General features: G+C 45.8%; 2 protein-coding genes across 5 annotated transcripts; one reads left to right on the plus strand and one right to left on the minus strand.

Moving 5' to 3' along the window:
• Positions 1-2,899: 2,899 nt before the first annotated feature.
• On the minus strand, positions 2,900-34,526 carry SLIRP (SRA stem-loop interacting RNA binding protein). Of its 4 annotated transcripts, none has more exons than XM_085626632.1 (5): positions 34,272-34,526; positions 14,928-14,990; positions 8,721-8,779; positions 7,185-7,292; positions 2,900-3,048 (listed from the first exon to the last, which is right to left on the minus strand). In XM_085626632.1, exons 1-5 carry the CDS (start codon positions 34,423-34,425, stop codon positions 2,980-2,982), a joined length of 453 nt encoding a protein of 150 aa, XP_085482758.1. In that variant the 5' UTR covers positions 34,426-34,526; the 3' UTR covers positions 2,900-2,979. The 4 variants fall into 4 exon arrangements, with proteins under 4 accessions (XP_085482758.1, XP_085482760.1, XP_085482759.1 ...); XM_085626634.1 differs by lacking the exon at positions 34,272-34,526 and adding an exon at positions 25,333-25,445; XM_085626633.1 differs by lacking the exon at positions 14,928-14,990 and having other exon boundaries at positions 34,272-34,522.
• Positions 25,797-74,692, plus strand: ALKBH1 (alkB homolog 1, histone H2A dioxygenase). The gene is made up of 6 exons (XM_085626631.1): positions 25,797-26,120; positions 48,539-48,647; positions 49,785-49,947; positions 59,645-59,735; positions 62,607-62,800; positions 73,491-74,692. Exons 1-6 carry the CDS (start codon positions 25,983-25,985, stop codon positions 73,972-73,974), a joined length of 1,179 nt encoding a protein of 392 aa, XP_085482757.1. The 5' UTR covers positions 25,797-25,982; the 3' UTR covers positions 73,975-74,692.
• The last annotated feature ends 69,487 nt before the right edge of the window (positions 74,693-144,179 follow it).

The raw sequence follows: 144,179 nt of genomic DNA on the forward strand, positions 1-144,179 counted from the left end.
TGGTGAATAAACAGGGTATTGTAAAGCTGAGTGGATGGGGGCAGGGTAAAGATTAGAGCACCCTTAAACACATATCTGTTGCTGCCCTATATACTGCAGATATCAGAAGAGAAGAGAAATTATTTAAGCAGAAAAAAAGCAAAACGTTTGTTTATTTACCTGTCAAGTACACTATCCAAAAGTGCCTTAAGGCGTGATGATGACAAGCATCCCTGAGACAAGCACTCAGTACAGACCTGCTAAGTGGGGCACCAGAAGAACCAAATCATAGTTAATCTCCAGCAGATTCATGTCCACGTTTAACTCGGAATGCATACTGAATATATAATTGTCATCCGTTTGACATCCCTCTTGGCAGAATGCCCTTGCTCTTCACATAACTTTCACAGACATTTTAGCGCTGCTCCTTGCTTTGAACTGGTTCTTTACCGCTGTTCATACTGTTTGTTTACACTTTCCTTAGTGCGGGAGATGCCTCTGTGGGATCAGTCCAAGCTAAGGGCTGCTCTTCATGACCCGGATTCACATATTTGATTGAAACCATACAGCAGCTCGCACACACATCTGACCTAAAGAGCTCTTAATACAAGTTTAAACAAATCGCTGCATGCCCGGCTGCCTTATACGCAGACATTGCGTGTGCACCGTGCTTGTTATCAGGTTGATGAGACGGCGAGTGCCTCGCTGCGGGGAACTGAGATGGTCCACCGCCATGCACAGCCTGCAGTGTTGCAACCGAACCGTCCTAAAAACCTGCCTGAAATTAACCGAAATTAAAAATAGAAAAGGAAAACCTTGCCATTGTTCTTAACCAGGTATTGTAAAGCATGCACTAACCTAAAATGTATGGAAATATTAACCAGGGCTGCACGCTGGATAAGCCGAGGGCACCATGCTCCTTTACTTTTATGTTGTTTGGCACTGTGGAGCCAATAAATAAATAACTCATGCACGTTAGTCTTGCCTGCAGCCTGCAATTACCACACTACTTTGCTCTGTCCCCTCCCTGAGGGATCACCAGGCCTCAGAAAGAACACGAAAGTGGTAACGCGCTGACAACTACAACATAGGTTGGTGGGTCACTCATCCCACTGGGCCAAAAGTGTAAGTCACCCCGTAGCTGGTGAAATGAGGTGCAAGCGGCAAAGAGTGTTGAAAACCAGAGGTGAAATGGGCAACACTGAACAAAAGGCGCAGCCTCTGAAGAGTTGTGGCAGATATAACACCTGAGCTGTGACATGGCCGAGGTGCGAATGGCGGCGGCACAAGCTACAGTAAGGTCCCTGCAAGAGGACTGGGGCAGATGAAGAGTGCGAATAACAAAAGGGCAGAGGGAACGCGAGAAGCCAAACAAGGAAGGGGCAGAGAGGATCGGGTTGCAGACTCTATTGTCGGAGATCAAAAGATAGGAACACAAGAGGAGCCTTGGATTGACGAGGCGCTAATTGTCTGCCCTGCAAATGGGTGCGGGGAGGAAGCCAAGATAACAATCAGGGAGGAATGCAGCTGGCACAATGCGCGCCGCTGCTCGCTCCCGAGAACCCTAGGGCATGGGAGTGAAAGTTTTGAGTAAAGGCGGGACGTGCACCCGTCTTTGGCCATTTGCATGCTTTCATTATTGAAAGCCACACGCAAAGGCCAATGGGATGTTTGGGAGGAGGCAGACCCACATGGAGAAGTCTCTTGGAAGTCTGAAGTGATTCCAAGAGGCCCTCTCCTAGAGCAGCGCATGCGGGCTGCGGTAGGCGAGACCTAAAAAGGGGAGGAGGCGGCGGCGTATGTCTACACTCTCCTACCCCCAGCAATCCCCAGCTAGAGCCAACGTTCTCTCAGTATTCCATTAGGAAAGAGTCAGTCAAAATTGAATGGAGTGGTTATGTGAAAAGCCTCCAAAACTTCTAGCACAACAGATAATAACAGACTGTCTCTGCATAGGTGACACAGAAAAAAACCTCCTGCTTTTGTGCACCCACAGCCCAAATGTCATGCTATTAAGTTCCTGTTCATCAGCTGTCTGCATGATTCGTATAAGGGAAATTAGCAGAAACACCAATTCCTTGGAAGTTATTTTTTATTCATAATTATACTCTACTTGCATGACGAAAATTACTGGGCCATGCCTGGCATGTTGATTTAAATCATCAAGCTAAAGTAACAATTTCCCAAAGCCACTTCCCCTCTCTCTCTGCAATTTGACTTTTAATGACCAATAAGAAGGTGGCCTAAATGCATATAAAGCTTGTCCAATTGCCATGCTGCAACACATTTCCAACCCATAATCTCCCACATTAACCAGGCACATTGGCTTGCACTGAAATAAAGGTGTATTTTATGGGAAAATGTCCATACTGAAACACCAACTTGCTTAGACTAACTACTCCCTATTACCACGAAAATAAACAAAAAAAACACACCACTACCTGACCTGGCAGCACAATTTTTCCTTCGAGATTGGAAAATCACTGTACCGAAACTATACCCACCTTACAAACATAACCTTTCTGGAATCTCAATTGCAATGGAATTTGTGATTAATAAAATATATACAATATATACAAACGCACTGTCTTGGTTTCTCCTTCAAGTCAGCAACATACACCTCTGCAAATAACCCTCCCCCCTTAGAATTCAAAAAAGTCTTCAACCCCTCCACCCTAAATACATCTGCTACACAAATGGAATATAAAGGATTTGATCATCTTTGCCCACCACCATGGTATGTCTTAACGGCAACACTTATGTAGCAAAAAAAACTTTTAAAGAAAGAATAAACGCATTGATGGGCCATTCTCCAAACATGCAATCTTGTCACGATTCCACAATTTAAGTATAACTAAGGAAACTGCTCAGAAACATACATTGGGTATGTCTAAACTTAAGTTAGAATACAGGAGGAGTATTATATTTCATAATGTTTATTTGACAGCATTTCAAAATAAATATAGGTGGTGCAGAAAAAGACAGCAAACATGGTCCGCTTCACCCCTGGTCATTAACGCCTCTGTTGTTGAACATCCCCACTGGTTTCCGGTTTAGCTGGACTTGAAGCTAAAAAATAAGAACACACACCAGCACTTAGTTTTTTTCACGTTTAATCAGTTCAAAATAAAGGAATGCCTAAATAAACATCTGTGTACATGTACACCTACAGAGTGGACACCTGTCTTTTTTTTTTAATTTATTTTTTACCAAACTAGTAATTAAACAAAACATTATCATGGGCTATCAGTGGGAGAAATGCATAATGAAGCTGCCCATCCAAAGACAGCCTAATGTTAAGGGCATTGCTGTGAAATAAGAAATGATTGAAAACAAACTGATAAATTTAACTTTGTCCTAATGGGTGTTGTGTCCCCTGAATGGATGGCCCCAATAACAACAGGACATCGGTGAGCGTGGAGTACCATTTATTCTTCTCCACTCTCTCACTCATACCGCTGCTCCAACAAGTTTCTTTTCCTTGGAGATTTCAACCACTACCCTTCCATTCTCCTCTCCTCCTCTTCCCCAGAATGCCCCATCCCGTCTCCTGGTTGGCAGCCCCTGGGTCTTAAGGAACGACCCACAAATGGTTTACCAGCATCTTTGAAGCCGCAATGATCAGATCTTAGCACAGTGGCGGTCCGTCCATTGGGGGCGTTGCCCCCCCCGCCCGTGCCCCACGCCCGCAGCTTCCTCGGCGTCAGTCTGAACTTAAGTAAACTCTCAGTTTACTTAAGTTCAGAGACGCCTGAGGGAGAACTGTCAGTCAGTATGACGTTGGACCGCCCACCCCCTTCAGAGTCTGAAGGGGGTGGGCGGTCTGGCGTCATGTTGACTGACAGGCAGCCAGCAGCACACAAGTGCGCATGAGTGGGGACACAGGGCGATTTTTGCACCGTGCCCAGTCATGCGCACTAGTGTTTCCAAAGGCTGGCGCATGCCCATAGGAGAGCGAGGGTTGAGCCAAGGCTCAAACCTCGGTCTCCTAATGGGTAGGCGGGCGGAGCGTAAGCCTGCTCTAAGCCAATCCTGGTGCTGCTCCAGCACAAGAATTGGCTGAGAGGGGTCTTGCAATGCCAGCACTGATGGGCTGTTCCAGTGAGTGAGTGTGTAGGCGGCGGCGCCAGAAGTAATGGACCCGAGGCGGTGCGGACCCGGACCTGCTCAGGACAGGTAGGATTTTATTTTATTTTTTAAAACCCGCGCGACAACCCCCCCCCCCCCCCACCCCACACGACACGAGCCGCGACTGTCAAGCTGTTCACTAATACAAACATTAAAGCAGCATCAGGATTAGCTGAGATGACGGGCAACGCGGATATCCATCCCCCACGGGTCCGCGGCATGCATTATGGCACTAAGGGCTGTGGCATGAAGAATAAGGCGACCGTGTAGCTGTCTCTCGTGTTAGGCATGCACCTTTAATTCACAAGTGCAGCTGACACCACTGTGCACGCTCTTTCTGAAAGTTCAGTAATGAATAGTAAAGAAGGGAAGTAATACGCCTTCATATGTCGGCAGAAAGCAACTAGGTGAATAAACAAGAGTTCCTGAGGTACTGAGGCAGAGAGCGCTGAGGTGAAGCCTCCACTGCCTCATCCTATTGCAGCTAGGCAATCAGTATAGACTAAGGTTAGTGGGGGCCTTGATTTTTTTTTCAGACCTGCATGCAGCTTGCGATCCTGTCGGTTTGTGTGTATTTCTGTTACTTTCTATAGCGCTGACATTTTCCAGAGGATGCCCGGTGCTTTGCAAAAGCTAGCCATCCATTAGTTAGCTTCAACATGTATTATCAGCCCGCGATGAGGCGATAGCTTTTGTCCGTCTTAAAGATCCTTTAAACCTGCAGGTCGAGATGGAGGCATGGGGACTGCTGATGGGATGATTCAACCTCACAGTGATGCCTGCCCTTCCCTTTTTTGTGTAAAACTGTTGAGAAATGAGGCACCAGCACAATTGGCTCAAATGAAATTAGAACCAAGACTACAATTCCCACAATGCTTTCTTAAGTTTAAAGGACTCAGCACAGTAAACAGAGTACCTGGAACAAGGTGGGATGCGTTCTACAAAGACTGACTGCTGTTGGGCTCTGCGCCTAGAAAGTCCTAGATGCAGCCCATTAAGCCATAGAGAAACATCAATACTTTGAAAGGACTCTCACGCTATTGCGTAGTCCAGACTGTCTCTGCTGTGACCACTTGCTCCACCCCACATTTTACCTGCAGCTCCTGAATGTGGCGCATATGACGATATCTCTTTAAATGCTGGCTATCAGATGTGGTTGCCCATGAGGGGACAATGAATACCCCTAACCTGGGATGAATAAGGGTTCAGTGGAACTCATATAGATTAGGTGGGACAGGTAATTTATTTAAAAGGAGGTGGATTTGGGCGTGTGAGTTCATTTGTTTGGCGAGTTCTTGTTTGGTGGTGAGAGAATTAGTTTCATTTATGTTTCTCAGTGTTATGGGGGAGTGTGTGCGTTATCTCCTTCCCTCGCGTTGTGGAGTTTTTACCACTGCTTTTGTGTTTAATGTTTGCTTAGCGCTGCTCTCTCTTTTATGGTACATTGTTCCTGATTTAGCCTGCTCGCACCAAGCTAAATTGGTGTTTAATCTTCGAATGGCTGTTAAAATCATGTTTACTCACGTGTGCCATCTAAACTGTACTAAAGATTGCTTTATTATTGCAAAATAGTGATGGACTCTTGTCTAAGCAAAAAAAAGTTACCCAACCACCCACCGACCACTAGGTAGTAAAATACAGCACTAAACCGGGTTCAACTGTGCTTCAAGTTCAAAGGCCTTACTATTTGGCTCCAGCCTTCATGTGTTTTCTTGAAAGGCAAATGTCCCTTCTTTCTAAGCTATTTTGTTAGTTGCAGCTTCCCTGCCATTAATAATTACTGGTATATTACCCCTTTTTTTATGAATTGCATTGTAACTGAAATTTTATGAAAATGTGTTGTAAATTACATAATTTTGTCTAGTTTTCTTAATTTGTCAATTGCTCTTCCTTTTATCGCTCTGTGGAACTTGTTATCAACATTAACGCCCCACAATTTTCAGAAGTCACCGGCCGCCACTGTCTTAGCACACTAGTAGTCATCATTTTCTTTAATAATGCCATGTCATATTGCTGCGGATTAAGGTCCGTAAAGCAACACAGTAGTCTAAACAGTGTGCTGTAGTCTAGGAATAAACAGCAGACTTTAGAACTCGGTGGCCTGGGCAATAACCCCAGTCATGGATGGTAATTGTGAGATTCTTGACAAATAATCTAAATATGCCCAAAATTGATACAAATATTTGACAACGAATGCAACGATAAGTAGGTAAGACTGCACTGTTATTCAAATATGTAAATGCCAATTGTATGTAAAAAAACGTACTCTGTTCCTACCCAGCTAAATATGTGCTATAGAGATTACACAATACATAAATGCATTAGTCACAGCAACAGCTTCACAACTATTAATATGCATTGTAACAGCTGGGCAAGAATAAATCACTGTATCAATGAGCAGCACACTTGGCATTAAGGTACCAAAATGTGTGTACACTGGTAAACAATCATATTTGTTTAACACAAATGTTTATAAAGCAGCGATACAATCAAGACCATAGTCAACTTTCTTTGCTCTTCTAACTCCTTTAAAAAAAAAGTATGTCAGATTGTAGAAATAAAGCAACGAACTGGCTGCCTTCCTGTTAGTGGGCGAGGCTGGCTGAAGCTTTTGTTGCTAAAAATTAGCATTCAACGCATGAAAAATTGTAATCATCGGTTGTTATTTTCGCAGTAATACAGCACCGACTTGAAAAGGTTTGTTCCTCCAGAGGCAGAAGGGTTCCCCGTTTGAGTGATGCAGATCGTAAATGATCAAATTCAACCTTCGTGCAGAATCACAGTTTTGAACCTATTTTACACTAGAAGGATTCGTCTTTTTAAAATTGTAATTCTCCTTAATGCATATGGGCTGATTACCTTAGATAATATGTGCAGTGATATTTCCATGCCTTGGAACTGTGGATAACCCTATTATGTTAGGAAAATATTGCCACCTGAATGAAGATTCCACTCCCATCAGCCCTCAGACATACACTTGCTAGCCCTTCTGATAGCCACATCTGTGGCTATCTTAATGGAATGCTGTCACTAACCAGTTTAGAAACTCAAGAGGGGAGGGCGGTATCTTCAGTTACCTTAGTTCCTTCGATGATGTGAGACTCCTTCTGTAGAGCATTCTGTAGCCCTTCTTCTGAAGCAAATCTAATCCAGCCAATCCCGCGATGGAATCCCGTCGCTTTGTCCTGCAAAAAGTCAGAAGATAAATAGAGATTATTTCAGAACACAGTGCAGCCTTTTTATCCAATCACAGTAGCATGGGCCCTTAACATGCCTCTTCCGTCCAGACAATATTGTATCACATTAAGTGGCTTAATTTAAACTTCATAAAACTACTCTTTTCTATCCTACCCAACAATCGCATATATCTACTGTAGGGATTATTTGTTATTTTATGCTACATTAAAAACATTTTTATAAACATTACAACCAATTTATATGGTCCTGAAGCACTTCTAAATTCTAGGCACCCTTTACGGTTTCGTTGAGCTTGTATTTGGTTATGTTTTCTATTATCTGGATGTCAGTCATACTAGATAGTGGCCAGCAAATGTGTAGTATCCTAAAGAATTGTTACTTAGTGGAAAACATTGGATAATAACCAGCCAGATTGTTACCGATTTGCGTGGATTATGTGCATGCCTCACACAGAGACTTGTTTTAATGTGTAGTTGGGACGCAAGAATTACAGAAATGTTTGGAATGACATATCTGTCTCTTCATTTTTCCTTCTGGCCACAACTGTCCTTTCCCCAGTGAACAACCTCTCCATCTCAATGTCGTGTTTATAATCTGGAAAATGGACACCACTTTCTTCTCCTCACTATTTAATTACAATAGGTCACACTCCACCACAGCTTAGTTAGAGTTGGAATCCCAGCTATAAACAGTGGTTAGCATTTCCCTAGCTCCAACTCAATTCCGCTTTAGTGCTAGTAGTCCTACATCTTTGTAGCAGAGCAGAGTCTTGTGTAAATGAAGGGCCTCAGAATAACCCGATTTTAGTCACCTTGTTGCCTTCATTTAGAAGGACTATGGATCTGTACCACGGGCAGGGTGGCTGAGAAGGCCAACTTATGCAGATTAAATAAGCACACCTCTAACCAAAGAGAGACCCAGACTTCCCAGTGCAACAGCAAAAGGTGGGTGCTCGGGGGACCAACTTCTCATAACTGTGCGCTCTATAAGGCTGGCCACTGAATGAAGTTAATAATTTATAAACTGCTGCTACAAGTGTGGGTTACATTTTAACTGGCTTTTTACATCCATGTCACAATAAAATTGGTGACATTAATTTGTTTCAAATACTTCTCTTGCCACAGTCCATCTTAAAAAACACTTGAGACACAGGAATACATTATCCAGCCAGTGAACTAGGGTTCAACATTTCAACTCCTCAATGTGTTCTGAGAGCTGCCGTTCATGATTTGCAACAGGGGGTCAGACAGTAGGCTGCTAAGATCTCTCTTGGGACAGTCGAGCACAAACATTAGCATGCTCAAGTTTCAGCCATACAAAATGCAATAAAAAGGTCACAAATAAAAGTAGAGGATGCTCAATCTGGACCTACAACACTTCATTTAAGAAGGGTACATGGTATCTGGAATACTCACAAAAGGCAGGAGGCATTTCTTTACAGTCCCAAACTGAGAAAAGTACTCCCTTAATTCTTCTGTTGAAGGAAAAGGCAAACAAAATCAATTAGAAGAGTTACAGCATACAATTTTGGCCTCAGAATGATATCTTTGTCACATCGTTTACATGACTTATTTTTAAAAGGAGCATTATGTTGTGCAAGGCATTCAAAGGTTACAGCAGTCAAATTGAGCCTGAAGTCAATTTTGGTTGGTAGGTCGTGAGCAGGAATCCTCACTATTAACAAACATGTTCAATGACATTTCATCTTGCTATTGCGCCCCAAAGTGTGTCCGACATTTTGGTATGATGTGTATTGTGTGCTGCATTTAGTATCATTGTAGAGCGTGTTGGACAGTGCCACTATGGTACAATGTCCTGTAGTAAAGCATTGTGGAAGATATAATGTGTTGATGTACACATGGTGTCCCATCATGAATTATAGTATGCTGCAACGTGCAGAGTCTGCAAGTCATGTCACGCACTGTGTGGATTTCAGGTTTGACATGGCATGAGATTTAAATGCTCCTTGGATAAAAACTAGGGATCTCATTAGGAGTGCTCTGGACCAGTATCCAGTGAGTTAGCATTCCTGGAGTTTACATTACTGGAGTCATGTTAACTTCACCAAGCAGAGTTAGCGGGTATTTGAGTGGAACCCTAAGGTTCAATTTTTAAGTCGTAAACTACCAGGTGCAGACACAACTCTTGGTCCAAATCACATGGGAGTTCCCAATTCCTTCCTGCAGTTTCTCATGGAGGTCTAGGCTGCTAAAAAAACTATTTATTTTTGGCCTAGTACTGAGAGCCTTCTTGCCATTGTTGACATCCAGAGGGGTGGTAATTTATACTTACACCACCAGTGTCCACTTCAGTGAAGGGGGCAAAGGACACACACTACCATATATCTGCAGGCATAGGTCTTCTAACACTTTCCTGCTTATTTTCAGCATCACGGGGGATCAAGAACTCCTCAGCAGACAGGCTGGGAACACCACTCTGCTCTCTGCATGAGACACAACTTCTGCAGAAGTGCTGCACTCTATCTTTGAAGCCCATGTCCCACAGAGCCTTTGTCATTCACACGACTAGTAACTCTAGTGTGTGGGCCACGGGATTGAATTCCCTCTGGAAAGGCCGGATATTAGACTCAAAAGGGAAATTTTTGTATGCCTTTCCTTCATCTCCTCCATTTCAGAGGCTCCTTCAAAAGATCAGAAATAACCAAGGATGCCAGTCTATCCTGGCATATCCAGCTTGGCCTCTGGTTGTTGGCCATGCTTGATCTACTTTGGAAGGAGGATATACACTTCGCTCAGAGAAAAGACTCCAATCCAGGAAGGGAGGGTGCTGTATCACTCTCTTCCAGCTTTAGAGGATGATTGGAAAAGAGATAAGCCTCTCTTTGCAGAATGTGCAGGTCCTTGCCACTGCCAAGATATCTTCCAGCAGAAACCAGTATTCTGAGTGCTGCTGGCTAAGTAAACTGATTAGCAGGAAAATAATTACACGGGCCATATATTCAGTTAAGCAGCAGTGCTTCCATCTACTACAATGCTGATTTAATAACGTGGGCCTGCCAGTTCTGTTCAGAATCATGTGTAACATCCATAATCGAAGGAGAGTGAGCTCTACTGGTTCTCCGGGGCCTGGGTATCGCCAGTGTCGACCCGAAACCCTCAACCAATCTCTACCACTGGTGATGTAAGGGATCACCACTATGATGTCTTGTTGGGCGGAGTCATCATTGGGTTTCACACCTAGGTACTCGTCTTCCTAGGTGAGTTCCGCCTCCTTCCGAGGGAAAGTACTGGTGGGATCCGTGTAGTGGTGCGTAAAATTACCTCCTGTATCTAAAAATTGACACTTTAATATGGGTCAAGTATACAGGAGTAAGATTAAAAAGTGAAATTGTGATGCTGTTCGGACGTGTTAATTGTCCTTAACATCACATGTGAACGGTCCAAATGTTTCTGCTTCTGGTGCCTATGAGGGTCTGGGCCTTCATCAAGACCAAATTACAAGTTCAACGGGTCCCTTACTGTTGAATTCTGTGGACTCGTAAATCTTTACTAACGTGCTTTCATTCCGATTAGTTCTGTCGGAAAGAAATGTCGACTTTCATTGAGCCTATGTCTTCTTGTGTTCCTTCAATCTGCCTCATAGGTATCGGGTGAGGTGGGGGCGTTGTTGCAACCTGTCACTGGTAGGCATTCATTTCCCCAGTGGGCCGCCAGGGTGGGGGTCGGTTTGGGACTCCTGGGGGCCGTTTTTGTAGCATGTCGGCCCCCTGTAACAAAAGCAGCTGCAACGTTTTCCAAGCTCACCCTCCCCATCCCCCTGACGGCTCGCCCAAGTCAATTGCCAGGGCCGTTTTGCATTCCCAGTCTGGCCCTGCTGGTAGGTCTCAGGCCTCTCAACCTAGGTCGTCCTCATCCGCCCTGAATCATGTGCAATACTGTAAAAGGTTTTTATGCAGATGCATCACAAGGACACAACAGAGTCTTGAGTATTCAAAAATATCACTGTGTCTTGGAAAAGCTACTCTGTACTTTCTCTTGTCCTCAGAGTTGCTCTTTCAGTCCTGCAAGGTAGAATGGGCATTGACAGCAGTGCAAGATTCCATGCCATAAAGAGGAACAGCAGTCATGCAGTTAATGACAGAAACAGTGCAATGTACCAGGTGGTGTGATGCCAGCAGTAGCTCTGTAAGCTTTCCTCATGCAATCAAGATGTATAGCTTGGCCCAAAATACTGCAATTTTTTCCACACAAATACAGAGCAAGTACAGCAAACATGCTATATGCTGGAAGTTTGAAAAACAGTATCAGAGGTAAAGGAATCCCTTCAAAGGCATTTTGTATCAAATGCTTCAAATAGACTAACATTTCAGAGACCTTATCTGCAAAACGATTCTTGGGAAGATGGTATCGGTGACTACAGGAGTCCCAGTCGGGAAAAACTGATCAGCTAATCGCTGGTTCATGACTCTGCTTCTTTTGCATTACATGTGTATGGACTTCTATGGGGCTTTAGCAAGCAGGCATTGTCACATTTGCAACAACATAACTTACATGGATTCTCAATATAATGAATCTTAATATTTGAGTTATGCAATTTGAGAACCATTCCCATAAATGCAGATCACCGGGAATGTATCCCGGTCCTGTCCTTTTTAATCGAGATCAAGGTCTTAAATCCACAAAGTGGTTCGTTCAAACTTTAGGCCAAAACAAGATCCTTATGCTTGATCATGCTGATGACTATCATTTTTAGTACATTCACTTAGAGGTGAAGGGTACATTGGGGGTAACCACATGAAAACTTCAGCCTCCATAGAAAATGTTTCAACTTCATAATGCCTCCAAATGGCTGCAGAATGATGCCTTTGAAATATTTGTGTAGTGCCCTCTTTAGGTTTGATTTGCAATATAGTGGATTCTTCTTAGACCCTTTACTGTGGCCTTGGCATTTTAAGTGAAATCCATTCATAGTATGAAGCTATTGTTTGTAAATAATTTGTTCCAGTCACATAGATAAATTTAACGATTTGGTTTGGTACAAACTGCTGGACATCTGGTAAATTATGCCTCTGTAATAAAGATTGCAACTAGGGGCAAAGGCACGGTGGATGGCCTCTCTCAGTTCGATATGGAGTGGTAGTTCTGGGAGGTATGTCTCTGCGGGTACTCTATTCAGGATATGGAGAGCATTTACAACCACCCAGTAGCAGGTCATGCGCCACAACTGTTTCTCAGTTGGGGACAAGCACGTGTCCAAGGGTGAACAATTCTCTCTATGGGGCTCAGTCTTGGAGCAGTATATGACCCAGCTTGCTTACTGCCTTCCTGGCCTAACAGCAAGTGCGAAGATGGAGGGCCTCAAGGAGAGGGAGGAGACAATCCCAGATATCTGGGACCCATCAGCTCTACAGGGAAGAGCCAAACATAGAAGAGGTGCAGGGTTAGGAGACAGCAAAGAGGTGGTGGATGGAAGGATGAGATTGCACAACATAGAAGGCCGTGAGGAGGGGGCAGGCTGAAAGCTAAGGAGACAGATGAGGAGAGGGTGAGATCCGAGGGAAGCGAAGTCAGAGATGGTATGTAGTCTGGGTTAATTCCATTCGGTTTCCAATTCCTTAATTGTGTTTCACAATTTTTATTTAAAAAAACAGTTTACCAGAGCAGAAGCTGTTTGAATTATACTGAGATCTAAACTAGCCAATAACATGTACTCCAGCTGTTTATGAACGAATTCAGACTGCAATTCAAAAGGGAAATGTTGAAATATTCTTTAAACGGAAAAATACATGTATGATGTTTGCCCTCTTACAAAATCAGTGCATGGGCCTATATTTTTGTTGTCTAGACTGATGCATTTTATGACTGGGCAAGAATATGATATATCTAGCACAGCTTTAAGGTAAAACGATGATTTTATAGATTAGGCTCAAAAAGACCTTTATAGTTGCCTTATTAGACAGTTGAATTCCAACCAGAAAAGCACAGACGTTAGCTCTAAATAAGGGAGTTAAACGATTTTTATATGCGTTTATAAACTGTAAAATCACGGATCTGCTCGATTTGTTTCCTCATTGATACGGTTGTTTTTGAACAACGAATAAACTTCTATGAAATGAAAATATATAGCTGCCCACTATCAATCTGGATTCGGATTCACCCACAGTCCTCACTATGATACCTCATTGGATGGGTTACTGAAGGCGGTGGGTCGCACAGCTCCATCAGTGGCTGTTTCTAAATTCCCAATGACATTTTCTAACTTACAACAACATAATATTGTCCATGAATGGTTTGATTCCTCTGAAAACTGCACAATCCAGAATGCTGAAATGACTCACGTTCTGTATTCACCAGCTAATTACTTTCCAATGGCTCTGTTCAATGTATTGAGAGTATTTGTGAAAACCAACAGTTCAATGATACACAGATATTAACCAAGCTCATTGTTGGGGTGAAAGAATACACATGAGATGCCAGCATTACCAGATTAAATCAGTTAAAGACATTGCGTATGCTTGAGCTTATGACAATGAACATTTGACTTTAGATGATGTTGCTTTGATCACCAAGATGATCCCTCGCAAGCAAAATAGGTGAAAAAAGTCTAGGTTTATACAAATAACTTCTTCAGGCCATTTAAACCACTATAGGGGACATGAATCAATTTCTACAAAGCTCAACCCAAATAGGTTTACTTGACATCTAATGTGTGTTATTTGAAACACCTCATCGAAATTGCAAGGCTGAACATCCTATCATAGTATTCTTTTGCCAATCTACTTCCAATTTCAGTATGTCTATTGTAATTGGCATGTTTTCCACACAGAAGACTCACATTCCGAGTTTCCTTGCAGGTGCTCTACGAAAAGTATACATTTATACATTGCTCATCTGAAGACTACTTGACAGTGCTAGAGATAGAGTCCACCCTAAAGTGGACCTCCTTTCAACTTGGGCTGATTTTACCATGGGTAGGCCATCATGACAGGAAGAACTGTTGGCAGCAGCTTAATAATATTTGTGGCAGTTGAGCCTATTTACCTGCACCCCACAATAGGGGTGGCCTACATACTGGCTTCTCCCTGGTAAATCTGAGTAGTGTGTCATGTGTGGGAGCCCACATTTGTGCCAGTGTGTTTGTGGCAGCAGGTTGGTTCGCAGTTATACTGGGAACAAAATGACTGGGATATTCCTCATAACCGCCTCTGCTCAAATTACACCATAAACGCTAGCATGTGGGTCCTGTTTAGTTAAAAAACCACTCAATGAGCAAAGGATTTTCAACAACGAGGCCAAAAGAAGGTGTGAGCCCTTTCTCTCCTACTACTCAATCTAAATACCACTGGCCTTTGGGGGTGTATTAGCTAAGAAAATATTTTACCTCCTTAACATGGCTTGTGCTACATTTCAATTCTACAGTATACATACAAATGTGCTCCTGGACAATATTAGAGCAGGCCTACAAAGGGCTCTTAGTACCAAGAATAATTACAACATCCAGAACAAGCCGTCACTGTCAATATATCAAAGACCACGACGGTGGTATCTAAATATTAGAGCAACTGAGATATCAGCCTCTTTTAACTACATTGAAGTATGATTTGATGAGTGGGTATGAAAAGTTAACTGTATAGATTTAAAACAATCAATTACAATAAATACCATGAACAAAAACAGCACCACAGTAGCAAATGAACAGGTATGAAACATACACGGGCTGGTCCTCTGTACAGAAATTAAGAAAAAAAGTTAGTCACAGCCCAATATAAAAACTCAAAACAGAATCACCTTAGAACTGTGTTTAAAAAAGTAAACCAAAAAGGGTATTACTTTCCATAAGAACTTAAAATTAACAGTTTGCTATTTCCAAAATCTAGAACACAATCCAAAATATTTTAGAGTAGACGCAACTGATTTACTGATGATGCCTTTAAAACAAGACACAGTAGCTTCTCTGTACTGTTTTCCTGAAGAGTGATTGTAAAATATATTAATTAAATATATCAATAGAGGACAAATACATATTATATGCTTGTCTGTTCCTTCTGCATTGTAAAATAGACAGTCTCTTGCTACTGAGCAAGTTAAAAAAGGTCACTTCAATGTTTAATGTCAAATTATGTAATATTTTAAATTGTTTCTAAATTTGAATCTAAATAAGGCTGTCTCTTCGGAATATATGACAGAAACCAAGATTATAGGATAGAGATAATTATAAGTCGCTACAGAAGAAGGTATTTTTTATATTGGCTTTCAAAATGTTCTCACATTACGCAATATTCATGGTTGATATTATTTCTAGACATGGTAATCGGTAGTATAAGATAGTTTTATTAATATGTTTCACTGATAGGGATGGAGTGCTAGAGTTTACAAAAGTCTTCCTTATAAATGAGTCCTTTTAACAAGTTTCCTTCCTTTCTAGTACAACCACAGATATAGTTAACCTGAATGATGTATTTAACTGCAATTTATTTACATTATTAATGTTTGTGTTAGTATTAATCGATCGCTAGCTGATTCTTTCTTGCTACAATATTTTTACTGCCATAATGGGCTAATTTAAACCGTTTTGGGTTCCCCCCCACCCCCCCCTTCCTGCCGCCGGTTTACCAAGCTCCTATTTTGGTCCTTGGTCTTCCTCACCCCCCCCCCTACTCCTTTTGAAGCTGCCTTTTGCTTCATTCTTTCTCCGCCTTTCTAGCGTCTTTACCGGACCTCCGAATCTAAAGGCAGTGCGACCCCAGGCCTCCGCTTCATTACCTCTGTGACCCCAGGCCTCCGCTTCATTACCGACACCACTCGTTGTAGGAAATGCTCTCCTTTTCTTCTTTCGCGTTACTAGCTTCCTTAACTCGATGGTGAGAGGAAAGTACCTTGGCAGCACGCGCGCTACGTTCGCGCATTGCCAGGGCACTTTCCTCTCTCTATTCAACAACGTTGCAATGAGCTCGAGCTGTTTCTCATATCGCTCGTTAGTTACAAGAACCGGTTAACCCCTACTCCCTCAGTATTTGATCAGTTTTTCCTTACTAAACCTTAATTGTTAACGGTTTAATCCCCCTTGGAAGGCAAATCATTTATTTTCTGAAGAGGTTACCTCTTGAATAACCTTACTATCTTCATTTACCAATATATAAAAAAAAAAAAAAAAGGTACTTTAGATTAATTAGATTTTATTTAAAAAACAAAAAAAAAAAAAATATATTAAGAGAGAAAATATATATTACATATAGAATATTAATATTTATTTATCAGTGATCTTATTTAAAACAAGAGATCAGTTATTTCCCTGTGTTCCTGATTAATATGTCTGATCTAGACTCGGATGAGGCCACTGCCCCCATCCCTAATTTGGAAAATGAGGCAATCAAAAATTTGATTCACGACGAAATGAGATCTTGTATGTTGTCTACCTTATCAAAAGTGATTACTTCAAAAAGATCACTCCCCACTGAGGAGAATGAAACTCAACATACTTTTGGTGATGACGATCTCTTTGAAATTCGGGGAAAAAGGTCTAAAAAGACTAAAAATATTGACTCTATCCCCAAGAGCACGACGGGAGGTCTCAGCACCTCAAAAATATTGGGAGGTCTTTGCACCTCAAATACTTCAGGTGTCCCTTGCGGCACAACTTTTAAAGGTGTCCCTTGCGACACAAATTTTATGGGTGTCCCTAGCGGCACGAACTATCGAAGTGCTCACATATCTGATACACATCTTGAGCAAGATGTTGATGATGATTTTATCGATGACGATGCCTCCGTTTTTCCTGATGAATATATCCTCGATCTAGATGAGGACGATGAGGATTTTAACTCTCAACCCTTAGACGATGATTTGCCTTCCTCTTCAAAGGACACCATCCTTGACCCTTTAGGCGGTGAGATGTTCTCTCCCCTTAACATTAGGCACCCTAGAAGCAACGAGTGGCTTCCTCAAGAGCACGTTAGTAAATTCATAACTAAGTGGCTAAGGAACACTCTGGAGAGGGACACACGTAGCTTACTAAGATCAGAATGCTCTAGACCCTTTATAGAGAATAAGGTTTGCCAGACTCCAAATCTTGACCCTGAATTAATTAAATATCTTTTTAAACTTGGGCGAGATCCAAGAAAGGGTATGGAAAGATCTTTCAAAATTTGCCAAGATCGTTTATTAGACGTCCTCGGACCCCTCGCTAAGATCATCGACGCCGCAGAGGATAGTTACCTTAATGGTTCAGTACTGAATACCGAGGCTATCCGAGGCTGGAGCCAGAGGGCCCTGGTCTTCTTGGGCAATGCTAATGCCAGCATCATTTCCGAGAGAAGGAGAATTGTTCTCACCAAAATCAGTCCAAAATTGAGCGACTTGGCGGATAAGGAGTCCACGAACAACCCTAAAGGGCTATTATTTGGCGAAGACATGATCAAGACCTTGAGCAAATACGTCTCTACCTTTACCGCTCTTGACAAGGCTAACCAGAACATGAAACGAGTTTTCAACAACTACAACCTTTTTGGCAGGGCCGGAAGAAGAGGCCAATCTTCCGGCCGTTTCAACCGAAGGCCATACTCCAGGTCCAGGGGTTACGGAGGTAGAGGCTACCAACCCTCAAACACTCCTCAATTCTACCCCCCAAGGGGGAGAGGATTTCGCTCGAGAAATTTCAGAGGAAGAGGATCATCCACCGACTTCAACCCTCAAAGTGAGTACTCTTCCATCCAACCCCCCTTTCCCCTCTCCAAAAGTAGGAGGCAGATTAAAACATTTCGTTCACAATTGGAAACTAATTACCCAAGACCCTTGGGTTCTGAGTACAGTGAGTGGTTTTATGATAGACTTCATAGATACTCCGGTTCAATTTTCTATACCAAAAAGCATCCCCTTGTCCTTAGATCAAGAAAAAATTATAGAAGAAGAGATATCCTCTATGCTTTTGAAAGGAGCGATAGTAGAAGTACCCTTCCATCTGATGAGATTTGTGAGCACTCTTTTCTTAGTAGAGAAAAAAGACAAGGGTTGGAGACCTGTAATAAATTTAAGGGAACTCAACAAGTTCCTTCTTTACAGACACTTCAAGATGGAGGGTATCCATCTTTTAAGAGATCTTCTTCTGGAAGGAGATTGGCTTGTGAAATTAGATCTGAAAGATGCTTATTTCACAATTCCAATGGCCGAGTGCCATCAATCCTTTCTCCAGTTTATTTGGAAGAATCATCTTTTCCAGTTCAAAGCCCTTCCCTTCGGCCTTTCATCAGCCCCTTGGTGTTTCACCAAGGTGATGAGAGCCGTGGCCTCATGCATACGGGAAAAGGGCATCCGTCTTATCATATACCTGGACGATATACTCATCCTATCTCAAGATCACTCTCAAATTGTTCAGGATATGAATTTTGTAATAAACCTCCTAGAAACTCTGGGTTTTATAATAAACAGAGAAAAGTCTATTCTTTTCCCCTCAAAGGAATTAGAATTTCTGGGTTTCAACGTCAACACTACGAATTGTCTTCTCCTCCTTCCCTCCAAGAAGATTTCAAAAATAAGAAAGGTTATAAGACACGTTCTCAAACAAAAGGACTTATCCTTAAGGGAACTAGCCAGACTTCTCGGTCTGCTTTCCTCTTCCATTCAAGCTATCTTCCCAGGCCCGTTGAACTATCGAGCTCTCCAAAGGATAAAAGGGAAGGCTCTAAGAGCAGGTCTTTGGTACGGAGATCGAATCTCGCTCAACCAAGATGCTATTCTGGAACTCAATTGGTGGTTGGACAACCTAGACGCTTGGAATGGACGAGCGATCTTTGGGTCAACCCCAGATTTTGTTTTAGAATCAGATGCCAGTCTTCACGGATGGGGTGCATGTTTCCTAGATCAGAACACAGGCGGAGTGTGGTCTCAGGTAGAATCTTCCCTCCATATAAATTTCCTAGAGCTTACTGCCGGTCTCTATGCTCTGATGAGTTTCAGAAAATTTCTTCAGGGGAGATCTGTCGTTCTAAAGATGGACAACATGTCTGCGGTTGCTTACATAAACCGTCTTGGAGGTACAAAATCCGCAGATCTCTCGAACCTAGCGAAGAAACTTTGGATGTTCTGTCTAGAACACAAAATCTCCCTAAGAGCGGAATATCTTCCGGGGAAGGCGAATCTTTGTGCCGATTGGAACTCAAGGTTCCTCCTAGATCACAGCGACTGGAAGCTCAACACCTCCGTTTTCAATTCTCTCAACAGTTTCTGGGGTCCTTTCCAGATAGACCTTTTTGCGAGCAGATTATCTTTCCAACTTGCGAATTACTACAGTTGGATGCCCGACCCGGGAGCTCTAGCAGTGAATGCATTTCTTCAATGCTGGAAAGGGATCAACGCCTATGCCTTTCCCCCTTTCTCAATGATTCAGAGAGTCCTTCAGAAAGTCAGGCTTCAACAAGCTTCAATCGTTCTAGTGACTCCCTTTTGGCCATCCCAAGCTTGGTTTCCCACTACCCTAGAACTTTCTTGCGATCTTCCCTTCCTAATTCCTCCCCTCGCAGATCTCCTCTCAGACGTGGACGGACACATTCACCCTCTAGTCCAATCAGGGAATTTGAACCTTCTTGCCTGGAGAGTGTCAGGAGATCCAATCATCTCTCAGGGCTTTCATCAACAGCTTCTACTCTCCTCAGCGAGTCTTGGGCTCCCGGAACACACTACCGGTATAACAACATCTGGAAAGTTTGGTTACGTTGGTGCCTGGAAAGGGACCTGGATCCCGTGGAGGCTCCTATCGTTCACATAGTTAATTTCTTAGTCTTTCATTTCGAGAGAGGGCTTAGTTATAGATCAATTAATTGCTATAGATCAGCAATCTCTGCAGGTCATGCTCTCATTAATGGAAAGACAATAGGCAAAAACAACATTGTCTGTCGAGTCCTTAAAAGTATCAGACTTAGAAGACCTCCTAAACCTAGATACCAATTCCTTTGGGATGTTAATTTAATTCTTGATCTTTTCTCTAGTTGGCCTGACAATAATCTTCTGAATAGGAAGAACCTTTCTATCAAGTTAGCCACTCTTCTTTGTTTAGTTTCTTGCCGTAGAGTTTCTGATGTTAAGGCTCTTGACATTTCATATAGATCTTATGACATGTTTGGAGTCAAATTCGACTTGTTCAGAAGAACCAAAACTATGTCTGACTCTATCTTTTATCCCAAATTTGATCTTTACCCAAAACTTTGTGTGGTTAACTGTATGAAAGAATATGACTGTAGAATGAGTTCTCTCCGCCCTTCTGGTGTGAATCAGTTACTCATCTCCTTCGTTAAACCTCACCTAGGTATTAGTTCTGCTTCTATCGCAAGATGGGTTAAAATCGTTATGGAACTAGCAGGTATTGATTTAAACATTTTTAAACCTCACTCCATCAGAGGCGCTATGGCCAGCAAATCCTTCTACTCAGGTGGTAACTTGAATGATATTCTTAGAGCTGCTGATTGGTCTAATTCTAATACTTTTGCTAAGCATTACTGCAAACCAATTTCTCATATGTCTGATGTTGTATTACATAGCTACCAACATGCATAATGGTAGCCTCCGGTCTTGTAATGAAATTGCGATTCTCCTATTACCATGACTAGAGAATCTAGATTTCATTAAAGACACGGAGGCTAACATTATCCCTCCCACCCTTCCCAGGGTGGTTAATTTAGTACTGTATTTATATCCTATTTGCATTGTTTATACTATATTTTATTCTATGTCTCTCTGCCTTTATTATTTATGATGTTCATTTGAAATGTTTACTTGTTTTTACTTTTATAGTTTTATACTATTCTTTCTTCATTTAATTTTCTTTTTCTTGCAGATAATCCATCTTAACTTTACGATCTTCATTGTTTTTGGAAGAATCCTTTCTTCGTTTCCTGAGTTCTCCCTCGTTTCTGTGATATCCTCTACTACCTATGGAATCTTTCCTGGAGTCTAAGTTTTTTGGGACTTATCGTGCTATATTCCACAATTTAAAAGAGGCTGATTGTTATGTCCTCACGGCTGATGTTTCCTTATTGTTCTATTCTGGAACTTCACTTCTTTATGATGTATGCGGCTGCTTGGTGACGCATTAAAAGTTATATGCATAATGTTAGCCTCCGTGTCTTTAATGAAATCTAGATTCTCTAGTCATGGTAATAGGAGAATCGCAATTTCAAGAGATGATAAAGATGTAAGCCCCAATTCATGTGAATTCTTCAAAGCAGCCTAGAGGGTCTTAGATTAAAAACACAACACAGAATCGGAGACTATAATGCGTGCATGAGATGGTACTGGATTCTGTATAAGGTGCACCATATGTGTTAGAAAGTAAGCTCGACATCTTGGAGCCTTTCATTTCACATGCTTTGCACAGTTCAACAGTCATACAGTTCACTTTAAAAAACCCTCTAACTTCAGTCACAGAAAGAAAAATAAATGTAGAAAGACAAACTGACTTTTGACTTGTGTCTCTGAAAGCCAGCAAATGTGACAAGATAACAAGATTTAAAGGCATCTTTATTAGTCTTTTACTTTGTGAGCAAGCAGAACACCTGTTGTCAGCTCCCCAGAATGGGCGAGTAGTCCCTAAAAATAGCTTGTCCTAATTAAATCTGGCTCAGCATTGCGAGTAGATTTTTCGTGCCTTGTAGCGGATTACTTAATCGCCCTCAAAACTGCAGTTGCCCTGATCTCTAGGATGGTCTTGTGAGACAGATAGGGCATTAACCTTTCAGTTTTAGGTGAAGTTCTGTGCTCAGCCAGACACAGTGTTATATAAGGGGTGGGGAACTTGTCTGCTCTTCCACAAGTCAGGGCTAGACTCAAAGGACCCTGGCACGACTGAGGGGTGCGGGAAAAATGCAGTTTTAAAAAACAGTGCTCTGGGCAGTTTTTATTTTACTCTTTGTACTCGGTTGTGCGTGCAGTGCTGCTTCCACTTCTGCATACTTTTCCCACAATTCCACTGCGAGATGCCGTTTTGCACATTTTTTTTTTTATTTGCTGAATCTGTTTTTAACATCTTGATGCTCTGATTATTGGCATGTGTGGGAAAATACGATATTTTCACTGACTGGGGGTGCTGCGAAAAAAACAGCTTTTATAAAAAAAAACGCTGTGTTTCGGGCAGTTTTTATTTGTAATCTTTTGTATTTGGTTGTACATGCTGCTTCCACTTCCAGGATCCCACTGTGAGACGCCATTTGTTGAGTTGTGCTCCAAGCCTTTCTGCGTCTGGATAGCTGCCGCCGGCCATGCTACCTTTAAACCTAGCCACAAGTTCCCGGGTAGAGCATATGCAATGGGTGAGCTCTTGAATCTTAATACTACTTCCTGCAATCATGTTATTGAGCCTGCGAGGGCTGTTGAGAACAGGGGCAACCTCCGACCATTTTAAATATGGCCTCTAATGTGGTCAACCCCACCCTCAACAAAAATGATGAATAACTCTCTGGAATTGGGGTTTGTTCCTGCAAGCTGGAAACACGCGCTACTGCTCCCTACTGTAAAAAACGTTGGCCGATCCTAAACTCCTTAGCAACTTTAGACCTATTACTCTTCTTCCCACAGTTGCTAAACTTTTGGAGAAATGGGTCAACGAGCAGTTGTCACATTTCTTAGAGTCCATCCTCCTTCTGCATAACTCCCAATTGGGATCTCGTGCAGGTTACAGTACAGAGTCTGCCCTACTCAAAGTATCTGAATTCAATAAGAAAAATACTGATCAGTGCTCCCCTGTGATGGTCATGCTCTTGGATCTGCCCTCGGCCTTCGATACGGTTTCCCATGTTATTTTACTAGATAAAATCAAGAGAACTGGTATCAGAGACCAGGCTCTGCTTTGGATAAAATCTTTCCTGTCTGATCGCTGTCAAGCAGTCTTCCTTTCACCTTCATCCAAACCTCTGACTTGCGGGGATCAGCGCTCAGACCCACCCTTTTTAATATATACCTTGAGACACTGGCAAAACAGATGGTGACCTGGGGGATGCAGGTGGTCTCTTATGAGGAGGACACCTAGCTCCTCTTGGCCTTCCATGAAAATGCACCAGCAACCCTGAGCTTCTACAAGCTCTGCTTGAAAGCGGTGGTGGAATGGATGGAGGGAAGCCGCCTAAAATGGAACTCAGAAAAAACTGTGATACTTTTCTTTGGGACCAAGTCCATCCCGGGCGGCTAGCTTATAGTGGCCACCTAAACTGAGTGCTGCCCCCCCCCAGCACGGATGGCCAGAAACCTCAGAGCAAAATTTGATTCTATTCTCACATTTAAGCCCCTAGTCAAGTCTATATCTGGTTTGCTACCTTTTGAGCTCTCAGACGGATGCTCCACCTTATTCCTGTGGACTTACGAAAAACAGTTGTCCACGCCCTGGTTACGGCCAAACTACATTATGCTCACAGTTTATATTTAAGCCTACCAGCTCTTTTTAACCCCCGGCACCAAATTATCCAGAACTCCGCCTCACGACTTATCTTGAAGATCCCCCGTACTCACCAGTCTCTCTTTACCTTTGGCATCTCCATTGGCTCCCTGTCATCAAACGGATCCAATTTTAAGGCACTCACCTTTGCATTCTGAGCCTTCACTCATAAAGGTTCTCTTTACCTGAAGAGAAGATTCAAGCCCTACCTTCAGTCCAAAGCTCTGAAATATTAACAATCTCACATTGCTCCTAGTTCCCTGCATACACAAAGCCAAAAAAAACAGGCGTTCCTTCACCTACCTGGCCACCACATTGTGGAATGCACTCCCGCTCAGCATGCGTTACACTCCCTCAGAATCGGCTGTTAGACTCCATTTCAAAACCCTACATTTTGACACCCGTCTAATGGGTGTGTAGGCAGACAGTTTCTCCCCTTTACTTACAAGCTTTCCACTAGCGCCTGGACGCCTCTTAGGAGGCAGCTATGCGGTCTATAAATGCCATGAATTTAATTGAAAGGACACAGGAAAAGGCTTGTGCTGCTGTGAGCTGAAGATAGATAAGGAAGAAAACCCTATCTGTTTAAGTTCTGACTTCAATCACCTCAAAAACCCTTAGCCTATCGACTGCAGAGAGGATGGTGCCACTGCAAAGAGTGTACTGCAGCCCTGTGTTCCTCACATTATAAATATATGCAACTGGATGATATGTAAAAGACAGTGAGATCATAGGTAATGTAGGGGAAAAAACTGTACGGAGTGCTCTGGATCCTGCTTTAAATAAGCAGGTACTGAGTACCTTCACTTTATTTTTTATTGAGTTTGCAAGGGAGTTTAGCAGCACTTTTCAGCACGAGCAAAACATACTTTGTTACTGAGAAGTGTGGATAATCCCATATTAAAACCGCGTGGGTGCGAGCACATGCTCTGTCAGACACGCAGCCACACACACCTGGTTTCTAGCAATTAGGGTTCAACACCCACATAATCCCGGGGCCATGTTTGAGAGGCTGCTGTTATTGTAGGAATGTGCCCTTAAAAACATAGCTTATTGGGGGTATGGTGACGTAATTACCTTCAGATTGGTTCAAATTGTTGTCCCACACACCACAAATATTTAATTTCAACTGCAGCTATCGGAGGGCAATCCTACACGGGGTCTTTTTTCAGTATCGCACACAGCACAGAATTGGGAATGTGCCCTTAAAAATATAGCTTATTGGGGGTATGGTGACGTAATTACCTTCAGATTGGTTCAAATTGTTGTCCCACGCACCACAAATATTTAATTTCAACTGCAGCTATCGGAGGGCAATCCTAAACGGGGTCTTTTTTCAGTATCGCACACTGTACACAGCACAGAATTGGGTATTGTATGCACACTCTCTTATGCTAAGACTCCTACTTTGCAATTAGAATATTAATAAATGTAATCCTTTTCTACAGCTATCCCCTCTAAATTATACCAATCTAAAGTTTAAACGCATAATTCCGCTTTGTTGCTCCCAAATGTTGGGATTTACAGTTGTGTCACTAGTGGCGGCAAGGTGTGCCTGCCCTCGTCTTTTTGGACTACTCGACTGAGCCCTCTCACTGACGATCTACTGCCTGATAAACGTATTTCGGCAACGCACCCCACGCCGGCACTTACTGCTAGCCAAACTCCACGGTACCCGGGACACAAAAGCCTCAAAAACCTTCTTGGAAGCCGCCATCTTTGACAGGACACAATTCGCGTGGCTGTGACCTTCCGCAAAAACATAGAAAAGAGACTACACTTGAAACGGGCGGCAGCCATCTTCGAATTTTCTCGTTATTTAAAGTCTTCTATGGGCGGCCATATTTAAATAAAATAACCTTTTTATGTAGGCCATATACAGTGTGATTCACGGAAACTTAAGCAGTACTTGCAAAGTAGCAAAAATATAATGTAATTACTGTGAATCGAACCTCACGTGTAAACATACTCGTCATACCATCCACCGCAAAACACATTAAGGGATATGGTGGGAGGAGTTCACGATCTTCAACAAAGCTAAGGAAATAGAATCACATATGAAATGTTCCCGGTTGACAATATCTTGCAACAACTTCTGTCCCATCGACCTGCAATCTCTTCTGGTCTGTCTTTTGTTTCCATCCTACTCGGCGTGTCACATTCATTCACTGCCGTTCAATGCGGCATAGAGGCACTACGAGTCACGTATAACAAATCTATCATTGACAGTTGTTGCAATTTAGGGTGTCGATTGCGATTCGTTCGCGAATCGCGACCCTGAGGTTTGGCTATTTCAATTATATATGGCAGCCGGATTGTCGGCACGTGAGTCGGGGGAGGACGCCTTCAGGAAACTTTTCAAGTTTTACCGGCGCCGAAATCCGGCACCAGACTTTTCTGCAGTCACCGACTTCTCACCTAATAGAAGTACTGACAGCAAGGTAAGAACCCTAAACGTAAAACAAGCTTTTGCAATGCAATAGGTCTCGCATTTACGCGAGTTTAAGCTATTGACATTGTAAATGACGATGCCTTTTATTTATGTTTTAAAAACGAAAACACAAATAAAAGGCATTGTTATTTGCAATGTGAATAGCTCAAACTCGCGTAAATGCGAGACCTATTGCATTGCAAATGCTTGTTGCTGATTCTGTTCAGCAATAACAAAAAGATAAAAGATGCAATGACACGAGTGCACGCATGCATCATAACACTTCCTGATGCCTTTTTTACTTTTCCATTTGAAGATGGAGGACACTAATCTTGGCACAGTAAAATTAAAAAGAAAATGGTTCATTGTAAACAAACTGCAACTGTCGGGCCCTCCAAACACTTTTTAAAGAGCAACGTGGGGGAGGTGGGGGTAAAAAAAGAATGGGTTGGGAAGGGGACATGTGGGAGAAGCAATCGAGAGTCAAGTTATGGTAGGGCAATATAGGAGCTTGAGGAAAGGAGGGAGAAAATAACAGAAAAGGATGGTGGGGTGGAGGAAGCAGTGCACAAGCTGGGGACGAGGGAGCAACAAAAACCATGGGGCGGTTACTTGAGGAACAAAGGTGCAAATGAGGAAAATAGCAAAAAAACACATGCAGCTACCCTAAGTGCTGAATGAAAAATAAAGAATCTCCCTGAATGTGATCAGTGATAGGATACAATTCATCTCAATTCAAAAAGGATAGCATGAATGATATGGTGCAGACGAAAATAAACAAAAGAAGAGTATGAAAAGCCATTAACAAAGCAAGCAAATGAGATTAACAAGAAAGCCAATCAATGATACGAGTGGGCTGGCTCAAAGCCCATTGTAACTATTGGTATTGTGCGTAGTAGGTTTATGGTGAGAACAAAACATCCTGCCACGGAAATGGACTACATGAGTGGATGACCTTCTAATGGGTATCTCGCCATTTGGCATATTTTCCTTAATAAAGAAACTGGCCTAGATATGGATCACAGCAGGATGAAGCAAGGAACCTGTTTAACTGATAAACACCATATTTGGCCAGATATTGCAACCAGAGGGAAAGCTGTCTGGACTCTGTCATGGGAAATTGCTGCTTGCAGTTTGCAGGTGTATCCTCACAGTCTGGGCCTTCAAAGCTATCCTGAATGAGTTCTTAGGGACTCGTATCTATGGGTCCAATGGTCTACTAGAATTGAGGATGGATTCATCAGATTGTTGCCTTCTGTGTCTAGAAAACGTAAAGTTTAATAAACAAAAATATTTAGATACGAAATTAACTGACATTTGCTTAATTTTTACCCCAGTACCCACCTAATTTAATATTTATTTCTAGTGAAGTACGGTGAACCATTTGCTGTTTTTAGGCAACAGATACCGCTTACCACCTGCTGTGGCTCAGGGTGATGGTTTGAGTGAGCTGGAAGATGGTACTGAAAACAGTGACAAATATTGGACTACTTGTCATTTCCAGCTTTTAATGTATGACGTTTGTTAAGACTTTTTGATTTTTACTAAAAGTATAGACATAATATACTTACTAATTCATCGGCCCTCTCCATCCATTGATGTGTTTTTGTGTTATTCACAATGTTTATCCACCAATGATACAGCATTGAAAGAGGGCATCGCTCTTCATTCATTTTTTTTTTTTGATTTTCAAAAAACCTTTATTGACACCGTTCAAAATTGACACAGCAAGGTGCCTACATCCCAGCGGGCCGGCATTGCAATCCCTCTTCATTCATTAGCTAATTTTACTGAGTGACAGCACCCTGCTCTTTCATAAGGAGCACTCCCACACAGTCTTTCCTGTCAGTATCAGGGGCTGCTGTTGCAATGAGTTCTTTTTGTGGCCCAAAAATATTTTGGTTTTAGATATTTTTGTTTTATATCGCCAAAAGCCTCACAGCTGCTGAAGCTATCGTTTTTTTAGATAATTATGATAAAATGACCAAACATTAACAACGCTAAATGCCTGACAGCCAACTTCAGACCTGTTGGGTTTGCGAGTGCTTTAGAGCATGTTAAGGTAAAGTATTGCAGTGGAAATCAGTGGGCAGTGACCCTGCTTAAGACTACATGATCGCTTTTCTATGTTCTTGCCGAATCTTGAGGCAACCTTTTCATTAAACAAAAGTGAAAGTGTTGGCATTGCCATTGCTTGTCTTACAGCTAATGTTTGGCGTATGTTCTCGACCCCATGGTGTGGCACCTATAGAACCAACTGTATGATGTACATGCACAGCTGGTACTTTGACTTCTTATAAAGCAGCTTTGGCCCATGTAAGTCGTCCATGCAGACTAGATCCATACCTTATTTCAGGTACCCCTATCAAATAACTCTATTTACATTGTCTAAATGAAAGTGAATGGCATAGTGATGCTGATTAACTGGCATGACCAAGAACTTTCTTGGATCTATGTCGGGGACCCTTGTAATAGCCAAGCTCTCGTTGTGGAGCCATGGTTTAAAACCTTCTAGACTCCTCTCCTGTCATCTGGTTTTCATGCAGATTGCGCACTGCTTCTGCACTCCCAAATATACACTTACGTGCAGAATTTGGAGTGCTTAAAATAAATCTGCCCTTGTGTAATTTAATCTGGTACTCATGTAAAGTTCTCTAATCCTTTTTAAGTCTGCGCTATGTAAAACAACACATAGATAAATTTATGTGATCTGGATTGCTTCCATCAGACCTCTTTGAGCATGATGCCTTCCTTCCTTCAGACAAGGACACATTTTTCTTCTTTTTTCTCAATCTCTCTGCTGATAAATAATTGAAGCCCCCTGCTTGTGTGTGAAACCTAGATTTTTTTTTGGCAGCAACTTTTAGCTTGCTGGGGCTTATTAATTAATATTGTACAGAGGAAGCAAAACTGCAGGCTCAGAATCCAAAGTGTTGTAGGTCCAAAAACAAAGACTGGTAGAAGCCGGTCATTCAGAGATCGTGAGAGGATGTAACCAAAAAAAAGCAATGTGTTATTGAGTAATATAACTGGTGCTCGTGTTAAGCTCTCCAATACCTTCAGGTCGAGTTTGCGCTATATATACAACTACAACAACAACAAAAATCATGGGACCTTTATGTGACCACGGATCTTTGTCTAGTAGTTGTGTGGTTGCATCCCCCACCCATCATGTCCCTCCCTTTCTTCGTTCAAGGCGTTTACTGTCTGCGTCACTAGTTACACCTCAGGGAGTGTCCTCATTGGCTGCTCTCACAGATAACTCAGTTCGTTGAGAGTGAGTAGAGGCGCGCGTCCCACCTTGATAGCGATTGTTAACAAGGAGGGGGGATACACGGTGCAGAAGAGGGTCTGGGAACGTCTCACAGGAAGGTTGGAGCTGAGCAGTAGGTTTAAGGGGTGAGAGGGTGGAATATCAAAGTGCAGAATGAGAACGCAGTGAAGTGAATAAATGTCCTTGCATAGTGCACAATACATAATGATTTGCCTCTGGGCGTCACAGTTATTTAAAGAACGGAATCTAGATACAGGGAGATCATGTGGTTTTTCAAGCATCACAGTTTGCTTCAGTGCGGAATTAAAAATTCAATCCCAGGTTTCCTAGTTACAAAGTCTGCAGCTTAGTTGGTTGGACACGGCCAGTACACAGAACAAAGTGTGGGCGGGAGGGGAGGGGGGACACATGTTCATTAAGGTGAGGATATAAACCAAAGGCACACAGAGAGAAGGAGCACAAAGAGAAAGAATGAAAAAATACACAAGCAGAGAGAAAGCATGCCAAAATGTGACATACATGCAAGCGCATAAGGGAGCTCCCTCGCCCAGGAAGCAAGGCCACGTGTCAATAGGAGGCGGAGAAAGTGAAGGCAAGAGGGGTAGCAACAGCATAGGTAGGTAGTGGGCAGAAAGTGCAGGAGGATTCAGAGCAAAGGGGCAACAGAGTGTGAGGAGGGCAAATGGATGCTGAAAATAGGTGGGGTGGAGAGACGCTTCAAGGCATGGGCAAAGTGGGCAATTGCCCAGTCCCCCACCTTAAAGGGGGCCTTTGGGAAGATAAACGTATCTTCTTCACCTACGACGTATATAATCAATATAGTTAAATAACGTAGGGACTGAATTAGCAAAACCCTCGAGATGACGCTGGCTGGGGGGGAGGGGGCTATGCGTGAAGGAGGAGGGGGCACAGTGACTGCTGGAGAAGGAGGGTAGAAGTTGGAGGGGGGTACGGGGAAGGTGGGTGAAAGACGTCACAGAATGTAGATAGGGGCGAGTAGCAGGGATGGGTTCACAAAAACGTGTATTATCAATGGATATTGGTTACGAGCTGCACCAAACTGCGCTGTAATAAAATAAAAACAGCCCATCTAGAAACAGGATCGGACCCGTCTCCATTCTCACACGCCATGGAAGGAAATCCACCCCCTGCGTGGGAGCTGCAAGGGTGGAATCAACGTAAAAGCAGGCAGCCCTGTGCCATCAAACTCAGGAAGCAATAAACGACATGCATTCAGCAAAGAACAAACAGCTGCAGGGTTAACGCGAATATTCATTACAACCGCTTCCATACACAGAACTACAGTTAATGGACAAGACAAGCCCGGCGGAGCGTGGCACGCGCGCTTGGCGGGGGCGGGGGAGCGCATTCCAGGCGGGGGAGCGGACCCTTTGAAGTGCGATGCCAAACGGATTGCATGGCCGCACGATGCGCGTGCTCGCCATGCAATCTGCTTTTCGGAGCACTTTTGGGAGCCCCCTACTATAGTCTCGCTTTGCGATCGCTTACGCGATAGCAAGGCGAGACCTAAAAACCGATATAGCTATTAGAGAAGGGACTAGATTTTGAGAAACAGCAGATATAGAAAATGGACTGCGACAGTCAACTATACAATGGCAATAGAGACACAGACCTAATGCTTCAGTTGAGTTTTGTTTAAGAGTTGAAAAATGTTTAATAATTTGAAGCAATATTTTAGTTCATTAGATAAAAGTTAGTTCGACTTTGGGGAAATAGAGAGCCTTCAGAGGGCTCTCCTCTGGGGCGGCAGGCCACGCATAGCATTATCAAAGCTCACGCTTGGCTGGTACGATGGTGGAATTGGACTGCCTGACATTAAAAGATGCTATTGGGCAGCTCATCTAATCGCGATAAATCATGGCACCTATGGCCCCCCCGATGCCCCGGGATTCCGTATGGACCGCTGGCTCCTGCCTAACGGGGCATACGGTCGAGCACTATACTCCACTCCGGGTAAGTTCCCCCTGACAAGGCCTACCAAGCACACGACCAAGATATGGCACACTGCGACACAGTCACTAGGCTGGGCCAATAGATTAACGCTTGCTACCCCGCTTTGGGACTCACAAAATCTAGGATACCTGGGAAACTCTAAGGGGTTTGATAAGTGGGACTTGATCGGTATTTCCACAATTGGTGATCTTTGGGAGGCGGGGAGAATAAAACCGTTTAGTGCTTTGCAGACTCAATACTCACTTGCTGACTCCGAGCTGTTCAGATATCTTCAGGTCCGGCATGCACTGCGGACCGCATTGCCAGGAGACGCCTCACTACCTGATAGCACCCCCCTGGAAGATAGACTCCTTGATGGACACCTGCCCGAGCGGGCCATATCTCTGACTTACAAAAAGCTGATTAATAACATGCGGGACCCCTTGACCATACTGAGAGAGAAATGGACGGGGACGGTATAGAACTAGATGATGAGGGGTGGCAGACAGCGATCTCATCCCCTAAAACAGTTGCAATATCAGCAAGGCTCCGCCTAGTGCAACTCAAAATATTGCACAGAATATATCTAACAGGGCCGCAACTGGTGCACATGGGGAGACAAACTGATGGGTCCTGCAGACGGAGATGCACCCAACCGGGTATTTTCATACACATCATTTGGCACTGTGGGATAACTCAGGATTACTGGCAGAAGATACATTCGATTATGAGTGAAGTCCTAGAGGTTGAACTCCGACCAGAGGCTCCCAGATGTCTCCTTAATATCTGGGAACCCACGGACCTCAACGCCTACGCCATACAATGGGTCACACTTGCTTGTATGATAGCTAAAAGAAATATTGCGCAGCACTGGGGGGCCCCACAATCACCCAAAATTGCAGAATGTAAAAAAGACCTTGATTGGTGAATGCAACGAGAAAAATCTGTTTACATTGCGAGGGGTTGCCCCCGGAAGTGGTCTAAGATTTGGACCCCTTGGAATTTGTACTGAGGTGAAATATGTGCCCCCCCCCCCCCAGATTGAGCGATTTAGATGTCTCCCCTTCCCCATAACTCCAACGGCAAAAGCATATTGTGTATTGATGAAACCTTGTTTTTGCCATTACCTATGTTGTGACTCTGTGAAACTATGCCTTGTTGTCGAAGTCTTTATAATAAAAAGAGTTTAAAAAAAAAAAAAAAAGTTAGTTCGATTAGCATATTACATAGATTTTTATGGAGCTTTTCGTTTTACACAATACCATATGTAGTGAGCTGCTGGACATAATCTAGTGTTCCAGCATATACCCAGTGCTTTAAATGGAAAAAAATAAGGGCAGGTACTCACCAAATTGAGATGTGGGCTAGGGGGCGGAGCTATGGGCAGCGCAAAGGGTTCCTGCCAGGGGCACCCATTTAAGCATTCATGCAGGCAGACAGGGCATTCAGTACATGTATTTTAGAAACGCGTACATTCGTTGTTGCCCTCATTACTAAACCTTGATCCCACGTGCTGTGCTACAGCATCACTATCGCCACCTTCCTGCTCAGTCTGGTTGCAACAAGTGCTGCTGTACTCTGCTATGCAAAAGACACACAATTGATGGACAGAATGCAGAACAAAACATTCACCCCCAGTCAAGAGATCTGGGTTAAATCCATCATGCTTTTGCTCACCATGCCACCCTAGTTTAGACCTGGCTATATGCAAATCAGTCTTGACCCTGTGCCTCATGGGAACAGTCCAGCCCGAACTGCCAAGCCAGGTCCTCCCTGGATCGGAAACAAGCATCCTAGGACCGGTTTCGGGGTTTCACCCCTCTTCAGCCAGGATAGCTTGATTCCAGTGGCACAGTGAGCCCAGGACTCACGTCTGAGCATACCTGGCGCACTTAGGGCGAGAAAGCAAAAGACACGCAATTGATGGACGGAATGCAGAACAAATCAAAACATTCACCCCCAGTCAAGAGATCTGGGTTAAATCCATCATTCTTTTGCTCACCATGCTACCCCAGTTTAGACCTGGCTATATGCAAATCAGTCTTGACCCTGTGCCTCATGGGAACAGTCCAGCCCGAACTGCCAAGCCAGGTCCTCCCTGGATCGGAAACCAGCATCCTAGGACCGGTTTCGGGGTTTCACCCCTCTTCAGCCAGGATAGCTTGATTCCAGTGGCACAGTGAGCCCAGGACACACGTCTGAGCATACCTGGCGCACTTAGGGCGAGAAAGCAAAAGACACGCAATTGATGGACGGAATGCAGAACAAATCAAAACATTCAGCCCCAGTCAAGAGATCTGGGTTAAATCCATCATTCTTTTGCTCACCATGCTACCCCAGTTTAGACCTGGCTATATGCAAATCAGTCTTGACCCTGTGCCTCATGGGAACAGTCCAGCCCAAACTGCCAAGCCAGTTCCTCCCTGGATCGGAAACAAGCATCCTAGGACCGGTTTCGGGGTTTCACCCCTCTTCAGCCAGGATAGCTTGATTCCAGTGGCACAGTGAGCCCAGGACTCACGTCTGAGCATACCTGGCGCACTTAGGGTGAGAAAGCAAAAGACACACAATTGATGGACGGAATGCAGAACAAAACATTCACCCCCAGTCAAGAGATCTGGGTTAAATCCATCAGTCTTTTGCTCACCATGCCACCCCAGTTTACATGCCCAGGACATCCCTCATGGTACGGCAGAGACTGGGACTGTGCGTGCACGTTCCCCTGTTTGCTGAGGCACTCGCAAGGTACGTCGCCTGCCACCGGCCGTCCCGGGAAGAAAGGAGGATGAAGAGCCTTCCGGTGTAGGACTGTTGCCTGAACCTAGGAAACATTTGACTCCCGCGATAGCCCAGTAAGCACTGGGTATATCTCAGAAAAGCGCAGAGCGGCTGCCCCCTCTGCCCTCATCCCCACACGTCTGCGTCCCGCCTAACCTGGGTGCGGTACATCATGTGATGCCTGAAGGAGGTACGGCGGCCATCCGGGAAGCGCTCCTTCCCGTAGCCGTTTATAAGTCCTTGCAAGTAGAAGAAGGGAGCATGGTGTGGCCGGCAAGATCGAGGAGGCTGCCGTAGATTGGCCTGGCATTTGGACGTTAATGGAGACACGGGATAGCGTGGAAGTGGGCCTGGTTGGTGCCCTGTGCTGTGATTTCCCTTTGCTGCAGTGTATCCCGGCAGCAGCGTGCTTAGTTCCCTGAAGAGGGAAAGCCCTGTCGGAGAGAGGGAGGGAGCGAAGAGTTCTGCAGCTTCCGGAAAGCTGCCAGGACCTAGGAATAATGCTGCAGTGCCACCTAGTGGCTGTTACCCGCACTGCACGCAGCATGTCCGGTTGAATAAAGAAAGACTGGGTCAGCTTCACTACATGGTTCCAAAGAACACAGAACCCTAGATTGTTATAAAAGAGGCATTCTGAATGGGTTTACATATGCTGCCTCCAGCACAGAGTCAGCGGATGGAAAAAAGCTGCCTGCTAGTAAAACTCTAGGTTTGTGTTTCCCCAGAAGATAGACTTCAAGGCAGCAGCTTGTGGTCAGGGAGGAAACAGAAACTGACCCAGCGAGAACTGCAATGCAGCATATGCCCTCTAGTGGTTGCCTGTCCTTGGCACATGGACAGGAGAGAGACTGGGAACCCCCATAAATAGCCACAAGAAGCCCAAAGCTGCCCCAGCCAAGAGAGCTGCCAAGAGTCAGTTGAAAGCCAAGGTAATGGAACCAGAGGTCGCCAAGCCCCAAGCCTGCAAATCCACGAAAGGCACGAGGACAACATTCACGGTGCGCGTGCCCCCCAGTGGCTATCTGATCGCACTGCAAGAAGAGTAGATCATGCCGGCAGTGGTGAACAGACACCTGTGCAAACCAGAAGAACGGCCACGCAAAGTGCCAGAAGAAGTGGCCTGCGGAGAAAGACTGAGAGCATGTGGTCAGAGGTGCGCAGAGGGCTGCACCGCAAAATCTGACAACAGGGCAGCAGCCTTGGAGAGGGAGAGAACGCTCTGAGAGTAAGATGCAGAGGCTGCACCAGTCGGCCACCCCAGCACAGATTGGCCACTGTTGGCCCACCAACCATGTCACATGGAGTGACCGAGCTCGACAAACATGCCTGCGTTTGGGCAGGACAAGTGCCTCGATGGCGTAGCCCAGAGGCGCAAGCAGTGACCCTTTAGCAATGGAGTGGAGAACCAAGAAGATCCCTGAAGGAAGGGGCATGACTTGGGAGCAGTCAGTGAGGAGAAAGAAGACCTGTGAGAGATCTACGAGGAAAGAGTCATGTCCTACCAACAGGACAAGAGTCAGGTCCTATAGAGAGGACTGTACAAAACCATGGAGGTCGCCGTGAAGAGAAGGTCACAGTGAGAGGCCTGGTCAGGAGACAGAAGAGAATCAGTCCTAGGTATGTGAAGTGCACATCACATCAAGATGCCTGGTCAAATGGGAGATGAGCCTGGCACAATGCCATGTTGTGGAAGAGCATAAGGAAGAAGAGAGTGGCAAGATGTCATAATGCTACATCACAAAGAAAAAGGGAAAAAAGGAGAAGAGTGGCATGATGCCACGTCACATGTAATAGTGATGAGCAGATGAGAGTGGCACGAGGCCACAGAACCATATTGCAAAGAAAAACAGGAAGGAAGAGGAGAGAAAAGAGTGTAATAGACCAGTCACAGAAGATCACTGACAGTTATCAGAAATTGTAATTGTTGTCAAGTGCATCACTAGAACCACCTAAGGAGCACCGCCCATCCACCGTGGGGCACTATGTCTGAGAAACACCTTGAGAGTAACAAGGCGTCCCTGGTGTCATGGGAGACTGGCCACCCAGAAACCGTCTGTTATAACCAGTGAACCGGAAGCCTGCTGAAGAGAGCATACTCAACTATTTTTAGCATCCACCTATGGGGTTGCACGAGAGACTTAGTCGTGGTCCTGTTCAGACTTCCTCAGTGACCTCTGTTGGCCCTATAAGAGGCTCAGAACAATCCACACAGGCCCATGTCAATCCACGGGCACGGCCTCAGGAAATTCCAGTGAGAGGGAATCCCGACACGAGAGATGCATCTGTAGCAGCTCCACAACAGGCACCAGGAAGCACTGAGGTCGCTGACAGAAACTGGTTATTCAAAGACTATCTAGGAGATGCCGGTACACCCGAGTCCTGATGGCCAGAGCGCACAGACCCTTAGACAACCGCCCTTTGTGCCTGTACAAGCGACTTGGATGTGGTCCTGATGGCAGTTCCTCAGTGACTCCTTTGTGTAGTCTACGAGAGGCCCCACACAGTTCTCTGGCAGCCCAGCAGAAAGACCCTCGGGGAAATTCCTGTGAGAGAGGAGCCCTGGCACGAGAGAGATGTCTGAAACTCATCCACCAGTAGTTACTGGGAAGCACCATGGCGGTCGAGGAAGACTCTCAACCACCGCACTGTTGTTCTCCATATTTGCAGGTTGGCCATCCATGGAGATAGGGCGTTCTCAAAGATATCTCTGCAGTGGACTCCACCACTGCTCCTAGTGTACCACATCCCAATGAACTGTGTAAATAGACGCCAATACCGTGAGACCAGGTGGTACAGAGCAATAGTGCCCATGCAGACTGCCTGAAGAGACTCTGTGGTGTTTTGTTTTGTTGTTTGTTCTTTCCCACAGGTTGGGCTTTGTTTTTTTCTTTTTCAATAACATTTGGGAGGGATGTAGTGATATGCTGGGCACAGTCTAGTGTTCAAGCATATATCCTATGTAACAAGCCACTCCCCGAGGGCTGGCCTCTACACCCACCCCACACCCATCCATGACAGATGCCACCCGGCAGATGACCCTGCTAATAAAAGGGGCAGGGCGTATGTGCCCTGGGCCAGTTCCAGTACCATACTCTTGGTGTCTGTGTGGTCATTCGTCCTGCATGAGGGCGTAGGGGCCTAACCCTTACACCATACATGCCAACCCTCCCAATTCAGGCGGGAGACTACTGAATTCAAGGGTAGTCTCCCGCCTCCCTATTCCTGCATGCAAAACCCCGATTCCTAGGGGGACGTCGCTTGTGTTACTCAGATTATGCACTGCCCGTAACCTGGTCCTGCAAGCAAGTGCACAACATTTTTGTCACACTTTCTCTGTCTGCCATAGCGATGCCTCTTTGCTCCTGACAGGGATGGAAAAAACATATATTTGCATTTCTCATATCCAGTCCTGATGCAGCACACTTGCAAGTCCCACACATGCCAATAGTTCAGATGAAAGCCGCAATAGAAGTCAGTGGAAGAAATACAATCTCCAGATTATTTAAAAAAAAATCTCTCACATTTCTCTACCAAAATGTTGGCAGGTATGCAATACTGAGTGCAATGATGCTGAGCTGAGGTATGCAAAATTTCCTAGCTTTCGAGTGTGAAAGTTTTAATTCTATGAGGGACACAAAGGCAAGTATTGTAGTTCACTTTGTTAATGAAAAACATAACAGCCAATAGAAACAGATAGTTCATAAATGACAATATTTTAGAACAGAAAAGTGGGATATTTTGAATAAAAATAGGAAGAAAAGATTTTCCTCGTTGACTTTTATTGAAGCAGAGTCAATTTCAGATGAGAGATAGCGAAAATAAAGCTGTGAAAATCGGGAGTGTCCCGCCTGAATCCGATCTGTGTTTGGCCACGCATGAAAGGCTACATGTCACACGTCTTTAACTTAACAAAAAAACAATGTCCTTGTCATGTCACATACTTCCAAAAAGCAAGAATGACCATCCATATTTTGAGATAACAAAGCCTTTTCATCCTCTTTCTTTTTGACTAAGCTGCCTCCCTTGAGCCATACTTTTGATATCACTTGTGCTTTTGACCACTTCTGAAAGAGAAAAAAATAATCAAACTAAACATTCAATTGCTTGACTTGCTTATTCATCGCTAAATAAGAAACATCATCTTCGGACCGAGGCCTAGCTGCTGGAATTGGAGCGGAGTTGTAGGGATGTGGACGGCGGGCAGACTCGTCCCCAACTGTTTCTTCTGCAACAAACCTATGCTGACACGCTGCGTGATGAGGCCAGACAGGCTTGGCTGGCTTCCCGCAGTAGAATTTATCAATGGGGCGATAAATCAAGTTCCCTTCTACACCGCTTGGGCCAGTAAGCATATCGGTTAGTCTTGGTAATGACGGTCAAACACTCTCAGATCCTACTCAAATTGCTTCTAGCTTTGCGGATTATTATGCAGAGCTTTATGTCCCCAATGACGTCCTACCGGAACCCCTGATTCACCAATATCTTGACGACTTACCCCCAAAGGCCATATCAGATGCAGCACCGGCGGATCTTGATGTCCCACTGACAATCGAGGAGCTGAGTGCAGCCCTGGTCGATTTGTGCTCTGGTAAATCACCAGGCTCGAACGGCTTCCCGTGTGAGTTTTTTAAAATCGTTCCAATCGCAATTCCTTCCTCATTATTTGGAAGTGATCCATGTGGCCCTCGAGGAGGGGAGACTCCAGCCAGACTGGCGACACGCCGAAATCACGGTTTTCCCTAAACCTGGCCGACCTCCAGATCAACACTCTTCGTACCGCCCTATTTCATTGCTTAATTTGGAGGCCAAATTATTGACTAAAGCCTTGGCTAATCGCATCCTCCCTTACATGTCGGAACTGGTCCATCATGATCAGGCCCGCTTTATGCCCCATCGGGTGACCCGTCACAATATTCAATGGGTACGTAATGCGGTAGCGGCAATTAATCACCTGGAGGGCCCGGCAGCTCTGTTGCTGGCCCATATAGTTAGAGCATTTGACTCGCTGGGTTGTACCTACTTGTTTGCTCTTTTACAGTGCTTAAACATAGGCCCATGTCCTATATTAGACCATTATATACTGACCTCTCGGTCTCGGTTAAAGGGTTAAAGGGGCCGGTGCAACATCAGATCCGTTCTCTATAGGACGTGGCACCCGGCAGGGGTACCCCCTCTCCCCGTATTTATTTGCCTTAGCTATGGAACCGCTAGCCTCATTGGTTTGAATTGACACACAGGTGAGGGGCTTCAAATGGCCGGGGGATTTTCAGATCGGATCGCCCTGTATGCGGACGATGTCCTGTTTTTCCTCATGGATCCGCATCGTACGGGACCTCGTACTCTCCGCATTATGTAGATTTTTGGTTAACATTCTGCCTTGTATATGAACGCTAAGAAATGAATTCTCTGCCCATCTGTGGTGGCTCAGATATGACACCTGGACAGCGGAAGTAATATTGGCCACAACAGGACTGAAATATCTTGGGGTTTACATCTTGGACACTCAATCAGTGTCGTGGAATAAGAACATTGCCCTCGTCTGGATGCGCACTCAGACGGAGATGGAGTCTTGGGCACGTATTCCCCTTTCCTTACTGGGTAGATCAGCAATATTCAAAATGGTGTCTCTCCTTCGCCTTCTCTACCAACTGCAGAACCACCCTTTTCAGATAGCAATCTCCTGGTTCCGGCAGTTTAACTCCAGGTTGAGCCACTTTCTGTGGCAGGATCAGGCCGCTAGAGTACCACTTAAAACGTGCTTTCAAGCAACCTATTGTGGAGGTATAGCGACTCCTGATATTCAATCATATCATACAGCATCCCACCTCTTGGTTTTGAACGACTGGTGGTATGGGATTAGCAATGACCCGGCCTATTCGGTAGAGAGATGGCTTATGGGGGTTGTATTGCCACCCAAACTACTATACACGCCGAAAGAGCTGCGGAAGCTACCACCTGCTACACATGTGGTTTTCAGTGTGTGGATGGTTTTGCTGCGCAAGATGGGGTGGTGGAGGCGGTTGACAAAGGAGACCCCCCTTTGGCAGAGCGGCCTTATGCCACAAGTGTCCGCACTAGTAGGGTTCAAATAATGGGATGATATAGGAATATCCATGCTGGGAAATGTCATGCATGGCACCACGATGAGATCCTACCAAGAGCTCAGACATGAATATGCCATGCCACTTACACAATTTTATACATGCATGCAATTGAGACATGCCCTACCCCATATATTACACACCTAGAATCCCTTGCAGAATTTAACCCTATTGAGGTGAAGGCTTTTATGGGGGATTTAGGAGATCATAAAACCCCAAAGATCTACTAAACATTTTTTTTTTTTAAATAAGTATTTAAAATTTTTTTGGGAAGAATAAAACAAACTTCAAACAAAGCATGAATACACGATGCACCCTTGATGACAAAGCACAATAACATATATGGCAGTTGTACAAATAAAATGTCCATTTTAGTTGGATCCACGCAGGGGTCTGAGCCACCTGGTCGTATAAAAATAAGGGGTCATGGCTACACTGTTCATAGGTACAAATAATGGGAACTATCATTACATCATTCAAGGCTCTTTTCCCATGTCTCCAAACTGCAATCCCCCCTCCTCCGCCTTCCCCTTCCAAACATTAGTGACAAACCTTTCCACAACATTAGATTCCCTTCGGGAGAAATGACAGATAGACTTGGGTCCCCTAAATAGTGATGATTGGACAGAAGCCCTGGAATTCCTGAGATGCGCCGCAATTGCATCCCGTCTCAGACTTATCCGATTTAAGTATCTACATCGTGCCTACTTTACCAGATACCGACTATGGAGGGTGGGGCTGATAGATTCCCCTATGTGCCTGCTATGTGGCAGCGAAGAAGGTACACTTCTGCATACAATTTAGGGTTGTACCACACTGGGCAGGTTTTTGAGGGGGGTCACTCATTGCTTATCCACAGTACTAGGCTGGGACATACCTCTCTCTCCGAAGCTTGTTCTTCTGCATAGCACAGATGAAATTGGGGGTAATATCTATAAAACGCATTTATTGTTCTTGGGGATTACTCTAGCAAAAAGGGATATAGCAAGGGTGTGGAAAGATCCGGCTCCACCTAAATTGAGCGCTTGGAGGGCAGGCCTTGACTGGTGTATTGGGCAGGAACAGCCTATTTTTAAAGCACCGGGTTGCCCGCAGAAACAATTTAAAATATGGAAACAATGGGCGTATTTTAGGGGTCTCTTATTGGAACCGCCTCCACCACAACCTGCAGAAGTTGAAACCATATAGGGATATCTCACGGGACTGTAATGTAATTACACCAGATATGACATATATGGAGGGGCTTGATGGGCATGACCAGTGTTTTGCTTTTCGGTATAAGACACAGATGTTACGCATGTTAGGGACTGTCGTTTACAGACCTGAATGGTTTATTTTCTTGCTTTATAAATGCTATATAGTAGTCACCTGCATGGAAACCGATATACTGATTAATGTATACTTGCATTTTTTTGTAATATGTGTGATTACTTTATCTGATGACTCAATAAAAAAGAGTTTTGAAAAAAAAATAGGAAACATCATTAGAACCTGAGGAGGAGGGATAATATGAACACCATAGCACTGAGAATCTCCTCACTGAAGGTTGTTTCCAAGAAAAATGTTGAAATATGAGACCAATCCTGATTTATGAAATGCTCTATACATTCCTACAGAAAAGTGTTATTGTTTTGCAGGAAATTATGTACTATGTGATATCTAATTTTGGTAAACTTTCTTTAAGGGATTTCCATGAACAACCATTGGAATGATGGCTACTGATCAGTATGAGTCAGTTATATAGAGTTCTTAAGAATTACAGCAATTCTTCCACCAACCATGCTTATCTTCACAATCCCCTCTAACAATCCTTAATGTGGTGGGAGAAAGCGTTTCATGGTATGCTGTGAGGTGTCCTGTCAGGCAAGTCTCAGTAAAAACAAGTCGGTCAAGCTCAAAGGCGATGATGGTGTCAGTCAGCTTGTGCCTATGCTTCACAGCTGACTGATAGTTGTATAACACATCGTAATAAGGGGTCAACAGTTTTGGAGAAGAGTGTAAATGAAGGACCAATAGAGACCCTAGCAATTTTATTATGATCAACCTTCTCAAGGAGGTGCTTGGTGAAAGGTGGTCTGTCATCATAGGAATGAAAATGTAGACAGGGCCTTGTCGATGCAAATGTTGAGGACAAGTAGCTGGTGATCATAACTCTAAAGGAGTTCACAAATTTCAGAATCAGTAAGAAGGTGTATTTTCTTACAGGAAGAGGGGAGTGATTATTCCATAGTGTTGTGGTTAAAGATATAAGTAAGAATATCAAATATAATGTATAGATGAACCAGTGAGTTTGGGATGTCGAGACACGAGTTAGATTTTGGAACCGTAAGACCTTTTGATACTTTAGTATTTAAGTTTCAGTCATGAATATGTTTGTCTTGTCAATGCGAGGGAACGAGGAAAGGAGGGCCTCGTTCCAGTCTCCTATCTTGATACCCCTAATTAGCAGGTATGAGATCAGGATGATACAACACATGATTTGTTGCAGCAAAAGTTGGAAGATTATCTAAAGCATGAGTTAGAGAGCAAAGGGACGGAGGGAAAGAAGGTGGCAGACAGGCAAAGGATGAAGGGGGTGGTTTTGGACGTAGGTTGTGAGATGAGACTTTGGAAGAATGATTGGGAGTAAGGTAATGGAAAGTAGGTATCCCAGTGGAATTTTATATAGTTGTACGATTGCACTATGAACAACATGAGAGAAGGGGAGTAGATGTGAAAGGAGCTGTAGGAGGGGTTGGGTGATACCAAAGAGAACTGTTCATTTCCCACACTGCATTGCCTACCCTAACTGGTCACCTTCTCAAAGAGGTGGGGGTGAATTCAGAGTTGTTTTTTTCAGACCTTTATGAATTGGTGTGAAGCCATTGTGACCACCTTGGATGGAGGACGGTAAGGTTTCCAGGAAAAAGCTTCAACAGAAGAGGTCCTGTTTGATGACGTCTGTAGTGGGGAGGTGATTAGGGCAGCGTAGAAGAGACTTCAGGGTCAGTAGGACAAGGAGTAAGGGTCAACAGAGAGCTGGTATTAGGTAATGGGTCATTAAACACATGAAGGAGAGACTGAGCGAGTCAAGTATAGCAGGGTTCTCATCAGTCGATTGAAGCATAATCTTGCCATTATTAACAAGGGAAATGGAAAGGTTACCCATCAAAAGTAGTGAAGAGGAATCAGCTTTCAACTTTATGGAATATCAAAGAGAACAGAGACATTTAGTTATTTGGAGAGGGTTTCAATCCACTGCTTTCTGTTGTTTGTGAAAACGAGTAAATCAGTTTTGAAGCTGCACTTCCATGCACAGTGATATTGGCAGCCAATAAGTGTATCAACATTTTATGTTAATATTTGTTGACAGTATATTTAGATAGGTGGAAGCAAGATGGTGTACAATATTTTGAAAGAATTTGGGCCTGCCTTAATCAGTCAAATGATGTGAGGTTGAATGGCAGAATGAACGGTGATCACAATTAAAGCTGGAAGGAAGGTTAAACTGGTCAAAGAAAATGAAGGAGAGAAGCGGGAAATCAGAGTTGAGTGTGCATCAAAGAGCCAAGTCATGGACCAGCTCTCAGAGCAGCCTAGAAAATGAGATAGGATTTTGGAAGAGATCATTTTGATTTGTTAGCTCGCCCTTTATAGGTTTCGCATAAACCGTGCGCTTGCGCTGCCAGTGAAATCTATTGTTAATAAAAAAAAAAAAAGATTGAAAACGGGCTTAAAGCCCACCTATTACTTACCATTGGTTGGCTCACTCATTTTCCTTGCTTGTTATTGATCATGCCTTCTGCTTCCTCCTGGCGGCTCTCCTCCTCCTGCTTTCTCCCTAGTGCTTCTGTCCCTGCAATGGATCATGGACCTATCACATCTTTCTATTTGTAGCCTGTGACCTTCCACTTCTTGCTTCCTCCTGCGCACATACCAGGTGTTGCTTCCCCCCCACCTGCTATCTGTTTTTTCTATTCCCTCCCTCCTCCCACCCCAAGCTCTTTTTTTAAACATATTGCACAGCAGCGGGGCTGCTTTGTAACATAGTTTGAAGAAAAAAAGCTAAATGATGCAGTCAGTGCTGGCTGCGTCATAGTGTTATCTTCTTTACTTTAGGCCATGTTGCACAGCAGCGCGAGCTGCTGTGTAACAATGTTTGAAGGAAAAAAAGCGAAATGACGCATTCAATGCTGGCCGCATCATAGCGCTATTTTGTTAACTTTAGGCCATGTTGCATAGCAGCCCGCGCTTCCGTGCAACATGTCTAAAAAGAAAAAAAAAAGTTGACAAAGTTAATAAATAGGTCTCGCATAGGTGAAACATTTTGGCTTTGCCAGTGCTTGTTTAGCAAGTTGCTGCAACGGAGATAGATCTACTGGTCATAAGCAGATGTCGATGATGTGTGGGCACTTAAAATAAATATGTGCGAAAGCATTTAAAAAATGTCAGGTTTAGGTGTCTTGTAGCAAATCAAATTCATTGGCAACTTAACTAAAGAATGAATAGAACAACAATCTTGTAACAAGAAAAGCAGTGAAGAGAAAATGACTTGTTCCTTGACAACGTTACTTAATAGACCTTCTTTTAGTAAATCTATGCATCATGCATTAGGATATCTGACGCCCTTTTACAAAGTAAATTATGTGTTGGATTATATGAGAAGTTTGCCTGGTATATGCTGTCCACTAATTAAAGTGGGCACCTTGCACCAGTCAAAACAACCCTTTTGGTGATTTAAGAGGTCAAAGATAACCTTAGAAAGCTATCCAAGTGGTAACTGTGGAGAGCAGCCTTCAGCCTTAGTCTTGAAGGAATGTTAGGCAGCTTGTTTTACCAGAATGCAATCTTATGGTATTGGTTAAATGAAAGGAGAAACACAGAGTACTTATAAAACTATGGATTTATTAATTTAACACTGTCTAGTACGACACAGTATCTCCTACAAGGAGATAATCACAAAGCACACAATTTGTAAGCACTGAAATGACGGTAAATAACACTAATACACAGTGGGAACCAGGCGGGGGACCAAACCATATACTAAGAAAGTGGTATAAGAACCACGACTCGAGTCAAGATAGTGTCGAGAGGACGTAGAATCACTGGGACCCCAAGGTGTACGGGTGCAGTGTGGGAACACGACTGTGTGCTCCGTACAGTTCTATGGGAAAGTCGAGGTTGAAGTTTTAGAGTTTCCCCTTCCCAGTGGACTTCAAAGAAACCCCGTGGAAGGAAGAAGATTGGAGAGCCACCCCACCCATGGATACTAAGGTACCCAAGTTACCTATCCCAGGGAAGATGGTCTGAAGAGCGTCGGAAACCGCCCGTTGAACCCAATGGAGGACTTCAAAGAAGAGCCGTTGCTGGAAGGAAGAAAAGTGTCAGTTGGAATCCAAAGGTGGATTCTTGTCGAACAGTACATGAAACCAGAGTGACCAGGGGCTCGGTAGACGAATGCCCATCAATGTCGGGTGCTTCAGGTGCGTTGGAGTCCTTGAATCTGCAGCTATGGGGACCAGGAGACGTCGAGGACGACCAGAAGCCGGATACGAGCTGTCCCACGAAATTTGTCGAGTGCTGAGGGGTCGTTGTCCGGTGGGAGCACCAACAAGCCTTGGCAACAGGAACCCACGCAGAAGGTCAAAGATGTGTACCATTTGGACCAGCAAGGTCCAGGAGACTCAACAAGCACAGGGGAGTCAGGACCAGCCTGGAGCAACCAGGGGAGCCCAAGAAGAGCAAAGTTGACCCTCAAATGGACCCACAGGCCGGAGGCACAGGAGTCGCGAGATGACCTCGAGCGATTTCACCAAACAACAGCCCCACGAGCACTCTGTGCAAGGAGCTCGAAGTTCTTGGTAGGAAATGGTGCCAGAGGTTGGGGCTACTCAGAGCCCAATGCACTTGTTCGGGAAATGTCAACAAGCATATGCACTTGCAAATGCTCGCAGTGCACAGGGGTTCGGGAATTGCAGCCCCCACGAGGGATTTTGACCTCAAACTTGGTGAGAGGGCAGCTCGGGCCTCAAGGGATGTAGAAACACACCTCCTGTGTTGCTGAAGCCTTTGGAGTTCATAGGAGCTCAGGGTCAGCAGTTCGGACAGCAGTGTTGTGGTGCCTGTGAATGCAGGGGAGTGACACCTTCACTCCAAGGGAGATATCTTCGGTTGTCCTTGATGCTCCACAGGTCCTGCATGGATCCTGTATGGTGCACGGGCACAGACGATGCTTCAGACTGAGAAGGAGATGAAGTCGGGCCCAAACAATATCCAGAGTGTCCAGACGGTCGAAGTTAAGTGATTTTTGGTTCAGAATCTTGTCCACGTCGAATCTAAGGTTCTACAGCCAGGTAAGCCCTTAAGTACCCACAGAAGAGGGTTGGCAAGATTCAGGGGACCCTGCCAGGGGAGGGTCTGGACAGTGGGGAGGTTACTCCCATGTCCTTTGTCCAGTTTCGTGCCAGAGCGGGAGCCAACGGCTCTCAGGACTGGTTTGAAGTGGACTATGCACAGGACAACAAATGTGCTCCTCATGCGGACTTTCAGTCACTTGCAAGCGCACCCACTCAGCTCTAATGCACTGAATCCTGTCTGGGAGGTGGTCACACCTCTCTGTGACAGGATGCCTATTGTTCTGCCTTCCCCTGCTTGAGCTTGGCTCAGCAGCAGGAGGGCAGAAATGTGTCTTTGGTCGGCAGCAACCATTTTCTGCTGTCCGGGACTAGAAGGCTGGTATTGGGAACACCAGAGACCCCATGAAGCTCACTTCTGAGGGGATGAATCATACCTCCCAACCCGTTACCGGTGTGAGGGTATGATTTCAACATGTTTGACACCAAACACAATAGGGTTTGTTTCAGCCATTTTAGAGTTGGTCATCACTCGGTCGCATAATGCCACTCTATATGTCATGAATGGCTGCCTTACTGACAACCCGGGAGAATGGTCTCCATAGGCTACAGGGGTGTTCTGCTCATACAGTGGCACACTCTCACTTAGAACCAAGCACCATGCACTCAGGATTGTAAAGGCCTGCTAGAGGGGTGACTTATCGGTTTTAAGTGCAGTGACCCTTCGATACAGTAAATCTATATCTTAAGTAAGTGGTGCATGCACCAACTTACACAGGCCGCACTGGCATGCCTGTAGTTCCATTTTGCATGGCCTCTCATGGGTGGCATAATACATGCTTCAGCCCATGGGAGGCCTCTGGAGTACCTATGCCCTGGGTATATGGGTACAGTATACTAGGGACTGACAAGGGTAACCCAGTCTCCAATCTGGAGTGTACCTAAGTACATAGCATAACAGCTTAAGGAAAAATCAGATAGACTGGGGCCCTGATTAGCAGGATCCCAGTCAGACTAGTCAAAAACAGTATCAGATTTAGCAAAAAGTGGGGGTAACCATAAGAAGCAGATCCTACTTTCCTACAGATAGAAATTTAGCAGAGAAGTAAAAATATTTTCTATAGATTACCTTCATTATCTGTTAGAGTTCTGGTTGATGTTACAGGCAGAGCGGAACTGACATGGTTGCCTCCCACTAACTGTTGATTCCTAGGAGGGATAGGGCAGACAGCCTATGAGTAAAAGGCTCCTATGGTTACTTTAAATCTCTATGTGTTGGTCACAAATTTAGTAATCTAAGGGCCCCCTTATTCCAGAGAAACAAAAGCCTGAAATACTTCCCTGTTCACCCCCTCCGGTAGTAGGAACAATTCCTTTTCAAAGTCATTATATTTTCTAGGGAAGGGAAAACAAACATGGCCTTTTCTGTGCTTGCTCCCGGTGCTTGGAATTATTTTACTTCCCATTTTTCTAAGACTTATGATGACCTAAGTTTCAGAAAACACTTTAAAAATCCATATTGTACTCACTGCTTTTCCTAAATTCTTTGAGATCTGTAGCACTGGCTACACCTTTCTTTCCATCTCCAGAAATCTGTAGGGTGTATAAATAATAAGTTACAATGTTATAAAGGTCAATCAATGCACAGAAAACCCACTAAGTGGAAGCATACAAAACTAAAAGTGTAAGGATTCTTAAAAAAACTAATTGAAATATGGAAGCATGTGTACTAAGTGGAAAAAATATACAGTTCGAGACCTTCAGAGATCAGCTTCATGAGAATGCAGAACACTGGCAGACTGAATGGAATTAAGCTTGTATGCCGTCAACGTTAATCTATTTATGCATTCGACTGATGGCACTCTTACACTGGCAGTGAGGGGATAGCTAGCACATACATGAACATCAACTGCAGCTGCTACTTCAGGAAAGTCTGCCACAAATGTTTCATATAGTTTTGAACGACCAGTTTCACTTTCCACCCCTCTAGGTGCTGGATGCTCAGCTGAGTGTGTCTGCGGTCAGTAGCCAGGATGCTCGCAAGGCTGGTCTGCAGCCGGTCAGTGAATGGAAGGCCTATGGCCTGGAAGGCTACCCAGGTAATGTGCTGCCTTCTTCATTTCCAGAGTGAGATGGTCGTCCAACAATAATGTCCTACGATCACTCTCATTGGGCCATATGGTGCATACACCTACAGTATTTAGGTTTTTTGTCATTGTCGTTCATCAACCTTCAAAAATTAGGCAGTGCGACTGCTGTTAGTTTTTTTCAGTCTCAGCGCTTTCATCAATTCACATATATTTTGGAATTCTAAAATATGTTACGTTTTTGTAATTCAGAAACCAAAGACCACGAGTTAAATGCTTATTTGCAATACAACTGAACCCAAAAAGTGCACTCAGTACGATTTTAAATGTAAGCCTTTAGTGATTTCCCAGTAATCAGCCTTGGACCTTCTGCATCGTTACATTCTGTTTGGTGGAAGGTGGCAAACAGCCAGGATGTTCCAGCAAGGCCTTATGAGTCTTAAATACTTCAAGATTTGCAGTCAATTGCTGTGCTTTAAATATTAAAACATTACTATGTTACGATGTTAAAACAACTGGTGCCCATTTTGGGTTAATATTCAAAATGTACACATTTTGATTGTAATTCTGCCAACTAAATAACCAGGCTCTTGGATTACTGGTGTTCTGCATGTGTGCTTCATTAACTGATGCATGGCTCGTTTTATGTGAGCTGTGAAGTGTGATGGAATGCTGTTCATGCCCTCCTAGCATTGCAGAATATCGGCGTGACTCTTTAAGGCCACAGGGCTCGTTATTTCTTCCCTTTACTTTGTTGTTGGGTTTTGCTACAGTGGTTGATTTGAGCTTCAACTCTTGTTCCTGGGGCAGAGGATGGCCCAGCCCAGCGCGCAGATGTGTTGCAGAGGCAGTCCCCTAGAGTTTTTCACCAATACAAACTATATTCCTAGTGGAAGACACTCTCGAGACTGATGTGCTAAAACAGTGGTGCAGTGCTTCACAGAAAATTGTGACAAGGGTCTTCAAATTAATTACTATTAAGGGTTTCAACAACAGATGAAAAGTTGGCAACTCATTTTCCTTTTGGCAGATTCAGGTTTATCAGCACTAGAAATAATCCTGCAGAGCTATACAGATCTTCCGCGCAGATTGATTTCCGTTCTCTCATCTGTACAGCCCTTCTCACTGTTTTTTAAAATCTTCTCCCAGGGTTCATCTTTATCTCAAACCCTTTTCTTCCTGGGGGCCAGTGCCACTGGGTGAAGCAGTGCTTGAAGACCTACACACAGAAGCCCAATGTATGTAACCTGGACCTGCACATGGGTGCTGGGGAGACCACCGACCTCTGGGGGAGAAGCAAGGAGCAGCTCAGGTAGGAGACCCTGCAATGCACGTTTACAAATGGGATCACTATTTGGACAACATTTTCACTCTTGGCCAATCTCAAAGGCCTCATTGACTCAATTTAAATTTCACACTTGTGTATCATCTTCTATTGTCTGAAAACATTGGGCCCTATTCACAAATAAAAGTTTTAAATCGGAACCCATAATGGTACTCCTACAAACATTGGCACACTTACTACTTTTACGAGTGCACAGACATTCCCCTTAGTATGCTTGGAAAGGTGTGCCAGATTCAGATTTGTAGGCTCACTACTGGTAATATATTTTTACCTGTTTCCATTTCCCCAATGTATAAATGATTGTACTACACAATTATGCACTGGTGAATTGCGACTCGATGTGTAATTTATGCTTTTCTTTTTCTCATTAGGAAACAAAATTGCCTTTTGGAGAAAATCCTCCCCCCACATCGTCTCCATATTTGGAAACGATCCATTCCCCTAAATTCAATGGAATGACTTTTAGTACAGAACTCTTCTAGAATTAAACTCTTACTATTTCCAGAATAGGTTGTGGTCAGATTAGAATTTGTGGATTGCACAAATTCAGGAGTTTTGAGGTCTTCATCAACTTTTAAAGCAATCCATGCAAAATGCGTTGTTAGGCTCAAATTTACTGCCTGATGTACAAATGTATTTTGCAGTCAGAAAGTCAGCAATAAAAGAAATCACAAGGTTTGCAACCACAAAATACTTATTTACCATTAACAAAAGCCCTTTTATGAGTCGAAAAAGTCTTGGTGCATCCCTCTCCCATTTGTGATTCGAAGAAGTACGTATCAATGGTTTGAGACCAAGATTACAGTCGCAAACCATTGATCAGATACCAACATAAGGATATGCCATCTGATTTTAAAAAGGCGTAATTAATCCTGTGGAGACATCTTTCCATTTGGAAGTCGTGACAGTGATCTCAAGGTAAGCTGGACTACTAACTGCTCTTCCCAATGTCTTTCTTTTTAAGAGCAGCACTGGTCACGCTAATGGACAAAGGTTCCTTTTAAAAAAACATTTCCTGTTTGGGAATGCAAATGCAGGGACAGATGTGTGCTATCCCTTGCAAGCCTCCACCCATGCATTTGCATTCAGTCACGGGTTGCAAACTTCTTAATTAACCTTCTAATTAATATTCATTGAGCAGGTTGTTTTGCAGCCCCCCATCCCGAACATGCAATTTACAATGTGATCTATTAGCACATACAGCACATCACAAATTACTTTCCCATTCATACATCCCTGGTTTGCAAATGGTAATAGTGCATCATGATTTAAAGGGATATAAACATAATTTAATAAATCAGCAAAACAGCCATATTGACAGTGTGGAAAAAGAAACTGCCAATGCCATTGCTACTCATTTGGAATGTGCCTAAAATGCTATTAATGGGCCATTTGTTTTCCTCTTCTCCTGTGTTTTCATTTTAATATAGCAATTAGATTGGAGTTCAACATGTTTCTCAGGGCAGCATATTAGAGGCACCAATAAAGCCAACAACAAATGAATCCAAGATCCAACATTTTGATCAAATAGGGAATCTAGTGGTAGAACACAGATTTTATGGTTCCTAATTTAGAAAATTGCAGTCTAGGCAACATGAATTAACTTTTTCCTTTTTCCAGTTCCACCCTTTCCCTCAATTTCACCCTTTCCTTTCCTTTATCCTCTTTCATTTTTTTTTCCTTACCTTCCCCCTTTCATTTCCTTTATTCCCTTTCATTTTTATTCAGTTCCCTCACCCTCTTTCCTTTTTTTTTCTACATTAGCCCCTCAACCATTCTGTTATTTATCTGTCCATTTTTCATTAATCCATTACCCCCTTTTCCTTATTTTCTGGCCCCATCTCTGCATTGCTCTAACCTCACTAAATTTCTTCACTAACTTCTGCATTTCTCTCTTCCATCACGCCTTCGTTCTGTCTCTTATTATGTCTTTCTTTCTTTCTTAAAGCAATTTTTATTGTTTTAGACAATAACAGAAACCACCCCAAAACATTGTTGGATTGCATACGAAATTCACAACCAGCAGCAACCAAAGTTACTGTTTACATTTATAAACCAGTTTGAAGGATATGCCACATTTTTTGAGTGCAAGATAATACAAACATGCCCGTTGTCAGTTTCAGCTGTCCTCCTAAGAAGACTACACCATAATGTGGGATTTAGGGGTTGGCTGTCTAAAGGATACAGTAGTCAATGCATCAGCGTCTTCCACTCATTCACATCTTCCGTCACTTTTTCATCAATTCTGACGAGTGCGTGTGTAGCTCCTCTGTCTCCAACCACTTCACTCCTCCATTTATCGGCATTTGGTCCAGTTGCCTGTAGGCAGTGCATGGCTTCTATCCAGTCTGCTAGACACAGACAGTAGAGAGACTTATAGTTCATTTTACCCTTCTTGGATTCCTTGTGAAGACCCTGAAGACCTCGATAAACTCGTCATTTAACCAAGTCACTGGTAACTCCTTTCACCATTTCTAATAATTTACTTATTACTGGGTATTGCCACACCATATGCATAAAAACAGCTGTGGGAGTGCTGCAACTTGGGCATTCTTATGGACGGTTAGGTGATGTGATATATGTCATATTTTGGGGGTTATGTGACCCTTATGAAGGCATTTAACTTGCGATAGTTTAAAATTAGCATTACCATGAACATGCTTTCTTAATTATTTTTTATATATAGCTCTTTTTATTGAAACTTTTCCATGGATAGCAAGACATATAAATTTCACATTTGGTACAAATATGGTCAACAGGCACCACACATTTCTCATACAGGTACAGTAAATGCTTTTTTCTTGTCGGCTCAACATGATACTCCTAATGGACACGGCACTAGGATCTATTTCCCTCCCGTCTCAGAGCGACTGTTCGCCGGGACCTCTCCCCTCTAAGGGCGTTGCTACGTTGTTTGCCCCCCTGTGTGTCTTGCAGTTCAAGCCCATAATATTGGAGCCAGGGGCGCCAAATCTTGAAGAATTTCTGCGGACACCCCCTCTACTGTAGGTCACCTGCTCCGCACCCATTTACATGTCCATCCTAGTTTTCCACTTGCTGCGGGTCGGGAACTCTGGCACTCCCAATTCCTTGGCTGTGTCCCTTTTGGCCACTATCCTGCCTAGATTACACAGGCTAAGACTCCGCCTAGGTAGGTCTGTGTCGGAGGGTATCGCAGCAACGCATATTTAGCATCCATCGGCAGCTGAGTCCCTATGACTTCACTTCGTTCCGTTACTATTAGAGATCAGTATCGTTGTATTCGTGTGCATTCCCATAGTGTGTGTATAAACGTGCCATTCACAGTTAGACAACGGAGACACACTGGAGACTCCGCCCTTCCCATTTTGTGGAGTCTGGACCTGGTTATGTATGTTCTATGCAGTATTTTGAGTTGAACTAACCGCAGCCTCAGCTTGATTGCCACTTCTCGAGGGTGCATCAGGGCCGCCTCCCAGTCAATGTCCTCCAGCCTTCCCAGGACCTCTTCCCAAGCCCCTCTCAATGTCACTAAGTTGTCCGGGACATTGTTGATGAGAGTCTTATAGGTCCAAGATATGGCCATCTCTGGTATCTTATCTTGCAAGAGCCTGCCCTCTAATGGCGCAAATTCAGGAATTCCAACCATGTCGACCCCCTCAGCTGCCCACGCGTGCTGCAGTTGTATATACTTGTACCTTTGTCTCTCGTTCATCTGGTATTCCCGTTGCATGGCTGCAAACGAGATCAAGAAACCTTCTTTTATTAGGTCCCCAATCGTGGAGATTCCTATCAGGTCCCAATCCCTGAACCCCTTCAGTTTCCCTACTTTTGGTACTCGCTGACCCTCCCACAATGGGGTTTGTCTAGTTACCTTTTTGTGCCAACCCATTTGCCTCTCGGCTCCCTACCAAGCCTCCAGGGCTCATTGGGTCTCCGGTAGCAACTGTTTGACCCCTTTCCCTCCATATATGTAGTACAGGTGGGATCGGACTACAAACTGGTCCTGTACTAGCGTGTAAGTTGGATGGGATCGCGGCATATGCCCCCACTCGTTTACTGCTATCAAGTGTGCTACCCTGTAGTATGACCTGATGTCTGGAAGGGAAATCCCTCTGTTATATTGATTACGTTGCAACGTGTTGAGTGCAATACGTGGCTTCCCCCGCCCCACAAGAGAGTGCGCACTTCCTCCTCTATTGTCTTAAAGGTGTTTTCCGGAATCCTATGGTATGTGTTTTGCAGGCTGTACAGTAGCTTAGGGAGTGTAACAATTTTGTACATTGCCGCTTTTCCCAGTAGAGTGAGGGGCAACCTTCTCCATCTCTCCAAATTGGCCTGAAAATCTGTCAAACTCCTCCAAATGTTCTGCGTGTGGCTTTGTGAACTGTCCATGGATACATATATCCCCAGGTACTTAAAACCCTCCGATGTGACTTGGAGTTCTTGGGGGAGACCCTGCATATCAAGTGACCCGCCCACTGGGTAAAGGATTGATTTCCCCCAATTGATCTTGTAGCCTGCGTGTTTCCCAAATTTGCCCAGTTCTCGAAAAAGAATCAAAATTGTGGATGGGGTATTGGTGACATACAAGAGGATGTTGTCTACTTAAAGCGAGATGCGTTCTTCCCTTCCGCCCGCTCTGAACCCCTGTACCTCTGGGTGCATTCTGACCAGACATGTTAGCGGTTCCAGAATCAATGCGAAAAGCATTGGAGACAATGGGCAACCCTGCCTAGTACCTCTTTCTATCACTAATTCCTCTGATGATGCCCCGTTCACCCTCAACCTCGCTGTCGGAGACTTATAGAGCAACTGAATCCATTCTATAAATTTGGGGCCAAATCCAAACTTCCCCAGTGCCTGCCACATAAAAGGCCAGTGGACCGCATCGAAGGCCTTTTCCGCATCCAGGGAGAGCAGCATATGCGGGTCTGCTCTACCCTGGATCGTACTCATCTAGTTCGCTAGCCGTCTCAGATTAAAACGTGTCGCTCTCCCTGGCATGAACTCTGATTGGTCAGCGTGCACCAAGGAAGTAATCACCCCAGCCAATCTCTTTGCCAGAATAGAAGCTAGCACTTTAACCTCCACGTTAAGGAGTGATATTGGTCGGTACGACCCACAGTCCGTTGACGGCTTCCCTAGCTTTCCGCAAATCAGGTGGTAACGCACCCTCCTCCTTGGCGGTTTCGAACATATCTAACAGGTGTGGTCCTAGTAGCGTGGAGTTAGCTTTAAAAAATACCAGGAACATTCTTGATCCTAAGATGAGCGTTGTACCACTGTCCATCAGAGAGAGGTTATTTACAGTTTTTGTGTTTCACATGGTCAGTGTTAATTAGGGAAGTCATTATGTATTGTCCCTTATAAGAAAGAAATAGTGTGTCTGCCCAACATACAGTCTGCCAACGCAATCAGCACGTTCACCACTAATTGTTGCACTGGAAAATCGGGCCATGACTACATTCACCGATCTTGCGTATACCAAAAAGCCGCCCCTCTGTACTTCAAAATTCATCTGTGCCTCTTCAAATTTAAGAAAAGCTTAGTTTTTATACTAGTAACATATATATATATATATATATATATATATATATATATCAAGTCGACACTGCATCGTTCAATAGACTGTGAAAACATTGTAACCCGCTACGGGTGCATCGGGACTATACTGTTTATTCCCATATAGTATGTGCTCCTACCTATAACATACGTGTGACATCAGCTCGAGCAGGTGAGGGGTAGAAGATTCAGATCTTCTCCACACCAAACAATTTTGTTTCAAATCACCACTCCCATTTATGGCAGCCAGAAGCAACTTGTTCACGCTCATATAATCAGCCCACCCTTAAGCTAGATAGCATAGCTTGGATCTTGGATAATAACATTCTAGTTCAGGGTGAGCTAGTCGCTCCGATCATAGGGATATTTCAACTTTGCAAGGTTGACTCAATAAGCCGCATGCCAGCCATACAACAGTAGTCATCAGGATGTCCATTTTTGTGAATATTCGATTGTGTACTATTGTCATCATCCCCTGTAAATCTTACAAGCATTTAGAAAGCATAGTCATTTTAACTAATACCACTTACCCCTTTGTCAAAAGTGGCAACATCATCCTGAAAGGTGCAGAGTTCCATATTCTATCCATTACTCACTCAGTATTGAGATCAACGAGCTCCACTTAGGAGTGGGTGAACAGGTTCCCCAGATACTTCAGTACCTCTGGCTACTGTATTAATCCCAACTCTGAAAGTGTTGCAGGCTTTCTCCCTACCACTCAACCAAGAGGGAAGATTTGAGTTTTGATTTCTGACAATGTGTATCAAGACCAGAAAACATCTCGAATCTTTATCAATGCTCAGCTGTACAGAAGTCTCTCATTTTGGTTCTGTCTGCAATAGTGTCATCTTCATACATCAATGCTACGTGATTTGTACCTCCGACTTAGACACTGTTTTTGTAATTTACTCTTTTTTTTATCACTCCCTTGCCTCTTTTATTCATTCAGTTATCCCACGCTTTTCTTCTTTGTTCATTTCCTTTAATTCCATTTCCTTCATTTTTACAAGTATTAAGCATCTTTTTTTATTACTTCCCTTCTTATCACTTCTCTTCAATTCTGCATCTATTCCTAAATGTCCTCTTTTCATCCTCACTTTCTGCTTTACTTTCATCTGCGTCTCCTACTCCACTTATTCTTTTATCCCATTCTTTTTCTATCATGTTTACCCTCCTTCAACCCTGCCTTCCTTTGTCAATCTCCTATTCATCCCAACATTTCTCCATCTCTTTTTCAGCCCTCCCGCCTTCCATTATCACTTCAATGTTTCTCCTTGCTTTCGTTTTTATATTTCCTTTATATAATTCCTTTAGTGCCGCCTTCTTTTAGGCCATCCTTCTTTTTGTTTATGTCTTCCTTACCTCTTTTCATCCTTTTGTGCCTCCTTTTTATATTTCCCCTAACTACTTTTTCCTCCTCCTGCCCTCAGTTCCTTTCCTTTACCTCTGACAGCACCCACACTACAAGACATATTGGCAGTACACAGGACATTGTGTCGAGCTAGCACCTTTAAAATATTTTGGACTAATTAGAGAAATCGTTCACTGCTAATGCACCAGCTGCAGACGTCTGCATGTAGTGACTGAATAAACGAACAGGGATTGATAAAGCTCTAACATACACTTTACGATTTCATGGCAAATGAATGGCGGGGAAATAAGCCCTTCGCCTTCCGTCTACCTAATAAATAAGTAGATTTTTAGTTCTTTTCTCTTTGCTAGAGAGACAGAGGTAGGACATTTTATAGCGAGGAAGCCACTACCGAAACGCACCCCCAAGCCCTCCTAACTCTTTCCTTTAAAGTTCGAGAAATCTTTAACAATAGTGACATAGTGACTTTTCAGATCTCAACGCCCTATAACAGATCTATCTTTTGAGCAAATTTAAGAAAAAATAGATCTCTTCCTTTGAAAGCTTTAGTAGAGAAGCATAAATCTTTAAATTTGATGCATCTTTTAACAAGGAGCCAGTGCATGGGTGGATGGCGAGTCAAATTAGTGAATTTTAAAACATTTCTCACTATGCATGGTTCTGATTGTGAAGAAGATTACATAAAACTCTAACTGGAAGTCCCAAATAACATGCTTTGGAAAAAACCCAGACATGAGTTGATTTCAGAGTGAACAAACAGTGTTCTCAAATTACTGGGCATGAAAAGAAACATTTCTTGCAGAATTATGAGCTGCGAAAAACATGCAGCAACTTTTTCATTGATAGGCAGCATCAAACTAAGATTGTTATCAAGTATGAAGCCTAAACTCTTTGACTTTTTTGGCAGGAACATTTTACGGGGTCCAAAGGTAATTGACCACAGCGATTGGACCCAAGAACTACCTCGGCCAATAGTCAATGCTTTGGTCTTAGCAGCATTCATTTTTTGTTACATTGTTAAATTGTTCATCCAATGTAAAACATGTAATTAATAGTTCTAGAGGTGAGATTAAATTTCATGGACTGGTTTGTCAAGTTTTAGTATGATCTGTATTTCGCCAGCATAAGAGATTATCCTAATGCAAGCATTTCTAAATTTGCTGGCCAAAGGTCGCATATATATATTAAAAAGAATTGGTGATAGTGCTGACCCCTGCGAAACACCACATAAAGATGAAATTGCATTGGATCGATAAGAGGGCAGTATAATAGAAAATGTCCTGTTATGAAGAAAGTTTTTAAAACCATCTAGATGGTCCCACTTTCCCAACCCGTGTAATTCGAATAGAACGATCAACTGTATCAAATGTGACTGTTCGATCAAGCAGAATGGGACAGGTGGCTGGTCGCAGGTAATAATAGCGTCTAATGGTCTTGAATTCTAATCGGGTGGCTCAGTATTGAGTTATTTTAGGTACAGTAAAATGTCCATGTTAAACTTAATTTAAAGATAGTATCATCTGTTATTCTCACCTTGAAGTAATAACATTTTGAAGTAGGCACCGATCAAGTGCCCTGTCTAAATGTGGCAGGCCTACTGACGCAGTGTAGCCAGCAGGACTGTGATGGACGGGCAGGTGACTAAAGTTTCCTGACGGCTGAGTCAGCTGAGGCTTCTCAGTCAGAAACTAGGCAGTTCCCCTACTTCTAAATGAGGTGGTGAAACCGTGTGATTAGTGTAGGGGGAGATCCCCCTGTTTACAGTAGGTGTCCGGCCAAACCTTAAATGAGGTCTTTGAACTTTACTCCATGCATAATTTTAGAACTTAGAGTGTATTTTTTCAGTCACTGTAGTGGAGTAATGTTTTATCATAATGATAAATAAAGTTTCTCCTATTTGGACTGCGGACTAGTTAGAAGAAATCAGGTTGAACCCTACTCTGGCAAAAGAAAACCGGTTGAGGAAAAAAGGCAAGACCGAAATGAAATGAAAACCTATAGAATTGGAAGACAAATGAATCCTCATTCAATTGATGTTATTTTGTAAGGGCATCAATCTGTCCAAGGTTAATCCTGTATAGTGTCAAAGATTTCTTAACAACAGTAGCGGCTGCTACTGGACCGGGGTGGGACGAAAAAAGTTTTTAAAAAAAACACTTACCTGTGACGGCTGGCTGCTGCCTCTCCTCCGTCCTCTTCTTCCTGACTCCGGTCCTGCAGCAGGATGCAGGAAGCACCCGGCTCCCAGCCTCCCGATAGCCAATCACAAAGCTGCAATGCAGTATTGTGATTGGTCTGAGTACCATGGATCGGCGCTCAGCCAGGGAATGGGGGCCTGGGCATGTTCTCCACGCAGGCTGTAATGCAGCCTGCATAGAGAGGATGCAAAGTGCGTATGAATGTTTGGCCGGCCCAGTAGGGCTGTCCAAACAGGCATGTGCACATAGGAGTGGGCAAACCCCTCCTCTGTCATCCAAGCAGCCCCGCCCCAAACGCAAAGCTGCAGCAGAAGGAAACATATCATGATAATAACGTGAGTTATTATTATTTAATGTTTCCTTTACTTCACTGCTGCGAAGCAGTGAGGCAACGCTCCTCCGCCTTATTGGAGGAGCCTCTACTGCTTAACAATGAGGGGGCAGGCGGACTGTTGGACTGGTCCAGCGAAACCTAAAAACATGCATTAATCTATTACTTATACAGATGAACATCTTCTCTGTTTACTGGTTATTTCAACATCTTTTTCAGACATAAAGGAAGTGGCCGGCAGGAGCCGAAAACCTTGCTGGAGAAGTTGCGATGGGTGACTCTTGGTTTCCATTACAATTGGGACACAAAGGTAGGACTGCCTTGGCACCTGTTTGCCTCCATTGCAAGTGGGCCTCTGAGGCACGCAGGTTCCTTTGTTCTTCTCCTTCTCTGGCAGGCTCTTACACATGCTGCAGGTTCCAGATAGTCTCGGAGCATGGCAATTGGACCCAATTTGCTCATCACCATCTTGGGCGTGCATGAGGAAAATTTACCATCTTCAAGTGCACCGTAGAAGTTTCAAAATTTTGCGGAACCAAATATTGACAATCATGGCATTGTCGTGCATTTCCTACCAATCTGTAGGAGCTGCGCATTGTTTGGACAACATGAACTAAGGGCATGGTGTCGAGACTGATTCCAGACACCCCCACAGGATATGTCGGCCTAAGACCAGCTAGCTCACAGTGCCACCATAAGCCCCCCTGATCTAACTGGGAGCGAATGGTTTCTGTCAACCACTGAACATGACAATCCTGTCCCCTCATGGATCGTGGAAACAGAACAGAACCTTTTGCTCAGTCACTTGTGCTCACTTATTCTCAGAGAAATATACAGAGAATACACAGTGGGATGTTTGCAATAAAATTTATTGAACCAACGTTATTCTTGCATAAAAATACATGTGCTGCAATGATTAGGAGACAGAAGCAGATAAACGTGAATACAAGCACCAGAAGCGTAAGAAGTAGGTAGAGTTCTACAATGGTGCTGAATCAATGTATATTTGCAGGCATAAAAATCAAGGTGGTAATGAGGCGTACTCCTACGATGCGAACCATACTCTAAGTGTACCTAGAGTGGGTGTAGGTGTAAAGCCACGAATCTCCCAATAGACAATCCAACCCCATTACTTGATGGGATAGAGATAAGGACCTTGTCTTGTTCTCGAACTGAACACCCCTCACGAGATGTCAGACCACTGCATTGTAATTTCTCAGCATGCAAAGACCCTCGGTATCAGCAGAAGTACCTCCTCTACTATTCTATCGGGATGCTCATCATTTATAATAGAAAGCAGCCTTTCGATGTATGCATAGATTAGTGGTGTTGTGGATATGTTGATAGCCCTGTCGCCCCATGGATGAAGATTGTGATCACATTTGTACGTAGTAAAGAACGAGACTTTTCTACATGATGTTCAGGGCGTTGTGATAATTTTGCGCGAAGCTAGATGTAAAACAAGTTTTACTTTCAGAGAAACTAATCCAACATTGTTGTGCATGCAAATGTATGCAAAAGGTCACAGCTTGGAAATGTTATTCATGAGGACATTGTAAGAAATAAGTTGCTTCGCTACCTGGGCCTGACCCGGAATATAACAGCATGACGAAACCAGTGGCATAATAGCAATTGTAATGTGCTGAATGAAATAAACATTCCCCATGGTCTTCTTGACACAATATTGCCACTTGTAGCCTGTAATTATGTGTTAGTGTTTGGGAATGGATTGCTGTAGCAGGTAACTGTGAATGATTCGGTTCTATCCATTGAGGCCTGTATTTGAGTTGTCGGAAGGACAAATCAATGACCAACTAGTATCGAATGATCATACTGTGATGTTCTCCACAGAACAAAGGGTATCCCAGGAAGTGTAACACTTTGTTCTAAAGGTAAAAATATACAGTAGACAATAGAATATCCAGTTTTCTGGGCAATATTTGTAATGAACTATGAAACGCTTGCTAATTAGCAGTATGTAGCCCATATAGACTGTCAGCTGCATGCTTCAACACTAAATTATTTGTATCTCCGAAATTAACACTTTTTTGTCTGTTATTCCTTCTTTAATCTCACTCTTCATTCTTTAATTCATTCACTTATCCCACCCTATTCTTCTTTGTTACTATCTTTCTATTCCACTTTCCTTCATTTTTACTAGCATTCAGCATCTTCTTTTTTGCTTTCCATTTTATCACTTTGCTGCAACCATTCATCTATTCCAGAATGTTATCTTTTCATCCTCACTATCCACTTTATTTTTATCTCAATTATTTGCTTTCTTCACTGTTCTTCTTATTCCATCTTTCCCCCACTATTGCTTTATCTCTTTTGTCCGCTTTTCAACCCTGCTTTTCTTTTTCAAACTCCTCTTCAATCCTCTATTGCTCCACCGTTTTTCAACCCTTTAATTAGTACTTTCATTATTTCTGCCTTCACTTTTTACAATTCTCAAGTGGCTCCTTCATTTAGTCCTTCCTCCTTTCTCTTCCTTCCTTTCATCCCTTTATGCCTACCCTTTCTATTTCCACCTTACCTCTTCCGCCTCCTGCTGATCTATTTCTTTCCTGTTCCACTGATATCGCACACATAACAGGACTTATCGGCAATATACAGGACATTGGGAGGGGTTAACTTCTTTCGAACATTTTTGACTAGCTAGAAAATCGCTCACTACTAATGCACTTGCTGCAGACATCTGCATGTAATCCGAGCATCCTATGGTCATGAACCTTAGTCGGTCGACTACACACTTAGTCCATGTAAGTCTCTTCCGGAGAGGTGCTCTGATCTTAGCCATTAACTTGCAGGTGGTACAATATATTTCTCAGTCGCATACTGGTCTTTAGTTTCAGATTTGCCTTTTATCTATTCCCTGTCTTTTCCAGTCACTTTTCAGCTAGGTTGTTAATTTTCCCATTCTTGTTTCTTTTGAGCTCTAGCTCAAAAGGGGGACGGCAATATGTATCTACATAATTTAAATACCTAAAGCATGATGTAACAGAAGGTCTCTAGTATTCCACTTGAAAATGCATTGATAACCTGTATTAATACAATAACACTGATGAATCATGGTATAAAATTCGCTAGGAAAAAGAAACTTGCAAAACATTACATAAACCTATTGGTTTCTGGTCTGCATACATGTGCTCAGAGTTTAACTCATCTCCTTACCTTGCAGAAATATTCTCCTGACCACCATACTGCTTTCCCTGCTGACCTTGCCTTCCTGTCCAGACAAGTTGCTGCAGCTTGCGGGTTCCCTCAATACGAGGCTGAGGCTGGCATCCTAAACTACTATCACCTGGACTCTTCGCTGGGAATTCATGTGGATGAGTCAGAGTTGGATCATTCCCGCCCTCTACTGTCCTTCAGGTAGCAATGCAGAGTATGGTGCATGAGGCTGAGAGCAATTAGAATGAGATAGAGAAGTGATTGGGGAGGGGCTGAAATGGGAGGTGAGAACGTGTGGTAAGCATACGTTTAACCAGTGGTGTAACAATAGCCCTGTGGTGCGTGGGCCCCCAAGCTCCAGGTGGTCCCCTCTGGCGCTCTGCATTCCATCCATCAATTGTCCTTTTTGCATTTTTTGCCCTAAGTGGGAAGGGTATGCCCAGACGTGGGTCCTGTCCTCACCATGCCATTGGTGTCGAGCTATCCTGCCTGATGAGGGGTGGTACCCCAAATCCGGTCCTAGGATGCTTGTTTTCGATCCAGGGAAGACCAGGCCTGGAAGTTTGGGCTGGACTGTTCCCATAGGGAGCAAGGCCAAGACTGATTTGAATATGGCTGGGTCCAAACTGGAATGGCATGATGAGCAAACGAACTATGGATTTAGGCTCTGATTGCTGTACGGGGTATGAATGCTTGACATTGTTCAGCATTCAGTCCATCAATTGTTCTTTGTGCATGTGCCCCTGGCTGTAGAGCTTCTGAATGGGTCTGGAGTGTGGGGGGCCCCCCTCCATAAACTTTGCTGGGTGGCCCCCTCAAGTTTCTTTACGCAGCTGCTTCCAGGTCTTTCTAGCCTTTATGTACAGGGCTTCACTAACCTTCCTGCGACTATGCAAAGCTGATCAAGTTGTTCAAAGTCTCTTTTCATTCAAAATGTCTTCACTTAAGTCAAAAAGATTAAAATTGATTCTCCAAGCTGAACATTAGCCTGTGATCAATCGGTCTGCAGACATTTGAAGCTTAACGATTGTTGTTTCATATTTAATACAATCGGTTACATAAGAGAAGGACAGATATAGCATTTAAGTCTGTACAGCTGAAGACAGACTCTGGAGAATTCTTAATTGCTGCTCTAATTCAAAGTGAGGTAAGAATCTCTTCCTTTTAATAGCTGTGATTGGATAGTTAATTACTGATTGCTAAGTGATAAGGAACAGAACCTGTATAGCCATTATATGTGCTTGAGGTTATCAGAAATTTCTTTGGTAAGTTATGTACATGGTACCTGTGAACTTAGGACTCTTGTCTTCCAGAAGGATGAGTTAACCTAGACCAACCTCGCTCTCTGATTCACATACGGGTTTCCCTCTATTTTCTTGTCTGATTCCTTTTTCAGGAATCGTGATGGAGTGGCTCAGTGAAGGATGTGTGCAGGTCTCTTTCTCTATTATTAGCCACAACACTTGGACTTGTTGATGCTGAAATATTAAGCCCCTCCACCCCCTGGTCATTCAACTATCAACACGATCATAGCCTCTTGTAGTCCTGCCATCAGACATGCCTGACACAGATGATATTTAAATATAGAGACCCGGACACTCCCTTCCCCCTCCAATTACCACCCAGCGAGCCTCTCCAAGAAGCCAAGTCACAACATGCTTTAGCAGTTAATATAAAGCCATACCTCTTTAAAGAACTCTACCTCCCAATGCATTAACCACCCATAGCCCTGCTTCCTCTACTTTTACTCATTGACCGTATTAATGTTTTTGACCACGTAGTGTGATCCCCTGCCTTATGACTGGGTTTTTGCTATAGAAATACCATATACGTACACACATATAAAATACAGACCTAAAACATAGTGCAAAATGGTTCGCTGTTTAACAAGTTTCTCTCGATAAAGCTACAGTTGATTAGTTCTGTTGCTGCAATTAATAAAGCGCATGTTCATCGGCCCACAACCCACCCAACACTCCTAGGGCCAGATGGACAAAGCATTTTTCTGGTCGCAGACAGCCTGCTTTGTAGAATCAGACCGTTTGCGATCGGAAAAATGCCTTTTCAGATGTACAAAAAAGCGAAATACGAATCAGCAATTGCGATTCGGTATTTGGACGGGGCGTTCCTTCCAAGGTATTTGGAAGGGGCGTTCCTTCCAAATACCGAATCCGTATGGTATGTATTGCCGTTTTGCCCCCAAATTCCAGTTGCAAGACGGTAATACTTTACCACCGTTTCGAAAGTGATGGTAACCCATTCGCAAATGGTTAGGCCTCTTGGAAGCAGCCAGTGGTCCCACAAACCACTGCCTACTGTAAAAAAATTCAACATCAATGTTTCATTTTTAAATGCATCCCGTTTTACTTAAAGGAAAACGGGCTGCATTAAAAACAAGCATTTACAATGCAATGGTCTCGGCAATATTATAGGTAGAGCTATTGGTATTGCTCATTATTTTTTTATCATTTTTGTATCCCTAAATAAATGGCATTGTCATTTCTATTGGCATTAGTTTTTTTTTTTGCATATGTGATACCTATTGCATTAGCAGAGAGAGAGTGAGGTAGGCAGATAGAGAGTGAGGTATTGAAATAGAGAGTGAGGTAGTGAGAGAGAGTGAGGTAGAGAGTGAGGTAGTGAAAGAGTGAGTTAGTGAGTGAGGTATTTTCTGATGTAGTGAGATAAAAACAGTGAGTGATGTTGTGAGAAAGATTGAGGTAAGGAAAGAGAGAGTGAGGTAGTGAGGGATGTTGTGAGGTATTAAGATAGAAACAGATAGTGATGTAGTGAGGTAGTGAAAGAGTGAGTGTAAGTGACTTAGTGTATTTGAGAGAGAGAGTGAGGTAGTGAGATAGAGAGAGTGAATTAGTGAGTTAGAAAGAGAGAGTGAAGTTGCGAGGTAGTGAGAGAGTGATGTAGTGAAGTTTTGAGAGAGTGTGTTGTGATATAGTGAGGTAGTGAGAGTGAGATAGAAATAGATAGTGATGTAGTGATAGAGAGTGAGGTAGTGAGATAGAGAGAGAGTGCATATAATGTATTTTAACCTGCGTGATTGTTGGGAAATCTGACGTATATACCCCTCCCCCCCAATCTTCCTGAAGAAGCTACCCCCGTGCATTATGCGAGGCTGACTGCAAATAATCGAGTCCTGTATTTCACAAGAAGCATTGACCAATAACCACTGACAAGAAGAGCTTGTGCCCCAAAAACTTGCCCAGGGCTGTCTGCCTTGCAGGCCAAAGAAGGCAGAGTTCCCTCCCAAGCCGTGATCTTCGTGCGAGCAAGCAAGTCCTATCTGCCGCCATTTACTGTAACCTCACAGACTTCACTCAGGCGTCCCTGCAAAGGACCCCCAGGGGTGAAGCTTCCATTGGTGCAGCAGGTGCAGTGGCACCAGGGACACACTGAGCCTTGAATATTATTGTATTTCACACTTCAAACAGCAGCCGGGGAGGCATGTCCTTCCTTGCACTAGGACCCATGACACACTGACTACAATAACAACACTGTGAACCCCGCTCAGTCAGGGGGCAAGCCTCGATATCCGGCACGAAGGCGCGGTCCGACTGAGGAAACTGCGCACTCCGTGCCCCTTTGAGGAGGGAGATAGACAGTTGTGTCAACAGAGCTCAGTCCTCAGGGGGACATTGTGGCGACGAGATTAGTAGCTTTCTCAGTACTGTCTGTAACGCATGCGGGGCCTGAACTCAGCTCAAAATTCATATTCAACATCAGAAATTAGGTATTGCCTGAAACCGACTCAAGCGGGCATTGACTGCTGGTTCACACACACTGGACATAGACGCGCCGCTCGTCCGCACTTAAACTACTCTGATAACTGCACAACGTGCACGTCAGTTCTTAGGTTTCACGCGCTAGAGGAGTTTATGGAAACTGTAACCATTAGGGAAAGCCCCTCTGTAATGGTCACGGGGACACTACACCCTCAGTGCTCAGTCTTGTTAAACACTGATATAAACTGTGTCGACGGCGCATCACTTGTTAGTATGACTGACGCAAACTGACCACAGCTCAATTTTTAGTCAAAATGTCGTTTTTGTGATATAATGAATATTTCTTGTAAACTGTAACAGTTACTTTCGCAAATCTTTAATTTTCCATTTGAATGCCATATGGAGTATTTATTTGTCATTTTGTTTGAAAGTGTGCACTTGTGGTATTTACGTGGGCTGCATACATGCACCTCGCTGCTCCGGTGTAATGTGATGAGAGTGGTATATTGTTAACTTTACCCACGCGGTGGGACTCGTGGTACACAAGTACCGATTTTAAAGACGCCCCATGTTCATAATGAAGCGCTAGGATTTGCATGTTTGTTGTATTGGCAAAATGTGCCCATTCTGTAGTACTTTGGGTAGACTGGCACAGACTCATTCAACACACGCCTCGGTTTTCAGAATAACCCCGGCGAGGACTCAGCAAGACCAGGGCATTGTGTTGGAATGTGCGAAGATGCCCTTCCGGGATGGGGCATCTCTTGAATGTCAAAGCCCCTTTTCCAGGGGGTCCGGGCTTTGTTTATATCCAGATGGCGCCGATTACTTCCCAGTAGGGACAGTGGGCGGTCATTAGCAGCTCACTGTGAGGTAAATTGGTAGGGGTCGCTAGGGATACAGTGGGGGTGCTCCCGTGTGGGCGGGGGCGTGCCTAACGTGGTGGTGGGCTGCATGGCTTTTGTAAGTGCGTTTACATAGCGCCTCAAACCTGCCGAGGCGCGAACAATTAGGGCGTCGATGTTGCAGGGTCAGATTCAGGCAGGGACAGAAAATAGACCCGGGCTGATTGACAGAGACTCGTTGCACGGCCTTTTCACAGAGCCTCGTTCGCGTCCTTTCAGCTGTGGATTACGGGCGGGGCAGCCCCACTTCTGTGGAGATTTACGTGGCAGCGCGCGCAGCCAGTCACCCTGGCAGCGGGCGAAGCAGCAAAGCTAATGCCGCACAGATGGTGGCATGGCGTGTGTTTCAGTCTGGAGCAAAACGGGGCTTTAACAAAACATTGATTTGCACACTTGTATGATTTATTGTCTCTTTCTAATGTATGCGTATGCTCTAAAGTGCTCAGATGCCCCATATTGGGATGAGAGAGGTATTAAAGAATTAAATTAAACATAAATTAGTGCATTTAACTTGTTATTTGTTTTGGTATTCATACAGACAGATATATCCGATATTCTTACAGTGAATGCATATCTCTTACACACAAAGTCAAAAACATGTCTCCAAATCACAGTTTCTTTTAAGAATTTATGAAGTGATAACCTAAGAGCCTTTGTTTCCCTCCATTGCATTGGCATTTAGATGCTACGATCAAGATCGCTTCCAGCCAGGACGATACTGGAACACAAGTGAGACTGGTGGCTCTTTAAGTGAGGCCTGTGCGTTTGGACCCAGTTGTAAGTGAAAGTGGGAGAGACGCCTCGTCACCGGCAGGCTGCTGCTCTCTACGGAAAGCATACCATGCTACAAGCACATCTAGAATGCATCCCGGTGTTGGCAAATTCAGCATACTCCATCAGGCCAGCAGAACCAGAGCAGGCTCCATAACAGCTGCTGGTTCCCTGATCTAGCTTGACCCCCTCACTTCCTGCACTGCCTGCACGTACCATACGAATCTATGCAACAAAGACATTAACCCACTGAGCTCAGCTGTCTTACATAAAACACATCTGTAACCGACATTTATAGGCGATGCTGTGAAGCAGGAACATTAACCTGCTGTGTTATTGTAAGAGCTAAACATGAGATGAAAGCCCACGCAGGTCACTCCTGCAAATGCATTTAACACCACAGTCACCGTCTTCCACCCAACAAGTCCTGGATACGCACCGATCGTTGCAACTGGTGCCTTACCCCGTAACCTAGTGTAAAACAGAGCCTGCCTGTGACTAAAGTAAGCCAGAAGAAATAAAATGTACTATTCAACTTTTCCCTGCTGCTAATTTCTCTGAGGAGGGAGTTTGTAAAAAGAAATAACGCATAGCTCTCATGACTACCGAATTTCTGCAGCAGCCTTCGCTGAATATATATCGATTGTCCGAGCATTGTTTTATTGCTCATCACCCCTGCTCTCGCTTGCAGCTAGGTACATTACTCTATAGGGGGACTGGAGTTCGTAGCTATCACTTCTGAAACGGTGAAAGCAGCAGCACCGAAACATGAAGGAAAACACACGACGAGCCAAGAACAGCGCAGACACAAGCAAAGCCGGAGTTCGTGGACGGCGCAGTTCTCTGCCCGGCGGGTCTGTTCCCAGATAATAACATCGCACTGCGGTCTGCGGCGGGGTACGCAGGACAATCTCTCGGAAAGGGAGGCGCTGGCCGAAAGTTCATGCACTCTTTGGAGAACCTACTTTCATACACGGACCCAAAGACCTTTCATTTGACAGGCATCCCATTTCGACACTGCGCACAGTTTATTTTAGTGTGCAAACTGCATGTAACCACGCTGGGCAACCTACACTCGGATGGTGGTGCTGTGTCGTATCACAGCCCCCGTTTTTCAAGGCGGGCCCGACTTGACGTTATGTTACGCCTTATCACTCGCTCGCTGTAAGCTGAAGCGCCTCGCGCTGGAGGCAGATGTCGCCTGCCACACAACGGAAAACAGGCAGGGATTTGTAGGAGAGCTCCATACAATTTAGCGATAACTTCAGGCTCGACATGAGGCTGCATCACATAACAAACACCTACCTGGTTACTCCTAAAGCAGGTCAAGCCACTTAAAGTTTTGTACGCTCAACATGAGAGGACTTAATAAACCGGTAAAACGCAGGTGCTACTGTCCTAGCTAGGGGGAGAGGACGCCATGAACACCACCGCCTTTCTCGAGCGAAGAAGAAATGCCTCGGAGAAAGGCAGCGGCCGTTTCAGATTCGGGGGCGTGTTTCTTTTTCTCTCCTCTTGCCATTGGCTGGAGGAGAGAAAAACACGCCTGAGAAAGGGCGTGACTAAAAAGTAGAAAGAACAGCAAGAACACGCCCCCGAATCTGAAAAAGACGGAGCCTATTTGGAGGGACGGCTCTCTCCTCCAATGCCTGGCCTCCGTTTAGGAAGCCAGCCAATGGATGAGAGGCAAAAAGAGAGGCGGGCTAAGGAGCCACTCTAGGAAACATTAAATCTCGACTTCCGGTTCTGCCTTCGGCAGACCGGTAGTCCTCGACCTAAAAAAAAATAATAAAAGATTTTTTTATTAAAAAGCATTCACAGACATAGTGGTTTGCTGACCATCCCTATGATGGTTGAGATTCCAAATGGGTTGCAAATTGCAACCTACGTCATCAATATTCATGAGGTAGGTCGATTTGCGACCTACTCGGAATCGCTGTGTGGGGGAAAAAAATCAGGAATACCGATTCCTTAATTGCGATTCAGAGATAATTGCAATTAGGCAATCGATTTTCCTAAATTTCGTACGTTTGGCCTCTAGTATTTTCTTGGCCCTAACCGGAGATAATTAGTGCCTCGTTAGGTATAGACGGTGGAGGAAAGCCTTTTCGGAACTAATTTCTTGAATTTGAAATGGCATTTTGGTTCTTGATTTTATTGAGGCAATTTATTCAGGTTGACGGGGCCACGACTAAAAAGGCACATCCTCCTTAATGTCTCCTACATAAAACAAAGACGTTGCAAGCAAATTTGGATAGCAAGGAGTGTAAAGTTACATATGTGAGATGATAAATTAGCAGAAATTATGGTACTGTACCATACACGGACTACTGTGCCAAACAAACTTATAATAGTCATACTGGTGAGACGGGGTAGCTTCTTTGAGCATCTCAAGAAGGGGATAATGCGTTGAATTTCTGCAGGCCTCTTAAGTGGTTTCTGCCGCATTTTGAATGGCCTGAATAGGGTAGAGGGATCGTTTTGGAAGCCCCAGATACAGAGTGTTGCAGTAGCCCAGTCTGGAATAGTGAAGTGTTTTAATGGCAGTCACCTTGCATACAGGATTAAGACCCCCTCCACCCACCCTCCAAGAAATTTCCAGAGCATTGTAATCCAAAATAAGAAGATGACTGAAATTTAAACAGCAGATGAGAGATCTACATATAATATAGTCAAGTTTTTTTTTTTGCGGTTTTAAATGGAAAATTTTAATCAATCTTGTCTTTAGCCAAAGTGAGATTGATGGAGGAGCAAGAGACCAAAGGGGGGTAAATGGTAGTGTATCACTGAAGGAGCTAGAAGGGCTTCGCCAGACTTAGAACAGAAAGCTGGACAAGAAAAGGACACATTGGGGGGATGCGACTGGCAAGAGAAGAAGAAAGATCTCTAAAAAATCTACCTGAATGTGCCTGATTGGAAAAGGGGGAGTGACTCATTCAAGGCGAGAGAACAGGCAGCTGTCTGTGGGTGCACACAGTGGCAAAGGTGTGAGCGACACATGGGTGAAGCTCTTAAAGACCTGGTGTCTGTTACGGGGAACAAGGAGGCAAGAAGACACTATGAGGTCGATTATGTTGGCGGGCGGATCACCACCGCCCGTATGGCGGTGGCGATCCACCTGCCAATTCCCCCGCCCGCCTACCATTTCCCCTCCAACACATTACGATGGCGGGGGGGGGACCCCGGCGGACAGGAAGACCGTCCGGCGGTCGACCCATCGACCGGGCGGAAAACGTGTTTGATATCGCCATCCATATCAAGATTATTGCGGAGATCGGCCTTTCCATAAAGCAGGCGGAGCCTGCATTTGGGGGCTCTTTGCGGGCCCCCAGGCTGTTGGGGGGTGTGGGGGGTGCACATGGGGGTACCTATGGTACCCCCCAGCATTTGCATGCACAAGGTGGCAGGCACTGCGCAATGCCTGCCATGTTGTGCATGCAAATGCACAACATGCATTTCTGGCATTGCGGCGGGTGCTACTGACATCACCGCCCGCCGCAATGTTTGGAATGCGGGATGCGCCCGCCAGTGTGGCGGGGGCATCCTAATGCGTACGGCAGGACTGCCGCACCTATGGCGGGCGGTCCCTTTAGCCGTTGCGGTCCGCCCGCCATCGCAATAGACCCTTAGGTTATTATCACTGTCTGTTGAAAAGAGAGGCACAGAAATGGAATATAAATATGTAATAGAAATGGAAATGAAGAAAGTGCCTATGGTTGAATGTTTTTTCAGAGTGAGAGACAGGAGCTGGGGAAAGGAGGACCTGATGGGTTAATGAAGGAACAAGTGATTGAGCCATTGGTTGGGACATAAATACTTGGATGTCTATGTGATGTGGAAGGAGAGAGTGTGAAATAGTGATGGGCGGGGAAATAAAAACTGGTCCTATTTACATGGATTGCACCAGTGTTAGACACTTTAATCGCCATTTACTCCAACATAGCAGTGCAGAAACATGTGTACCAACGGACTTGTGCAAAATAATTGCTGCTAACTGTATAATCTGGCCTCTAATTTGGGAAGGGGGCTATTTGTAGATAGAACTGAACAACATGATGGGGCGCATTCTCAAGGGTAAATATAAATTTGTGAACACTTAAATCATATTGTGGAGCCTCTAATAACAGGAGTTACGAGTGTAAAGGTACTATATTGTACAGATATGGGGTGATCAACACCACCGTGGTGGAGATCTCCCTATAGGAAAGTAGCTGGAAAATAATTAAAGTGTGTTTGTTTTAAAAAAATGTATATTTTAATGTAAAATATACATGTAAATTAATTTTAAATATTTCATTTTAACCAAGTTAACAAAATGAATAAAATTAAAGGTGTACTAAATAGTTCATTTAAATATACTAATTTATACAAAATAATGTTCAAATAATTTAGAAAATCCTGTGCTCACTTTTTCTATTTCATTTGTACTCAATTTTGTTAAAAGGTGTTCAACTTAATTTATTTTTAGTTTTTAAATAACATTTTACATTAACTTTTTAATTAAACGTATGAACTTTTAAATATGTATTTCATTTGTTCAGTCTATAAGCACACACACATACATATACGCTTATAATATATTTTAGGTGTTGAAATAATAGAATTAGTTTAACATTCGTTCCTAAGGGACTTTATTTAGTTCTGTCTTTATTGTTTTCTGTAGGAGTGTGTTGAAGCACCTGTGAGTGGCTATACATGATGCCTTCCTTACTCTGAGGCTGGGCTGAAGTACAGTTACACCTGTGGGGCTGCAGTAACTTTAGAAGTGTAGTTTGTGAATAGCAATTGTCTTAAGCTATTGTGTATGTATGTTTGTATTAGCATTTCCTTCTTTATACCCCTTCTTAAATTTTCATTAGTATTCCCCACTTTCCAGCCGCTGCCACATTTACTGCTGAAAGGTATAGCTATGTGTGTGGAGATCTCCAACATAGTGGTGGAGATCTCAGCACAGAATACATAGGAGAGGCATAGAACTCTGCCCATAGGTATCAGAATAGCATTTTACAGAATGTCAGTAGTAGTAGTACTACTTTACATGCTAACAGTCCACCTCAAGTGTGTTTAATATTGACACTGTCGCTGCTAATTGAAGATATCAATGGCTTTCGGAAAACAAGGTACTAATTCCATGTCTTGCCCTTAGTTAATTTACAGCTATGTCTAGACCATCAGCTTTTTTCAAAATATATAGCTTGGTCCCTCCAAAGCAAGGAATTTGTTAATGGATGAACTGGTCTTGTGTAGCCGAGTAGTGGGTGGTGTTTTATGGTCATTGTGCTTTGGATAGGATTACAGAGTATACCCTGACTGTTTTTTTTTCTCTCTTGGTGGCACTTGACTGTTGCTTCCATACGTCCTAATCCATACATATGTTTACTTAACTATTTTTTAACATTCCCTTGTCATTTTAGAGCAGTTGTTTTGTGATGCTTCCTGTAATAATCTGTTTTGCTGATGATTTGATTTCTCTTTCAGCTTTGGCCAGTCTTCTGTGTTCCTGCTGGGTGGGCTAAGGAGAGATGAGGCCCCTACCCCCATGTTCATGCACAGCGGTGACATTATGGTCATGTCAGGAACCAGCCGTCTCCTTTACCATGCAGTACCTCGCATAGTACCATGCCCTGGCGGTACCGCTCTACCCTCATGCCTTTCTCAATTGTCCTTCCAAAACTCAACTACAAGTTCTCTTTCCCCTGATCTATGTACACCTGAGGACTGGGAGGTATGCTCCAAATACCTGTTGAACTCCCGTATCAACATGACCATTAGGCAGGTGTTAGGCCCAGGCCTTACCTTTCCAGCAGAGTCTGAAGAGGGACATGGAACAGTGAGGGGTTACGAAGGATCGTACCACTCGGACAGTGCTGAGGAGTACAACGATGGAATAGTGAAGAGGCCTAAAAGGAATGGAAGTAACTTGGAAACTTCTGAATCAGACACCTCCAGTATCACACATTGAGAGTGAGTCTCAACCTTGAGCTTAATCTCACATTGGGACAGTGTGTGGGCTCACTGAAAGGAAGGAGTTTCACACAAAAGTCATTTTCTGGTAGCCTTTTGTCTAGAAACCTGAAACTATGAAACCATGAGATATTTTTGCAACATTGTTTTTTTTAAGACTTATTGAAAGTTGCACCGGTTTAACTTATTTCTCTCTCAACCAAAAGTCTGGGTGCCTGTAAATTGGAAATTGGTTCTCTATCATGTGCATGTGGAAAGGGGTATGCTCCTGAGCATCTGAAGCTAACTGCCATGTGAACAGTTTCCTGAGACAACATAATTCAGATGCTTCAATCAGTCTTGTGATTTTACTGTATAGATAATAGTTGACAATTGCTTTTAATTGAAAAGAACCTACAAACGTTTGTGAGGCAAGGAAGAGTGAGAAACCTGAAATATACTTTATAATGCTTTTCCTTAAATGTTTAGCAACTTTGTGGAAAACCCAACATCCAGTACAACACCACTCACTATTTTGGGCAAGGTCTGTTCAGGAGAAGTCGAACGAGTGACACTTCTTGATCTACCCTATAACTGCAGACCTTTCTTTCCTGCATTAGTTCTAAGGTATCTCTGTAGATGGACAGAGAGGGCTCAGCCTGTCTTCTTCTCAGGTTGATAAAACTGTAACTGTAGCCCTTTTAATAAAGCAAAAATAAATTGTGATATGGGCTATATAATTGGGTTTATATTTCATTTTATGTTAAAAGACCTGTCTGTAATCAGAGTACTGATACCCTAATGGATGAGGTAAATTAAGAGGTGCAAAAGGAGGAGGAGTCCAATATCGACTCCGTTGTAAATTTGTGCCGTAAAATAAATTTCCGTGTAACTGGCAGTGTACTTTTGAACCACCGACAAACCGGATACATTTCTGTCTGTTATAGTATTTGACTTAAAACTCTTCACACTTTGTGAGAAGAGAGTGGGTAAAAGGTTGGTGGAGTTTACATTGACAAGTCTAAACAGCAGAGAAATGAGGCGTTTTGCTAATATAAGGTGCCTTGATCTAGAGTAGAGGTCTTCAAACTGTGGGCCCGACTCCCAGGAGTGCTGTGTACTCATTGGAAAGAGGGCCCTTACCTTGTCCTGTATTCCAAAAGTGTGTTTGCTTTGTTTTTCATGGGGCTCTTTGATTGAAGGAGGCATCCATTGTGTAGCACCATCACCGATGACTGTCCCCCAGGCACAGACAATGCAATATGATAGCAGGAAATCCCCACAAATTGTATGTCTTTATAGATGCACCTCGGAAAAACAGGTTGCACATAATGGAAGTCTTTTTTCTTGCATTCACTGCTCCTGTTGTCACTGTGACCTTCCTCTCCATGCTGCTGACGTTCTCTGTCCTCGTTGTTGCTGGCTTTTTTCTGCCTCGCTGAAACTTATGTTCTTAGTGCTTCAACCATGTTGTTTTTTTTTTAACTAGGATCTCCTTGCTTTTTCCCCTTTTGGTTTCTAAGGCAACCAAAGATAAACATAACTAGTAGATAAGCTTCCTCCTCGCCTCTTCCCAGCTTCCCACTACATTTGTTTGTAAGCCAACACCACCCTGCCCAGGCTTTTCACCTTGCAATTGGACAGCATACACTCACTCGCAGACTCACACTCAAATTATCATACATGCAAAAACCCAGACAGATACACAGACACACTCCCAAGAGGCCTGCTCTACTTTTTGGGCCTTAGTTTTCTAAAGGGGATATTATTTTTCATTTGTTTTTGCTGAATATTCAGTTAAAGAAATAGCCCATATCAGAATTTGGAGCAGTGGCGCCCTTTCATGTAACTAATTTGGAATGTAGTCCGTTGCAAGCTGGATGTTTTTTGTTTTTTTTGAAGCAGCAATTTCAGATGTTTTTCTTTCCTAGAAACAGTACAGTGAAAATACATACAGGAGTTCCTTTAGCTACATTCAGGCCACGTGGGCCTCATCCCCAGTGGGATTACAGGATGGGGCTTGGTTTCTGATGTTGTTTGTGTTGCCAATTTTGATTTTAGTATAGGAGGTGGAGAAAGCAGGAAGCAAGCATCCGTTCCTATTCAGGTATTTTCTTTTGTATGGGCAATTCTCATGGCAACTGCCTAAGCACTGTTAAAGCAGACTACACTATATCTTAGTTAAAACTCCTACAGTTACTGGTTGGTAGGTCGTGATTGAGTGGTGGAGGGAGCGGTTATGGAGGGAGGTAGCTCATATGAAGCACTTTAGTTGTTTTCAAAGGGTAATAATTTCATGTTTAGTAGAATTGGATCTCTGAGTCGGCTAGATGAGCTGGATTTTTGTATGCATTTCTCTGCACTATTAGCGGGTAAACAACTTTAAGTTCAGCCTAAGTCTCCCTGTCTCTGTGAAAATTCATAGTTCTATCTTTGGACCCCTCAGTTGGGACTTCCTGGATTCTGCAAATCATGTTGTAGACCTGTCACAGGTGGATAAAATTGCTTCATTATAACTTACATTGGTATTTTAAATTAGTAACTGTTACTAATGCGCATAACTAGGCTCACAGGCTTATCCCTAACTTCAGCTGTGACCTCTGACTCAGAAAGCAAGCTCACCGGCATGCAAAATCATTGATCCCATTTTGGCTACATTCATGTTTATGTTTTATGTTTATGTTTTTGTATTAGTAAAGCACTCGAATGCCGAGGCGTCTTGGCGCATCTGTGGCTCAAATTAGTTTTGGTAAATCTCACATTAATGTATGAAAATCTTCTGGACACATAGGGCCTTATTACGATGTTGGCCTCCGGTCAACGGCCCCGACCGCAGCATTACACTGCGACTGCACACGGTGCGGCATCATACTCCCATTTCCCTATGGGAACTTGTGCTGTGGCCATAAACCAGCCATAGCGCAAGCTCCCATAGAGATATGGGAGAATCTTTTCATCCCTGCACCACGTGGCAGGCACCTCAAAGTGCCTGCGGATAGTACAGGGATTAAAGGGGAGGCAAACACACCGAGAGTATCCCACCTAAGAAATTGCACAGATGTACATGCCTTACATCTATAAAAACTAGATAGCTCGAAGAGCTCACGCACCAGGTAGGTGAGCCAAATCACCCTGATGAAAGCCCCGGACCTATTTGGGCCATAGAGTAGGACTGAAACATGTCTATATAGGGTCATAGGACCATTACATCCTAATACACTACATATATATTTTTAGTTTTAACATCCCCAACTACTCCGCTAATAAAGGGATACCTTCGAGTAAGCCAAAGGATTTTTTATCTTTTTTGCCCTTGGTCTTTTAAGTGCTCCCTGGAAGATGGTCGAGCCCATCCTGACATGTAAGAGCCAGGGTGAACCTGATGTTAAAGCATGACACTACTATAGTGTATGAGGGTTAATTAAAGAAAAGTAATCCTTTCCTTCCCCGCTTCTAGTGAGGCTGTGCCCCACTAAAGACTATCATTACCCAGCACTCCACTTAGAATATCTTAGGTGAGATACTGTTTGTGTGTTTGACTTAAGTAGAGAGGACCTATCCCTCCTGTTTTTTTCCTTACATAAGGTGGAAGGGCCTCTCTACCCTCCGAACCTGAGAGAAAGATTACCCCTTCCTCTCACAGATCCTAATATATAAATTAACAGGGGGGCTCCATAGGTCCCTCCTCGGCCTCCAAAGTTGCTGTTCGACAAGCTTTGCATGCCGGAAAGCCAGACATAGAAAGCCCGTTGGAAACCGACATCGTAATCTTAACGGAAGAAACACCGTCCACAGGGATTACGGTGGGGCCTCCTATTGACCGACGGGCTCCTTGAGCCTGTTGGAATCCAGCCGGAATGACTGGCCGATTTCACTTTCGACCGCCGGCATTGTAATTAGGCAGTTGGAGGCTTTCCAAGTCACATCGTTATGAGGCCCATATTGTCTGGTCAAGGCACAGACACGCGGAGAGCATGATTTACCATAGATCAAAGAATTTGGTAAAGTATGAGACCTGAGATTGTAATGCAGTACTGCTTGTTCTAAAGAGCATTCACATGAGTGGGCACTGCCTACCAACCCTTTCCTGAGGTAAAACCCAGTCCACGTTTGCCTATTAACCACAGACTTTCCAACAGATTTTATGCTGATTGTAAATACTTCCTATTTAAAAAAAAAAAAAAATTAGGACAAAGGAATAAGTTCAAAGGTGATCCCCCTAGAGCACACACTTTAGCCAAATGGTGAGGGTGGAATGGGTCTCATTTAGAGTTTATCAGGCAGATTTACTTTATTCCTACTTGGTGGCCCTGATCAGGAAGAAATAAAACAATCTTGACACACTAAATGTTTTATTTTTAAACAAAAATGTGCGTAGCCTCCACAATGTAGGCCTTGCCAAGATTTATCACTTAGTGTTTATTTCCAGCATATTTAAGTGATATGATAGCTAATCCAGGAAAGCCTGGATTAGCTGTCAAGTCCAGAGGTACTATGTGCCCACTTCAGCGAACTACTCATCTTGGCAATGTCCTGTCAAGGTGTTTTGTTTATAGCATTTGCTTCCTGTATTGTGCCTGTTTCCAAGCCCTCCCCGCATCCAATACTTTTCACCTAGAGGTAGAGCATCCACCATGTACTTTTTTTCTGACCCTATCAAAGGCAGGCCAATCGTTCTTTAACTATGCTTTTTTTGCCAAACAAGAATGAGGAGAATTAATACACAGTAGTTTTGTGTGGGGAATTCATGTTAATGCAGTGATTTGCGCTATTTACAGGTTCATTTATAATAACCTGTATTTTTTTAAATAATGCTTCAATCTGTCGTTCTGCTTTTTTTAATTGCTGCAGATACCAAAGGTTAATATCACTCAGTTTACAGACCTTAGAAAGATGACCATGGCTGACAGTCGATCAGCAAACAGTGTGAAGAGTACTATTAAATATCAGTACACTGCAATTTTTCATCATGAGGTGGTTTCCCAGCATGGCATCTACCCATGTTACCTATCATTGTGAACCTGGGCTCAGAGGGAGGGGAACCTTGTTAATGGTTTACGAGATCATCCTGTTTAAACCAGGAGCAGCTGAAATTTCTGTTTTACACAGGTGTTGTGGACCTAACGGGTTATTCGTGTTTTATCCATCCAACATAAGATATTGTAAAGAAATTTTTCTGTACTGCAAATAGTTACTAAAAGGAATAGCCACATCTAATGCAGCAGCAACTCTTGTGCTGTTCATTAATAATTCTGGCATTTGTATCCTAGCTCAAACACACCTTTGACATGAGTTGTTTCCTGTTACCAAATGATGTTAGGGTGCTCAAACAAAAAACCAAAAGTGATGGTGAATAAATCTGCAAATATAATTAAGTATTGTACATCATACTTGGACTTTAATTTCACTTTCCTCCCTAGTACCAGCAAAGTTAGGCCATAGTGTGTGCTTTGTGGCTTCACGTTGGCTTACAGAAACCTGAAACCAACCAAATCAAAGTGTCACTTGAAAATGAAACATGGGTTGCTGATACTGAAAGTTGAGATGTTTTTTGAAGGAATCTGGAAGACCTCACCTGCCCGAAAGATACTGTGAAAATTGTGGTTCCCAGCCACCAAATTCCTTAAAAGCATCCCAACAAGTGACATCCCACATTACCAAAAATAAAAAAGCTTTTCACAGATAGTAAAAAAATCAGAAACATTTCCAATTATACATCTCTCACACACCACAGTTTGCTGCCACATCTGTGACATGCAAGAAGGTATCCACGGATAATTCAAAACTTGCTTGAAATTTCGTTTGTTTGCTTTGTAGTTGAATGAAGCAACTGACTTATTGAAAGAAGCTAATTTAATTGATAATGTCAGATATTGCCACAATACCATAATATTGAAAGATTTTGTATTCTGCAAGCCAGTCAAGGGACGCACAACCGCGTCAGGAATGTTTGATATTCTCAATGACTGTCTGTCCTTCCATGGCTTAAATTGGGATGGCTGTGTTGGAATTTGCACAAACGCTGCTCTTTCCAAGTGTTGTGATAGGGCAGGCATAAAAGCTAAAGTGTAGAAAGTGGTTCCTCATATTGTCTGAACTCACTGTATGATACACTGGGAAGTCCTTGCTGTCCAAAATACAAAAATAGTAATTGGGGATGTTGCTGGATTCTGCTGTAAAAATTATTAATTTCATAAAGGCTCACCCAGAAAGAGCTCGTCTGATTAAAATTTTATGTTCTGAAATGCAAAATGATGGTTTGTTTTTTCACACGGAGGTCCACTGGTTATTTCAAGGGAAGATGCCAAATTGCATATTTGAATTGAGACACTAAGCATGACAATTCCTTCTGCATTTGGACCCCTACAAAACAGAACAGCTTTATAATGGTTACTAGCTGGTGCTTTTAGCATACCTTGCTGACAATTCTTTTAAAATTACGTTTCCAAATGTACCTTTCCAAGTCTTTTTACATATATAAAAAAAATTGCCTTCAGGAAAAAGGGGGGAGGGTGTAAAAAGACTAATTCAAGTTGTCTACGCATTTGGGAGATGCTCCTGAGGAATCGGAGTATGACCTTCAAAGTGTTTCTGAGGTCGTGAAAAAATCCCCTGACTTTTTCCACAGACAGATTACAAAAGTACTTTTCTGAGGACAATGATCACGTCAGTAACTGAGTCTCTCAACCTTTCCAGATGGGGTTCTCTCCCAATTCACTTTTCGGAATGACTAATTGAGCTCCACAGTGACCACACACTGCAAATACCATTCAGCAAACTCACTGGCGGAGTTCGGGTTGAAAATGTCTGGAGAGCATTCAGATTTGCCAAAAATCGCTTTCAAAACCATTCTGCTTTTCAGCTCATCATATTTATGTGAGATTTGGTTCTCAGCATTGGCAGTTTTTAGGACAAAGTAGAATTCAAGGCTGGAAGTGGAATATAATAGTAGAGTAACAGTAGCAAGAATCTATACACAGATTGGCGTTCTGTCTGAAGAAAAACAGGCACACCCGTCATATTAGTTTAGAAAGGCGTTATGATCCAAATACATTATGTCAAGTTATGTTTAGTTTGTGGAAAATAAAGGACCATTTTACAATATTGGGCAGTTTTCTTTTGAACTGTGTACTAAGTATCCGTCGCCTAACCACAGCCACCCACAAAACGTTGATTTACTAAACACTTATTACATGTAAAAATATTTCCCAAGCGTGAAAATAATTTGACAAATACAAAGTGGGACCTGGGGGTAGCTATGGTTGTTGGTGATATTGAGTGCCAACTTCCAGAAATGTTAGTCGGACTGGATGCATCTTAACAAAATCTAAACTGGAATAACTCAACTATAGAGTCAGTTGTGTAGTTGTAGTTGCAGATTTGTCAAGTTCATAAAGCTCCATCTCTGTGATGGACAAGAAATGTGGCTACCAAGGTGGTGCAACTGCGGTGATAGACATTAAATATTTATACCCCAGTGATGCTTCTATGTGCATGGTAGGTATTAATTTAATGTAAAAAACCATCCAATGCCAGATATGAGCTCAGAAGAAAGATTCCATCAAGAAGTCTTCTATGTTTGTACTGGGGAGCTGCAGAGTGACACTGGATTGTTTTCATGTTTAGATCATCACTTTGAAATTCATGTATGTAAGCGCCTAATAAAACATTACAAATCAAATATAAAAAATCATTGAGATTGTGGGCTTTGTTATTGGTAGATCAAGAGAGTTATGTAAATGTCAGACTTAAGGAATTGGCTTTATCTTGTCTGATATTTTCATTAGTGTCCTATGTTCAGAGAAATAATTGAGTTTGGACATTTGCAATAATACGTTGTGTAATAATTGCTGCATGGTCACATTGAAAGAAGTCATTCATTTCTAAGCAGCTGAACAGCCCTTTTCCAGAATAATTTATTGTATGGAACTGTTGTTCTCTGGAGTGAAATATAAGAAAAGGTAGAAGATTTTTTTTACTGTACCAAATGTGCTTTTCACATCTCTGCTGTTGCAAAATGTTAACACAGGAAATAATATCAATTTCTTCGAAAAGAAGCTGATAACAATATGACATTATCAAAACCATAAACGTCAAAAGTGTATTTTTTTTAATTGAAAATTATACTTGTAAAATTATTACTTGCAGACCGTAGTATATCTGGAGTTGACATGCCTCTCCAAACAGCATGTCTCTACTGCTGTTAATATGAAAACCCACGATTGGCTGTTCGGTCCAAAAGTGCCATCTCGTAACATTGAATATGACTTATTGTACCAGAGAGATAGAAACAGCGAATTGCAATGCTACGAAGAAGGCAAGGACGGAGACGACAAGCAGATTTAATTGTACTGTCTCCATAACGAAGGATTTTACCAAACCCAACTCCTCTACCTTTATAATTACTGACCTTGTACCTCAATGATGTTGTACGTTGAAGTATTTGTCATTCAGCACCTTGCTATTCTATTCATGCTCCTATAACATTTCCGTAATCAAATCAAATCTGCTTCACCACGGTCGTGACAAGCTTCTGCCATATTACTTTTACTCATCTCCTGAATGAAACATCCATCCAAAACTAACCTATAACAGTGAATCACACACCACACAGACCCTTTCACTGTATTTATGTAATACTGAATGAGTTTTCAATAAGAGAAAATATGTAGGGCCCGATTCAAAGAACTAACTTAAGACAAAATCCTAAACTTATTACCATTTTGGTATTCACAGAAGGCACTTACTCATTTTTGGTATTCACAGAAGGCACTTACTTATTTCGGTATTCACAGAAGTTAGGAGTCCTAACTTTAGGACTCCTGAATGCCTTCTATGAATACCGAAAGTCTTAAAGTTAGGATTTTTCTAAGTTTAGGAGTAGTAAAGTTAGGACTCCTAACTGTAGGACTCCTAAAGGCCTTCTGTGAATACCGAAAGTCTTAAAGTTAGGATTCTTCTCAGTTTAGGAGTAATAAAGTTAGGACTCCTAACTTTAGGACTCCTAAATGCCTTCTGTGAATACCGAAAGTCTTAAAGTTAGGATTTTTCTCAGTTTAGGACTCCTAACTTTACTACTCCTAAACTGAGAAAAATCCTAACTTTAAGACTTTCGGTATTCACAGAAGGCATTTAGGAGTCCTAAAGTTAGGACTCCTAACTTCTATGAATACCAACATGAGTATGTGCCTTCTGTGAATACCAAAATGGTAGTAAGTTTAGGATTTTGTCTTAAGTTAGTTCTGTGAATCGGGCCCGTAATGTTTAACAGTAGTTTGCACCTGGAAGATGTTAGAAATTCAAATGCTTTCGATGCTGCTGCCATCTAATGGTTGATTTGAAAAGTGCATCTTAAAGTTTTCAGTAAGAATGTTGATAGGGTGTGCCTGTAATGCAGTCGCGGCTGGGACTTTTATAATTGTTGGGGTGTAATCTTCTTAAGTCTCACTTCTTAGTGGGTTCAGGGGGTGGGGCTCACTCTTTCCCACTCTGACTCTCACTCAGACTCATTCTCACTGTGACTCACTAAATCGGTTTCACTCATTCATTCTCAAGGAGGAGACCCACTCTTTCACAGTCAATCCCACTCTGACTTCCTGAGTCGCACTTAGTCCCACTCATACTCCGACTCGCTCAGTTAAACTTATTCTCTGACTCACTTAGTCTTACTCTTTCTATGACTCATTCATACTGTGACTCACTCAGACTCCCTCACCAACTTGGTCTCACTCAATATTTCTCTCACTTAGTCCCACTTGTTTTCACTCTTTCTCATCTAATCAGTCTTATTCTGATTCATTCAGTCTCACTGACTCACCTAGTCCCAATGATTATCACTCATTCCTACTCATTCAGACTCACTCTGTGATTCACTCCGTCTTAGAAACTGTAACACTCTGTCATTCTCCCTCACAGTAACTCTCACTGTCTTTTACGCTCAAAGTAACACTCAGTCATTTCTCCTTCACAGTAACACTCACAGTCATTCTTCTTCACTCACTAGTGATGGAGCACGATTTTAGTAAATAAAGTCTGCACACAGAAAATCCACCCATGTGTGTGTTTTAATATAGTACTAATATGTGTGAAAATCCAAAAATACTAAAACGTGCAAATTCTGGAAGCACGACTGAAAAATGTACAAAAGGGCATGTATTTAAAAGTCAGAATAACACATGTAGTGCAAATGACATTAAAGAAAAGAGAGAAATTACTATCCTGTCTGCCTAATTGATATGTTTTTATGTTTCTTGAACTGCAGGAATAAACAACTGCAAACATGAGAAAACGTTTATTCTTCGTGAAAGTTATGTAGGCCTTAGAAAATGAATTTTCTCTCTCCTCTTTCCTTTGCTAAAATTATGTAGGCCTCAGCAAAACTATTTGTTAGGGTATGTGCTAACGTGCTCCTTTCCTATGTCCTTGCAGAGAATTACAAATACTTTCTTAGAATGTAGAAAACTGCATAGTTCTTTCCTGTCTAGGCTAGGTTGTAAGGAAGTTAGAATGAAACAGTTGCAAAGTTCATGTATAATAGAAACTGTAATTCTTTCTCTTCTTCTCTAGGAAGTTGTACAACTCTTAGACAAAGACTGTTTAGAGAAATTTGTTAAGTCATCATCAGGAGATGTACCTCCCCGTAGTTGTTGACCACTAGAAAGGCTTGTAGAGGTATAGAAGAGAAACATTGTAGTGAAACAAAGTAGCAACTCTACTATAAAGATGCTGGCGGGAAAATGTTCATCGACTTGTTCACATTCTGGTGACCTGTCCTGCATTCGTGGTGTGCTGTGCTGATTCCTGATCACTCTGGCTGGCAATCCTGATTTTACGGCAAAATCTTACTCTTAAGACTTTGCACATCATCGGCTGGTGATGCTGCCTGCACTGTTCTCCTATGGCTGTGGAGATTTTCTCACTAATTGCATGTTGTGCATTAGGTTGCCTAATTTCGGGAGGTAACAGAATTGTGATATCTAATGTTTATTCTTTCTCTCCCTCTCCCTCCTCTATACTTTACCTGATTTGTTTGATTCATTCGACCTGCAATATTTGTGATGCATTTTAACCTGTAACATGAGACCTAAGAGAACTTATGATTTGTACTTGTGTCTGACCATTCATATTACTGACTGTGATATTTTTAAATACCTTTAGCTTATCTTGTTTGCTTTTCTTTTTTTTATCCCCTGATTTTATCCACCGCTCTGCTGGGCTTCTGTCCCCTCACCCGCATTTAATTTGTTGAAAACGCACCGCCATTGGCGGGTCCGGGTCCTGGGGCTGGATAGCTGTGGGGGCCATCTTGGTTTGGGGTGAGTGTGTCCTTGCGCGGGCGCCATCTTGGAGCGTCCCGACGCTCGAGCTGGTTTGGGAGACGCCTATTTAAGGCGGACTTACACTGCTAGTGTTCTGATCATTGCTGCACTAGCGCAGGTCGCGCTGCCAGCGGGCTGTGATATTTTTAAATACCTTTAGCTTATCTTGTTTGCTTTTCTTTTTTTTATCCCCTGATTTTATCCACCGCTCTGCTGGGCTTCTGTCCCCTCACCCGCATTTAATTTGTTGAAAACGCACCGCCATTGGCGGGTCCGGGTCCTGGGGCTGGATAGCTGTGGGGGCCATCTTGGTTTGGGGTGAGTGTGTCCTTGCGCGGGCGCCATCTTGGAGCGTCCCGACGCTCGAGCTGGTTTGGGAGACGCCTATTTAAGGCGGACTTACACTGCTAGTGTTCTGATCATTGCTACACTAGCGCAGGTCGTGCTGCCAGCGGGCTGTGATATTTTTAAATACCTTTAGCTTATCTTGTTTGCTTTTCTTTTTTTTATCCCCTGATTTTATCCACCGCTCTGCTGGGCTTCTGTCCCCTCACCCGCATTTAATTTGTTGAAAACGCACCGCCATTGGCGGGTCCGGGTCCTGGGGCTGGATAGCTGTGGGGGCCATCTTGGTTTGGGGTGAGTGTGTCCTTGCGCGGGCGCCATCTTGGAGCGTCCCGACGCTCGAGCTGGTTTGGGAGACGCCTATTTAAGGCGGACTTACACTGCTAGTGTTCTGATCATTGCTGCACTAGCGCAGGTCGCGCTGCCAGCGGGCTGTGATATTTTTAAATACCTTTAGCTTATCTTGTTTGCTTTTCTTTTTTTATCCCCTGATTTTATCCACCGCTCTGCTGGCCTTCTGTCCCCTCACCCGCATTTAATTTGTTGAAAACGCACCGCCATTGGCGGGTCCGGGTCCTGGGGCTGGATAGCTGTGGGGGCATCTTGGTTTGGGGTGAGTGTGTCCTTGCGCGGGCGCCATCTTGGAGCGTCCCGACGCTCGAGCTGGTTTGGGAGACGCCTATTTATAGTCGTCCTCTCCCGCGCAGCGGGAACGCGCAGTGGGACGCCGTCGCGTAGCCGGAGTCGTGCCAGAGTCCTGCCCGTCTGCGCTCGTCCGCGTCGAGGTAGCGGGTGCGGGCTATGGACTCTGGCCTCCTGCCATTGCACCATCATGTGTAATATAGCGACATTCAAGTACGATCGTGCTGATCTCTTTTCCATAAGAGACAGCCTTTTGGCGTGTAACCCTGTCCCTGTACCTCCTCTCTCAGGACCTTATGATTGTTCTTGCGGTAGTTTTTCCCTGGCCACTCCCATTGGGGTACGATCTGCTGAAGGGACTGCCCGTAGCATTCACATGGATTGCACCGAGCAGAAACTCAACATATGGAGCTTGAATGTTAGATCTTTGGTCAAGCACTATCAGTCATTACGGGACATGATAGATATGGACCTTCCTGACATCATTTTACTTACCGAAACTTGGTTACAGGACGCTGACACTGCCATTATAAATCTGGCTTTCCCCTCTACCTACACGGTGTTTACTTTGAACCGCTCGACTAGGGGAGGTGGTATAGCTATGGCGACTAAATCCTGCTTCCCAGCTGAGTGGAAGGCTTTGGATCTTCCAATGTGTGAGAGCGCCTTGTTTAAGGTAAGGATCAGTCATCAATTTACCTTCAGTGGTGTGCTTATCTATCGTCCACCTGGGAACGACACTGTTTTTAAGGCCGCCCTTGCGGATATGGTTGGCTCGCTGGCTCCTAGGTGTGCTAACTTTAGCATAGTAGGTGACTTAAATATACATCTTGATCAGACGTCATCTCCATCCATCAGCTCCTTGTTAGCGGACCTGGAAGCGATGCAATTTAACCAACTAGTCACCTCCCCCACCCATATAGGAGGTCATATACTTGACCCCTTTTTTACCACCTTAGTTCGGGCTAGATCATCTGACCCGATGGTGGTGGGTTGGACTGACCATCTGCTGGTTAAGGTGTCATGTCTCCTAGAAAATCCGCAATTTAAACCTGTGGATAAACAGATCTTAAAGCGCAATTGGCGTAAACTCAAGTTGGAGGAGTTTGTCAGGATATTGGAGGCACAACCTCTGGGCAAACTGCAGAATGTGGAACAGGGATATGAACAGTATTGTAACTGGGTCCTTACTGCCCTCGACTCTCTTATACCTCTGCGCTGGGCTAAATGTCACGTTAAAAATCGCAGCCCTTGGTATAATGAGACTCTTGCCGAACTCAAGAGAACTTGCAGGCAAGCTGAGAGGGCCTGGCGAAAATCCTTTGATCTAAATAAAGAAAGGTATGCTGTTCCTACAGAGGCTGTCAAGGGTTATGAAATTTGTATGAGTCAGGAGGTGGTTCCTCCCTAAGGAAAAAGACCCTCACACATCCGGCAGACTCGCTGTCATGTATCGTCAGCAGGTGGCCCAGATGTCAAGTATCATCATCAGGTCTGCTCCGAATCGGGGCGGCGCTGCAATCCCCGATCGGCGACCTGCAAGGCGCCTTTTAGTGGAGATCTTTATTCCATTCTTTGCCGGTTGATGAGTGCAAGTGAGGGCCCTGTAGTGAAGTGCGTGTGAGATTAGGTGTGTTAAAAATAAGTAGTGGAGATCCTAGATAACCAGTTTTAATAAGAACGGTCCCACTCTTAATTAAAAACAAAAACATGCGTAATCATCCAGTGAGGGTGTCTGAGTTACGCTCAAGTGGTCAACATGTTTCTTGCAATGGTCAACTAGACCGCAATTCTTCAGGACCAGAGGAGTACACACACTTATTGGTGGTGGCAGCAACTACTACTTACCACCGGTACAGCACCCTAATAAGTGGTTACTTAAAAATTAGTGATGCCTGTGAAAGAAAAGGTAAAAGGACAAACATACAAATCATATAGATAAATTTGCTTTAAAACACTGTAAAGTCAAATCGCCTCATAAACTGCACCCAAACAAAGTGTCATGCAGAATCAGTGATGTGTAGGTACATAGCATGATACGGAATGTTAAACAAAACTTCTTAGTGACTAGATTGACCTATTAGTTAGGTCAGGCAAGGGCTGTTGCAGAACCGATATCGTAAAAATATGCCAAAATGTGTAAAAACTTGAAGAAAGAAACAACTCACCCTGGAATTCAGGGCGTCTCGTTCCAGCGAGCAGGCGCTAAACAATTACACTGAATAGTACAGTGTTCTGTGGACACAAAAGCACCCGTCCATGGGGTGTATTTAAGCAATGTCATGTATGTACAATCAAGGTTTCTACATCGTCATTAGGGGAAGGCACTGTTACATGGTGTAAATTCAAAAAAAGGGATAGTCGTTTGTATCTCGAAGGGAGATCATGGTATACCACAGATAACTTGAGGTTATACAAAGCTATCTTGGCTACCTTCGAATATCATAGTGATTATGTATACAAACTACCCTCAGTTAAGGATCAAGTAAAACAGGACCGAGTCTCTGGAGCTCCTCCAACGATCGTGTGTTAAAGCAGCCCTCGTATAAAGGACAAAACAGGGGTCTCCAGAGCTCATCCTGGGGAAATAGTCAATACTCACAGCCGTCCTTGATATGGAGAGACTCGGAACCTATCTTCCGTCCGCGCCAGCTCGGTGGACACCCCTGGAAAATGGCGGGGAGAAGACCTAGCTAGCGCGAGCCAATCAATGAGGAGAGCTCATCGTTACACGTCAACCGGTTGCGTGTGCAGACGGTAGAGCTACTCTGATAGGCTCCCCTGTGTTTGATCGATTTCGAGTCGACGTATTCTTGACGTTCCGTGTTAGAGACGTCAGCCAATAGGTGGTAGTGTATTAGGTTTTGTCTCCTAGTAACGGTAACTACACAATATGAATGTATTTACGGAACTCACGGATCTGGCTGTATACTAGTGTCAAAGTGATCCGGAAAAGAACTTCTTAGCAGTGTAAGCCAAGGAGTCACAAGGATTAGAGACAATCTACAAACTGAAGGCAAAGGACCCCAGCGTTATCTGTGTAAACCCAGTTCACAGGTAACGTGAACGAATATATTTACACGGCCATCGCGGAAAACAAGAGTGATTATCATGTAATACACGTCATAATAGGTAATGTGAATATACAACTAGATCCAGATATTCACGTGATAGCCGTCGGCTATATCGAGAAAACGGACAAAAAAAGTCCCTATGTTAGGGAAAGATAGTCAGTGATGTTAGACCAATTCAGGTGTATACAGCCCGTTTGAGATTAATCGTGTGTGAGCTGAAGAAGATTCAAAAGTGTGGTCAAATGTTCAATAGGCTAGACCACGGGATGTCTTCATTCAACCCTGCCAGGTGTGAGGAAAGTCTCATAACCCACCTTTGTTCAATGGAGAACAATTTAGCATTGCTAATGGTCTTAAAGGATTGAAGGACTGTCCACTGAAAGGAGTCGGGGGAGTGTTTTTTGTCAAGAAAATGTTTTGTCATTTTTGTGTTATCTCTGTTACACCGAAAGTTGCTCCGATGTTCAATAATTCTGGTTTTTATTGGTCTCGTGGTCATCCCTATATAAGGGAGATTACAAGGGCATCGGATCAGATAAATGCAATTATAGGTGTTGCAATTGGTGTGTGTTCTGTTTTGCCAAACGAACCCATTAGGAAAATCAATATTTTTCGTGACTTTGGTGAGAGGGCATACTACACAGGAGCCACAAGGATAATGGCCCGTAACAGGAGGAAGGTTCCATAGGGTGGTCTGTCTGATGTTTATGGGTAGTTTAGGTCTAGTGTGTATAAGCCTGTCCTTCAGATTGGTAGTACGTTTGAACGCAAACCGTGGGGTGTTCAAAGAAAGGACCCCGGTATTCAGGATGTTCCAATTTTTTTTAATGGTGTTTCTAAGTAATGCCGAATTCGGCGTGTAAGACGAAACACAAGTGAGGCAGTCTTCATCGGTGTGTACCCTAGGTTCAAGTAACACTTCCCTATTGTTGTTGCGGGCACGTTTGAGTGAGTTCTTAACATCACGACTCTGATAACCCCGTTGCAGGAGATTATTAGTCAGAACCGAAGATTCCTTGATGAAGTCAGGTAGTGAACTACAATTCCTCCTAATACGGAGGAACTGGCCGAAAGGGAGGTTTTGCTTAAGAGCTAAAGGGTGGTAGCTCTTAAAATGTAGTAGACTATTCCTGTCAGTGGACTTACGATGGATAGTAGTGCTCATAGTCTGGTCTTTCAGTAGGATTAAGAGGTCCAGAAAGGGGATTTGTTTATCAGAAATAGTGTGAGTAAACCGTAGGTAAGGGTTTAAGGTGTTAACCCAATTGCAAAAATCCTCACAGTGGACTTGGTCACCTTTCCACAGAACCAGAATATCATCAATGAATCTCTTCCACAGAAGGATGTTAGATCTGTAGGGATTTGATTCGTGGTAGATGGCTCTCTCTTCGAAAGCTGCCATGTAGATACAGGCCACACTCGGGGCAAAGGTGCTGCCCATCGATGTGCCCTGTATTTGATGGTATAATTGGCCCTCGTATTCGAAAAAGTTTTCCGTGAGAGCTAGAGACGCACATTCTAGGACAAAGGGACGGGGTGTAGCTGACACCCAATCCAGTTCACTAAAAACATCCTCAATCACCTCCTTTGATCCCACGTTAAAATCACTGTACTTTGCCCAGCTTAAGACCTATCACAGAGCTATCTGTCAAACCCGGGCTGCCTATTATGCAGCTGAGTTTTGCAACAGCCCAAACCCTTCTAAGTTAATCTTCAAGGTACTCAAAGACCTGATGGGGAAACGGGCCACCTCGCAAGAAATCTGCACGGACTCTCACTGTGAAAGTCTGGCATCCTTTTTCGTGGGGAAGGTGCAGACAATCTATCGAGGATTTATACCTTCTGTTTCCGGGGATGCTCTTAGTGATATGAAGGTCTCGGTGTCCGAAACTCTGTCCATCCTGCCGACCATGTCTAACGAGGCATTTGACACTCTGAGCCTTAAAATTAAATCTGGCTCCCCCTTAGACCCACTGAAGCCGGAGTTCCTTATCCGTCTCCCGCCTCTCTGTCGTGAACCCATTCTGGACGTGATTAATCTTTCCCTCAGTGAGGGCGTGGTCCCGCCATCCTGGAAGCAAGCTGTGGTCAGCCCCATTCTGAAGAAACCCAACTCTGACCCCTTGCTCCCGGAGAATTACCGGCCCATCTCCCTCCTGCCTTGGACCGCCAAGGTCACTGAGGCACACGTGAATTCCATCTTGTCTGCCCATCTCTCTCGTAATAACATTCTTGACGAGAGCCAAAATGGTTTCCGCGCCCAACACAGCACCGAAACTGCTTTGCTCTTCATGACCGAGCATTTGCGGTCAGTGCTGGATGCGGGGCAGACTGCGGCGCTCCTACTATTAGACCTGAGCGCCGCGTTTGACACGGTGTCACATGACATTTTGATGCGGCGCTTGGAGGAAGTGGGTATTGAGGGGAAGGCTCTTCAGTGGTTCCGCTCCTTCCTCTCGGACCGGTTTTTCAAAGTAGCCATTCCACCTGGCCAGTCCTCTTTCCATTCTTTGGAACTGGGAGTCCCTCAGGGCTCTGCTTTAAGCCCCACATTGTTCAACTTGTATGTGAAACCGTTGGCCGCTGTCGTCAGGCAATGTGGCCTTACTATGACATCGTATGCCGACGACACGCAGCTGGCGGTGACACTCAGTGGGGACCCTGAGGTGACTGCGCCCAGGTTTCGTGCAGGACTTATAGCTGTGGCTAGTTGGATGCGTAGCAACTGCCTACACCTTAATGCTAAGAAAACCGAGGTCCTGGTTGTGGGGAAGCAGGCGGAACTTTGGGGAGACCAGTGGTGGCCTTCTGATCTGGGGGTGTCCCCCATTCCAGCGGCCGAAGTTAAAAATCTGGGGGTTTGGCTGGATTCCAATCTTTCTTATACCAGCCATACAAAGAAGACAGCAGCTACCTGTTTTGGTATTCTGCGAGGGCTGAGGCCAGTCCTCAAATTCTTTGACCCCCCACTCGGCAACTGGTGGTTCAGGCCTCTATTCTTTCCCGGCTGCATTACGGGAGTGCCTTGCTACTTGGAGTCAACCAGGCTGAGGCGACTAGGCTTCAGAGGGTGCAGAACGCTGCTGCACGGGCCATTGTTGGCCTTCCAAGACGAGGCTCTGTCTCTGCTGTTCTGACCTCCCTGCACTGGCTTCCGGTCAGACAGAGAATCAAATTTAAGGCTCTCTGTCTGACATTCAAGATCCTGAAGCTTTCCTCTCCCCCTGCTTTGGCGGGCCTTATTTCTCCATACGTCCCCACGCGGTCTCTCAGGTCTGAATCTTACCATCTGGCGACTAAGCCTAGGTTCAGGCTGAGTAGGATGGGAGGTCGCTCTTTTCGTGTCCTGGCGGCTGATCTATGGAATTCCCTTCCTTTACACATTCGCGCCCTAAATAGCTTGACTCTTTTTAGACGCGCCATTAAAACACATCTGTTTGCCTCTGCTATTTGATCTTTCTCTTTCTTAGCCTTGACCTGTTGTGTTGTGTACCTGATCAGGCGCCAGGACGCCCCTTTGCTGGGGCAGCTGTGCGCCTAATAAAAGTTATTAACATAACATAACATAACAAAGAAAAGATACTTAGGAAGAATAGTGTCTGTCTTTATGAGTTATCTTAAATAAATTGTTGTTTTTGATTATTTATTTATTTATTGGAAAGGTTTTATATAGCGATGGCTAGACCCGGGGGTATTGGAGCGCTCGACATGTGCTAAGACAAAATTACAGGAATTGTTCAAGAGCAGAGTATGACAGTAAGTAAAAACAAACATTCCATTGAGGTCTAATAAACAGAGAAACAGCAAAAGCAGATAAATTTACATATAGAGTGGCAGAGGTGGGAAAAAGGTTCAGGGCTGAGCTGTGGGTGAGGCAGAAATTAGAAAAGGATAGGCGAGGGATAACCGGGTTGGAGGAGAGGGGAGGGGATGGTCAGTCAGAAGGGATTTTAAGAGGAGGAAGGAAAGGGAAGTGGGAGTTGGAGGGGGGGAGGAAGGGGGAGAGGACAAGGAGAGATAGAAGAGGGGAGGAGTGATAGGAGGGAGTGAAGTAGAGGAGGATAAGGACGGAGGAGGCAGAGTGTCGGGTCAGAAGTCCAGTTAAGGACCCCAGTATTTGCTGAGGAAGTGCAGTTTAAGGCCTTTTTGTGAAGGCAATGTAGGAGGGGTTGCATTGCCATTCCTTCGGGAGGGCATTCCAGACGATTTGCACGTTTCCTGCGAAGGAGCGAGATTGAGTGGTTTTCTTTTTGAATAAGTGGGGACGAGGAGGAAGTGCTCCTCACCGTTCTGGAGACGCCTGCTTTTTTAGTTTATTTGTGAGGTACAGCAGGGCATTCTCGTTTAGGGCTTTGTGTGATGCATGCTGTCTTCTAGGAGGATCTACCTTCAACGGGAAGCCAGTTGAGAGCCTTCAGGGCCTGGGAGATGTGATCAAAACGTTTGTTGTCAGTGATAAACCTGGCTTCTATTTGGAGCACAGAGTGGGGTTAGGTGGACTTTGGGGGTTCCTGTGCCAGTAGCGTTACCATTGTCGATTTTAGAGAGTACTAGGGATTGGACGACCCATTTGAAGTCTTCAGGTAGGATGAAGGGTTTGATTTTCTTCAGGTGACGGAGAGTGAAGAGAGCTCCTTTAGCAGAGTGTTTTATGTGGTTGTTAAGGGTTAGATTTTTGTCAATGGTAATACCAAGTGATTTCTCTGAATTAATCAAAGAGAGCGAGCAGTTGAGTGCATTAAGGTCAGAGATTCAGGTTTGGATGGGGAGCCCGTTGTTTTTAGGGGAGAAGAGGATGATTTCAGTTTTCTTAGGGTTAAGTTTGAGCTGGTTGAAGTGGAACCAGTATTGGATTTTGTTCAAGGTATGGTTAAGATGAAGTACATCAGAGTGGGACCTAATCTTATAGTAAAGTTGGGTGTCGTCAGCATAGAGGTGATAATTGATTCCAGCTTGTTTCAGAATGAGGGTAAGGGGTTCCATAAAGAGGTTAAAGAGAGAGGGGTAGAGAATAGAGCCTTGGGGGACACCTAGGGAAACCGGAGAGCGGTTAGATAGACAGTCGTTCATTTTGATTTGTTGTTTTCTGTGTTGGAGGAATGAGATGAACCATTTAAGGACATGGCCATTAAGGCCTAAGTGGGACTTAAGCCAGTTGAGTAGGGAATTGTGGTTGACAGTATCAAAGGCAGCCGAGAGGTCAAGGAGAATGAGTAGGGAGGATTCACCGTTGTCAGGGGAAGAGTGGATGTCATCGACTATATTTAGCATGCTGGTTTCAGTGCTGTAGCCTTTTCTGAAGCCGGATTGCAAGGGGTTTAGCAGGTTGAAGTTGTTAATGTGTTTATCTAGTTAAAGCAAAGCACATTTTTCAAGGGCTTTTGAAAGAAGGAAGTGGTAGGTTAGACATAGGGCGGAGGTTGTTATGGTCATTAGGGTCTCAGGTGGGATTTTTAGGGATAGGCGTGATTTGACCGAGTTAAAGTGAGTCTGGGACACAACCTGTGGAGAAGGATGTGTTGATGAGTGTGGTCCAGTAAGGGGCAATAATGTGGTTGAGATTCTGGATAAGACTAGAGCGGATAGGGTCTTTGGTGTGTAAGGACGGCTTAAGTTTGGCGATGATGTTAAAGACTTCGAGCTCAGTCACAGGGTGGAAGTTAGTCCAAGATGCATTGTTTTTCAGTTGCAGGGGGGGAGGCTAGATTCTGGAGGGGTAGTAGCGAGAGTGGAAGGGTAAGGAGGCAGATTCAGGACGGGAGGATCGTTTAGTGTAGTGTCATCGACAAAAGGGGACTTGGGTGGGATCTCAGTTAGATGGAAGGACTGATCGATTTTGGCGATTTTATCCGAGAAGAAGTTGCCAATTTCCTCACATCTATTTGTTGAGGCAGTAAGTTTAAGGGGGGCTGTGGATGTTTGGTTGCGAGCAATGTTAAATAGTTCTCTGGGTCTGTTTCTGGCACGATCGAGTTGTGTTCGAAAAAAGGTAGCCTTTTCCTTGAAGATGTGTTTTTTATAAGATGCTCTAGCGGCCTGCAGACAGGCAAAGTGGGCGGGGGAGGGGTGTTGTCTCCATGATATTTCAGTCAGTCTAAGTTAGCGCCTTTCATCGTTGAGGTCAGAGTTAAACCAAGTTTTAGATGGAATGGTTCTTTGATTTTTAGTTTGGGAGGGGCTAGGAGGTCTACAACCTCATTGGCGGTCTTGTTGAAATGTTTGGTGAGCCCATTTGCATCTTGGGAGAGAGGGGTGAGAAGAAGTTGAGCTTGTAGCGAAGACTCGAGTTCGCCAAAAGGGATTTGATTGAGGTTTCTGGTCCATTTTATGGGTATGTAATTTTTAATGGGGGGGGGGAAGGGGAGCGGGTTCGATCTTGAACAGGATGAGGTGGTGGTCAGACCAGTCAATGGGGAGGATGTTGGAGATGGAAGCCAGGTCATTATTGGAAATGATGGCATAAAGAGTGGCACCTTTGGTGTGAGTGGGCGAGTGACAAAGTTGAACAAGGCCATTGATCTCTATTAGATTAATGAGCTGGGTGACAGTGGGGTCTACATCATTGTTCCAGTGGATGTTAAAGTTTCCTAGGAAGAGGTTTTTCGAGTTGGATAGTGAGGATTGAGAGAGAAGATCGGATAGTTTCTCAGCGAAGGGTAGTGGATTACCAGGAGGGTGGTAGATGTTATGTAGGCAAATTGGGGGAGAACCCTGTATACTGACTTTGGCGGCAAGATATTCAAAGGTTAAGTAGTCAGAGTTTTTAACACAGGAGAGTTGCAGTTCATTTTTGTAAATAATAGCTATGCCACCTCCAATTCTGTCTGGTCTGTCTTTCCTAATGATAGAGTAGCCACGGGGGTGAGTAGGTCAAGGATGGCCATTGAGTGGTCATTAAGCCGGGTTTCTGTAAGGAAGGCGATGTCGATGGTTTCACTGAGGAGGGTTTTTGATATTTCAGTAGCGTGTCGGACGGCTGAGCGGCAGTTAACGAGCATGCAGGAGAAGCGTTTAGGGTTGGCTTTGGTGGTCGGGCACGAGTGTATGGTGTTAAGTTGGGCTGGGGGTCTGGGCGAGATGGGTGGATTCTGCTCGTTCCCAAAATCACTGGGATGCTGGAATAAGGGAGGGTAGGATCGGGGATCAGGGGTTTGGGAAGGTAAGAGTTGTATAAGTCCGTAATGACAGAGGAGGAGAGGCCGTTCCTAGCACGGTGCGGCCAAAAAGATCTGTTTCGGAGGGGAATAGTTTTCCAGTGGTTAGGTTGGGAGGTGTAAGTGAGGCAAGGGTGGGCGGAGCCATTATGATTGAGGAGGGTCTGGTTGTTAAGGGCGTTGAAATCTTCTCTGGGTCTCAAGTTTTGTCTGAACGGTAGAGAGATGAAGTTCAGTGTTAGAAAGTGTCAGAGCGATAAGATTGAGAGTTAGCTCGGGCGGCGAGAAGGGGGGAGCATGGGGGTTAAATGTTGGCCGGGGATGAGATCCTGATAGCGGGAGGGGGGGAGATGCAGCATGGGGGAGTCAGAGGGGAGCTAAGGAGGTTGAATGAGGAGGTGGACGGGTCAATCATGCAGGTAGGTCACGAGGCCACAGGCGGAGATATGATGGAGAGAGGGGTGGAGGGGGAGGTAAGATCATAATGAGGGGGAGGAGTGTAATTTGGTGGTGGAAATATAGGTGTAGCAGGGGAAGCAGTCGGAAGCAGTGGGTGAAGGAGCCGGGACTTTATTACATCCGCGTGCGTGGGGAGAGTGTAGTTCGTAGTGGGTGCTGTTGGCGCCGGGGGAGGGTGGACATACATGGAGGAGGGATCCGGGAGATGTTAAGAGGTAATCGGCAGTGAGGTGGGTTTGGGGATGTCGGTCATTAGATAAGGTGGGGATTTGAGTGGTGGTATGCGCAGTTAGGGTGTCTTGGGGGAGTGGGCTCAGGGCTGGGGGGGATGTCAAGGGGGTGTTGGACAGTTGGGGGAAGAGAGACTGGGGACAGGTTTGGATAGAAGGTCTGCCAAGGACCTGTAGCAGTGGTCGAAGGTGTTGAGGTGGTGTTTGGATGCTTGAATGAGAATATTGCCGGTTTTGAAAATGGAGATGTCAATTTCTCCGCTAAAAGCTGGAGATGGGACAGGAGATAGTTTGAAACCATATGGGATTTTGAGATGGCTCAGGAAGATGCTTTTCCATTTGGAGGGGCGTTTGGAATAGAAAATAAGGTTAGTTTTTATAGGAGAGGTGAGGCTATGGTAGGAATCAACTATTAGAGTTTCGGGGGGATGAGTCAGTAATTTATGCTTAAAGTTTTTCTTGGCATATTTGGACAGATTGGGTGGGTATACGATGTTCCAGGAATTGGGACCATGTCTTGAGAGGGCAGAGTCTGGGGGAGAGGGGATGGGGGGCTTGATAGGCCGTCAGAGGGGGAGTTGGGAGGAAGAGAGAGGAGGGGGGTGGGACATAAAGAAGTGAGAGATAGGAGGCAGTTGAGAGGGGACGCCGGGGGGAGAATCGCGTGAGGGAGAGGGGGGTAAGTGGTGCGGGGGAGGGGGAAACCAGAGGGTGGACCAAATGTCAGAGATATAGTAGAGAAGGTGTTCGGCGGGATAAGCCAAGAGGGTATGTCAGAGTATAAATAGATTACCAAATATATAGGGTGAGGGCAAGCGCTGAAAGAAACTTGGGTGCACTTGGGAAGTTAGATGAGACAGGGGTAAGTGAGACTGGTGTGTGTGTGTGTGTGTGTGGGAGGGGATTGAGAAAGGAGTGGGGGAGGGTGAATATTATAGTTAGAGGGTATTTGGGAGAGAGGAGAGGAGTGAGAGGTGGAAAGAAGGGGTAGGAGAGTCAAAGATATGAGACTGGGTAAGTGTGAGGGGGTGAAGGGATTGGGGAAGGAGTAAGGGGAGGGTGAATATTGTAGTGAGGGGGTATTAGGGGGACGGGAGAGAAGAGAGGGGGGAAAGAAAGGGTAGGGGAGTCAAAGATATGAGATGGGGTAGGTGTGGGGGGTGAGGGGATTGAGAAAGGAGTCAGGGGGAGGGTGAATATTATAGTGAGGGGGTATTGGGGGAGGGGAGAGAAGTGAGGGGAGGGAAGAAGGGGTAGGAGAGTCTAAAATATGGGGGGAAGAGCGTATTGCAGTGAGAGTACAGTCAGAAAGCAACTAATTTGTTAAGTTAAACCCAGATTACGATTATTACCATGAGGGAGCTGCAGCAAAGCTTACTACTGGGACGGCACCAAATTAGTTGTATAAAACACAGCAGAATAATGATAATGATAGTGATAGAGTAACGAAGATAATAATGATAGAACATCAGCATTCAATATAAAATTCAACAAAAGAAACAACAATTAAAGAGAGAGCACAATTATAGTGATAACACGCCAAATTAGTCACATTAAAAACACAGCAGAATAATGAACATAATAGTAATAGATCGTTGGGGTTTGTCTTTACTGGAAGGCGAGCATGATGACAGGAAACCAATGACTGATAACTGAGGTCGTCACGGGCGAGGGCAGCGTCGCGTCAGGGGTATGGAACTGAACCCAGATCAGTTTTTGCCAGTAAGGGAGGGAGTTCACCAGTGAAGAATAGAACATGCGTGCAAACACCAGGGAGTTGTATGAAGAACTCGCCATATCCTGAGAGAGAAAATTAATTCAACCTGTTTCTTTATTACAGGTCCTCATGAGGGAATAGCTCTCCAATTTTCACTACTTAGTCCCTTTTGGCTCTACCAAAGATCCAATGGAGGACCTTTGATATTGTTATAAGGAATAATAATGACTTATGGGCTCGTCATTAGAGTTACGTTTCCACTGAAGTTATAAAGGTTGGTATGAAATACATATGATTATAAGACCCCCTCACCGCTGCAAAAGTTTTTGGTAGTTGCATCGGATGGTTAGTTTAGACTAAAATAGTAGGTGGAGAAAAGAGGAGTTTTAGGGCTGGACAGAATTAATGGTTTCCAATATATATGTTGAGTTAGTATTTTTATATCACGTTGAGGTTTGCTGAATCTCAATGGAAGGAAAGGTAACTGGTCTGTCGTAGGCCTAAGATCCCGGGATGAGCCTAAGGGCTGTCTTAGTGTGGCATACACTAAGCTTTATGTACGTTGTCTGCTGGTAATGCGGTACTAGGCGGTCGTCAAACTGAAAGTATCATAAAGGGAACTTTTGTTGAGTGAAATAGAGGAGGTTTATTTGGTTCACTTCAGAAAGCGCAACTGGGGAAGTCCTGAGAATTTTCCTCTTGAAAGAGAGCAAAAATCACGCTGGTTGAGGTTTATTGCTGGAGTGTAGAGATTTCTTAGAGTACATACAATATACTTTCGAATTTCTTTTAGTGGAGCAGACAACCTGTGCTTATGTAGTTTGTTTTGTTTGTTAAAGACTTTAAAGATGCTGACCCTGATTTTGCAAAGGGAGGGTCAGTGGAAGGAGCAATACTAACGTAACAGTGAGCTGTGCTGGTATTGGTCCGTTGGTGAGAAAACGTCACTGGGGTGCGGCTCTGCTATAGGTTAGTTGGTGTGAGTCGCGCTGGGATTGGACAGCGTAAATAACTTTGATTGGAAGCAGAGAACATAACACAGAAGATATTTTTATTAAGATTCACGTAGACTAGAATTTACTTACTAATAATTACTAATTGCTAGTAAAGAAAAATGAAGATAAAAAACCTTTGTTTAGTAACGATTAACCAATACAAATCAGCGAAGGAATTCCGATGCCTCCTGAAGGAACACCTGCAGCATTCATGGCGTTAGAGAGGGGTTATCATACTTGTACATGGTTGGAAAATTGAATGAAATATACAGAGAATGATGTTAATTTGGCCTTTCCAGAAAATGGTACCTTTAATACTAGAATTTTAGAAAACTTGAGGTTTTGAATGAATAGTTTAAGTCTGAATCCAAGACCGATGCAGTACGAGGCTTTGGAAGATTTGGAAACATCTGTAGATACGGGTGCTACCCGTTCAACTGTGAGAACTGTAGAAATCCCAAACCTACCCCAAGTTGTAGGAGTGTTGAATAAGTTACATAAAACACCAATAAAAGTCCAAATTGGACATTTTCAAGAGTTACTCAGATTTTTTGTGTGCGACTCAAGTCGGTTAATTTGTTAAGAAGGGACCTATTGTGTAAAATGAACTGTTCTATTTCCTTTACGCCAGATGGAATAGCATTTCAAACAAAAGATGAAGATGTGATTTTCAAGATGTTGAGGCAGCGAACAGAAGTGAATGAATTGTATCCAATGCTTACAGCGAATGATTTGCCACTTGACATGAGAAATACGGTGTTGTCTGATGTGTGGGATTTTTCAGGGAAAGACATTGGTTTGATGAGAGGAGTTTCTCCGATTCAGATTACAGTCAAACCTAATGTAGAATTTCCAAGAGCCCCACAGTACAAAATGAGTCCTGAAACTATTGCAGGAGTAACACCTGTGAGAGATGTTGATTGAGCAGGGAATTTTGAGAGAGAATCTAGGAAGCCCATGCAAGTCGCCTGTAATGGGAATTCACAAGCCTAGTGGGAAATATAGGATCGTACAAGACCTGAGAAAGGTGAACCAAATTGTTATACCTTGTTGTCCAATTGTACCGAATCCGGCTGTGAATCTATATCAAATTCCATGTGACGCAGTGATCGGTATGAGGCGAGCATTTTGCTCAATACCTTTGCATCCGGATAGCCAATATTTATTTGCTTTCCGGTTCGGAAACTGTGCTTTGGCATGGAGCTGAGTTCCTCAAGGGTATACAGAGAGCCCCTCGATTTTTTATCAGATATTGAAGAAATACAGTCCTAGTGAAGTATATTGGTGGCATCGATGTGACGATAACAAGGTGTATGAATCTAAATCCAGCTACATTATTACAAACTCCCGACTGTGAGGAAGTACTGGATGAAGTGGAACATGATTGTCTGGATGTGAGTGAATTATGTACAAAGCCAAGGCCTGATATTAAAGACATAGCTGCCTGAATATGATGTCGTTCTGTTTGGGGACAGATCATGTTTGAGAGATTCAGAAGGATGTTTGCAAGCTGCATATGCAATTTATACAGTAGCAATTGTGATTGAAGCATCATGGTTGAAAGGAGTGAGTTCTGCACAAGTGGCAGAATTGAAAGCTCTCAGAAGAGCATGTACCTTGTCAAGACAGATGAAAGTAACGATCTTCACTGATAGTCAATACGGCTTTGGGGTTGTACATGAGTTTGGGCAGTTGTGGTCCCAACGTGGATTCTTAACCTCTTCTGGTTCACCAATCAAAAACTGAGATTGTGTAAGGGATATACTGATGGCATTACAATTGCTGGCACAAATTGGAGTGGTGAAGTGCAGTGCACAGTGCACACCGATCCAGCTGTGAGTATATACGGATGAAATTGCAAGATTTTGTGCTTTAAATTCATATTCGATCAATATGGAACAACCAATAAATGAGCAAAATGAACAAACAGAATGCAGATTAATGTTCACATCTGTTGAAACTTGGGACGAAGTAAGAGATTTGCAGGAAGAAGCAAGCGATTCTGAAAAAGAAGGGTGGATTAAATCAGGATGCACACTCAGGTCAGACGATAAAGTATGGGTGTACGCTGATGGGAGACCAGTGATACCAGACAGTCTGTTCTCCCAGATGGCAAGAGTCTATCACGGACCAACACACATTGGTAGAGATGCCATGATTAGATTATTTCGTCAGACATGGTTCAATCCAAAATTCAGGGCCATTGCAGAAAGTTTCTGTCAAAGATGTACTATATGTCAGCAACAAAATGCAGGAAAGAAAACAGTAGTCAGTATGGGGCGAATTGGAAAAGCAGCAGGTCCATTTACCCGAGTGCAACTTGATTTTATCGAGATGCTTCCTTGCCAAGGATTAAAATATGTCCTTGCGATTGTTTGTCTGTTTTTTTGTTGGGTTGAAGCATATCCAACAAGACGTAATGACAGTCTAACAGTTGGTAAACTGCTTCATAGAGAGATCATACTTAGGTTCTGTTTTCCAGTCCCATTAGAATCAGATAGAGGGACACACTTTAATAATGAAATAATTTGGATGATTTGTGCAGCATTACAAATTGAACAAAAACTGCACTGTGCCTATAGACCTGCTTATAGCCCTGAAGCTTCAGGAGTTGTTGCACAACTGAATGGCACAAGAAAATCTAGATTGGCAAAGGTTTGTGCATCTACAACACTGAAATGGCCAGATGCATTGCCATTGGTGTTAATGAGCCTGGGAAGCACCCCAGACAAAACAACTGGACTATCCTATGGCTATGAGACAGCCAACAGTCCCAGCGAATCAACTGATGAACATTACTGATGATTTGGTACTGGATTATTGCTAAGGATTGGCTGATGTGGTACGTTCTGTGTCTCACCAGGTTGGAGAAGTTGCAACAACAACACAAAAAGAACAAGGACATGATCTGCGTCCCGGAGAGTGGGTCGTAGTGAAGAAGTATGTCAGGAAGTCTTGTCTAGAACAACGATGGCATGGTCCTGATCAAATAATACTGGTGACAACAACAGCTGTTAAATGTGGTGGTTTGGCAAATTGGATCCACGCGAGCCACACTAGAAGAGTCCCAAGTCCACTTGAAAGCGAAGAACTTGCTGAAGAAGAAAGACGTGAACAAAGAAATGTTGAAGAACAAGTTGAGAATCAAGTAGAGTGGGCACAAGTTACTGGGACTGGTGAAGATAACACTGTTGTTGTCAATGATGAAAATAAGGTGATTCCTACAGCTCCTACAGTCAATAAAGAAAAAAGGAAAAGTGATTCATCTGAAGAAAGTACAGAGACAACAGTTGAAAATGAAAATGGAAAAAGGTCAAAGAAAGGGGACAAGTGGCCAAAAGGAGTGCAAAAGTTGAAATACACAGTTAATAAAAGAATTCCAGAGACAGTGCTTGAAGTATTGAGTCAATCCTAACAAAGTGAACAAGAAGAAGAGAGTCCAGTACGAAGAAAAAAAGAATAAAAGTACCAAACAATAAATATACAGCACCAGAGTGGATATATGCGCTTGCTACTCCTACTGTCATTGCACCAATTAACGACTGGGAAAAAGAATTTCTGAAATTCTGTGCAAAAGGAAACGATTCATTTGAGCCACCTTAAGTGAACTGCTGTGTTGAAGAGGGTTCTCAAAAAGAGAGAGGAGATTTATGAAAATAAATATTTTGAAAGAATCTGAAGCAGAATTCTGAAGCAGAAGAAGTGGAGAAGAGCTCAAGGCTCAAGTCTAAAGTGTGAGGTGCACAAATTAAACTAGTCTAGCAAAATTTAGTTTAGTAGTTTTTGATCAATTTTTAAATGTTTTAGTTATTTTTCCCTAATTTTTGTAGAAATGATTAAAACCGAGACTGGTAGGCAGAATCAAGGAGTGTGTAGGCAGAGATGTTTTAACGTTTGTATTGTATGCATTATATGAACAATGTTTGTGTGGTTGGTATTAACATTTGTAGTACCACATTTTATGTTTATCAATGGAGTTAACATTACTAATAATAATGAGCATGTGACTCTGGATGTTAAAAGAGATCTGAAAGAAGATCCAGAGACTAATATTAAAGAATTAACAGGGAGTATTCTACATCTAGACAAGTCAGTTAGCGATTTCTCACTAAATGTCTTTACTAAACTTCTTTACGAATATGTAGACACTAATGATGCAAGAGATTGTTATTTGTGCATGCAATTACCTACGTCTGTGTCTGAGGGAGTGACTTACCTTCATCTCCCATTAACATATGGTATTTCGTGTAGTGTACTAACTAGCCTGTTCTATGGCAAATAAACATTTCAGTACTATTACTCCAATTATGACCTAATATTTTCAGAAATTCCTATTAGAAAGAATATGAATATAGTGTGATATGAATATAGTGTATAGTGCTAAAGATGCTGAATATTTAGGAGAGTTTTTTCACACTACTAAAACGATAGATACAGTATAATATACACATCAAAAAAATCGAACGTGTAAATTACACAGTGTAGAAATTGATTTCATTAATACAGTAAAAGAAAGACATAGAGATTTTAAGCATAGGGCTGCTGAACAGAGAAAAGAGCCACCCTGGGCACATAAGGAAGGAAATTATTAAAAGGGTGAGACTTATGCTGCAATGGCTCTGGATTGGCCTCATAGAGGGAAACTTTGCTTACTTAGGCAGAAAACAGATTATAATAACCATTTTGTTGGTTCCAGTGAATATGAGCATACTTTCCTGATTACAGGAGTTTAGGGACTAAAAGGTGGTACTGATCCAGTTTACCCTGGGGTGTATTTTATTTGTGGTAAAAATGTCTACTATAGGTTGCCATCCCATTGGTATGGATGTTGTTATATGGGTATAGTCTTCCCAAAGATCTATCATGTGGGAGATAAACATGGGACCAATTCAAAGAAACTGACTTGGGGTTTGAGTGCTGCAGAAAGTATCGGAGATATATTTGGAGCATTGATGCCTTCAGAGGAGGTAATTCTAAATTCACAGAAAATTAGAAAATTGTCTACAGTGGTTGATCGTTTATCAACGGATACTGCTGGTGGGTTTTTTTTTTTTTTTTTTTTTGAAACCGTTTATTGCAGTTTATAGAAGTTACAGGTATGGGCCTACAACCACCCGGCCGGCCGCTAGAGCATCAAAAGCATATTACATACATACAGCAAAAAGAAAAAAATTTTTCTCAGCGGTGCACAGTAGGAAAACAGGAGTGATCAATGGTGCAGGTCTCCAAGCTCCATGCCCACAGTACGGTTCCATTTTCTCAATACAAAACAACATAAACAAACCACAACCGCAAGGCAACCCTCGATCCAAAGTGACAACACGTGCTCCATAAGTGGGGGATCCACACCAGCAGCAAAATTCCGAGGAGGGGGACGGGAGTAGATCAGGGACTGGGGGACCGCGCGCCCGCGGCCAAGGGAGGGGCGCCATCTAGGGAGACGGAGCCGGCGAGACCGCCGGTAGCAGCGGCGGCTCACAAATACCCCCGCGGTAGGCGTTCCAGGGGCCCCAAAGTTTCATCCACGCCCCAGGTTTACCCCTCGCCACATACACCACCTTTTCACGAAACATACACCAATCCATATGCTCCTTCCAGGCCGACACCGCAGGGGGCCTCTGGGATCCCCACAATTGGGCAATATCACGCTTGGCTATCATGTATCCCAGAGTCACCCACCGCGTCTGCGGTACCGAGTAGTCATTTGGTTCCCAGACATTCAGCAAGCATCTCCTCGCTTCAGGCAGCAGCGTGACCCGCGTAACCATTCGTAGAACCTCATGCACACCACGCCAGAATCGCTCCACCTTCGGGCACTCCCACAATATATGCATGAAAGTTGCCAACGCACCACAGCCACGCTTACACATTCCATCACCGGCAAAACCCATACGTAAAAGCCTTGGCCCCGTCACGTAGACCCGGTGAAGGATCTTGAGCTGGACGAAACGAAGGCGAGCCGGGATGGCCACCTCTTTCGGAGAGGCCACCGCGGAAATCCAATCCTCGTCGTCCAGCTCCAGCCCGTCGGCAACCCAGGCCTCGCGGAGACTAGTCAGCAGACACGATCTATCGTTAATCAGTTTTTTATATATGAGGGAGATCGTGCTGTCCGGGACATGGCCATCTAGCACTCTGTCCTCCAGGGGGGAAGACTCCGGGATAGATGCAACATCCGTGAAGACGGAGCCCAGCGCATGGCGGACCTGTAGGTACCGAAAGTACTCACCGCCCTGCAGCTGAAACTCCGCCTGCAGCGTCTCAAAAGTTTTGAATCCCCCCCTCGTCCAGAGATCTCCTACCGTGCTGATTCCGATCGTGTCCCACTTCTCGAAGCCCTTCGACGTCCACAGGGAGCCCAACCTCTCAGATGCATACAGCGGAGACGCTCGGGTCAAACGGTCCTTCCACCCCATAGCTGCATTAGCCGCGTGCCAGACACGCACCATGACACGCGTCGGTCCCGTCAAACGGGAGTCGGGCGTGCCAGAGTAGAGCGCTCGATTATAATCGCCACCGGGCAGAAGCGTCCGGTCCATCTCGAATGCCGGGTTCAAGGCGGGCCCGTAAAGGCCATGATTAATTGCAGCTAGTTGGGAGGCCCAGTAATACCGTTTGATGTCCGGGAGGGCGACTCCTCCGTCATACCACGGGAGCGTCAATTTAGCCAGAGCAATACGCGGCCTCCCATCCCAGAACAGGCGCCGCTGGAGGCCCTCCACCTCGCGAAAGTAGCGAGCTGGGACCAAGTCCATGGTATTCTGGAGGGCGTAGAGGAGGCGCGGCAGGGACATCATTTTAAATAAGGCCGCTCGGCCGAGCGGCGAGAGCGGCAGACGCCGCCAGCGCACCACGTCCTCCCTCAGACGCTGGAGGGGGGGCAGCAAGTTCCGCTCATAGCGGGCCTCCGGGTCGAGAGTGATATATATACCCAGGTACCGGAACCCCTGGGAGGCAATCTGGATCGGACAGTCCCGTGGCAGGACCGGGGCCTCCCCGGAGAGCACATAGACACAGGATTTCGCCCAGTTGATGACCAGGCCTGAGTTGCGACCGAAGGAACGCAAAACATCAACCAGGACGATCAGTGACTTGCGCGGGGAGGCAAGATACAAGAGGATATCGTCAGCATAGAGAGACACGCGGTCCTCATGCTCGGGGGTCCAGCGGAGACCACGGATAGAAGGATGCCACCGCAGCCATTCCGCCAGGGGCTCCATGGCCAGGGCGAACAGGAGAGGCGACAGGGGACAACCCTGTCGCGTGCCCCGCCCCAGCGCGAATGGGGCAGATACTCGCCCATTCACCACCACCTGCGCCAGCGGGCCCGAATAGAGCAATTTGACCCAGCTGACGAAACCCGGGCCGAACCCAAACTTCGCCAGCATCGCCCAAATATATGGCCATTCGAGCGTATCAAACGCCATGGTGGCGTCCAAGGACGCCAAGATGGCCGGCTCCCGCACAAATGGGACACGCGCGAGCACCCCGTGCAAGCGCCGCAGATTAAGCGCCGTGTTGCGGTGTGGTATAAAGCCCGATTGGTCTTGGTGGACCAAGTCGCCCACCACGCCAACCAACCGGTTGGCCAACACCTTGGCGAGGATTTTGGGCTCCGCGTTCAAAAGCGAAATCGGCCGGTAGGATGTGACCCGTTCACGGGGCCTCCCCTCCTTGGGGATCACCACAATTGTAGCCAGACGCTGGTCCGGCGGGAGGGAGCCCCGCGAGTGGGCCGCAAGGAACATCGCGCGCAGGTGGGGCGCCAACGAATCCGGGCGCAACTTGTATAGCTCAATGGGAATACCATTGGGGCCCATGGCCTTGCCGGATGCAACCGAGCGAATAGCCGAGGCAATTTCGTCCGAGGTGGGAGGGGCGTCCAGCGAATCCCTGTCCTCCACCGTAAGGGAGGGCAGTGCGATGTCCCGAAGCAAGGCCTGGGAATCTTCCTCCGAGCAGGGAGAAACCGGGGAGTAGACCTCGCGGAAATAATCCGCGAAGCAGGAGACAATGGCGTCCGGCTCAGTGACGCACACACCATCCACGCTCTCAATCAAAGGCACCACGCGGCTCGCTCTCTCCCTCTTGTCTAACCACGCAATCAATTTGCCAGCCTTGTCCCCCACATCATACAATCGCCCCTGCTGCTCTCTACTGAGGCCCCTGGCCGCCTCCGTGACGAGGGCCCGATAGGCCGCCTGCTTTAAATGCAAAACATGCAACTTGGCGTCTGTTACCCCGCTCCCCAGGTCACCCTCCAGTTCTGCAATCTCGGCCTCAACCCGGGTCACCTCCTCCCGCTCGCGCCGCCGGGCATTGGAAATAAAGGAGAGGGCCTCCCCTCTAAGAACCACCTTGAAAGCCTCCCACAGGGAGATGGCAGACGGGACCGACCCCACATTCTCATCGAAATAGCGCTGTAAGGATTTGATCAAGTCGGCACGAATGGTGGGGTCGCGCAAATACCATGCATTGATCGGGGCCACTCTGCCATCCCCCCTCGGGAAGACATCGAAATGCAACAACAATGGGGAGTGGTCTGAGATACCCCGTGCCAAATGGCGCACCTCCCCCACCCTCCCTGCATGGGCCGCCGGGACAAGGATGTAATCAAGCCGCGAGAGGCTACCATGGGCCCCCGAGTGGAAGGTGTACTGTTGCAATACGGGATGCTTTAAGCGCCAGCAATCCACCAGGCCCAGCGTGTCTAAAAGGCCGGGCAGCCACGCCTGTGCCCGGGGGAGGTCCCTAGGGGGATGGCGATCCATAGACCCAGAGGCAACCGCGTTAAAGTCCCCTCCAACCACCAACAGGCCACCCGGAAGGTCCAGAAGGAGGCGCCCCAGGTCCGCAAATGTAGTGGCTTGTAACCCAGGCGGGACGTACACTGATATGAAGATGAACACTCTACCCTCCATTCGTCCCACCAGAACAGTGTAGCGTCCCCTCTCATCATGGCGCACCTCGTCAATCTCCAACGGGAGCGAGTTCTTGACCATAATACCCACCCCCCGCGAGCCCGAAGTGAAGCCGGAGTGGGCCGCTAAACGATATCCCCGCCGATTCATTGCATTGAAGGTGTTACCAATAAGGTGTGTCTCCTGCAAGAAGACAACATCTGGTGAAATACGTTTTAAATACTGCAGGACCACACCACGTTTAATCCTATCCCCCAGGCCGTTGACATTCCATGACAACACAATCAAATCCCTACCCCCCATGATACGTCAAAACAATCGGTCGCCCCCCACCGAGCATCTTAAAAAACAACAAAACAGTTGCGGGTTTGCCTCGCGGTGTTAACAAACAACACACCCCCCCACCCCCCGGTCCCAACAGAACTCCCCCCTCCCTGCACCCCTGCATGAGCCCAGACAGCCCCCCCAAAGTGCAGTGTGCCTGTCGCCCCGTAGCTAAGTACTAACTAGTCCCCCAGAGGAGGAGGGAAGCCCCCAGCAGACCCCACCCGACCTCCATGGGAGGGGAACATACGAAAGCAATATATGGTAAAGGAGTAATATCCCGAGCAAGGCCTATACAGTCACCCCTCAATTCTGATCCGGCGGGCCCTCCCCGCCAGCCGCGCCCCCCCCACCCCGATCTCCAGGCAAAGTATCTAACCAGTCCCCAGCCGCCTCGGGCCGGTCGAAGAAGTGCGTATGGCCATCCACCTCCACCCTCAGCTTAGCCGGAAAGAGCATTGAGTACTTGAGGTTTAAGTCCCTTAGGCGACGCTTGATACCGAGAAAGCTCTGTCGCTGCTTCTGGACCGTCGGAGTAAAGTCTGGGTAGAAGTGTACATCCATGTTGTCCAGCCTGACCGGTCCCTGTTGCCTGGAGGTCTGAAGGATGGCGTCTCTGTCCCGGAAATTAAAAATTCGGGCAATAATAGGCCGCGGCGGGGCACCGGTCTTAGGGCGGCCCCCAGGGACCCGGTGGGCACGCTCCACCGCAAACAGCTTACTCAGCCCCCGGGGCTGGAGATGAGTCAGGATCAATTCTTCCACAAAGAGATCCGCCGCCTCCGCCTCTCGGCCCTCCGGCACACCAATAATGCGAACATTGTTCCTCCGGGCCCGACCCTCGGAGTCCTCCAGTCGCCGGTCCATCAGGGCGCTCGCCTGGCCAAGCCGGCGCACCTCCTTCTGGAGGGCCACCACGTCCGTCGTGAGGCTCGTTGTGGTGTGGGCCAGGGAGTCAACTCGGTCGTTCGTTTTTGACAAGTCTGCCCTCACAAGGCCCACATCCACCAGGACAGAGTCAATTTTTTGCGCCAAGGTATCGAAACGCTGGTCCACCGAGGCCTTCATCTCTGCGATGGCGCCCATGACGTCCCGGAGGGTCAGATCCACCGGTTGGGCAGGTGCCTCCGTCGGGCCCACCAGGGACGACCGCGCTGTCTCCGGAGAACCCTTTTGGAGCGTATAGCGATCCATACTATTGGCCTGGTGCGCCGTGCCACGGCGGGTTGTCTTCATCTTCGCCCGGTCGCCATCTTGTTTGGTGGCCATGCTGGCCCTTACACCGTCGTGCCAAGATCTCCAAAACGGGCCGCCACACCAAATCACGGGTGTCAGGGGGGGGGACGGGCGCGACCACCGGGCAGCGGGTCACCCCACCGCCGGCGGGTCAGCCGGGCACCTGGACAAGGCAACACCACCGCACCCCGCTCCGCAGCCCGACCCCGCCTGAGGCAAGGAGGGCGCAAAAGCGAAAGTGAAAGTGCGGGGTATGCGAGTCGCTCAGCCCCGCTCGCCGTTGTTATTCACTTCGTCCCCGGATCGCCCCACTACTCCAATCCGGGGGGCCGGCGAGGAGAAGGCCGCAACCTTCAATCGATGCTCCCACCGGTATTCGGGGTCCGATTCGAGCCCAAAGAACGGGCGGCGCCTCAGCTCGGGTTCACCGACACAGTCCCCTCAACAAGGACAGGATATCGCCAGGATTAATTCAGGAGGTCGCGAAGGTCCTCGGGAGCCTCGCACCTACGCGGCCATCTTGGTTGCGCGCTAGGCTCCTCCGCTGGTGGGTTTTTGATGGATGATACTGAAATGGTTGCTATGAGAACAATAGTTTTACAAAATAGGCTTGCCCTAGATGTATGATTGGCAAAAGAGGGTGGAGCCTATAGTATGTTGAAAATTCAACAATGTTGCACATATATCCCTGATAAAAGTAAAGATGTGGAGGGATATATCAGTAACATTACTCATTTACATGATGATTTGTCAAAACTGAAGGTTGACGGTGCTTGGGAGAAACTTGGTAAGAGTATTTCTTCCATAGGTAACTAGTTTTCTACTTTTTCTAAAAGCTTGTTAGGGAGGATACTAACGCCAATAGTTGCTGTTGCTACAGGCATACTAAATAATCTTGCTTTATAAATGTCGCAAAAATAGGCCTCAAGTTGAGAAGCGAAGGGGAAAGAAAAAGGAAAAGAGAAGAAATAAAATTTGAGGATTGAAGGGGTATATATTATGACGCTTGGAAGGACATAGAAAGTGTTAGACTGGAACAGATGAGAACAACTGCATTCTGAATGTTAGCTATCAGATGGGAATCCTAAAAGGGTTGATGTGATGGTTTGGGATACCATCAGATGGGGGATTGATGGAGCACAAGTTTAGTAAATAGAGTCTGCTCAGAGAAAATCCACCCATGTGTGGGTTTTAATAAAGTACTAATATGTATGAAAACTCAAAAATACTAAAACGTGCAAATTCTGGAAGTATGACTGAAAAATGTGCAAAAGTGCATGTATTTAAAAGTCAGAATAACACATGTAGTGCAAATGACATTAAAGAAAAAAGAGAAGTAACTATCCAGTCTGTCTAATTGATATGTTTTTATGTTTCCCGAACTGAAGGAATAAACAACTGCGGACACGAGAAATCTTTTATTCTTCGTGAAAGTTATGTAGGTCTTAAAAAATTACTTTTCTCTCTCTTCTTTCCTTTGCTAAAATTATGTAGGCCACAGCAAAACTATTTGTTAGGGTATGTGCTAACGTGCTCCATTCCTATGTCCTTGCAGAGAATTACAAATACTTCCTTAGAATGTAGAAAACTGCATAGTTCATACCTGTCTAGGTGAGGTGGTAAGGAAGTTAGAATGAAACAGTTGCAAAGTAACCGTGGGTGGAGAACTCCGCTCCACCCGCAGAGTGTGCGGAGATTTGCCTACTCCGCATTCCGCAGAGAACGCAGAGTAGGGAAATCCCCGCACACTCCGCAGCGGAGCACAGATGGCATGCCTCCCGCCTCCACCACCCTATTAAGATATAAGTTACCAGTCATTTAAAAAAACTAAAAACCACTTACGTGTTTACCGCGGTGTACCCGGGCTGCTCTCCTCCTCTTCCTCGTCATACGGGTACTGTTTGAGAAAACTACGCATGCGCACACACCCGCGCATTTCTTGCGACCAATGCGCAGTTTTCTCAAACAGTACCCGTATGGCGAGGAAGAGGAGGAGGGCGGCCTGGGGACGCCGCGATAGACAGATACATGGTTTTTAGTTGTTTTTTTAAAATGCCTGGTAACTTATATCTTAATAGGGGGGTGAAGGCATGCGGCGTAGCGGAGCTCCACGGAGTTTGTTTCCAACTTCGTGGCCCTCCGCGTAGCCCCGCTAGACATACTACGCCCAGGGTTATTGCAAAGTTCATGTATAATAGAAACTGTAATTCATTCTCTTCCTCTCTAGGAAGTTATATAACTTTTAGACAAAGACTGTTTGGAGAAATTTGTAAAGCCATCATCAGGAGATTTACCTACCCGTAGTTATTGACCAATAGGAAGGCTTATAGAGAGATAGAAGAAAAACATTTTAGTGAAACAAAGTAGCAACTCTTCTATAAAGATGCTGGTGGGAAAATGTTCGTTGGCTTGTTCACATTCTGGTGACCTGTCCTGCATTCGTGGTGTGCTGTGCTGATTCCTGATCACTCTGGCTGGCAATCCTGATTTTACGGAGAAATCTTACTCTAAAGACTTTGCACATCATCGGCTGGTGATGCTGCCCACGCTATTCTCCTACGGCCGTGGAGATAGTTTTTCTCACTAATTGCACGCAGTGCATTAGGTTTCCTCAGGGAGGTAACAGAATTGTGATATCTAATGTTTATTCGTTCTCTCCCTCCTCTATGCTTTACCTGATTTGTTTGATGAGTTTGATTCATTCGACTTGTAATATCTGTGATGCATTTTAACCTGTAACTTGAGACCTAAGAGAAACTTATGATTTGTACTTGTGTCTGACCATTCATATTACTGAAATAACAAAGAGAAGATACTTAGAAAGAATAGTGTCTGTCTTTATTCATGAGTTATGAGTTATCTTTAATAAATTGTTGTTTATGAATTAAAGCTGTTTCTTCATTACAGGTCCTCATGAAGGAATAGCTCTCCAATTTTCTCTACTTAGTCCCTTTTAGCTCTACCGAACATGCATCGGAGTACCTTTGATATTGTTATAAGGAATAATAATGACTTATGGGCCCGTCATTAGAGTTACGTTTCCACTGATATTATAAAGGTTGGTGTGGGATACATATGATTATAAGACCCCCCCACCGCTTCCGCTGCAACACTAGCATTCATTCTTGCTCATACTCACTCTTCCTATCACGCATTCTTATTCATTGACTCCCTCCACTGATTCTCTCGCTTTCACTCTCACACACCCACACCCACACACATCCCACATGCACATGCTCTCTCTCACAGGCACATTCTTACCCACAAACACATACTCTCAACCATATGCACAGCATACAACATTTAAAAGCTTTAAAGTGTTTTTTTACTTACCTTGCTGCTGGTCAAGTGTGGACTCTATCTCCTTTCAGCTTCTGGTGCTGGGGCATGAAACTGAACCCTGAACCTGAGCGGTGCACACAATGTTGTTTCTGCTTTTCCATCACACTCTTCCCCAACTCGTCACAATGGGGGGGGGGGGTGGCAGGCTGAATGGTGGGTAGCCACAGGCACTACAGGGCTTAAGCCTGCAGTGCCCATGTCTCCCTTTAGCTTTGATGCTTAGCACATCACAAATGGGGTATGCACAGAGGTGTGCCAGGAATGGGATTTGAAAACTGGTCTAGGTGCCTTTGTCTGAAGGCAGGTGCAAGCGTACAGAGGCTGTTGCTGGATAGAAGGAAACCGGGGTTAACATTGTAGCCCCTGAACCTATTAAAAGGAGCTGCCACTGCTATAATGAGACCTCCTATATGATGTTATTTCCTTCTGTCATTCTTTCACTTCTGTGGGACTGCTACCAAGTATCCCTGGTATGGCTGAAGATTGGAGACCACACCTCAGCAACTAAGTACCTTCAACAACATAACTCAAGACCGGTTTTGCTCAGTCATCAATAATAAATAAGGTTATGTGAGAGTTTATTAATTATAAAAATGTGTATGTTCAAATAAATAAGTTGATTTAAGGCTGCATAGACATCTTCCCCAGTTTTCATAGATGTGCCCTCTGTAAGACGAGCATCTTTGGTGTTTATTTCAGGACCGTCGTAAGGACAGAGGCTAGGGTTAAAGTAAATTTATACCAAAAACACTTGTGCTTCAGAAGCAGAAGAATTGGACACAGTAGGCTTTGACCTCTACTATGGCTTCAGGCTTGCTTACATAGAGGAGCGTCTGGATTCTTTACCATGCACTATTTTTAATTCTACATAATTTCTCTTGGCTTCACCAATGTCTTTGAAACATTGATTGATGGCAAAATCTGCTGCCCTTTACACAAATCATGCATTTTCATCTCTGTGAAATTGCCATGTAGGTTGAGTTAGCAACCTAATTCATAAATGTTCCACCAACCTCATCTCCACTCAGAACGGTAGGGGGTGTTTTAAAGATATTGCTGCCAATAACCTTCACACTCATGCTTGGTGACATGCATAAAAAATAACTCTGCACCAGCTGAATAACCTCTTTGCTCAACTTCTGTATGATCAGTCCCTCGTTAATATATACAAACATCTCTGACATATTTGCACCACCACTGCCCTCTTTCTCTCCTCACCAATCTTTTGATGTTCCACATGACCACCAATGCCCCTATAACCCTGCTCCCGACCACAATAGATCCACAACTAAACTCACTTGCTGGTAGTGTGAAAGAAATCTGTCATGCTTCTCCACTCTACATATGCAATTCTGGGGTTCACCCCTAACTCCTTGTTCTCCAACAGGAAGCAGTTCATTTTGAGGGAACCTGAGCTGGCAAAGAACTTCCTTGTAAGTTCACCCTAAAAGTGTATTGCTCCAAGGACAGAAAAGTGGAGGCAACCATTAAATTCCACACCTCTCCAGCCTTTACTGCTGGGGAGGTGAATATGAAGTCAGCCATCAGTGCGCCTCTAAGAATAATTCCTGGCATTTGTCCCCTGACGGCATCCTGCAGGTATACCTCGCCTTACTGGTACACCAGACCACGAGCTCTTCTGCTAACTTGCTTGAAATGCTCCCCCTGATATGAATGGCGACTCCTGAGGACTTGTAATTTTTTCCCTACCAAAAAGATGGGCCATGTGTTCACTGGCCTTTGAGTTGACTGTATGACTGGGTGTAGGGAATCCCACATTCCTACAGAACAAATAGGTCTTTATTCTGGGCCACTAAGAACCGCAATGTACCAACATGTCTAACTCATCCTGCAAACTTCTGATGTTCAAGAGGTACAAAAATGTATCCATTATCGCAACACTAGTTATTGTGTCCGGGTATGAAACTACTACAAGGCACAAGGACAGAACTTCTCTACTGGGAGATCTGAGCTGCCTGCAGATGCTGGCTTCCTGATTCTTCCTCTTATATGGTCTTGATGAGAACCTCCACCTCTGCAACTGGCACCTCTTGCTACATAGTTTCCTACTTCTGCTGGTTCTGTGTCCAGTATCTTGATGGTCTCCAGTTGCACTCACCATAATTCCTTCTGGAGTTCCTAATCTATCTATGCTCAGATGTCCCTGTGTCTTCCATGTCACCTTCTCTGGAGTTCATTGCAATGTAATTGTTGTCAACTCGGAATGTGTAGAGTTTCTTCTGGGTGTAGACGTCTTCCTGCCTTAACCTCGTCCTCTTCCTGCTGTTTCTTGGATGTCCTTTTTTTTCCTCCTAATCCTTTTCGCCTTCCTTTGGTTCTGGTCTTGCTGCAGTCAATGGTGGTGTTGGTGGTACAACTGTTTGCTCTCTGTTGTGCCTCGTCTATTCCTTTTCCTCGCTCTTCTTCTTGCACTTAGCGTGTAGTGTCTTGGACGCACCTGGCTCAATTCTTCTGGCAGCTCATCCTTCTGTGTGCTCTTTTTGAACTTCTGGGGGTGATGGTGCTTCTTTCGATGCTCCTTGTCTTGTGGCTCTACTGGGTGGGGTCCTACTGCTGCACGTGTTATCTTGGGTGGGGAGCTGAGTCCGCTTGTGTGTCCAGTACTGCAGCAGGGGCCTTTGTTTCTTCCGCCTTCCTGAGAACGGATTGTAGCAGTGTTGTCTCCTGGGGGATAGGGGCGTACTTCCTGTCTAGCTTGTGCTTCTTCCCTGCGTCTTCCCTTGAAACCTTCAAGAGGACGTCCAATCTCGCATTGGCTGCTGAGTCTAGCTGGGATCTGGTGTTTCTTGTGGCTGGGGTTTCTGCTGCTGCTGCCGTGTAGACCTTCTTTCTTGCTGCCTGGGGGCATTGGTGCCTCAGACATTGCATGTATTCTTGCCAGTGCACCTGCTCGCTTCATGTCTGGTTGCTTTGCAGATCCTGATGAACTTTTCCAGTCCTTGACTTTGTGTCCCTATGATGTTGCTTTTCCTGCAGGTGAAAGGTTGGTAATTTCCACCATGATCCTTTCCATCTGCCAGACATGTTGAAGGTGTTGTATGGAATCTCATCTTTCTTGGACTGGGAGGCCTTCCACTACTTCTGGAAAAAGGTGTAAGTTATGAAGGACAGGAGAAATATCGGACACGATGCAGATCTTGGTAGTTCAACACCTCTACTCTTGGAACCCCTGTTGGTGTCACAATCATGTAAGAAGAGGTCTATGTCTGCCTGGTGCCCTCTTTGTCTTGGGCGTTCCAACTCATCACTTGGGAGTGTCTATTGGTCAAGCAGTACCCACTGAAGGGTTCGGGGACTTTATCTGCTTGGTCCCATCCTTGCTTGCCACCTTCTCATTATTTTTGGCATCCCTGGCCCCTTTAGGTCTTGCCCCCTTGGCCCCCGAGCCTCTTTGCCACCAGCCTTCTCAGCGTTGGTGCTGTTCTTAAGCAGGTGTCTCTGACCGGTGTTGGCACTGCCTTCCACCAAGGGGCTGGGATTGGGCATCTGTGAATCCATTTGTATGATACCTGCAAGTGTACTGGGAAGGCAGTTTCCATCATTTTGGCCATTTTATAATGGTACTCCCACATGGATTACCAGGCTAACTGGGATTACCACAGAAATACTGCTACACAGTGCTATCCACGCCAAGCTGTTAAATGACAAATGCCTAGAGCTGTAATGACAGCAAAACACGTGTCAGGGGTTGCTTTTATTCATTTCAGGTTGACTTGGATGGTATTTTGCCAGTCCAAAGCTGTAATACTGTGCCTGGAATGGTAAATGGGTTTTGTCATTTAAGAGCTCAACATGGACAGCACTGTGCTATTCCTATGCTTAAAGACTTTGCTGTAGAAATGGCAAAAGACTTTGGGCCATATTCTCAAGGAGCTATTGCCGAGTTATTGGCAGTTTATCGCTTCCAAAGTTGCGATAAATTCATCACCCCATTCAGAAGCAGGTGCAAACAGCCAATATCACCAGTTTTCCGGTGATAGCATCCTCCAAAAGCATCGCCACATATGACCCCGGCAACTATCGCTAATGAGATGCAGAGTAGGCGTTCCTGAGAAAAAAAACGCGACAACACCACTCCACAACGTTCTCAATGACCAGCCACATTGGCGATAAGATCACAAAACAGGCGATACGGCACGGTAGCACCAGGAAACTAATACCTGCTCTGACTTTGTGTAAAGTCGGACGTCAACCGGCACCAGACAAGGGAGCACATCCCAAAGCCAAACATGAAGAACAACAGATGCATCCGGGCAACTGAACATGCAGCCCGGGGGCCCCAGTAGGGCAACACCCCCCACCGCCACCACACCCAGAACCCCCCCCCCCCCCGGAACCTCCCCCCCCCCCGGACCACCACAGAGGCAGCACGGACAAAGTCAGCGGACCCACAGGAAACGCACCAGCCTCACAGACTCAACAACAGAGGATGCCATTGCCCACTACAGGCTCAAAAGGACAACCATCCTCCTCATCCTGACCATCATCGCCCAACAGGCCGACGACACCAACACAGCGGACAACCAACATCCCACCCCACACAAAGCTATTGGCTGTGATGCACCTGTTAGCCTCTGGTACGGGGGTACCAGAGGCCAACAGGTGCATCTGGCACTGGGGTACCAGACTGATGATGGAATCCAGGACAGGAGTGAGGGAGTTGGATGCGGCTGTCTGTGAGACTCCTCCGACTCTGGGTGGTGTTGGTTGGGGGAACCAACACCCGCCAGAGTCGGAGGAGCCGCATCTAAGTCCCTCACTCCTGTCCTGGATGCCATCATCAGCCTGGTACCCCAGTATCTATACGTCCACCACAATGCGCAGGATCCGATGGAGATCAAGCAAGAACCATACGCCATAGCTGGATGCAGGCACGTGTTGGGGGCAATACACAGCACACGTCCTACTTGTGCCCCCTGGTGACACAGCACACAATCACCGCAACAGAAAGCACATGCATTCCATCAATGTGCAGGCAATAGTGGACCACCAGGGACTCTTTACCAATGTTGTCGCCAACTACTCAGCCAGTGTGCATGATTCCTTCATCCTCCAACAGTCCATCATCAACCAGCGCTACCAGGAGGGCACCAAGGAAAATGCACAGCACCTTGGTAAGTTCCAAATGAATACCCCACACACCTCAACTCCACAACCATGCAACTCACAACTCTGGCAATACACACGTCACAAAAGCACATACAACATGCAAAACAACATGCCCACCCACCAGACATGACAGAACAACTTACAATGGTAACCTGGGCAAGCCGTGAACATGAGCCATCAACGGCATGGCACCCCAGCCACACAATAGCGGAATGTGGGGAGAGGTGGTAACCAGGCATGTGTGAAGGAGGCAGGAGAACCATGATTGGGAAAGTACACAATGCCAAGAGTGGTGGCGATGGGCTGGACAGACCGCTGGATGCAAAATACACCCACATCCATGGCGACATACACCCCTGGTGTATGGAGTGTGGTGGACAGTGGACGCAACCATGTCACCCCAGCCAGTGGGGGAGTACGCGGAAATGTTGCCTGTTACGTCCCCCCCGGTAAGCGTGAGTGGAGTGGGATGGCCCGGCATATGCAGGCCAGTGTAGGGGTGTGAATAAAAAGCATGTAGCCCTCGGCATGGTCCTCTTCCGGAACGCCAAACATCTCTGCCAGGGTGGCGCCTCTCACCCTGCCACGAGGCCGACGCAGTCCTCCTGAGCGAAGTTGCCTGCGTACCCTGGCACGCTGGACCCCGAACCCGTCAGGCAAGCCCCTGCGCAGCCAAGCCACACTGATCACCTGCCGACACCGGCGTGTTGCAAGGAGGGCCCACCACGTGCTGGTGCAAGCTCCAAGCCCGAGGCAGCCTCTCAGACCATCACGGCCTCCACGACACAGGCCCGCTTTACTCCTTTCTCTTTGACATACTCTACTGCTGCACCCGGCCTACACTATGGTCAAGTAGGTCCCACATTTGGAACTGAGTCTTGATCACACGATGGCAGTGAACATTATTTAATGCAGAGTTTATGTCACTATACTCCCTTCGATGTGGTGCCACCAAGTCTGTGCATAGCATTACAACCACACGTGTCTGTGGGCCTACGCGGACTACTGCCCTCGGCCTACGCTGTGCAAGAGTAGGTCACAGAATTGGAACTGAACATCGATTATTCAAAGGCAGAATACATATCATTGCACGCAAGGAGAGGCATAAGGGGATGACGCGTTGCAGTCGGGAGAGAATAGGATCATCATTACGGAGGTGATCAAACACTACCTACAACTGCCCTGATGTCACTAACTCTGTACATCGCGAGCCAACGACACATGGCTGTGGGCCACTGCTGACCGCTGCCTCCGGCTTACACTGTGGTCCAGTAGGTCGCAGAGTCTTGATTTAGCGATGGCGGAGTTCATGTCAGTGTACCGGCATCATAGCAGACTGCATCCCCTCTCAACCCTGGTGCCACTAAGTCTGTTCCCGACATTCATGGACACTCTCTGGTCGTACATTGGTGGCGTCTGAGCCTATGGACTAGGGGGTAGTTTTCATCCTCATGTAGCTGTTACAGAATTGGTGGTGAAAACGAGGCTGTTGCTTTCCACTCCACCATTTGCTGCTTCCGGATAACATCAGACCTTCCGCATCATGCCCTGGAGGACACCTTTCTCTGTCCGCCCCAAGCCTCCACCACATTCACCTTCAACATCAATGAGGACCCGCTCACTGCGCCAGGTCCTACCTCAGTGCACTGCAAGTCACCGTCCCGTGGCAAGGTGTCGGTGCCGGCCGCTGTGCATCCAGGGCCACTAACTCTGTGCTGGTCAGGTCCGGGACCCCTTCTGCTGAGATATTGGATGGCCTCTGAGGCGATGGCCTTGGGGTCTTCAACGCCATGTGTCTGTGGCCCTGCGCTGTCCGCTGTCCGCTGTCTCTGAACTCAACTGAACTCAACTGCGGCCCGCCAGGGCTCACACATCAAATCCAGTCATGACCGGCCCGGATGTCGCATCACCGCAGGAGGCACACGCCACAACCGTAAGGACCACCTCCAACCTCCATCTGCCAGAGTCGAAACGGTGGTCCTGACAGACTTACAGAGTTGCTCACACCTGTCTTGGATCCCATCATCAGCCTGATACCCTGCTCAGCACTCCAGCTGCCACTAACTAAGTGCACCGCAAGCCATCGTCAGTTACTGATTGAGTTTTGTGCTGTGGAGAGGTTACGCAGCAGTGTCATCTCAAGCAGTGTGGGAGACCTGGGACGTTGATGAGGAAGATGATGCAGGTCTAACACACCCCACTGCATCTGCATCAGGAATATCTCGAAGGGACACAATCTGAGACTTTTTCTTCACATGAGCGCGCTCATCTCTAGTGCCCCAATCACAGTGCACTGCAACTGACGGACACTTCTGTTTGCATGTTGGGTGTCCTCTGGACTTTCTCCGGCTCCCTCCATGTTGCTCAGCAGTTGACCCTGTTATGCAGGTGTTTTCTGTTTCCGTTGCACTGGTGTCCACTGTTCAAGTGGTTGCCAGCACCAAACATTCCGTGCGGGCTGGCTTACACTCACCCCACACACATCCAGCACAGGCGTCACTGTATATGTGGCCCTGCCAATAAAGGGGCCAGGCGCACGTGCCCGTAGCCAGTTCAACATGATATATGAGTGTGTCCCTGTGGTACTGTTGTATGCATGAGGGCCCTGGGCCCTACGACAAGGCATTGTGCTGTGTACAGCAGACGCAGACATGTCACCACAGGCAGCAGGTTAGAGCTTGGACATGTAGCTTTGTCGTCACCCACTCAATTCGTAAGGGGAGTGGCCTGGGCCTTCGTACGCAGAGCCAACGTGGGTGTGTGACTGCTATTTATGTGTCCCTGGTGTGGTTCTGTACTGTAAATGTGCATCTGCAAGTGTCTATGGCAGTGTGGGTCTCCTTTGTGGGGTGTAGGTGGTCCCTGAAGGGTAATAGACACCAACGTATGTGATCTAGTTCGCCTTCCATGGGTTCGGACCCCACCCACACCTGTTCGGCCACCTCCTTTTGGCAGTCTGACACATGGCATTGGGGTGCCATGGGTGGGTGGGTGAAGTGTTGTGAGCCAGCTGTGCTTGCGGGTGCTTCCTGCTGTGTGGTCTGTTGCAGGCTCTGTGTTCTCCTCTGAGTAGCGTGGCTGCCCGGGTCCTGGTGGTGGGTTGCGTGGGATGTTCATGGGCTGTTGTAGGGCGTCGGTGTCGAAGGTGTAAAGGTCCTCTCCAGCATCTTCTGTGCTCTGCTGGAGGTGTTGTGTGCCCCTCTGCAATGTGAAGGGGAGATGCATGCTGACATTGTGTTGACATGTATGTTGGCGCATTGTTCTGGTTTACATGCAGACTGTTTGACAATGTACATTGTGAGTGTTTGGGAGGTGCTGAGTACTGCTGCGGGACAGTGTACATTTGGACTACATGACGGATGTGAGGTCGTACGCGTACTTTTCCATTGCACAGTTTCATGCTCTGTCAGATGTAGTAGGCATGTTTCTGTGCGTGTGCGGAGCCAGTTGTGTCCTCTGTTCTGCAGTGTCGGCTTTGCGCATTGTACCACATTGTGGTCAATGTGGGTGTGCTGTTCTTGCTATGTGTGTGCTGCAGTGTGCCAAGGGGATCAGGGACATGATCCAGGGTAATTGTGGGTGTGCAGTGTGCTACACCTCGTTGTGCATGTGTGCCATTGTGCCCATCTCCCCCCGTCTTCCCAGTCCCTGGTTGTTATTCACCCTGTTGATGTTGTGTCCGGTCCTCTCGGGCTGTGTCCGTACTCCCTACTCCTTGCACCATCTCCACACTGATGACCTTGGCCTAGCTTTCCTTCAGCTCCTCCTGTGGCGCAGGACTGCCACCTCCTGTCGCCGTTGCAACCTTCCTGTTTGCGGCGGGTTTGTGCCTGATTTAGTTTGTCACATAATGCCAGCGCCTCTTGGCCTCCTCGATTGGCCTCCTCGGCACTCCGACTGCATTCCAGGTGGTCTACTTGTGTTTCAGTTGATAGTAGTGTTCTGTCACCTCTGTGACGCTGATCTGGTTATGCTGAGGACTGCACCTAGTCTTCCTCTCCTTCTCCTCGGCCATCCCCGTCCCCGTTGTTCCTTGCTGGTGGTCTGTGGGGGTTGTGGGGTTCGCGTTGGCCTCTGTGCTGGGTCAGGGTGCATCCATGGTGCCGCACAATTTGGATTGTTTCTGGTGTGTCTTTCTTGTTCTGCTTTTATAGTGCATTTTCCCTCCAGACGCATGGGATTTGCAAGCCTGTGGCTGGTTTTCACAGCTTTTTGTATCGCGCTTGTTGTAGGTTGCGTTAAGTAACTATTGCGATGGTTATCGCACGTTCTTGAGAATATGCCCCTTTGTCCCTTTCTATCTCGGCGTGGATAGCACTGTGCTAATCCTATGCTTAAAAACTTTGATAGAAAATCAGACATTTGAGGTGAGCAAATCTAGAGTGTTGCTGGTGTTCAGGGTGCTCTATACAAAAGCTGCCTTCCACCTAAGTTGGGAACTACCCAGAGTTCTCTTCTTCTTTTTTTGCATAATTTATACGTCACTCTATGCCTGTAAGGGTATTCTTATGACTTATACTGGGTGCTTCCTTGTGTCTGGACAAAGCTAAACCTCTATAAAGAGCTATAATGACAGCAAAACACGTGTCAGGGGTTGCTTTTATTCATTTCAAGTTGGCTTGGATGGTATTTTGCCAGTCCAAAGCTGTAATACTGTGCCCGGAGTGGTAAATGGCTATTGTCATTTAACAGCTCAGCATGGATAGCACTGTGCTATTCCTATGCTTAAAGACTTTGCTGTAGGAATGGCAAAAGACTTTGTACCTTTCTAGCCCGGCGTGGATAGTACTGTGCTAATCCTCTGCTTAAAAACTTTGATAGAAAAGCAGACATTTGAGGTGAGCAAATCTAGAGTGTCGCTGGTGTTGAGTGTGCTCTATACAGAAGCTGCCTTCCACCTAAATTGGGAACTACCCAGTGTTCTCTTCTTTTTTTTGCTTAAGTTATGTGTCACTCTATGCCTGCAAGGGTATTCTTTTGACATATATACACATATATATATATATTCACTTAAAAAACCATAGGTTTCACACATGTTATAGTTAGCTGTACATTTCACTCGTAAAAAACCAATGAAATTCCACGTTATAGTTAGATCAGGTAACTATAACTTGCGCGCCCACAATAAACTGCTGATGACGTCACATAGTACATCACTCATGACATGGTCAGTGACATCACTCATGACATCAATGATGACATCTGAAATTACACATTGTGGATTGCGGTCGCGCAAGTTATAGTTACCTGATCTAACTATAACGTGGAATTTCATTGGTTTTTTACGAGTGAAATGTACAGCTAACTATAACATGTGTGAAACCTATGGTTTTTTGAGTGAATTTGCAAGGTTTTGTAAATGATAATTCCTAACTATAACGTGTGTGAAACCTATGGTTTTTTCAGTGAATTTGCAAGGTTTTTTAAATGCTAAGTTATGTATTTATTTTTTATTTTTTTTCTGGTTTTTCACTATGCGCACACCCTGCGCGCACGGTGCGCTTCGCCCACCGAACGCCCACGTTGCGCAGTCCATGCCATGCGCGCCTCGCCTTTTTTTACGCAGTAACATTTGTTTTTGTCTCCCTTGTGGGTCCTTTAATTTATTTAATAAATGTGATTGTTACTTCTTTATTTTTTTTTATTTAATTTTTTTGGCGTGCGCGTACGGTAAGCTTACCGTACGCGTACCCCGCGATTTTTTTTTTAAATTATTAAATTTATTTTTCGTACTTTTGGGTCCTTCTTGGACCCCCTGACAAACACTAGGGGATCTGCAACTCTCTTCGTTGCCCCCGTTTCACGTTCCTCACCTTTGTTTCTCAGTGCGAGAGACAGAAAATGGCGGCCGACACTTCCTGATTTCGACCGATTCGAATGTTTACAGCAGTGCTTTCCAAAGTGTGTGGCGCGACACGGTAGTGTGTCGCCTCCCACCTGTGGGTGTGTCGCGCCCCGATGACGTCTGCATCCAGATTAGGGTGAATGCTTTTGCATTCGGATTCAGTGACGCAGTTGGCGTAGGCTAGGCGGAGGAAGGAGAAGCGAGAAGCGTCATGCGAGCGTGAGCCCTTGTTCCCTTTCCGGCGGTGACCTCTGCTCCCCAGGTAAATGTCCATAATTTTCTGTTTAGGCCCCCAGGATGAAATAAAACCCCTTTTCAGATGCGCGAGCGCGCGGCCTTCTCCCTTTGCCACGGTGACCTCTGCTCCCCACGTAAATGCTTCAAATTGTCAAACTCTGTTTAGGCCCCAGTGGTCGAAGTCCCCTACTTTTCTTTTTTTAGAAATGTGTCCGGGACGGCAGAAATAGCGAAAGCTTATAGGTAACTTTCGGCCATTCATGGCCGTGAGGGGACGGGCGGTGTGGGCATAGAAGGAAAATGACTCTCTCTCACTTCCTTTTTGTCCGCTTCCACTCTGCAGCTGGCAGCTTCCCCCATCTCTCTCACGTCTTCCCCTTATTCTTATTGCCTCTCCTTCTGTGCGTGTCCTTCTCTGTTGCTGAAAATCCGACTTTTACTCTCTCTTTCCTTTATTTGTTTCCCTGTGAAATGGATCCAAAAAAAGAAAGGAGCCCTTTTGCAGCAAATGTCTGTAATGTTTTGATGGCGCTTCTCATAAAGAATATAGTAGTTCTTTATTTGTAGGCTGAAGATAAACTGCGGGCATCAAGGGCCCAGGAGCACGAAGACCTGTAGAGTTCAAACAGACACAACAGAGTTCCGAACTAGAACTGGCTGGCTGCAAGTGCCGGGGTTGAAGCCAGAGGTCCCGCAGTATTTGTTGAACTGGTCGTTCGACGGGGAACACATCTTTTGGCTGCAAGTAAATTAAATGCTGGGAAGGCACAGCAAAGGCTATGGGCGTTCTTCAATCAGCACCTCAAATTGTTTTTTCAGAGGGAACACTACAGGGCAAACAGCAAAAACGAATCTTCAGACACCTGCACCTTTTCAAAGACAGTAGGAGCAATGTCAATAGCAGTCACCCCGGGGGCACTCTTGAGGAGTGTTCCATAACAACAAAAATGGGGGTAGGGGCAAAGGAGGTGCCAGTAAAGGTGCCTTTCCCACCAAACAATGACTCTTGCTTCACCCCAATCATTTAACACCTGGAAGGCCCCAGTACTTCCAATCTGCATGGCGACAGATCACAAACACCCTGGTACTGCACTTAGTTTGGCAGGGCTATTGCCTATTACTACCCCCCCCAACGCAAGTACATTCTCAGTGGGGAACATCTTCACCTGCTGCAAGAGGTTCCAACAATCCTTCATAAGTGCGCAATCGAACCATTACCACGCTGTCAGTAGGGCAGGAGTCTATTACCTATACTTCCTCATCCACAAGAAAGATAGCACACTTGGATCTCTTCTAGATCTGAAGCCTCTCAACATATACATCCTCTCAGAATACTTTCATATTATAACACTGCAGAATGTCATACCTTTCCTCCGGCAAGATGACCACATGGTGGGTGTAGATCTCATGCATCTCACGAACACGCCTACTTTCACATAACAATCCATGCAGCCCATCGGTGGTACCTGAGATTTGCTGTAAGTGCCCAGCATTATCAGTTCAGGGTGCTACCTTTCAATGTCACCTCCATCCCAAGTTTCTTCACCATGTGGCTGGCAGTTGTCGCCGCACAGATAAGGAGGGGGCATCCACTTCTTTCCTTTACTGGATGGTAAGCTGCCAAAGAGTGTAAATCTCAACCAGTCCCTGCAGCACACTCAAGAGACCATTTTGCTTCTCCACAATCGAGGATTCACCATAAATGCAGTCAAGTCTCATTTGCAACCGCTCCATATAAAGCCTTTTGCAGGAGCAATTTTCAATGCACAAACAGCAAAGTGTTGTGTAGTTCCTAACAACCCATAGGACTTGCGCATTGTTCGGGCAACTTCAACTAAGGGCGTGGTATCAAGGCTGATTCCACACAACTTCGCCGGATATGTTGGCCTATAGACCAGCTAGCTCATAGTGCCACCGTAAGCTTCCCCCCCCCCATCCTACCAGGGAGCAAATGGTTTCTAGCAACCACTGAACATGACATCCTTGATTCCTCAGGAATCGTGGAAACAGTATAGAACCTTTCACTCAGTCATGCTCACTTATTTTCAGAGACATATACAGAGAATACACAGTGGGATGTTTTCAAAAATATTTATTGAACCAATGCTATTCTTGCATAAAATACGTGTGCTGCAATGATGACAGAAGCAGATAAACGTGATTACAAGCACCAACAGCGTAAATAGTAAATATAATTCTACCATGGTGCATATTACGTCACTCAATGCTTTTATTGTGTTGCTAATAACTTTGGCCCCGTTTGACAAATCTCCTCAAAGCATTTTAAAAGAGTGCTACTTTTTAACTAGGGTGCGAATGGAAAGTTTTGGCCGATTTATGAAGCGGGGGCCTAGGAAAGCGGCAGAGGAGTCCCAAAATGTGTTTTTCCCATTCATTTTTCCAGGGGAAGTTTAGACACGGGTATTCACTTCTTTGGGTCATATCTGTGTGTGTATGTGAGAGAGTGTGTGCTCGAGTCTGGAAATGTCACATATTTGTATGCACATTTATGCCTAGCAAACAATAACAGACCTGGGGCTGACCAGGCTTCTCCAAAGTTCAGAAGATACTTTACCATTAGTGTGGATCATGTAGTCTCAGACGCAAGCTGCCTCAGTTTGGCTTCTCTAATTCTAATCTAGACATTCATTTTTAAAGCTGCGCACTTGAAAAACCATGTTCAAATAACCTGTGTTACATGCTTACCATCCTATGACTGCTCTGTTACTTGTGCACTAAAGTGAGCCTTACTATATGCTGGATTGAGATGTTTGTGTATATAACTGTAAAACTAGAGTTGGTCAGTTAGCCATCAAGGTAGTGTTGCGCTCTGGTTGTTTGTACGTTCCGAAAGTCACGTTTCAAGCAAGCTGTGTTTTTTTTGCTGTTAAGTAAATGCTTTGTTTATATTTCTAACTTTCAAAATTGGTTGAGATTCCAGCTCTGTGTTTACTGCTTACTCTTCCAGTGTAAATTCATTGTCATATAGCTGGGTCTGAGCTGAGGTGGCACAGTGAGCTAAAGAATGATTATGGATTAAACCCAGATCTGTGACTGGGGGTCAGTGTCTGCAAAGTTTCAGCGTTCCGTTCATCATCTTCTTGTGTTTGCTTCGTTGTTTTCTAGTCCAATCTTAAGTCTTTTGATATTATTGACTAGATCAGAACTAGATTATTGAAAGATAACACAGCTCGGGCAACCGTTTGATTTCCTAATCATTTTTGAGGTTTCAGAAATGTGGTTCTCCAACTTAATTAGAATTTCCCATGGGCAATGTTGGCGTGGCTCTTCCACCTTCAATGTCATGTTTTTTCTTTTAAAAATCAGTTCAGTTCAGTTTAAAAATCAATGAATGGTTTTCGTGAGATATGTTGTGTCCCCATACATTTTGATATAGTTACAATTTATATGGCATGTAAGTATTTGTCCTTATGTCTTATATCCGGTTAATTTTACCTCAAAGTACTGAATGGAAAAACATATCACTTGTCTTAATTTCTGTTGCCTTTTGGCACGCTGCAATGAGGAAAGCAGTCCCACCTGAGTTCAATGCGCAGAGACCGGCTGATAGGTTGAATGATAGTTTTACCACTCAAAATTCCCCCTTCCTGAACGGATTTTTGTATAACTCATATTCAGCAAGGCAACAGGTGGACTTTGTGCATGGTTGAAAGGGTTGGCAGTGCGTGCACCTCCCCCCCCCCCTCCTCCCTTTTTGTGCCGTAAATCACTGGGGCATGTGTCAATGTGTGCATGATTATATTCTTGTTTCAGGCCCAAACCTAACCTTCCTTACAACCAGTTTTGCCAGTCACTGTCTTTGTTAGAACAGATTCACAATTGCCTTATTAACCTTCCTGCTTTCTCAAATTTGCTTGGAAATGCACCATTTGGCCACTAATTTGTCAAAATTTTCTCGGGGGGAGCCCCCCTGAGGTGGTTTGGGCTCGTTCGCTGCACTCGCTCGTGTTACCGTGCCCCTAGTTGAAGATTCTCTAAAAGGTGTGTCACCAACATGAAAAGTTTGGAAAGCTGTGGTTTACAGTCATGTAACCACCAATCAGAATTGAGCTCGCGCACGGCACCGTACGCGTACGGTAAGCTTACGGTAAGCGCACGGAGCGCGCTTACAGATATATATATTGATTCAAATGCTATTTTCTCAGGACCTACTGAACAGATTTACACCAGACCTACAAAAGGCACATCCTTGACCTGAGGACTACCTCTCTGCCAAATTTCAAGTAATTCTGTTCAGCCGTTCGGGCTGTAGCTGTGTCTAAAGGTCCTATGGAAAAATGCATGGGGAAAACGCGTTTTGGGACCCCCCTTTTTTCTCAGCCCCCGCTTGACGAATCCCCCCGAGACTTTCAGGGTAGGAGCAGAGCGTAGCGCCCCATTAGTTTTGAAAATTTCGCGAGGATTCGTCGACCGGCGCCAAAGTTATTCCAAATAGAATGTTGCGGATTTCCTATGGAAACACGGTCCTAACTATAACTATCTACTGGCGACCGCCAGTAGATAATATATATATATATATATATATATATATATATATATATATATATATATATATATATATATATATCTCAATCAATACCAGTCGGGTCCTTCCGGGATCCAAGCCCTAGTCAGGTGGTGCGCTGTCCGGCGAACCCAATGCCGGATAATCCATTGGCAAGTCCGAAGGGCACCAATTGTGCATGGCTTATTAAAGATGAGTTAAACTAAAATATTTTTTTAAAAAAAAATAAAAAAAAAAATTATCCACACTCTCTCCACCCCGTGTGCAAATGGTGCCCGAAGGGCACCATTTGCGCATGGATTATAACATATCCGAAAAATTAAAATATTACCTTTCAAAACGAAGTGCATCATATGTCCTCCATGTGCGCACGGTGCGCGAAGCGCATCGTGCGTACATGGCCCATCTAGCGTAACGTGGGCACGCGGTGCGCGTAGCGCACCGTGTGCCCACCGTGCGTGCACGGCACCAACTGCGTAAAGTGGGCACGCACGGTGCGAACTGCGTTAAGTGGGCGCGCACGCCACGAATGGCGTAAAGTAACTTAGCATTTAAAAAACCGTACAAATTCACTGAAAAAACCATAGGTTTCACACACGTTATAGTTAGGAATTAGCATTTAAAAAACCTTGCAAATTCACTGAAAAAACCATAGGTTTCACACATGTTATAGTTAGCGGAAATTTTACTGATAAAAAACCAATGAAATTCCCCCGTTATAGTTAGTGCAGGCAACTATAACTCACGCGACCGCAATCTTCTGCTGATGACATATGTGTCTTTATGAAAAAAAAATATTTGGAATATATGTATAGCTAAAAATGTATGGATGAAGACAGAGGCAAATAAGTGTCTAAATACAGTATTAGCATCAGCAGAGGATTGCGGTCGCGTGAGTTATAGTTGCCTGCACTAACTATAACGGGGGAATTTCATTGGTTTTTTATCAGTAAAATTTCCGCTAACTATAACATGTCTGAAACCTATGGTTTTTTCAGTGAATATATATATATATATCTTTCTTTTTCTTCAACAGCACTTCACCGCCGCCGCTCCGTCTCTGTCCTGGGTGCTTTCTTCCGGCGGTGGTGAGCCGCCAAAACACGAAACAACCAACACGTAAAACGTGTAAAGCAAAGAGCACTCGAAGCAAAATCCAGGGACGGTGTTTCTTAAAGCATAAATGCTTTATTCAGCAAGTTCCCCCCCGTTGTTCCCCCGAAACGCTGACAGACGCGTTTCGCCGACTGGCTTTTTCAATGTCATTGAAAAAGCCAGTCGGGTGCTCTTCGCTTTACACGTTTTACGTGTTGGTTGTTTCATATATATATATATATATATAAAATCTACGGGCAGTCGCCAGTAGGTAGCTATACTTAGAATGTAGTTTCCATAAGAAGAGAGTTTTTTAATTTGAAAATTACTTTGGGGTTGTTGAAGAATCCTTGTGAAATTGTCAAAACTAGTTTGAGGCTCACTTCAACTACTGTGTTGAAAATTTTGGGGTGATCCGTCAAGCAGGGGCCGAGAAAAAGAGTGTGGTCCCAAACTCATTTACCCCATGGTAATTTCCATAGGAACTTTAGCAGGGCACAAGTCGGGGTACACGCAGGTACACGGTGTCCACCCGCTATTTTCACAGGGTGGATGCCGTCCCTACTGCAAAGAATTTGGGCCCCACAGAAATATGCTGACCTTATCCCGGTGTCATTTTCAGACACCAGGACACGTTCAGCTGCACCTGTACGTTGTCTGCTTTCCATTCCCAGCAGCAACGTGCAGGCAACGAGGGAGCTTTTTTATTCACCTCCAGCTGGGTCGACGTTGATGGGCCTCCATGCCTCCTTTTGTTTGATTTGAATATCCTGCCTGGAGGCGGCCTGGAACCTTACACTTAAATGTAAATGCCTTGGAGGGGGAACAAACGTTCACAGCTTGCTATTTCTTCACAGGTACTTAAGAGAGGCATGCTTTTGACTTTGTTCTGTCCCTGTACATAAGAGATGCATGCACTGTAAGAATGTCCTATGGAATGGCCTGGCTCAGTATTTACACAAATAACAATTTCAATAGCAGAATAGTATTTCTTTTATGGCGCTACGCAACCCAATGCAGGATGTCAGAGTGTTTTATGTAACACACACATTATACATTGAGAATAAATCATGTTCATGTCTAAATGTGTACAAGAGGAGTTACATGAGACAAGGTTTGCAAGTTGTAGGAGTCACATGTTCTTCATAGCTCACTGTGCTATATTACAACGATTACAATTTATGAACTGCAGGTAACAAAAAGGATCTCTGTGTTAAAAGCAGTAACCCACTTTACCATCTACATAAAATAAAATTCTGTCATCTGCATGTTACATGATGTGCTTTGCAGGAGACACATTAACCTTATACTGCTTTGATTCAAATCTGGGACTTCAAAAAACACAGATCCCTCCAACAAATGCGTTAACCTCCAGAGTTATCTCACCATTACTACTATTCCCAAAGATTTACTGGGCACCCGTACAGCTGATGCCTTAACACAAGCAAATATTTTAAAATATAGACTTTGCAACCAACTAGCATAACAGATCTACAGCCATGCTTCTCATTGTTGCCAATTTCTTCGTGGCAGGGTTTAAAAAAATAAAGGTATTAGTTGAGGCCCAGATTTTGCGTCTGGATTGCGCAACGTTTTGGCACAACCTCGATGCCAAATCTCATTTGTTAAGTCTAATAATGCGCTTACATGTACTCATGAAATACCTGATAAACATATGTGTGAGGTCTTAATATCTGATGTTACTTTCTTGTGATGTCACTTGCAATATCACGCATCGTAACATAGTGCGCTATGATTGCACCTGTCATGATTTCACGTGCGTACTGCCTAACCTCATTAGTCCCCCTACTTCTTTTTTCAGGACTTGTGCCCTGAACTTTAGAAAAGGCTACAACCTAAACTGCTGAACGGAATTGCTCCAAATTTGCCAGAAAGGTAGCTGTTGGTCCAGAAAGTGACCATTTTGTGAAATGGTGTAAATCCATTCAGTAGTTGTGGAGTTATTTAAATACATTTACAGTTGTATATATAGGGACAAGGTGGATCTGCGACCCCTCCTGATTTCGTGCGGAGATCTGATTGGCTGCCAGCACTTCTACCCATGAAGTGTTGGCAGCCATCTAGTGACTCGGTTGAATGGAGTCACAGAAAAAAAAAACTTAAAAAAGAAAAGGGGGCAGGATAGAAACACCATAACCCCCTAGACCCCTTGGGGGGGGCGGTCTCCCAGCGAGCCCCCAGGTTCGAAGAAGCACTTGAAAAAAATATTCAGGGGGAGTCACGCTAGATCAGTGACTTCGGCCCAAAATACAAAAATAAAAAACAAAACGCAAGCTCCCTCTCTTAGTTAATTATAGGCCCCCGGGTGGGCTAGTTTACAGGGGCATTTGTAATTACAGGAGGGGTGGCGTACATCCCACCCCCAGGGCTTACTAATTCTCCTGTGACCACCTACTCCATGGGGCGGGGGAAGGATAAGGGGGAGGAATACAATACAAAAAAAGAGGACTTACCTTGAACAGCCAGCCTGCCTTTCCTCCGTCCTCCATCCTTGTAATCTTCCTGTTCCGGCCAACGGCAGCTGGAAGCGCAGACAAGCTCCCCATAGCCAATCACAATGCTGCAATGCAGCGTTTTGATAGGTCTGAGCGCCGTGGGTCAGCACTCAGACTGGAGCAGGGAGCCTGTGCGTGTTCCTGACCAGGTTGTGTATTGTAGCGTGGTGAACATGCAAAGTGCGCCTGAACTGTTTGTTCGGCCCAAGAGGGCCGGCCAAACAGTTCATGGGCACTTTGGGAGTGCACACCACTCCTCCCCTGCCCTGGCCAGCTCCGCCCCATCACTGACTTTAGGAGAGAAAATAAAATGATAACAACAATATGTTATTATTATTTTATTTTACCTTTTAAGAAGTGCCTAGATGCTCCTCCGCCTTAGAGAAGGAGCTGCCACTAGGCTCCCAACACAGTCCCCAATGTTTTAAAAGTGGGTGCCCTGAGCGGGACTAGGGTACACAGTAGAGAGGCCAGGCCTTGGGGGATGAGGTCCCCGGGGCCAAAATCGGTCTGTGAAAGCGGCTGCGTGGCACCCCTCCTGTAGAAAAAAATAATATTATTATAAAGGCCAGTCTCTGAGGGATGGGGTCCCTGGGCCGATATCAGCTGCCCGGCCCCCACTGCCTATGAATTCTTTTTTAAAAAAGGAAAAGAAAAGGCCGGGTTCCGGGGGATGGGGTTCCCGGGGCCAAATTCGGCTGGGGAGGGGAGCCACGCTGCTCCCCTCACCCATTGAAAAAAGGCCTGGCCTTGGAGGATGGGGTGCCCAGGCCAGAAAATAGTCCAGGAAAGGTGGACCACCTCCCTTGAAAGAGAAAAATAATACCTCCTGCAAGTCGCCAGAGACCACGCCCCCCCTCATCACCACTCTGTAAACTTGCCTCCTTGCACCTGCCGGTTGGGGTGTTCAGTCCCCTTGGATGTTGAGGGTCCTTGGGGTCCAGAAACCCCTTCTGTTACCTCCAGTAAGTCAAAGCCAGCGGGGATGCTGAGAGGACTTGGAGGCCATGCACCATTTCTCCACCACTCTGCAAACTCGCCTCCTGGTTCGCTGCTGGTTGGGGGAATGAATTCCACTTTATTCCTGAGGGTCTCAACCCCCAGCCACGTTACCAGATGTCACCTCCTCAGACGCCGGACCCCTATAATTGCCCTCCCATTGTCTGATTCATTGTAGTCCACCCCGGCCCACCTGGGTTACGTAAACTATCTTCACTTTGGAACACTACAGTTAGTCTCGATCACCGTACCGTCAGCACAGCACTTTGATCTCCTGAGTGCATTTGTTCTTCCGCTGGTTGTTGGTTGTTTTTTCCTGTATGCCACTTGTACACCATTACCTCAGGGGCTGGACGCCACCACCACCCCTCTAATTCCCTCTCCCTCCACAGGTCTCTCTCTGGATTTTCCTGCAGACATCATGCCTCCCCTAGCACACCACCTGTGGGTGCTTACCTCGCTGCCCCCCTGGACTCACCCTCTTACCATTATGCAGGTATTACTGGCTTTTACCGCCCAATGTGGTTACACCGGATCTCCTCCTACATTTTCTCATTCTGTCCATTCCTTTTCTCTCTCCTCAGCACTTACAATTTAGTTACCTGGTCCTGAAGATGACCTGAACTTACAACAGGTCAAAACGCTGTTGACACCCGCAGCGCAATTGTTTGGCACATACTCTGTGGTTCACCAAATAATTGACCTTTTCCCAATTTCTATTAATGATTTTAAACCATGAAAACGTTTTACTGTATATATTTATCCCATGTTGTCTTTAGCGCCCTCTTTTCACTATTTCACTTGTCACTTTGCGCCGTTCACCTTTTTCACACGTGCACAGGTTTGTACAGGTTCCACGTACATTAAATGTAACATAGTGCATCTTTTCCTACTGTCTTTGAATGCAGACTGCTCTTGGCATATATTGAAATGAAGATTCATGTCTCCTTGTTTTCTTCTTCTTGCAACTGATTAGCTCATTTTCAAAAAACAGTCCTTAAATATTACCTGTTGAGAGACTGTCCATTGTTACATTCACTTATTACCCAGGTCTCAACTGGGTCTACGGGTATCTCGTGAGGCTTGATCTTATTCCTACAGTGAAGTGTGCTACACACTCTCATCTTTGGCATTCCTACAGTGTAGTGTGCTACCCACTCTCATCTTTGGCATTCCTACAGTGTAATGTGCTACTCACTCTCATCTTTGGCATTCCTACAGTGTAATGTGCTACTCACTCATTTTTGGCATTCCCACGGTGTAGTGTGCTAATCACTCTCCTTTCTAACATTCCTACAGTGTGGTGTGCTCTTCACTCTCATCCATGGCATTCCTACAGTGTAGTGTGATACTCACTCTCCTTTATGACATTCCTACAGTAAAGTGTGCTACTCACTCTCCTCTAAGGCATTCCTACAGTGTAGTGTGATACTCACTCTCCTTTATGACATTCCTACAGTGAAGTGTGCTACTCACTCTCCTCTAAGGCATTCCTACAGTGAAGTGTGATACTCACTCTCCTTTATGACATTCCTACAGTGAAGTGTGCTACTCACTCTCATCTATGGCATTCCTACAGTGTAGTGTGATACTCACTCATCTGTGGCATTCCTACAGTGAAGTGTGCTACTCACTCTCCTCTAAGGCATTCCTACAGTGAAGTGTGCTACTCACTCTCCTCTAAGGCATTCCTACAGTGTAGTGTGATACTCACTCATCTGTGGCATTCCTACGGTGAAGTGTGCTACTCACTCTCCTCTAAGGCATTCCTACAGTGAAGTGTGCTACTCACTCTCCTCTAAGGCATTCCTACAGTGTAGTGTGATACTCACTCATCTGTGGCATTCCTACAGTAAAGTGTGCTACTCACTCTCCTCTAAGGCATTTCTACAGTGTAGTGTGATACTCACTCTCCTTTATGACATTCCTACAGTGAAGTGTACTACTCACTCTCCTCTAAGGCATTCCTACAGTGAAGTGTGATACTCACTCTCCTTTATGACATTCCTACAGTGAAGTGTGCTACTCACTCTCATCTATGGCATTCCTACAGTGTAGTGTGATACTCACTCATCTGTGGCATTCCTTCAGTGAAGTGTGCTACTCACTCTCCTCTAAGGCATTCCTACAGTGAAGTGTGCTACTCACTCTCCTCTAAGGCATTCCTACAGTGTAGTGTGATACTCACTCTCCTTTATGACATTCCTACAGTGAAGTGTGCTACTCACTCTCCTCTAAGGCATTCCTACAGTGAAGTGTGCTACTCACTCTCCTCTAAGGCATTCCTACAGTGTAGTGTGATACTCACTCTCCTTTATGACATTCCTACAGTGAAGTGTGCTACTCACTCTCCTTTATGACATTCCTACAGTAAAGTGTGCTACTCACTCTCCTCTAAGGCATTCCTACAGTGTAGTGTGATACTGTTGGAAGGCGGACCCCGAGGAGTCGGCGAGACCACCAAGGGGGGCCCTCACACTGTACGAAGTAGCCGAGCGCTGCCGAGAAGTCTCCTGAGAGATCCTTCTCCTATCACGTACTAGCACAGTAACACCACCACACAGGACTCAAGGAGGTTGTCTCAAGACAAGCAATTCTTTATCAGCAATAAAAAGGTTACGAGGTCAATATTTACACGAAGGGATCGAGGGATCCACCAAAAGTCTCAGTGTCTCTTTGGAAGGGTAGGGGTAGCGGGACAGTCCTCGGCAGGAGTGCGGTACGAGGGTACCTGGGGCCCAGTTCTTATCCTCAAGCTGGAGGACCTCCGGATCTCGGAGGGGTCGAGCCGCGACGGCGTCAGCAGGGCTCTGGCGGACAGTTCGTGGAGAGCCGCGATCCAATCAGCAGGGCTCTCAAGATGGTTTCTGCTCAGCTCGAGCCGCGACGTCGTCAGCAGGGCTCCGAGGGAGGTTTCAGCGAGGTTGGGCCGCGACAGCGTCAGCAGGGCTCCGATGTTCCAGGTGGCTTCAAAGTGTTCACAAGAAGGAGCCGCGACGCAGTCAGCAGGGCTCGTGATGGTTCCGACAAGAGTTCTTCTCCGTAGGGTCAGCCGCGATTCAATCAGCAGGGCTCTCGACTCCGGGATACAACTGCCGATCTGTGGCGGGGTCGCCCCAGATATAGGTCTGGAGCCCTTTGATGTCCGGACCCAGGCGCCCGGTGGGGGCGGAGAGGCCGGGTGGAGGTGGCCAGACGCCCAGCAGGAGAGGCGCCAGGCCCAAGGGAGTTGCAGGGCGATCACACCTCGAGAGGGGAGGACAGTTGGGGGTCCCATCGATACTGTCCTCCGCCGGGGGCGATGAATGGTTCCTGCGGCACCCCCTGGCCAGTTCGTGGTGCCTCGATGTCGGGGCTTCGCTGGGGTCGAGGCCGGGTTGAGCGGGGTCGCGCTGGCTGGTGCACAGAGTCACGTGGGTGCCAACAAGATGGCGGAGCCACGAGGGGTATGCGACCTCGTGCCGCTCAGGAGGAAGGGCCTTGGTGCAGTTCAGAAGGGTGGCCCGTGAAAGCCGGGGCGGGGAACGGGCACAATCCACGGGGGTAAGGACCATGCCACGAGGCCGGGTCCAACAGGCGTCCCCCCCAGCCGAAGGCATGGAGAGTCACCCATCTCCTTGGGGATTCTCCTCGTCAAGGCGGAAGAAGCGGGACAGGCCGTCGGCGTTGGCGTGGTCATTGCCGGGCCGGTGTTCAACGTCAAAGTCCATCCCTTGTAGCGAGATGGACCACCGCAGCAGCTTGGGGTTCTCGCCCCGCATTTGCATTAACCACCGCAGGGGCCGGTGGTCGGTCTGGACCCGGAAGTGGGTACCGAAGAGGTAGGGCCGAAGTTTCTTAAGGGCCCACACCACAGCGAAGGCCTCGCGCTCGATGGTGCTCCATCGTTGCTCCCGGGGCAGTAGCCGTCGGCTGATGAAGGCCACTGGTCGGTCGAGCCCCTTTTCATCGGCCTGGGACAGGACGGCCCCGATACCATACTCGGAGGCGTCCGTCTGAACCACGAACTCCTTATTGTAGTCAGGGGCCTGTAGCACCGGGGCAGTACACATTGCGGTCTTTAGGGTGTCGAAGGCTGCTTGGCAGCGGGGTGTCCAGTGCACCTTCTTGGGCTGCTTTTTGGACGTTAGCTCTGTGAGGGGGCCAACAATGCTCCCATAGTCCCGGATAAACCGCCGGTAGTATCCGGTGAGACCCAGGAAGGCCCGGACAGCGGTCTGGGTAGTGGGGGGTTCCCAGGCCTGGATGGCATCTATTTTCGGTTGGAGAGGGGCCACCTGCCCGCTCCCCACTTGATGGCCCAGATAGGTCACGGATCCGTGGCCGATCTGGCATTTGCTGGCCTTGATTGTGAGCCCGGCCCGCTGGAGGGCGGCCAGGACGGCTTTAATGTGAAGGAGGTGCTCTGCCCAGTGGTTGCTGTACACGGCAATGTCATCTAGGTAGGCCGCGCTGAAGGCCTCAAGCCCGGGCAAAACCTTGTTCACCAGTCTTTGAAAAGTGGCCGGGGCGTTCTTCATTCCGAAGGGCATCACCCGAAAGTGGTAATGCCCATCCGGGGTCGAAAAGGCGGATCTTTCTTGGGCGCCGGGGGTGAGCTGGATCTGCCAGTACCCGGCGGTGAGGTCCAGCGTGCTCAAGTAGCGAGCGGCCCCTAAGCGGTCAATGAGTTCGTCGGCCCTGGGTATAGGGTGGGCGTCCGTCTTGGTCACTGCATTCTGGGCTCGGTAGTCCACGCAGAATCGCAACTCCGGGGGGTGGCCGGGAGCTGCGGCCTTTGGCACCAGGACGACAGGACTGGCCCACGGGCTGTCGCAGGGTTCGATGACCCCCAGGGCCAGCATCTTCGTTACTTCGGCCTGGATGCATGCCCGCACTCGGTCGGGTACCCGGTAGGCTCTGTGTCGCACGGGGGGGCTCTCCCCGGTGTCGACGTCGTGGACGCACCAGTGGGTCACCCCCGGGGTGAGGGAGAAGAGGGCTGCGTAGTCCTGCAGCAGTTGCTGGCAGTCGTTGCGCTGTTCCGGAGTCAGGGAAGAGGCGAGTTGGACACCCTCGATTGTTCCATCATGGACGTTGGACTGCAAGAGGTCGGGCAGGGGCTCGGAGTCGTCCTCGCCCCCCTCGTCGGTCGCCAGTAGCAGGCTCAGTTCGGTCCGGGCAAAGTGGGGTTTTAGCCTGTTAGCATGTAGGACCCGGAGGGGGTTCCGGGGGGACTCCAGGTCGACCAGGTAGGTGACGGGACTTTTCTTCTCCACTACCTTGAAGGGCCCGGTCCACTTGTCCTGGAGGGCGCCGGGTTCAACCGGGGCCATGACCCATACCTTCTGACCTGGCACAAATTCTATGGTAGAGGAGTTCCAATCGCACCACCGCTTCATGTCCTCCTGGCTGGCCTCGAGGTTGGCTTCGGCCAGGGCTCGGAACTTGCGGGTCTGGTTTCGGAGGGTCAGGAGGTATCGGTAGACGTCAGGAGGGGTGCCTTGGGGCTTCGTCTCCCAGCTCTCTTTGACCAGGCTGAGCGGTCCGCGGACCGGGTGTCCGTACAATAGTTCAAACGGGCTGAACCCCAGGGACTTCTGCGGGACCTCCCGATAGGCAAACAGGAGGCACGGCAGCAGGACATCCCATCTCCGCCTGAGGGGCTCTTCTAGGCCCTGGATCATTCCCTTTAATGTTCTGTTGAACCGCTCAACCAGTCCGTTCCCCTGAGGGTGATAGGGGGTCGTGAACTTGTATGTGACCCCGCACTGCTGCCACAGGGACCGCATGTATCTGGAAATAAAGTTCGTGCCTCTGTCGCTCACCACTGCGCGGGGAAATCCCACTCGGGAGAAGATCCCCATTAGGGCCCGGCCTACCACGGGGGCCGTTACAGTTCTTAGCGGGACCGCCTCCGGGTACCTGGTGGCGTGGTCCACGAGGACCAGGATGAAGCGGTGGTCCAGGGCGGTCTGGGGGTCCAGGGGCCCCACGATATCGATTCCGACCCGTTCGAACGGGGTGCTGACGGCTGGAAAGGGTTGGAGGGGGGCCTTGACCCGACCCCCCGTCTTCCCGCTGGCTTGGCAGGTCTGGCAGGACCGGCAGTGGTTGTCCACGTCTCTCCGCATCCGAGGCCAGTAGAAGTGGGTCACCAAATGGCTGTACGTTTTGTCTTGCCCCAAGTGTCCGGCGAGGGGCACATCATGTGCCAGGTTGAGCAGGAACTCCCGGAAGCGGAGGAGGACCACCAACACTCGGCTGGCCCCGAGTTCTGCCACTTTCTGCTCACTGTATAGCAGGCCCTCGGCCCAGTAGACCCAGTGGGTGCCGGTCTGGTCCCCGTTGGTTTGGGCGGACGCTTGTTGGCGGACCCCTTCGAGAGTGGGGCAGGACTGCTGCTCTTGTTGGAACTGCTCCCGGGTGGGGCCCCCTTCGTGTCGCCATTGTGTCAGCTCTGGTAGGGCGCACGGGGAAGCCATCTCTTCGGGGGAGGATTCACTAGGTCCAGGGTCGGTGTCCGCCTCCCCCTCGCTGCTGGCGGGAGGTGGTGCGAGCCCCTCGGGCTGGGCGGCCCCGGAGGCCGAGGATGAGCGGGGGGCCCGGGCGGTCATGGACCGGGTGATGGCACAGGCCCAGTCAGATAGTCCCAGCATTCGGAGGTGCTCTTGTCGCTCTACTTGAGCCCAGGGGGAACTCTCCAAGTCGTTCCCCAGGAGGCAGTCGACGGGGGCGTCGTCGCGTACCGTCACCTTCAGCAGGCCCGTCACCCCTCCCCACTCGAAGGGGACCAGGGCCATCTGGCACAGGCTTTCGCTGTTGTCGGCCGTCCGGACGGGACACAGCACATTTGGTAGGATCTGTTCGGGGGTCACCAGGTGGCAGCGGACAGCGGTGACACTGGCGCCGGTGTCACGAAGGGCTTCGGCCCATTGTCCATTGACCGTGACCTGCTGCCGGTACTTCTGGGTGTTGCTTGGGATGGGGGTGCAGGGTACCATTTCTCGGCTACCCAGGCAGAACAGGGACATGGCTGCCGGCTCCCATTCAGTGGTCCCTCGGTCGAGGGTCTCCTCTTCCTCCTCTCCTTCTCCCAGGGCGGCAGCCGCCAGCTGTCGGGGCGGGGGCCCGCCGGCCCAGTTTCTTCGGTTCAGGGGGCAGACCGGATCGCTGGCATAGTGTCCGGTTTGTTGGCAGCCGTAGCACGTTACTGGTGGCCGTGGTCCGGATCTGACCGGGGGCGCCCCCCTTCGGGCTAGGCTCAGGGAGAGTTGTTGCTGCGGTGGCCCTCGAGGGGGACTCCTGGGGGCCCCGGCGGGAGGGTCTCGGTTCCTGTTCGGCCCTCCCCCTCCACCGCGTTGGCGGGGGGGTCCGGTGGGGTTCCTCTGGTACTCCCCCATTGAGTTCCGGGGGACCCGGGAGTTGACCCATCGATCGGCCTCGACGGCGAGTTTTCGCGGGTCGGTCATTTTGCTGTCGAGGAGGTGCTGTCTCAGTTCCACGAAGCAATTGTTGGAGAGATGTTCCCACACGATGAGGTCGACCAGCTGCCCGTAGGTGGTTACTTTGCTACCTCTGATCCACCCTTCTAGGGCCCGACTGAAAAAGTCCACATATTCCACCCAGGTGGTGCCCGGGATTTTCTTGCAGTCTCGGAACCGCTGGCGGTACATTTCTGCGGTTAGCCCGTAGCGGGTGAGCAGAGCCTCCTTCATGTGATCGTAGGAGGTCATCACCTCCTCCGGCAGCTGGAGCAGTGTGTCTCGACCCTCACTCAGGAACCGCCCCCACAGGCCCGCGCCCCAGTCTTTTCGGGGCACCCGATGAGAGGTCATGGCCACCTCGTAGGCCTTGAACCATTGTTGGATGTCGTCATTCTTGTAGTACTCCTTGACGACCTCTTTCGGGATATGTACCTTGGTCTCGGCAGGCGGTAGAGTGTCTCTAGTACTGGGGGCATTGGTCCCTCCGTTTTTGGCCTTGATTTCGAGCTCCTTGAGACTGCGCTCGTGCTCAAGGGTCAGTTTCTTTTCCTCCAACTCCCGGTGTCGCCTCTTCTCCTCTATCTCCTCTTGAAGCCGTAGCTGTTCTAGGGCCAGTTTCTTTTCCGCCAGCTGGAGTTCGCCGTCCAGCCGCAGTCGTGCGAGCTCTAGCTCGTGGTTCCGGACCTTCTCCCGCTCTCGTATTTCTTCTTCGGAGAGGCCGGTTTCTAGGCTCTTTCTTCCTCCTGTTGCCGGAGTCCGTGCGGTTGATGAGGTCTCAGTCAGGGGTAAGGGACCTTCTTCCTGGGGGGGGCCTGCCCCGGCCTCCAGCCATGTCCTCAGAGCTTTCTGCATGTCCTCTTTGGTACTTAGGCCGGTGGTTGCAATGCCTTTGTCTTTGCAGAACTGTTTTAACTCTTTGTGCGTATATTCTTCCAGCCGTTCGGGCTGGAACTCCATTGTCGCGTTGTTTTCCTGGCTGCTCATGATTACTGTACGTTTGGATGGGTAGCTAGTGGGTACTGGCTGGTACGTACTGCGTTCGGCTCGGATCCCGTCGCTGGCCACCAAATGTTGGAAGGCGGACCCCGAGGAGTCGGCGAGACCACCAAGGGGGGCCCTCACACTGTACGAAGTAGCCGAGCGCTGCCGAGAAGTCTCCTGAGAGATCCTTCTCCTATCACGTACTAGCACAGTAACACCACCACACAGGACTCAAGGAGGTTGTCTCAAGACAAGCAATTCTTTATCAGCAATAAAAAGGTTACGAGGTCAATATTTACACGAAGGGATCGAGGGATCCACCAAAAGTCTCAGTGTCTCTTTGGAAGGGTAGGGGTAGCGGGACAGTCCTCGGCAGGAGTGCGGTACGAGGGTACCTGGGGCCCAGTTCTTATCCTCAAGCTGGAGGACCTCCGGATCTCGGAGGGGTCGAGCCGCGACGGCGTCAGCAGGGCTCTGGCGGACAGTTCGTGGAGAGCCGCGATCCAATCAGCAGGGCTCTCAAGATGGTTTCTGCTCAGCTCGAGCCGCGACGTCGTCAGCAGGGCTCCGAGGGAGGTTTCAGCGAGGTTGGGCCGCGACAGCGTCAGCAGGGCTCCGATGTTCCAGGTGGCTTCAAAGTGTTCACAAGAAGGAGCCGCGACGCAGTCAGCAGGGCTCGTGATGGTTCCGACAAGAGTTCTTCTCCGTAGGGTCAGCCGCGATTCAATCAGCAGGGCTCTCGACTCCGGGATACAACTGCCGATCTGTGGCGGGGTCGCCCCAGATATAGGTCTGGAGCCCTTTGATGTCCGGACCCAGGCGCCCGGTGGGGGCGGAGAGGCCGGGTGGAGGTGGCCAGACGCCCAGCAGGAGAGGCGCCAGGCCCAAGGGAGTTGCAGGGCGATCACACCTCGAGAGGGGAGGACAGTTGGGGGTCCCATCGATACTGTCCTCCGCCGGGGGCGATGAATGGTTCCTGCGGCACCCCCTGGCCAGTTCGTGGTGCCTCGATGTCGGGGCTTCGCTAGGGTCGAGGCCGGGTTGAGCGGGGTCGCGCTGGCTGGTGCACAGAGTCACGTGGGTGCCAACAAGATGGCGGAGCCACGAGGGGTATGCGACCTCGTGCCGCTCAGGAGGAAGGGCCTCGGTGCAGTTCAGAAGGGTGACCCGTGAAAGCCGGGGCGGGGAACGGGCACAATCCACGGGGGTAAGGACCATGCCATGAGGCCGGGTCCAACAGATACTCACTCTCCTTTATGACATTCCTACAGTGAAGTGTGCTACTCACTCTCCTCTAAGGCATTCCTACAGTGAAGTGTGATACTCACTCTCCTTTATGACATTCCTACAGTGAAGTGTGCTACTCACTCTCATCTATGGCATTCCTACAGTGTAGTGTGATACTCACTCATCTGTGGCATTCCTACAGTGAAGTGTGCTACTCACTCTCCTCTAAGGCATTCCTACAGTGAAGTGTGCTACTCACTCTCCTCTAAGGCATTCCTACAGTGTAGTGTGATACTCACTCATCTGTGGCATTCCTACAGTGAGGTGTGCTACTCACTCTCCTCTAAGGCATTCCTACAGTGAAGTGTGCTACTCACTCTCCTCTAAGGCATTCCTACAGTGTAGTGTGATACTCACTCATCTGTGGCATTCCTACAGTAAAGTGT

Source organism: Triturus cristatus, chromosome 9 (assembly GCF_964204655.1).
Source record: "Triturus cristatus chromosome 9, aTriCri1.1, whole genome shotgun sequence".
Taxonomy (NCBI): Eukaryota; Metazoa; Chordata; class Amphibia; order Caudata; family Salamandridae; genus Triturus; species Triturus cristatus.

Bases quoted from the DNA above. Each gene is read 5' to 3' on its own strand.
- ALKBH1 (XM_085626631.1), top strand. From the start codon at position 25,983: ATGGCAGCCGGATTGTCGGCACGTGAGTCGGGGGAGGACGCCTTCAGG. The intron at 26,121-48,538 runs GTAAGAACCCTA...CCACCCCTCTAG, and splicing joins ATAGAAGTACTGACAGCAAG to GTGCTGGATGCTCAGCTGAG. The intron at 48,648-49,784 runs GTAATGTGCTGC...ATCTTCTCCCAG, and splicing joins TGGCCTGGAAGGCTACCCAG to GGTTCATCTTTATCTCAAAC.
- SLIRP (XM_085626632.1), bottom strand. From the start codon at position 34,425: ATGCCAGGCCAATCTACGGCAGCCTCCTCGATCTTGCCGGCCACACCA. The intron at 7,293-8,720 runs GTGAGTATTCCA...GACTTTTTGCAG, and splicing joins AGAAATGCCTCCTGCCTTTT to GACAAAGCGACGGGATTCCA. The intron at 3,049-7,184 runs GTAACTGAAGAT...CTTATTTTTTAG, and splicing joins ACATCATCGAAGGAACTAAG to CTTCAAGTCCAGCTAAACCG.